Source organism: Cupressus sempervirens, chromosome 4, assembly GCF_028749045.1.
Source record: "Cupressus sempervirens isolate cs-2001-9-10 chromosome 4, ASM2874904v1, whole genome shotgun sequence".
NCBI classification, from domain to species: Eukaryota; Viridiplantae; Streptophyta; class Pinopsida; order Cupressales; family Cupressaceae; genus Cupressus; species Cupressus sempervirens.
This window is the reverse complement of record NC_143121.1, coordinates 558,939,014-559,083,192: the sequence shown is the minus strand read 5'-3', so window position 1 is coordinate 559,083,192 and position 144,179 is coordinate 558,939,014. Positions and strand designations below refer to the sequence as shown.

General features: G+C 35.8%; 1 protein-coding gene across 1 annotated transcript; it reads left to right on the top strand.

Annotated features, from left to right (window-relative positions):
• Positions 1-46,983: 46,983 nt before the first annotated feature.
• Positions 46,984-112,877, top strand: LOC149562421 (alpha/beta hydrolase family protein). The gene is made up of 6 exons (XM_089825929.1): positions 46,984-48,040; positions 111,362-111,446; positions 111,633-111,802; positions 111,913-112,184; positions 112,288-112,458; positions 112,624-112,877. The coding sequence occupies exons 1-5, from the start codon at positions 47,653-47,655 to the stop codon at positions 112,441-112,443; spliced, it is 1,071 nt and encodes a 356-aa protein (XP_089682055.1). The 5' UTR covers positions 46,984-47,652; the 3' UTR covers positions 112,444-112,458; positions 112,624-112,877.
• Positions 112,878-144,179: the final 31,302 nt, after the last annotated feature.

Here is a 144,179-nt window from a genome sequence, read left to right as displayed (position 1 = left end):
TTCCCATAGTGATTCCTCTTGCATGTAGACCCAGTGGTCAAAGTAGTGATCGATGGAATAACTGTGAAGAAGAACACCAAGAGGAAGAACATTAGGCAGGTGAGGGGGAATAGGGTAACAATGATCAAGGTGGCATTCAAGCAATAATTCCCTTGCTGCAAGAGATTATAACTCAGTTGGGACCTCATGTAGATGAAAACTAACATGACCATGGTCAGGAAGAGGGATCTCATCATGGAGATTCTCACATGTCTGAGCATAGAGAAGAGGAACATGAGCATGAATGCTCCCATACACCACCAAGTGGTAGAAGGCACCATCGGGGTGGTAGGGATCATGATGCCAAAGATTCCATCCATTTGGACATTATGAAGTCACTTCAATCATCCAAACCACCATACTACAATGGTAAGGGAGGTGGCCTCGGGGTGGAGACTTGGTTATTGGACATGGAGTGTTGCTTTTCCATGTATACATATGTAACCAATATGAGGGCTCATTGTGCATTTATGTAGCTAAGGGACCACGCATCCATTTTGTAGAATATAGAGGTGCAAAAACTTCAGATCAGCATCATAGATCTCACTTAGGAGATCTTTGAGTAGAGGTTTAGAGAGATATTTTTATCCCCTTAGTTTAGAGAGGCTCATGCTAATGAGTTCCATGAGATTAGACAAGGGAACATGTTAGTGGACCAGTATGAGATCAGATTATTTGAGCTTAGGTAGTACTCATGCTATAATCATGATGGGATACTCCTTACTCAGCATTTTGTCTAAGGTCTGAAGGATAACCTTATTGGAGAGGTTTGGATGCATCAACCTGGGATACTTATCCTTGTTGCAGAGAAGGCACAAATTATGGAGAGTAATTTGGCTAAAGGTTTTAGTGGTAAATCAGGTTCCTAGAACCACAATGTACAAACTTTAGAGTATGATGCATAGTTTACTTAGTCCTCTAGAAAGGTCCAAGCCCAATCAGCACCCTCACAAGGTGGTGATAATCATCGAGGATATCAACAAAAGGGAAATTGGTTTAAAGGTGGATAGAATTTAGGTGCCTTAGGGAAGAAAAGGGATGACTAGATCCATGGATAGAAGTCCTAGAAAGATTTCCCTCCTTAGAGTAGTCAACAAAATTCTAGTAAGGGAAGTGTACCATATTCTAGTGCTACTTAGGGTGGTCGTGGAACTATTTCTAGCTTTGCAGGAAATTGTTATTCGTATGGCTAGCTTGGCCATAAAGAATTGGTATGTCCTATTAAACCATCTTCAGGATCTAGTAGAGGTGCAACCAAATTGAAACCTACTATGGGAGATACAGGTAGAAGCCATCGAGTCTTTGGAATAGTTAATAACTATCAAGTTTAGCATCAAGGTATTGTAGTTAAGGCTACAAGTACGTTGCATGTTATTTCATCTTTAGTATTATTTGAACTAGGTACTTTGGATTCTTTTATTTCACCATATCTTGTTCAATGATGTGGGCTAGTGGCAACATGTCAGGTCAATAGATGGCAAGTTGAGTTAGCCACAAGATCCAAAGTGGTTGTAGACTCCTTAGTCTATGGTTATAGATTGAACTCGGGTACCTTCACCACTATAGTGGATCTTCGTATTCTACCTCTAGGATTGTATGACATTGTGTTGGGCATGGATTGGTTAGCCACCCATCAGACAAATATAGATTATTGTCATAGTTTAGTACAATGTGTTGATGACATAGGTGGGTAGGTGGAGCTTTTAGGGGTCTAGAGACCAGTCTCACTTCAGATGATCGTAGCTAATCAGCTGAAGCAGAGCATGCAGAAGGGATGTCAAATGTTTGTAGTTTTTGTCAGTGATCATGAGGAGGTTGAGAGTCATATGGTGACACTTGATAATCACCCACTCCTTCATGAGTATGTTGATGTGTTTCTCGATGAGATACTAGTTATGTCACCACAGTGTGACATTGATTTTCAGATCGATCTCATACCAAGAGTGGAGCCAATTTCATGAGCTCCTTACCACATGACTACTTAGGAGTTGAGTGAGCTCAAATTGTAGTTGGAGGAATTTTTGTCCAAGGGTCATATTAATCCTAACACATCCCCATGGGGTGAACTAGTCATCTTTGTGAAGAAGAAAGATGGATCATTGTCTTTACGCATTGACTACTGGCAGTCGAATAAGATGGTGATGAAGAACTAGTATCTTTTTCTGAGGATAGATAACTTGTTTGATTAGATGAAGGGAGTGCAAGCATTCTTGAAGATTGATCTTAAGTCAAGTAACCATCAACTTCATATTCAAGAGGCTGACATTCATCAAACATCTCTTCGTACATGATGTGGGCATTATAAATACATAGTTGTACCCTTTGGGTTAACCAATGCACCATCGGTGTTCATGAGTCTGAGGAATTGAGTATTTTGCACACACTTTGATTAGTGTGTCATCATATTCTTAGATAACATATTGATTTATTCTAAGACTATTGAGGAACATGAGGTCAATTTATGCTAGGTGTTGTAGTGCTTGCAAGTTCATCAGCTGTATGGTAACTTGGGTAAATGTGGTTTCTTCCAATCTGAGGTTAAGTATTTGGGAAATATCATCACTGGTGATCGTATTGCAATGGATCTGCAGAAAATTTGAGCTATTATGGATTGGATGATACCCACTAATGTTTCTAAAGTTTGTAGTTTCATGGGATTGGTAGGCTATTATCATTACTTTGTGAAGGATTTTTCACGTGTAGCTCATCCCATCACTTCTCTTCAACAAAAAGGGAAGAATTATGTTTGGTTAGACCAGTGTGAGGCAACATTTAATGCTCTTAACAAGTGTTTGACTAGTGCACCGGTCCTTGCAATGCCTAATCCTATAGGTAATTTCATGGTTTGCATAGATGCTTCGTTGGAAGGTGTGGCTACAGTGTTAATGCAGGATGGTTGTGTAATTACATGAGTCTAGAAAAATGAAGGACCATGAGCTTAACCACCTAACTCATGATTTGTAACTTGTGGCCATAGTGCATGCTCTTGTTTATTAGAGGCATTTCCTTTTGGGACACAGGTTTGAGTTGCATAGTGATCATAGAAGCTTGTACTATATTTTTACTCAACCAAACTTGAACGCATGACAATGTCACTAGATGGAGTTCCTATGTGAATATGATTTTGATGTTCACTACATTAAAGGGAAAGAAAATGTCTTTGTGGATGCCTTGAGTAGGAGGCGACATGAGATATTAGTTTTGTCTTTGGGAGTGGATTTGTGAGGTTGTATCTTGGAGGCCTTACCTAGGGACACATGGTATCAGGAGGTGAGGATAGAGATCAAGTCTAGACGTACCCTTGAAGGGAGGTTTTCAAGTTATTTTCTTGAGTCTGATGGATTACTATGACACTTGGGACATATCTACATACCAATGTTTGGTGATCTTCATACCTTGGTTTTTTTGGAAGCACATTGTGCACCATATTCTACACATCCTAGCATCAAGAAGATGCATGCTGATCTTAAATAGTTGTACTTTTGGGAAGGGATGAGGCATAATATTTCTATTTTTTTTTCTTGATGTCTTAAGTGCTAGAGAGTGAAGGCAGAGCATCAACATATGATGGGTCTTTTGTAGTCACATACCATTCCAGCGTGGTATGTGGGATACGATATCTATTTATTTTAATCATAGAGTTTCCTATGTCATCACGGCAACATGATTTTATCATTCTGATACTAGATAAGTTGTCCAAGGTAGCACATTTTTCACCCGTGAGAACATCCTACACAACTTCTTTTGTAGCACATGTTTTCTTGGAAGATATTGTTTGATTGCATGGGATTCCTTGTCAAATTATTTTGGATAGAGATCTAGTGTTTACTTCAGCACTATGGATGTCTCTCCAACATGCTTTGGGCACATGACTCAATTTTAGTTTGGCTTATCACCTAGAGACTGATGGTCAGACTGAGAGAGTGAACCAGGTTCTAGAAGATATGCTTCATATGTATGTAATGGATAGGCAGGTGAAGTGGGAGGATTATTAATACCTTGTTGAGTTTACTTATAACAATGGGTATCATAGCTCTCTTGGCATGTCACCTTTTCAAGCCTTGTATGGTAGATTGTCATACCCCTTTGAGTTGGGATCATTTAGAGAACTAAGTAATATTAGGTCCAGAGATGCTTTAGGATATGGAGCAGTAGGTTTTTCTTATTAGAGAGCATTTGGTTACTACTTAGGATAGGTAGAAGAAGTATGCAGATGCCCATAGGTTGGATCATCACTTTAGTATATTCTCAATGTGACCTATGTTGTTGATTGGGATGCTTTGTAGGTGAAGGATGGGAAACTTTCTTTGGAACCCATTTGTATCCTTCAAAATTGGAGAATGACTTTGAGAGGTTGGTACATAGAGCAGGTAAGGGTCCAGTGGGACCCGAGCGATGAGACCTCTGCTACTTGGGAGGATGCTACACGGTTGAGAGATTTGTACCCCTATCTTTTTGCAAGCTTCCAAGAGTAAGCTTATGCCTAGTTGGAGAGGATGTAGTGTCTCTCATGGTTGCATTCTATACCTTGTAATATTTTGATCTAAGATATATTGTTACTTATGTTATCTTTACATTTGAGATGCCCTGATGGCCATATGTTATACTTTGATTTCAGTATCATAGATGTTAGATTACTATGTTTCTTAGTTGATCATATTTGCATGATGATGCCATTTTGAGATGACAGTAGGTTTTATGATGATATTTGGTTATCTAGTATTTGGACATATCTATGATTATGTTATGTGTTGGATTTAATGATATGGTAATTTACTTCATTTTTCGCTTTGTTATGTTTTATGTGAATGTGAGTGATGTAAATGGATTATTTAGGTATAATTAAACAAATGATTAAATTAGGTTATCTAATGCATTTATTGCTTCATCTATGTTATTATATGCAATTACACTTGATCATGTGTTTTAGTGTGCAGGATTTATATCCCTAGCAGTGGCACATTAAGTTAATGATTTAGTTGTTCATATTTTACCAATGTCATCCTTGTATGGTCGACTTGTCTTATTTAATTATTTAATTAAACCTTATTGTGATTTAATTAAATCCAAACTCATTTGCATTATGTGATTTGACCTGTAAATGTGTCTGTGCATTTAGAGGTTCCAATTGTCGTGAAAGTTGTTAAGGAAGTTCTATGATTTTGGGTTTTTTGGGCTTTATTTTCATTGATATTAATTTCTAGTAGATCTTCCATGGATGAATTCCAATTACATGGAATAATATGTTTTTTTTTGGGTTAATTTAGGGTTTAACTAGGTTTCTTGGTTATTTACCCTAATCGATTATTTACTCGAAAAGTGAATAAGTATCCAAATAGGAAATCAATTCCTCACTTTTCACTTTTGGAAATTATAAATTTGAGAGCTTTTTCCAAAATCCTCTTCTGGAGGATTTTGTTTTTGTTCATTGTGAGAGCTATGGGCATGGGATCTTTGCAAGATTGGTCTTGTTGGATACAGCTCATGGAGACCTTGTTTTGCTGCGACTTTCAACAGCTTCCGTGAGATATTTATTTTATCTAGTTGATTCCCATTTTATCCCTCTTTGTTTTTAGGTAGGGCTCTCTCATTTTTACATTTTATCTCTATTTTTGCTTTCATTTTTGGTAGTTTTATGTTAGGAGGCTAAGAATGAGTGTTCCCCTCCATTTTTGATTGCTAGTTCTAAGTATGAACGATTTTTTGATTTTTAAGATGAGGGTTTAAGGTTTCATACCGATATGCTACCCATTTTTTCATATGGTGTCTAAACCTAAATTTTATTGGACTTTCAAGGCTTTTGTGCCCTAAGACCAAATGAGTTTTAATTTCAAATTTTTTGAGTTGTGGGGTTTTTACCTCATTTTGCATGCTGCCTAGTTTTCTCGAGTTTTCTTCACAAGATGTTGGTTTTGGACTTGGATTATCCATAGGATGTCGGTCAGACTATTTTTTCACCTTTTTCATGTCACAACCATCCTCCTAAGCTTGTGTTTGATTGAGTGTGATTTTGCTTGTTTTCTCATCCAACCCTTGTTTTATGAATTTTGTGATAGTAGTGTGCCACACACGAGCACATACGCATGCATTTGTCAGGTGACTTTTGAGGCACAATCTCCTATTTTTATTTTAGTTGAGTTTTCTTCTTTGGGGTTGGGTTGGGAATATGCATGCCTACGAGCACTCATTGTTGGATGAGTATGGGTAGGGTAGGATAGCATGAAGGGGGCTTCTATCTCACAACCTTGGTGACTATTTCCTAGAGGGTTGGAGTGAAGAAGTTCTAATTAAGTGATAACTAAATAAATTAACTAGGTAAATAATTTAAGATAATTTAAAGTTGGATTGTGTGCCTTCTATTGGGAAGTTGATGCTGATAGGATTATGTGCCTTCTGTTGGGAGGTTGATGCTGCCAATACTAGCTTAGGCTATGCAATGCCAACCTATTTCCCCTCCAGGTGAGTCCCTACATAGTTACCCATTGAGTGCTTGACCAAGACCTGCAGTACTTGCATTGTCTCATGATCTTTGTTTTAGTCATCAAAACTATCTAGTGTGAGTGTTAGCCATGGATATTTTCTTTACATGTTTTTGTGGTTAGATCATTATCTCCATCAGCACAGCAAGAGTGGACCTATGGGTTCCATGTGGTTGGGAGGTGTAGCTACCTATACCACTACTGGGAATCGGTGTATAGAGACAATCTTTTATTCCAATATGACTGGTGCTTGATGTTTCACTTGGTTTATTCGGGATTCCAGAGTATGCTTCCTTGTGATTTATGCTTTCATTGGAATGCTTGGATATCATGTTTAGATGATGTTAGTTATTTTATGCATTCATATATTATGATGTTTAGCATATGATTAGATGATGTGATTTAGTTAGTTGGAGTATCTATTGCTTATTGGATTAGCATGTTAGATTTCCTTGTCTTATGATCTTATTACATTTTAGTAGTGATGCCCTCATAAGACAGCTCCAACTATCTAGTTTGCAGTTTGGGATGTTACGTGCAGGGGATGGCTAGGACCTTCGAGGTCTCTTGATGCTATTACAGTTGGGAGGAAAAATGCAATACCAGAGTTATTTTTTGTACATTGAGATGTTGATTTCAGTATGTTTCCCTATGCTACTATGTTTTAGATGGTTAGTTTCTTGTTTTGTCTTATTGTTTATTTCATCTTGCTATTATGGTGTTCAAGTGTCCAAGCCTCAATTTGTGGGTACTCCCCTAATGTGGAGGATTTATTTTCCCTATCTTTTCATCCTCTGTTTTCCTTGCTTGCTGATGTGATTTCTTGTGAGAGATTGTACTCTCTCATGAGAGTTTGTTGTCTCACATGGAGGCTTGTACTTCTTTGTGTGGCTCTTTGTAATTCTTTGTGTGAGCCTTGACATCAATGTAGTGTTTTTGGAGGCTAGGCCAAGCATTCCTTTGTGTGAGAAGGTAATTCATCGCATGGTCTGGCGCACTTCCTTGCGCAAGACTATCAATTGTGTTTTCTTGCATAGAAAATAGGGGGCATCTCTATTATTTTTCAAAGAAAGCAATTTGGTGTTTTGAGTACCCTTTGGGATTGCTTAAATTACTAGGCTTTGACTAATCAGAGATTTTACATTATGTTATCGTCCTTGGTTTTCATCCTTCAATTTGAGTGTGTCAATTGGTAGTGGTGTTTGGAGATTCGTTGGTAGTTGGTATTGTTGGTTAAGTCTTATGTTATGATCTTTATGATCCTTATATGTTGATTGTCATGTGCCTCTATACTTAGTTAAAAATAAATATCTTTGCTTTTATTTATCCTTGTTCCAAGGATCTATGGGTAGGGCATTACAAGAATTATGTAACTAATCATGATATATATGTAACTAATTACCTGATACTTGTTCATATTAGAACATAAATTACATGTTATATCTAAATATCCAAAGTTCTTGTCCAAATTCTAGGACATAAATGAAATTATCAAACATGTATTAAACTTAAATTGAATTAAGACATGTTTCACAATAAACACCATCATACACATGTACTTGTAAATTAAAATTTCTAGATCAAATGTTGAATTTAATCATATCTAAATATCTCTTACATAGAACAAAATTAATCACATATGCATGCACATCAATCATCAAATGTACATTTATATACTAGAACATAATCTAACATGTAAAATAAATGTCTAGAACATGTATATATGTATATCAATTATCAAATGTATATGAACCCATGAAAATAAACACATGTGTCGAACATCATTCTCAAGTCTACAATATACACCAATAATGAGAACAAATTAAAAAAAATGTGTATCTATCCATATCTTATAAGATAATATCAAATATAAATAGTGTACATGTATACATTTGTATCCATATCAAATCAAATATAAATATCATGCATATAAAGTGTTTATCTAATCTATGAATGTCTCTCTAGATGAAAGTGCAAGTCAAATAATGTATAAAAAAACTATAGATCGTCAGGTGCAAGAGTCTCATCATGATGTCTTCTCACATCATAGTCTGAAGCCTAACTATCAGGATGCTTTGTAGGATGTATTGACCCCTATATATATTAAAGAGAAAGTGATACCAATGTACACAATCATATTAAACTAAATCTCTTAAATTTACAACTTTTGCAATTTATATCTATGTATGCATGTGTACATGTCTAATGGAACATTTAAAACTCACATGTCTAATGTTGGCATCTGTTACAAGCTAGAGTTTTCATTGCTCCAAAAGATCAACCTATTAATGCTTGATAAAACCACTAGACTTCTAGAACATAGGAGGCAGTTAAGCCATGCCATGAATCTCAAAGGGGAAGGTTGGCGGTAAGTCCAACAATTCCCCCCTTAGCATTACCTGAGGAGATTCAAAACTGTGACCAAGCTCTAATACCACTTGTTACAAGCTAGAGTTGTCATTGCACCAAAAGATCAACCTATTAATGCCTGATACAACCAATAGACTTATAGAACATAAGAGGTAGTTAAGCCATATCATGAATCTTGAAGGGGAAGGTTGGCGGTTGGTCCAACAACATCATCCAATGAGTCTCGACAATGTACATGATCTAGCATCAAAGATGGAGTAACAAAAGGCATGTCCCCCTACAATACATGTATGTACAATAAATTAAATTAAAATATATATAATTACACATGCACGGTATATACATATTCATAATTTATTAGTTTAAAACAATTGAAATTTTAATGAACAAAAAAAAAATTACCTGTATAGATGCTACCATCTAATAATACTCAGACTGCCTAGCATCAATCATGTCCACCAATATATCCATATATTGTTGGGCCTCATCGAACTCCATCTCTACATCTATGGTGGCATGATTGGTGATCAACACATGTCCTAATAATGATGATCCAAGTGGACTAACCAAATAAGATGGCATAGAAGTAGAATCATTACGTGTTAACAAGTCCATCCATTTTGTGGTCGACAAGTTGATGTCAACATCTCCAAGGCCCACATCTGAATGTTGAGCATGCCCTACATTGGTTAAAGGGTTTTTAGTATGTATATGTCCCTCTACAACAAAAGAGTGGTCAGTAGGTGGATCATAATGTGCACTACCACCATGACCACTACTTGAGTGATGAAAGGAATGTGGCTGAGGATGTGACCTAATACTACCATGGACTTGAGCTTGAACATCTAATATGGGTATGCCAAGATTGTCTAATATGAATCTAATAGATCCTTAGCCAGACCAGTCACAGTATGTCATGCCAACACTCCACTAAGACTCTTTAAGCTAGCCAGTGAAGGGCTGCCTATTGCACTGTACAAGTCTCCTAAAGATGAAGCACTAGATGATGATCTAGAACACCAAAAAGACATCAAATATTGGCCAACCTCATCACTTGATATGGATCTGACAGTTGCAATAATCTCTCCAACACCCTAAATCACCCCCTGCCACTGGGTGCTACGCATGGCCTCATCAGCCAAGGAACCTAATATGGTCTATGGTGGATGACCTGACAGCCTATCATCCAATCGACTAAACCCTTGTCCTAAATGCCCTGGTAAATTAATGTTGTTCACCACCCTGCCTAAGTGAACCTTGGCATAAAGTTGTCATACAAAATAAAATGGAATTAGGTCATTATTTAGATTATGGCCATGAGTAGTAAGGAAGCATGGGTATATCAATGTAGCCATCTATGGATCTGTACATTTAAGGGGAGAACACCCCTTCACAAACTTTTGTGAAACATAATGAGAGGAAAATTCCCTCTTCAATACATCTTTGGGCACTAAGCCATGTACCTGTTGTAGTGAAAGACCTGAAGAGACCTCTCATCTCTTACTATCAAGGATAGTTTGTATAGTTTGTGTAGAATATGGAGTAGTACCATGAATCTCATCTGAAATATATGTAAGGCTATGTAAGATGCTTTGGCATGTACTAATATATACACTAGTGCATGTGCCACTAGCCAAGGATTCCTGAAGTCTCTGAATCTCCTAGTTAGTGCAATCATAGAGCTCATGGGGTGGGATAGGTTGTTGATATGGAGGGATAGACTAATGTTGGGGGGGGGGGGGGATAGATTTCTACTCAAGGAGGATAGGAGGTTGTTGATCTTCCATGTGTCACTATATGTAGTATGTGTATATGTGTAAACATGAAATTAAAATTAAAATATGGCATTTAATAAACTTGAAATTTATTGTACAATGACATTTAAGAAACTATAAATTGTAAACATAAAATTATACATGTACCTACATGTGAAATTACTTCACACACACACACACACACACACACACACACAAGTTAGGTAAACATGAAATGAACATATAATACACACATGAGTCAAAACTATTTTTTTAAAACATGAAATGAGCATACACATGTATCAAATTTACTTTTAATATATAAGTCCTAAAACATAAATGAACATAAACATGTATGAAATTTATTTTTGAACGTGAAATTAGCATGAAGGTATGTCCTAGACATGAAACATGAATTTATATATACATGCATTTTACTTCATAAAACTCAAATTTGAACATGTGTGTGCATATATAAGTCATACATATGTACATAGTACTCTTAAGTCCCAAACATGAATTGAACATGTACCGATATCATGTGATGCATAAAGGGGTGCTAATATGATGTCTTAAAGGGATAATCTAAAATGATAACTTACTTGGGGAGAATATAAAATCAAACATATGAAATCTAGGATCTATCTTAAGAGGGTTATCTTTAAGACAATATATATTGAGTGTGTGTGAAACTTCATAATTGTTTATTAAGTCAATATATCATGTGTGTGCAACAACTTCATAATTGTTGATTTTAAGTCTACTCTAGATCACATGGGTGGTCTAGGACACATAACTAGGTTATACAGAACTAGATCTTAATACGATGACTTAAAAAGAGAGAATCTAATAGGATATATTTGAAGGGGTCATAATGGAATATTTGAAGGCATCTTAATTTAGGATGACTTAAAATAAGAAAATCTAAAGTTGAACATGTATTGAGCTAGAGATCATAATAAATTAAGGGGTCCTAATATATAAAATGTCTTAAACTTGGGTCCTAGTTTAGGATATTCATTTAAAGCCTAGAGAGGAGAATCTATAATCTAATGTATTGAAATTTTTATATATGAAAATATAGAAATCAATCTTAAAATGGTGGTGTAAGGGGAGAATATCAAAATCTATATGTATCACATGAATTTCCAAATTACAAATTTTTCATGGCCTCTAGTTTATATATGCATACATTTAAAGGGATCCTAGAAATCTAGGTTCATGTTATTCGTTATGGTTTAATACAATATTTTTAAGGGGTTTTAAGTTATGTGCAAGTTATTTATATTTCTAGGGAACTTTATATAATTTTGTATTCACTTTGTTAATTTAGAGTTATCATTTAAAGTTTTCAGTTTAAGTCAAAAGTGATTTAGGTGAAAAATGCCCTCACCCCCTTTTAAGTCAATAATTGTTTATTACTTTAATAAACAATTGGTAACTTGTATACAACCAACTCACCCACTATCATCCACTCACCATCTCTGGTGATGGGTACCATGTGCAGCCCCTCTTAGCATCTCTGGTGATCGGTACCCAACAATTGGTAACCTGTATACAACCAACTCACCCACTATCATCCACTCACCGTCTCGGGTGATGGGTACCATGTGCAGCCCCTCGTACCATCTCTGGTGATGGGTACCCATCACCAGAGATGGTACGAGGGGCTGCACATGGTACCCATCACCCGAGACGGTGAGTGGATGATAGTGGGTGAGTTGGTTGTATACAGGTTACCAATTGTTTATTAAAGTAATAAACAATTACTGACTTAAAAGGGGGTGAGGGCATTTTTTAAGTATTAAAAAATAAATTGTGTACATTTAATTTCAAATTTTCCAATGTGTAATTTAAGGCTTGAGTATTAAAAAAAAAATTAACATTGCATTAAACATATACAATGTACATGTGTGTGTGTGTGTGTGCAAATTAAAATTTTAGACATGTTAATTTAAACATATATATACGTTTAAAATTAATATATTACAAAAACATGCATACATATAATATGTGTGTACATTAAGAATATTTATATACATGTAACACATGTGCATACATAAAAATAAACACATTTAAACATTAAAAATTACAAAGTACATGTCTATCCACAATATACATGCATATATATATATATATATATATATATATATATATATATATATATATATATATATATATATATATATATATATATATATATATATATATATATACATACATATACATGTATATATGTATATTTGCATATGCATATACACACATGATGTGTATGTATACATATATGTGTGTGTGTGTATATATATACATATGTGTGTGTGTGTGTGTATATACATATATGTATACATACATACATATATACATACATATATCCATGCATACATATATATAATACTACATATCACATGTGTGCATGTACACACACACACACATATATACATATATATGCATATACACACATGATATGTATAGACATACATATATGTATAATACACACATAATATGTGTAACACCTTGCTAGGGAACCCAAAAGAAATTAACCTAAAGTTTCACTAAGCTTGCCAAAAAAAAAATTGAAAGATTAAAACAACAATAGATAATATAGTGGAAGCAATAAATCACATACATACAACCAATCCATAAACAGATTACATCTCGTAAGGGTTCAATTACATTGAATCACATGTATAAGTTTTATTAAGAGTAAATCCAATACATAACAAAATCCACATCATAGAATAACCACAAGTATGAATCCAATTAAATAATATACAATTACATAAGATGCCTCATGACATAACCAGAATGCATAATCATCCACTGTACAAGTCATAGGGTAGGAAAAGCTCAAAGAATATACATCAAGAATAAAATACATCACCTCATACGATCTCTGATAATCAAGTATAGTACAATAGAATATAACCATCCACCAGAAACACAAGATTAGAATGAAAGGAACAACTGCACAAGTACATCCAACAATGACATCCAATTGTCAAATCTCAATGGTATAAGAAACACTACCACCCAATCTCAATGGTACAAGACGTCTTTAATAATATATTTATTAATTTAACTAATAATACTATTTATAGTTTATTATTAAAATGAAACTCCTAAATAAATTATTATTAAATTAAATAGATATAATTACGCAAAAATAAAAACTTGAATTAAATCTTTTAAATTTAATTCTTTTATTTAATTAATTTCTTAATTAATTAAATATAATTAAATATTGATTTTTCTTTATAAAATTTTCATTAAATTAAATAATTTAATATTTTCTTAATTTGATTTAATTATAACTGAAAATCACAACAGACCCACAATCTAAAAGATAAAACCCATCATTAAAGACAAAGTACTAAATCAAACTGAGGGGCCAAAATCATGAATTCACATCACTTGACAAATTCAAAAGAGTAAATAACTTAGATACTTCTCCTACTTTCTAGGAAAATTGACTTAGGGTTAAGATTTGGACTCAAGAACTATCTCCCCTCTTTTACCATTGACATACTATGATAGGGCACACTCATCCTGGAAATTCAGGGAAGTCGATGTCTAGTACCTACAATCTACATAAAAGTCGAGAATGTGCATATACATATAAATATAAACTAAACAATCAATGGTGGGGAGTGGTGCATCGTGTAGATCACAACTAGTAGGTGACTACAAATCCCTCCCTCAACCACATCAAAAATGTCAAACATAAAGTAAAACATACAAGTATACTATACACATGAAAGTATGGGGTAAGTAACCATAGAAAATGCATATAAATCATCCATCTAACTATCATCATGAAACAACTGAAATCACTATATGAACATACCTACATCATCATCAAAATAATCATGAACACAAAAGATAACTGAGTATCAAGCAGCTCATCAAATATATAAACTAAGTATGAAATAACATCCAATCAAATTTGATAATTCAGTATCACTAATCATAAAATTGGCCTAAATGAATCCAACAATCCAACATGAAAAGTAAACTAGGGGTAAGCATTACATCCACCCCCCTAGACATAGGGTTACTCCTAGAAGCCTACAAGAACAATAATACTCAAGCACTTACTGTGTGGATCCCATTGGACCCTTTCCCCCAATAGGAGGATACAACTCCACTGAAAACACCCTCTATGATCTAGCCATATCTCCAACTGTGGGTTTTGAAGCTATAGGTCTCTGATATGAGAACTATGATTTATGTTGAGGATAATAGGACAACTTGTGCCCATTTTTTCTGCATGAGAAACATTCTCCATCAAAACTCCCATGCACTCTAGGTGCGTTGGATTGCTAAAAACTACCCTCATTAGAAAAAGAATGAGTCTATGTGTTGGTTGATCATATTGATTGTGCCAATTGCATTGAGAAAATTGAGAATCCCTAGAGTGTGAACCACCACCACCACTCTATACTAGAGGATAAGATCCTCCCTATTGCTATTACTAATTGCGTCCAGAAGAAGGAGGCTTCCTACTACTACCTGCTCCCTAATTACCTTTGGATGTTGATGCTGCAGGTGATCCCACAAAAACACCATGTCCCAAGGTGACATTTTTCTCTAGAAAGATAGCCTAATACACCCAATCCTTGAGGTTTCTATGTTGGAAAACTTTTACACCTTCAATAAGATGGTTGTTCAAACCCCAAATGTAGTGTTAACCCATCAATGGTGAACTATCGCTAGTTCTTGCATAAGGCATGAGCTCATAGAGCTCTAGCTCATACTTTTCCATAGTCATAGTATACTACCTCAGACTATGGAACTCATCTACCCTCTATCAGTGTCATTCCTCTAGTAGGAAGCATTCATGAAAGTTCTCAAGGAATAACTCCCATGTAACATTGTTCATGTTCACACCTAGTTTCTTTTCTTTAATGTTCCACCATGTAGCACCAAAGATCTCTAGGTGGGTGATGGCATACCTAGCTTTGACATTAGAGTCAGAGTCATGCATAACAAAACATCTATCTAAAGCAATTAACCATTGATCTACCACATATCTTGAGCCAACTCTGTTGAAAAGTTTGATCTTGGACCTCTATAGGTCCTTCATCTGAGCAGCCTTAGCTGACCTATGTATATCACCATGGAGGTCTCCCTAAGGACTCCTAGATTGCTGCCTCTCCTCATTCCCAACATCATGTGATCAACACCCCTTGGAGGAGGTAGACGCTCTAAGATCATCCTCATTATCTATCTCAAATTAGTCTCCTCTGAGTCAACATGATCTTCTCTATGGCTCTCCTCCCTATTCTCCTCTTGAACATGACTCTCTCTATGAGTTGGAAGAAGACTATCATGTCTACCTCTCCCACAACCTCTACCTCTTCCTGCACTATGACCTCTAACAACTGATCTAGTCTCAAACACCATCGTCTTATAACACCCAAGAAAGAACAACAAAATGCTCACAAAGTCAACAAAGACATTTCACCTTAAAGCACAAACATAAGAAATATGTCTAAAATCCAACTCAAGAGTCATTCAAGTTTTTCCTTTTTCTATGTGTCAAGTATTTGAGTTTGAAGTTCAAGTTGTAATAGACAGATGTAGTTATTTAAGTTTCGTTCAAGTTAACTAGTTGTCATCTAGTGGCATTCCAATATACCCAAAGCTCCCAATGTAGAAACTAGGCTCTGATACCAAATGTAATGCCCCGCTAGGGAACCCAAAAGAAATTAACCTAAAGTTTCACCAAGTTTTCCAAACAATTTTTTTTTGAAATATTAAAACAATAAGAGACAATATAGCAGAAGCAATAACTCACATACATACAACCAATCCATAAACAGATTACATCTCTTAAGGGTTCCATGATGTTGAATCACATGTATAAGTTGTATTAAGATTAATTCTAATACATAACAAAATCTACATCATAGAATAACCACAAGCATGAATCCAATTAAATAATATACAATTACATAAAATGCCTCATGGCATAACCAAAATGCATAATCATCCATTATACAAGTCACAAGGTATGAAAAGTTCAAAGAATATACATCAAGAATAAAATACATCATCTCATAAGATCTTTGATAATCAAGTACATTACAACATGATATAACCATCTACTAGAAACACAAGATTAGAATGAAAGGAACAACTACACAAGTACATCCAACAACAACATCCAATTTTTAGATCTCAATGGTATAAGAAACACTATCACCTAACCTCGTGGAACCTAAATTTCCCACTCCCACCATGTTGAGGACATAATCTCAAGTCCCATATAGATATCAATCAACAAGTCATAACCAACATCTAGGTCAAGGAAAAGCCTGATAATAATCTATCTCAGAGGTACCAAGATATAAGTAACATCTAAACCTAGAGGCAACAAAGACACGTAGGAAATCTACTATGCAAGTGGGCAAGTGTCATCGCATGAGCCAACTCTACGGTTACCCTGGTAGCCTCTCTAGACTCTGGCCCCTAGTGTCTTTATGTGGCATCAGTATCCTTTCATATAGATAAGGCATACTAATGAAGAAAGGTCACAACCAAGCACCCTCTCTACTCCAATCTTAGCCTATACTAGCACTCGAGGCATGGGCAAGAAAAAACATTGACTCTTATGAATTCATTTTAAACCCATTTAATGAAATGTTATCACTTATTAAAACAACTTACAATGGATTACCCAGGCAACCTATTTAGAGCTCTAGCCTCCATTCCAAGCCACTTCCCAACATACACATAAGTTACCTACCCTGAGCTCATAAAAAGTACAACTCATAAAATCACAATTTTCACCTCAATCCTATACAAGCAATTGAAAAGCACCTAAAGATAAATCAAAATATTCATCTTAGTTATATGCAAGGAATTAGAAAGCACCAAAATATAACCAATCAAAAACTCAAAGGTTACAATAAGAAAGTCATAATAATCACCTCAGTTCTTTACAAGCAACTAGAAAGCATCAAAACACAATTGATCGAAACTCAAAAGTTACGACAAGAAAGTCACACCATTCACCTAAATCCTATACAAGCAACTAGAAAGCATGAACAAACATCTTATCACAACTCATCATAGAAATACGTGAATACATCACAATGGTCAGGTATAAAAGATCATGGCCAAAATATACATAACATCATCATAGAACAAAACTCCCCAAGCCTCTAGTAAACATCCTAACTAGTTAATGTAATAAGTCAAACCTAAAACCAACACTAGTAATGTTAGAAATAGATAATTCTGAGAGGGGGTGGTGAATCAGTATTCTAAAAACTTTTTCCCACAAGTGAATATTGTTAATTACTTTATAACTTGCATATGAAAGTAAAATAACAATGTTGAACAATAAATATAACCATGCACAAAGAGAACTCATAATACCATTATTTGTTAACTAGGGAAACCATGGGTAAGGGAAATACCCAATAAGGATGATACCCACTAGATGATCCACTAAACAAAAGAATCTTGTTAAGGATATTGACCCTGTTAGGAGTTTATGAAGTAAATACAGTGTCTCAAGTCCTTGTTAGAGGACTAGGCCTTGTTAGAAGCCTCAACCCTGTTAGGAGTTTCTTCAACCCTATTAGGAGTTGGTAGAACAAATACAATGTATGCAAGAAGAGCCCATTGCCCTAACATGCAGTTATACAATTAAGTTCTTCACAAGTATAGGTATATGTACAATACTTTCTTACTATTGCAATTCACACTTTTTTTGATCATACATCAAATCTTGCATCAAATAAGGCTTATCTATCTTTCAAGTTGTTTATATAATAGTTCGCATGTCGTACAACTTCACATCAACTTCATATTCTTTGTGCAAGATAAGATCTCTACTTATATTTTGCACATTAATAATTCTCTACTTAGTCAGCCTTCATGTCTTCACACACTTGACATAATATTAAAAAAATTATGGATCAATACTCACAAAGTCAGCTAATCATGACTTAGTAATTATTTTGTTACCAAAATAATTCCTTAAGTCATACCACTCATATTTCTAATGTACTTTGTTCTATTCTGTCAAATACTTGAATTGGTATTTCATCTATAACTTGTGTTGTATTGTTTGTACACATCTGCACACTTACCTACATCATCGTGACATTGTCATAAAGATATCCTCAACTATGCATGAGATAACTTGAAGTGTTTCATCCATACACATCACATCTGTCTCTTTACTACTACAGACTATCTAACACTTAGACAAGTTTCTATTTGTAAACGCATAAATAAAATGTTGAATACATGTTGCCATAAATGACAACTCACTAGACATCTAACTAACCATATTGCCAACAATCTCCCCTTTGGCATTGATGGCAACATTTGGGAAAATTTGCTAAGTTACAAAATGATGTCATATAAAAAAAAAACAAATAAAAGTAACTACACTAAATTGCCTTCAAAACATAACCATTGTATTCATGTTTTGATGGATCATTACATTCCTTATCACTCCTTACATTGATACATACGTATACTCCCCCTTACATATACATATACAATTTCCTTCACATATAATATTTATCCTCCTTAATACATACAATTTTCGTTACATATATTACTCCCCCTTTGACATCAATGACAAAGGTGTCAAAAAATGTATGCAAAAATTGGGTAGCCTACTATTGATCAACTTGGTATCCTGGAAAAACAACTTGCATATACAAGTTTTAGTCCTTCCAATTCCTTCTTCCAGTTCTCCTTAATTGTATCAGAAATACTAAAAAATGCGCATAGTGCATAAGATGCCCACTTCAACTACGCTCAAATCAATATAGGAAAACTTATCATAGGAAGTCTTTACTGCAAGAAATTCCTCCAGTTGCCTCTGCAAAATTTTGATCTTAGGTGACATGATTTATTTAAGAGTAGAGAACCTCTTTACTACCTTTTTCTTATTAGACTCCAAACCTCTGATTATATTATGGATCTTCTCCACTTCTGTTCCATAGTCTTCAATGCTGGTCTCAGGGAGCTATAACTTTGCAGTGAGTGTATGAAGTTCACTCATTTGATCCTTTATTTGATTCTAAAAATCTATTAGGTACTTGTATGCTAGTGCACACTATCCATACAAATTCTTTCCCTCATCAATATGTTCCTAACTCCTTGACGCATACATCAAGTGCCTTCAAAGCATTTCTTACATTCATGCACACTGTGTCAAAAAGTGTTGCATCATGCTTTGCTTGTGCTTGGGCTAAAACTACTTCAAACAAGGTTGTGAATTCTTCATCAAATAATTTCACCAATTCTTTAGCCTTTGACTTCAAGTCTGGATTAGCTATAGTTGTAGCAACTATCTTTTGCATCTTGTCCAAGACCTCTAATAATGTCTTCTCCAAAGACTTAGATGACTTGTTCTTTTGAAGCAATTCGCTTAACAAACTCATCAATCCCTTTTGATAATGTACTGTTACTATTGTTTCCATTGCTACTATAGTTACTATTGGAATGAGTGTAACTACTTTTACTTCTACAATCTTCTTCACTTCCTTAGCCTTCTTCCTCTCTTTTTCTAGTCTCCCAGCTTCTTTCTTCCTTTCCTCTTCCTCTTGTTTCTTCTTTCTTTCCTCTTCCTCTTGCTTTAACTTTCTTTCTTCTTCTTCTTGTTTCTCTTTCTTTTCCTCTTCTAATCTCTCTATTTATTTCTCATTTTCTTCTTCTTTCCTTTTTACCTCTTCTTTCCTCTTCTCCTTTGCCTAATTCTTCTTTTCCTCTTCCTCATCTTCTTCATTAGAGTTGGTGTAGGTTGTGATATTGCCAACAATAGATGTGTTAAAGCCTACAAATAGATTTTCCTTTGTATCCACTGTTATATGCATACTATCTACTTACATGGATTTAGTACCTATAACTATGTGAGGCGGTGAGGGTGCATGTTATGTCTCCTCAACCTCTTCTTCATCATTAGTGGGAGTATTGGCTTCCACATAAACTGGATTGTCTGGTTGTGGCTGTGCACTCTCATTTGATACTATAGGTACTGAGGTCATACGTTTTACTATGGCCTCCTCTATTTCCTTTCTTACATTATCATAATTGCCTCCCATAAAAAGAATTTTTCTTCTTTTATTCCTTTGCAAGGGCTCAATACCCTTCAAAATTATGCCCATGTCCTCCTTAGAGTTAAGTTCTCACAACTTGTTAATCATTGTTTCTCTCAACTTGGTGTCCTCTTCTATCACTCTTTTCTTCCTGTTCTATACCCTATTATATAGGTCCTCTAGAATCTTATTCAAAATGTTATCAAATCTTTTGTTCCTCAAAATCATATTCCTTCCTCACTATGGCATTCTCTAGTTTCCTTCTATCCATACTATTATACAAGCTATAATACTTATTTAACTGTACAAAATTATAATCATTTATAATTTGCATGTTAAGGTTTTCTACCTTTGGCTTCCATGCTTTCTTTCTTGCTAGTGTTCTTCCTTCTTGCATTGTTTGCTCCATTGGTCTATCCTTAGTTTCATCCTTAGATTCCTCAGAATCACTGACTTATAGAGTTTTTCTTCTTTTTCTAGGTCCACTGGTAGTTTTCTTGACCCTTTTCTTGGTAGGAGGTGTGGGTTTTTGTTCCAATTTTACCAACCTTCCTAACTTCCTCTATGCAACAAGTGTGATAACCTCTTATTGTCTTTTAGATAGATGGATTGTTACTAGTTGCACTTGCATAATTGCTGCATATGGTACCTATGCACTTGGTTAAGCAATAGTTACACCTTCAGAAGGTGTTGCAACAATAGTAGGTGTTGCTGCTATCACCTCAGATTGTCCACTTGCCTTCATTTCTAGTGCAATTCCTATAACCTTATTGAACTCCTCACAAGTCATGTTAGATTCCTTAAGAATATAATTTTATCACTTTCTCAAATTTCTTCTTGCTTTCCTTGTTGTGAATTTCATAACGACCTTCTCTCACTTTCTCTTCATAAGTACCCCATCTAGGACACTCAGTGTCCTTTTTTGACTGGATTACGATCTGTGCATACCCTTCTATGAGTTTTGCACTCATCTCATATCCTATGGGCTCAATGAATTTCACCCTAGGTTCTACTACTTCAATGCATGTTTTATTAGTTTCCACCATGAAACATAAATCATCTTTGTATTTTTCTACCATGGAAGGAGGTATTATGTACCTCTATTCCATCTTAGTTTGAAAAATCTTCATCATTTTGTCTCTGTCACTATCTCTGACATTTTCCAGCTTTTCCCTATAGCAATAAGTCACCAATTTCATTGTGTACTCATTACTTTCCCAATTTTCCATCCCTAGGAACTTATTTGATGCATACAAAAATAAATGTGTTAATAAGGACTCAAATTTGAAAACGTCATTCTTGGTCTTCTTCAGTTTTATAATGTTATCCAATAATTGTACTCTAATTATCTCACATAAGTTCACTTTTCTCCTATCAACTACTATTACATAGGTTGTATGCAAAAATTTGGTTGCTACTGAGTTAACCCTTGAACCATGGTTAAACTTGTACCCTAAAATCTTGCTCAATAGCTTGACTCCATCTTGAATTGTATCCACCTTCATATTTCTTCCATTAGGTCTAGTAAATTTAGGTTTGTCTCAACCAACTTCCTTACATTTATGTTGCATCCCTCATTACTTAGATCTCTGACCCTATGAATCAAGTCATTGCCAATTGTGACATGTGCATCTGAACCCTACTCCAAATGATTTTGGCCCAATCATGATTGTCAAACTCAGTATAGAACATATACTTCAATAGGTTTAACTCATTTATGCACATGTACTCAGATTTCAAAGATGGATCATTATTACACATGACTCCTAAGGCCTGGTGTATATCCTTATCTCCTATACTTTCAATTTTATAGTGGATATAACTCCTTACATCTTCTACATGAAGCACATTCTGTAGGATTTACAAAAATGCACATAACTAGTCATCCACAAGAGAAAAAAATGAATGTTTCTTGAGTTTGTACCTTGGCCTTTCACTAGCATCATATATTTCCTGCCTAGCCACTGAATCTCTAACTATATGCACTGAAAACTTAGCTTGAGCTTCTTAAAATACCTTAAAAATCATGTTTTAGGGCTTTTGTAACTTTATGCTTCAAGAACTTCTTTTCACACTTCAATTTTCTGTCAAATTGCTCTCCAAGTCGCTCTAGACACTTTGCATGATCAAATGGTACATACAGTCTTGCTCATGAGCCTTAAATTACTTCAAATCAGACTCTACATCAAATGCATATCTAAAACAAATTCAAATACTGTCATTTATCACTAGTAAACTTATTTTCCATCTTACAGCTTAATGCAATCATATCTAAGCTTGCGTACTTGACCATAGCCTTCTCTCTATGTCCTTTACCTTCTATTAATTGTGCAACTTCTAACTCTCTTTTTGACATCAGTTCTAATTTAATTGATGATCTGCCTCTTCTAAAATTGCTTAATTCAAATAGGATGAGTCACAAACAACTTCTAACTTCAATCTCTCATCATGTGCATCAAAATATTATTCATCTAAAATTGTATAAGAGCATTTTGGATCCTTATCTTTCACAAATGCTTCTTTGAATTCATCAACACGTTCCTTGATTGCTTCCTTCTAACTATTATCATTGTTGTTATCATTTCTTCTAGTGATTAGGATTCTTGTTTAAGTTTCTTTGTCCATTATGTGATATCTTGTTATGCACCCAAATTTATTGCATAATTGACATATAGGTTCTTTCCTCCTTTGATTGGTTCCATTCTGACTATCAAGAGCTCTGCAATTCCTTGCAATGTGTCTAGGATTGTTACACTTGTAACATACAAACTGTTTCCTTTCTCCATCAGATCTTCCTCCATCATTAGATCTACTTTATGATCTTCCTCTTTCATTACATGTAGGGTTAATGTTCCTAAACATTCTACTGTTTGCATTATTACTATCAAACTTAGGTTTCTTGCAATCTACTATTTTATGTCCATAACCATGACAATTATAACATAGAAATTAGTAATAGGTTAAAAGACGTACCTGTGCAATCTCTTTTCATATGACCAATTTCATTGCATATAAAACATCTAACTTTGAACTCATGTTTGACTTCCTTGGGGGGTTCATCTTGCTTAGGTTTGTCAACTTGCTCTATTTTCTTAGGCTCATCATGTTTCGTAGATAGATCAACTAGTTCAATCTCTTTAGATACTTTAGTAGTAATGCTTGATTCAATCTTACTCAAATTTGACTCTTTAGGGGATTCAACAACTAGATCTAGTTCCTTTCTAATTTCAACTTTCTTGGTAGATTTCTCTCCAATAAGGTAACCAAGGCCTGCCTTATCATAAGAAGGTCTCTAGTGAAATATATGTCCATCAATCTTCTCACTACTGAAATAAATTTTCTCTAACTATTGCTTAGCTTGTGCTAATTCTCCTTTTACAATGGTATTGTACTTTTCTAATTCTACATGCTCAATCCTAATAGAATCTAATTCAGATGTTACTTGACTCAATTGGGATCTAAGCTTTGTATTCTCAGATTTTAGATCAAGTTCACTCTTACTACCGTCTTTCTTAAGACTCAACTTCAGTTCCACAATTTTCAACTCATGTTTCAGGTCTCATTTTCTTTCTTGAGATTTACTATTTCATCATTGTCACTAGTCTGCATATTTGATTCCTTACTAGATTTCAAATCATCAATCTTGTCTTTCAGTTTGTCAATGTAAACTTTTGCATCTTCATACCTATCTTCCAAGTTATCTCTTTCTTTTGTAAGAAGGTCAATTTATTAAAGAGCTTCTTCAAGATTCCTCTTTAACTATTCCATATCCATAGGGATCTTACTCAAGTTATTAAGCCTCTTTAGACTAACTATGCTCTGATACCAATTGTTAGAAATAGATAATATTGAGTGGGTGAATCAATATTGTACAAACTTTTGCCCACAATTGAATATTGTTAATTACTTTATAACTTACATATGAAAGTAAACTAACAATGTTGAACAATAAATATAACCATGCATAAAGAGAACTCATAATACCATTATTTGTTAACTGGGGAAACCTTGGCCAAGGGAAAACCCCAGTGGGGATGATGCCCACTATATGATCCACTAAACAAAAGAATCTTGTTAAGGATATTGACCCTATTAGGAGTCTGTGAAGTACATATAGTGTCTTGAGTCCTTGTTAGAGGACTAGGCCTTGTTAGAAGCCTCAACCCTATTAGGAGTTGCTTCAACCCTGTTAGGAGTTGGTAGAACAAATATAATGTATGCAAGAAGAGCCCACTGCCCTAACATGCTTTTATACAATTAAGTTCTTCACAATTATAGGTATACATACAATACTTTCTCACTGATGTAATTCACACTTCTTCTGATCATACATTAGATCTTGCATCACAAAAGGCTCATATATCTTTCAAGTTGTACGTACAATAGTCCACATGTCATACAACTTCACATCAACTTCACATTCTTTGCACAAGATAAGATCTCTTCTTATATCTCACAAATTAATAATTCTCTTCTTAGTCGGCCTTCATGTCTTCACAAACTTGACATAATATAAAATAACTTATGGATTAATACCCACAAAGTCAACTCGTCATGACTTAGTAATTATTTTGTTACCAAAATAATTCCTTAAGTTGTACCACTCATATTTCTTATATACTCTGTTTTGTTTTGTCAAATACTTGAATTGGTATTTTATTTGTAACTTGCACCATACTATTTGTACACATCTGCACACTTACCTACATCATCATGACATTGTCATAAAGCTATCCTCAACTGCACATGAGCTAACTCGAAGTGTGTCATCCATGCACATCACATCTATCTCTATACTATTGTAGATTGTCTAACACTTAGACAATTTTCTATCTGTAAATTCATAAATGAAATGTTGGATATATGTTGCCATAAATGATAACTCACTAGACATCTAACGGACCATATTGCCAACAAGTAAACCACACATCACGTAAAGTACATAAAAAATGTAGCTTTCATAATTTGTATGGTTTTGAAAACATAAGATTTCAATTTAAAAATAGGGTTCCAATTTCCATTCCCTAAATGCCATAAGTACTAAAGTTTTCGAATAAACAAAATTAATAGAATTTCCCTAGTATTAGGAACCATTTCCTTATAACTCAATCCATTTTTCTTTTTAGAAAATAATACCCTCAATTTAAAAACAAAAATAAAACCTATTTAATAATGGCTCATGACTAAGTATTATTATTAAAAAAAATTAACTATCATTAAATTATTAATAATAATAATTATTAAATTACTAATAAAATAATATATTATTTATTAATAACAATAATCATTAAATTAAAAAATTTAATAATTATTAATATAAATAATAATATTAAAAATAATAATAATAATATCCTTTAATAATAATAATAATGATGATGATATGTTGAGTTCTTAATTAGTGATCGAATTAAAAAAACTAGGCTCTGCTCTGCTTTCTAGTGAAAATGCCAAAAATGCCTAAATGTTAGAAACTGCAAAAAACCCAGGGCTAAATTACATGCTAAGAAAAAAGAAGAGAATCCCCAAAAATTCATGCACCAACAGACATTGATGCCAAAGTATTCCTCTAGCAATAGATTGTAGGTGGTTACATAAGGATTCTCCAAAAATTTGCGATGATAGATTTGCAGTTAAAACGAAAAATCAATTCGCGGTATTAGAACAAGCCACAAGAAAAATCCCCAATCAGCATTGGAACAGAGGGCATCAGAGCCATCACACTAGAAATGACTGCATGGAAGTCAATTCGAAATTCACTCTCGCATTCGCAGGTTTTTGTGAAACCCCTCCTCATCTCTCATTCTTTACAATTGAACAATTAGATAATCAATTTTGAGTTTTTAATCTCACTAAATACGCATGTCTCGAGTCCCATAAGCCATCTACATTCTTATTTAGTCATCCCCCCCACCCCCGGCAACACCCCAACCAGAAAAGTCGTTATCGAATCCATAGCCACTTTCCTCCTATATCCCTCCACACCACTGAAAAGCTTCGAATTCACCTCCATCGAACCCTAAAATAACTATGGGTTTAACTTCAATTAAGATCTTGGATAAGCCTATCTGGATTTTGAACAAAGTGTTTGAAGACACCTAGAGCGAATGTCGAAAGGGAGGAGTTTTCGCAATGTGGAATGGCCCTCTGAGTGACTTCCCTCTTTTATCTGACTGGCTGGGGAAAAATTGTGAGGACCAGGTAAGTATTTTCCATTATTCGAATAGAATTTTGTTTTTAAAATGTGAAAAAGAATCGGTTAAAAAAGAGTTCATGTCTGTCTATGAATGCTTTTTTAAGGGTCATTGTGTCAAATTCATAGAATGGTCGCATGACTTTCATATAGAAAAGGTAGAATGCATGATTCCCTCTTGGTTTATTATGCCTTCTCTCCCTGTAGAGTTGTGTCAAGTAGATATTATTAATGATATAGGTTTTGTTGTTGGTAAAGTCAGAGGCATTGATGCATCTTTTTACTGTTGCAATAGTGTTAAAATGCTTATTAACACCAATTTTAACCATCCATCTGCATTCCAAAAGAAAATTATTACTAAAAAAGCTTCATATGATATAAAATTCCAAATCTATAAAGGGAAAATTGTGGATATCTTAAAATTTGATGAACTCCATAAAATCAGACCCAAGATCCTGCCTTTAACTTCTGATTTTAGAAGTAAATTCCCTTGGATGAGAATAATGAAGAATAAAAGGATTCAGGATCAAAGAGGGTAGAGAACTCCATTAAAGAAGTAGGAAAATCATGGTTCTCAAGAAAAGCTGCCCTATATTGAAGATACAATTAGTAAAAGATCAGAAGAGTGTCTACCAGATAAAGGAAGGCTTAAATCAGTAGCAGCAATTGAATCCAAAGATAAAACAAAGTTGGAGGTGGGTGGGATGTCCCACAAAAACCATAAGGGAAAGAAGGAAAAGGAAGCAATTAAGAATAGCAAGGAAACAAGTAGAAGTGGATTTAGTGGTTCTACAATGCAACAATAGATAGATAGGGACATGTTTATTGAAGGTGCAAAGAAGCCTGATACACCGATCTTAAAGAATTCAAATAAGGAAACAGAGCAGAAGAGTATATTAATCATTGGTCTAGCAAAATCTAATAAGGAGAATAAAGGAAAGGCTAATGAGAAGTTGGAGATCCAATTATTATTGGGTTCAGATATTGACAACACAGAGGGTCTTCTTACACAGGAGAACCAAAATGAGACAGCAAGTCATGCCATGGGATCTTTAATTGTCTCCCCCTCTAGGACAACTCAACAAGGAGATATGGTTCAAAACAAGGTGATATTAAGTAAGAAAAGAGAGGTAGATATGGGGGCAGAGGATTCAGGAAGAGTGCAGGTCAAAGCAGCATAATTATTAGAGAATCTTGAACTAGTTGAAGCTGAAAATGATTTACTTTTTTCTGTAGCAAAGGTTGGGGTGGAGGAAAATTCCTTTAACGAGGAAAAATATGAATCTTAGTAGTAGGATTCAGTTATAGATGTAGAAATGGAGCTATCTACTCCGAGTCCTAAAGGACTCAGAGGTGCTTCTAAATTCTGGTAGACTCGAGATGAACATAATACTTCTCCTTTTACTCCAATATGTATTCATTCAGATTTGTAGGATAAAGTTAAAGACATAGAAGGCTCCATTGTGAATGATGTTCAAATTTTTTTGAATAGGGAAACAGATTCCCCTCTAGAGGAGGAAGTACCTTATGTAGATGATAAAGATTTAGAACAGCTCTCTAAGGAACTCATTCAAGTTTTTTAGCCTTGAAAATATAGATAAAAGCTCTGTCTACCAAAAAGAGAAGTTGATTAAAAGAATTATCAAGCTAGGAGGTAAAGATTATACTACAAAAGATCTCAGAAGGGATCTGTTAAAAATTGAAGCAAAGGATAACTTGTTGAGACAGTCAGAAAGGTAGGGGATAGGATCAAAAGTTGATCAAAAAATGAGCACCCCAAGCTTGGATCAGGTATCAGAACCTAATCTGGAGGAAGTGGACATGGGAGGGATTAAGAAAAAGGTTTTCAAAGAGTTGGAATGGGACAAATTTGACAATGTAGGGGAACTCAAAAGTTCTCCACCTCATAGTCTGGTCAATTATCAGCAGGATCTTAGGATTCAGATGAACCGAGAAAGATTGAGTTCTCCAAGATACGACAAATCTAAAGGAAAAAGAGGAAGGAAAACTTTGAAGGAATTAAGAGAAGTTGATGGTTTGTGCCGAGAACAGATAAAAACTTGATGACCTACTCAACAATGGGAAGGGGAAGTGCCTTTCCAAGGCATCATGAGGATCACTACATGAAATGTTAGGGGCCTAAATGCCCCTAGCAAAAAAAGGTTAATTAAAAAATACTTAAATAAATTTAATTTAGACATAATTTTACTCCAGGAAACTAAACTAAGTTTGTCAGATGGTTCAAAATTTAATAGGTCATTAGGAGTACGGGAGTCGATCTTCCTTGAAGCTGTGGGAACGCCAGGTGGTTTAGGTTTAATATGGAATCCTAAGAAAGTAGATTTACATTATTTAGAACATAGTTGCTACTGGATGTGTGCCAATGTACAAAGTTTAAAATTGGATTTGAAATTTATTTTATTAAATGTTTATGGCCCTAATAGCCTTATAGGAAAGAGGAATGTTTGGGATGAGTTAAGTCTTACTCTTCTGAAGTATAAAGATAGATTGTTATAGGTGGGGATTTTAACACCATTGTAAGTTTGGATGAAAAGGTAGGGGGTATGCAACACCTCTCTCTTGCGTCTCTAGAATTCAAAGCATGGATAGTTAAACATTATTTGATAGATATCCCTTTAATAAATGGATCTTTTACATGGAATAATAAAAGAAAGGAGCAAGATTATATCGCCAAGAAACTTGACAGGTTTTTCATTTTAGAAAACCGAATTATATGCAATAAAAACTTTCATTCATCCATCCTACCCTATGCAGGATCGGATCACTTCCTTGTTTGTTTGGAGTTTTCAAAAGCCTCGAAACCAATAAGAAATCCATTTAAATGTGAAAAGATGTGGTTTCAAGATCCAAAGTTCATTGAGAACATTAGGACTTGGTGGAAGTAAGCAAATTTTGTAGGATCAAAGATGTTTATATTTATTTCTAAATTAAAACTATTAAAAGAAAATATTCTAAGGTGGAACATAGAACACTTGAATAATATCTTTAGAGAAAAGATAGAAATTGAAGAAAAGTTGAAAATTTTGAACTAGGATATCATAAAGAATGGCATGAATTATAAGAGTTACTCTTTATAAAAAGAGCTTCTTGCGAAATAGGAAGATATCCACTCCAAAGAAGAGATATTTTGGAGACATAAATCTTGGGAAAAATGGCTAGATGAGGGTGATCGGAACACAATTTTTTTTCACAATTCAACTATATAAAATAGATCCTAGAATAAAATCACTAGTATCACTAATCAACTAGGTATTCATACAAATAATCCTCAAGAAATAGTTGATATGCTAGTTGTACATTACTAGGAACTATTGAACAATTACGAAGGTTCAAATAAGGAGGCTCAATCCAGGATGCTTAAATATATGCCTAAATTGATTACATCAGAGGACAATAAAAATCTTAATAAACCTATTACTTTGGAAGAATTTTGATCTATTGTCTTTAGTATGTCTCCAAACAAGTCTTCAAGACCCAACGGTTTTCAGGCTTTCTTTTTTTAAAAATGCTAGGATATTTTGGGAGAAGATTTATGGAAAGAAATTGAAGGGTCTAGGAAGGGAGGCTCCCTATTGGCCGAGATTAATTACTCCTTCTTGACTTTGATCCCTAAAAAGAGTGGCCTGGAACATCCTGGAGACTTTTGTCTGATTGCCTTATGTAATACGATATATAAAATTTACTCAAAAATTCTAGTGAATAGACTAAAGGGCCTTTTGCCAAAAGTAATCTCTGAAGAACAGATAGGATTTGTCCTTGGAAGAACTATTCTAGATGGTATTCTCACCATTCAAGAAATGATTCATTCGGCTTCCAAAGACAAATTACCTTGTATGTTCATGAAATTAGATATTCAAAAGGCATATGACATGATTGACTGGCGCTTCCTATGCAAGGTCCTTCAGGCTTTTGGTTTCATGCATCAATGCATCAACCTGATCTTTAAATTTATCTCCATGCCAAAAATCTCTATTTTCGTTAATGGTATGCCAGAGGGTTTCTTCAAAATTTCTAGAGGCATTAGACAAGGAGATCCCTTATCTCCTTTCCTCTTTATTAAAGCCTTTGGTAGAGTGATGTCTAATGCATACCTGAATAAGGAAATCTCGGGTATCACTGTAATCAGAAACCTTCCAAACATCACACACCAACAATATGCAGATGATACAATCCTACCTAGCAAAAGTTCTATCCATGAGGCTTTGGGTTTTAAGAATATCATTCAGTCCTACATGGATGCTTCTGGACAGAAAGTGAATAAAGAAAAATTAGAGATTTTCTTTATGCATACGAATCCGATCTTGGAAGACTGAATATGTAGGATTATGGGCTACAAAAAGGGGCTTTTCCCATGTAAGTATTTAGGTATCTCCCTAGAAAAGGGCTTGAAATTGGATAAGGTATGGTTGGAGTCACTGGAGAAGGTAGATAGGCATATAGGTAGTGGAAAGATAAGTGACTCTCAAAGGCCGGTAAAATCACTAATATTTGTTCAGTTCTTTCAGCCATCCCAATTTTACCTATGGCTTGCCTTCCCCTATCCAATTGGATGTCTACTAAATTTGAATCCAAACTTAGAAACTTTCTTTGGAATGATAAGAACGATAATAAGAAGTTAGCTCTTATTAAATGGGATAATTTATGTAAGCCAAAAGAATTGGGGGCTTAGGGATCAAGAAACCACAATGGAAAAATGAAGCCTTGGGGGCCAAACTTATTTGGCGATTATATACGAAAAACAATCACAAATGGGCCAAGATCTACTATAAAAAATATCTGGACCCATCTGATCCTTTGTCACTCTTTAGGATGAATAGGTTACCTAAAGGGTCGGAATGTTGAAATTTTATGTCTAAATGTCAGAAGTTGATAAGTAAATTTTTGACTTGGGATGTAGGGTTGGGGGATAAAACCTTGTTTTGGGAAGATTCATGGGATGGGCTTCCTTCGATCTCGTCCTCTCCCTGTCATGATAAGCTAAAAGTTGTGTTAACATCTGTATGGAGTGATAAGGTAAATGATTATAAGGTTAAGTATTTTACTGATGGGATTCAGCAGTGGAGATGGCGATAGGTGGATGGATTAGGTTTAGATACTGACTCAGTTAAGGCATATGAGAAGATTGTTTCTAAGAGATGCATCAAACAGTCTGAAAGACTTGATAATCTAATTTGGGCTGGCTCTAAGGATGGTAATTATAGTGTAAAACAAGGTTATAAGGCCTTAATTCAATCATAGAGTTGGAAGATGGTGGAGATGCCACTTAAACTATGTTGGGATGCCGCTTGCCTTCTGAAGGTTGGGTTTTGCTTATGGCTTACCCTTCAAAACAAAGTTCTAACTACTAACCGACTTTCTAGATTTGGTATTATGGGCCCTTTTTGGTGTGTCTTATGTAAACAAAGCTACGAAGATGTGGACCATCTATTTTTTAAATGTCCATTTGCACAGTTTTGTTGGGAATGGCTCAGATCATGACTTATGTGAGCTACACCTTTGTCGAATTCATTCCAAGATTTCATCCTCTCATGGCCCACAAATCTAGATCATGAGATTTATTCTAAGCTTTGGAACATTAGTCCCTCTATCATTGTGTGGGAATTGTGGAAGGAAAGAAACAGACATGTTTTTCAAGACAAAGATATGAACATAGAAAGATTCCTTTTAAAATTAGAAGCGTCCATTGTGGAGGTGTTAAATTCACATCTGAGGAAATCTATTAAGGAAGAAGGGTCCTTTTCCTTTTGGGATGGGCTTATGAAAAAGAATTGGCCTAAACTCATTAATCCACCTCTAGTTTATTTGAAGAAAAATAAAGAGGTGTGTGCTAGTTGCAAATGGGTTCCTCCCCCTCCAGGGTGGTTTAAACTCAATTTCGATGGTGCAGCTAGAGGCAACTTGGGAGTGGCTAGTATATGTTGCATAGTTAATGATGATGTTGGCAAATGGGTAGGAAAGTTAGCATCTCCCCTTCCTCCTACCTCAAACAATTTGGCTGAATTGGAGGCATTAGATAAAGGCCTATTGCTGTGTATTAATCTAGGAGTATCTAAGGTCATCATTAGGGAGATTCTTGGATCATTCTGAATGCATTAAGGAAGCAAGACACTCCTAAGTGGATCCTTAATTCAAAACTTAAAGAAGTTATGATGCACCTTGATAGCTTCAAAGAGTTCCAAATCTGCCATATTTTTTGAGAAGGAAATAAAAAAGCAGATTTTTTAGCAAATAAGGGAGTTGATGGTGATTCACTTTTAGTTTACAATAGACAATAGGACTTCTTGGTCAATCTAGATATAGGCCTAATTCATCATGCAATTAAGTATGCATAGGTAAGCATTTCATAGGCAATATAGGGTAATTTGAGGTAGGTCTAATAGGGGCAGTAGTGATTGGCATATACCCATACTTCTTCCTAGCATTTGTTTGCCCGGGTATACAGATTAATTGTGGTATCTTGGGTTGGACTTATTTGCTAAGTCTGATATTATTAAGATTGGGCAACTTTCTTCAATAAAGGAGCTTGAGATGAGATGGCCATGTTATAATTAGCAACTTTGTGGAATTTCCCTTATCATGATGCTCTCTTCATACTTAATTTTTGGTCAAGCTTGTGCTAATTTAGCAATACTTGTCATGATTAGAAAGAGAGATCTAGAATGATAATGAATATGGTCATTTAATGACAACACATGTTGTAGTTGGAATTTAAGAAGACAACTGGTTTCAACTTCAGATTCATGATAAAGCTATTCAGTTGGTGGGTTGGAGACTATATCCAAATTTTATTTCTTTCCCAAGCAGTTTTGATGGAGACTAATGTCCATGTCTTCCACACAACTGAGAACAGGACCATGGCATTTTTGGGGAATGTAAAACCAGAAAGATGGAGTCGTTTGCTCAAACCTATCGATGACTTGACTCATTTTGTAGTGAGCCGATTCATAGGGTAGGGTGCTTTCGATTATAGTGCTACATGGAGGACAAATAATAGTTTAATAGGTTCATTTATAGGTGTTTCAGTGCGGGCTAAGGTAGGTTTGGGGATATTGTCAAGCTGTGCTTTGACATTTTTAGACCTGTATGGTGGAAAGGGCTGGAGAAGGCAGTTTACAACATTGATGAGAAATTTTGAATTCCCCTACCTGAGAAGTACATGAGTCTTCCCTTGCGTGCAGAGGATTTGGATACAGCTCCTCGGCAGAAATCACTGATTGTAAGGGAGAGTCTAGCCTTTTATAAAAAGTGGCCTCGCATGGAAGCGTGTATCCACTTCCTGCTATGTTAGAGGAAATTTATTGCAGATGAGGGTAAAGAATGGATAATAAGCTATCTCACTATTTTCAATGCCTATGTCAAGCTAGGTGTGGTGTTCGACAACCTTAATGCATTGGAATTTTGCACCCTTAACTCAGAGAAGACTAGCAGGATGAAAGTGAATTTTGAATTACCACCTAATATCAATGAAGACGACTCCAATGAGGTTGCAGAAGTAATTATGGTAACTTGGAAGAAGTAGGTTTGAATTAGGGGTTGAAATTTTTTGAGGACTATAATTAAAATTAGGGTTTATGTATTTGGATACTCCTAGGGTTTCAATAGCTCGGTATCGGTTGGTTTTAATACCAAACTTTCAGGAAGTTTTGATTAGTATTCTATAGCTTCATACATATGAAATAATAGTTATCTCACATAATGTAAATAACATTAAATGATGGGCATGTGATGGTTGGTATATCCAATAGATGCTTTTACAAGCAAGAGTTGCAATGTCTCTTTGTTTGCTATTTAGCTATTGATCTTATTTAGGGTTCAAGTTTAATGAAATGTCTAGGTTCCCTTTTGAGTTCACTATGATTAGATTCCCATAAGTTTGGTTTAGATGGGTAAGATGCATATTTAGGGAATTTGGTCAATTTGATATGTTCTATCAATAATGCCTTTTTTAGCCTTCTATTTTTTTGTATGGTAAGGTTCCAGATGCAATAATATAAGGATTATAGGTTTAATCCCCTGTCTCTCCTTAAAGAAACTTTGGTTACTTAGTTATCGTTTGGCATTTTGCAAAATGATAGCAAGCACATGTGATAATTGATTCAAAAATTAGCCATGGCAATTAGGGCTGGGCTTACTAGTTCTCAAAAGTATATGAGTTTACATGATTTGGGAGAAACTAGTTTGTCATAGTCTAGAAACTAATTTATCTACTGTGTAGCTTTATTAATTATATTTTGAATCATGGTTAGTAATGATCTGATATTTCATTATTAGATTGCTGAAAATCGGTATCTCTTTTTTCCTATTTTGGTTTCCTTATTATGTTTAATCAATTACACACTATAGATCAACTTAGATTGTTTATTCTATTTTTAATAGGTGAGATTCATGTACTGTTATAAGGGATGGTATGTTTATGATCAGGGATACCATAATTGCAGTCAGGAATCTTACTTTTTAGTTAAATAAAGTTTCAAATTATGTTTTCCTATATCAAATAGGTCATATATTGCAATCTTTAAATGCTTCTTGAGCTATGGGTAGAAGCGATCTGACATTCTATTATCCGAACATTGAATGTTGGTATCTCATTATACTTTGTTCCATTTTCTTGGTTATTTTAGATCAATTTAGTTCTATGGCATGACTTAGACTATTTATATCATAGCTCATGGGTTTAGATTTATGTTTTGTAATAAGGATTGGTTTGTGCATGGTCGGGGCTACCTTTTTTGCTATCATGTATCATGCTCTCAATGTGCTCTATCAGATTAGGACTTGGCTTAAGCTATTTTATATGGATTACTTATAGTTTTATAACTTGATTTTGACTATTATTATAAACCAATAAGATATTTGAGTAAGATTTGCAGGTTTATTTCAATCTTGACAATGTTCGGGCACCTTGGTAAGGCATAAGAGAATAGTATTTTGTAGATTTCTTTCTTTGAATCTGCCAATTGTTCTTCAGAGCTTAGGTCAGCAGTATGATTTTTTAGTTTATCTTCTATACTATGTATGATGTTATGATACCTACTTTAACATTCTCAATGGGTTAAAATAAAGTAGTAGAGGTTTTAACTATGTATGATCATTTCATATTATAGTAAGTAATTGACTCTTATTTTTTAGTTTAAACCAATTTAAAGGACCGGGTAATTCTCATTGAATTGTGTTAAGATGGAATTGAGTATTCCAAATTATCAGTGAAGTGTCCATTGCTATATCTATGGTTGCAAACTAATCTTGTTTCATTACTAGCTAGCTGGCTTGTTTTCATGTAAGATAGATTTGTTTCTTTGTGGGTCGTGGTTTTAACTCAGGTTGACTATAATCAGGCAGCAGTTTCTGAAGATGTGAGATAATTGTAATCATCAGGGGTATGCCCCTGTATGTATTGTAATTTAATTAACATTACTAGCTAGTTGGCTTGTTTTCATGTAAGATAGATTTGTTTCTTTGCGGGTTGTGGTTTTAACTTAGGTTGACTATAATCCGGCAGCAGTTTTTGAAGATGTGAGATAATTGTAATCATCAGGGGTATGCTCCTGTATGTATTGTAATTTAATGATAAGACTATCTAAGTTAGCAATTCACTGGGGTATGCCCTTTTAAATTTTTGTAATAATATAGGACTTCTGTCCTAGGCAAGACTGGAGGTTTTCTTCTCCGTTCTTTCCTACCAGTGCCCGTTTGAATGGAGTAATCTTATGTAATCTTTCTTTTTAATTAATAAAATTTATCATGGCCTTGGTCGTTTACCGATTTAAAATAATAATAATAATAATAATATAATGAAAAATAATTAAAAAAGAATTGCAAAAATCATATGCGATTTCCAAATCACATTCCCCAATTTGGGGAGGCTGCTAGTCAGCCGACTACTTGGATAGCCATTACTTGGGCAGCCATTGCTTTGGTAACATTTATTGCCTCAATAGTGTCCACTACTTTGGCAGTGCTCACTGTCATCGCAACCGATATGCCTTTGCAGTTGTTGGGAGGGGGGGGGGGGGGGGGGTCATGGTCCCTCCTCACTTTCTCTTTTAAATTATTATTATTTTATAATAAAAATAAAACAACACCCCCCTTCTCCAATCAAACCTAATTCCCAATTATAGGTATTAAAAAAATCGCAAATCTTAGACATGACATAAAAACTATCATAGTAAATAATTACTATGGTAATATATATATATATATATATAGGAATCTATTAGTATAGATCTAATAGGAAAACAAATACAACTATCAATTTGTAAAATAAAAGTACAAACATTCTTTCTTAGACCCCATCCCGAATCCAAATAATCAAATTACAAATCCTCAAATTTATCAACAAGGGTTTTCAATCTCAAATTCTTTCATAGATATTTTCAAGAACAATAAATTTCAACACAATGGTTTCAACTCGAATTAAGTGTTGAAAACAAATCCATTCAAACATGAAGAAGATAGAGAGATTTCAAAGAGAAAATTACTGTGCAAAACTCACAAGATCCTACCTTGATCTGATGCTAATCGATCAGACACTCAGAGCTCGCAAGAAATTCTCATCCTTTTGAAAACCCTCTTTCTCAAAATTTGGTTCCTCAAACCTGTCTATGGAGAAATAAGGTCTAATTTCTTAATAAAGAGCTTTCTCCCTTTAGGGTTTGGGTTTTACAATTATGTGAACCCTTTTCTTTATTATTTTATTTTATTTTAATTTCATGTGCAAACTTTTTGCATTTTAATTAAATTAAACTTTATTAAATTTATATTTTCTCTCTTTTATTAAATCACAAGACGTCTTTAATAATATATTTATTAATTTAACTAATAATATTATTTAGAGTTTATTATTAAAATGAAACTCCTAAATAAATTATTATTAAATTGAATAAATATAGTTACGCCAAAATTGAAATTTTAATTAAATCTTCTAAAATAATTCTTTTATTTAATTAATTTCTCAATTAATTAAATATTGATTTTTCATTATAAATTTTTCGTTAAATTAAATCATTTAATATATTCTGAATTTGATTTAATTATAACTAAAAATCACAACAAACCCACAATCTAAAAGAGAAAACCCATCATTAAAGACAAATCACTAAATCAAACTTAGGGGCTAAAATCATGAATTTATGTCACTTGATGAATTCGGAAGGGTAAATAACTCATATATTTGTCCTACTTTCTAGGAAGATTGGCTTAGGGTTAGGATTTGGGCTCAAGAACTATCTCCCCTCTTTTACCATTGAGATACTGCGATAGGGCACACTCATCCTAGCAATTTAGGGAAGTTGATGTATGGTACCTGCGATCTTCATAAAAACTAAGCATGTGCATATACAAATAAATCTAAACTAAAAAAGGTAACAACAAGGAGTGGTGCATTGTGTAGATCTCGATTAGTAGTTGACTATGAGTCCCTCCCTCAACCACATCAAAAACATCAAACATAAAGTAAAACATATAAGTACACCATACACATGCAAGTATGGGGTAAGTAAAGATAGAAATTGCATGTAAATCATCCATCTAACTATCATCATGAAATAACTAAAATCACGATATGAACATACCTACATCATCAACAAAATAATCATGAACATAAAAGATAATTGAGTATCAAGTAGCTCATCAAATATATAAAATGGGTATGAAATAACATCCAATCAAATCCAATAACCAAGTACTACTAATCATAAAACTGGCCTAAAAGAATCTGACAATCCAACATGAAAAGTAAACCAGGGGTAGGCATTACAATATGTATGTATACATGCATATATACATGTATATATATGAATATATACCATGATATGTATATATACATACATACATATATATACACATACCATATATGTATATATACATATAGATACATGTATATATACATACATACATATATATACACATACCATATATGTATATATACATATACATACATACATACATACATACATACATACATACATACATACATACATACATACATACATACATACATACATACATACATATATATATATATATATATATATATATATATATATATATATATATATATATATATATATATATATATACATACATACATACATACATACATCCATCCATACATACATACATCATATTTATATACACATATATACAATAAAAAACACAAAAATACATATAAAATTTAACTAAAAACATTAGAGAGGGTCAAAGAAATAAAAATCCATACTTGATTTGAAGTTTGATGAGTCAGATGCCTATCCTCTTCCCACTTTCGATCTAAAATGTAGACTCCACTATCTAAAATGACATGTGGGGTCGAATATCGGGTTTTTAAACTCCACCAGACTTCTTATAGTTTCGATCGAAACTATATAGGAAAGTTTTGATCAAAATTAATAAGTCTGTTGGCGGAGTTAACAACCCCGTCGATGCTTTAAAGTTTTGATCAAAATTTTACAGCAACAATAAGTGTTTATCAAAACTAATGAAGCCAAAAATTGGTCCTTGTGCTCTTCCTCCAAAAAAGTGTAACCCACTATTGTGGGTTCACCCCACGAGAAACCTTGAAGTCTTCAAATTCCTCAATTAGAACTTAGATCCATTTGATATGCTTGTTCAAATACCATGTGTCCATGTGACCTTTCAAAATTCCATTCGCCATGAGTTGAGAATCCCCTTCCAAGTGGAGTTTCTAAATCCCTAGCTTTTTGGCAAGGAGAATTGCTCCTGTTGCAACTAGGCATTCAAATTTGTTGTTTGTTCCTATTGGAAGTCTTTCAACAAACTATCTCCCCTCTTTTACCATTGAGATACTACGATAGGGCACACTCATCCTAGCAATTTAGGGAAGTTGATGTATGGTACCTGCGATCTTCATAAAAGCTGAGCATGTGCATATACAAATAAATCTAAACTAAAAAGGCAACAACGGGGAGTGGTGCATTGTGTAGATCCCGATTAGCATTTGACTATGAGTCCCTCCCTCAACCACATCAAAAACATCAAACATAAAGTAAAACATACAAGTACACCATACACATGCAAGTATGGGGTAAGTAAACATAGAAATTGCATGTAAATAATCCATCTAACTATCATCATGAAATAACTAAAATCATAATATGACCATACCTACATCATCATCAAAATAATCATGAACACAGAAGATAATTGAGTATCAAGTAGCTCATCAAATATATAAAATGGGTATGTCGAAATAACATCCAATCAAATCCAATAACCAAGTATTGCTAATCATAAAACTGGCCTAAAAGAATCCAACAATCCAACATGAAAAGTAAACCAGGGGTAGGCATTACAATATGTATGTATATATATGAATATATACCATGATATGTATATATACATGTATATACATACATACATACATACATACATACATATACACACACACACACACACACACATCATATATATACACACATATATACAATAAAAAATACAAAAATACATATAAAATTTAACTAAATACATTAGAGAGGGTCAAAGAAATAAAAATCCATACTTGTTTTGAAGTTTGATGAGTCAGATGCCTATCCTCTTCCCACTTTTGATCTAAAATGTAGACTCCACTGTCTAAAATGACATGTGGGGTCGAATGTCAGGTTTTTAAACTCCACCAAACTTCTTATAGTTTTGATCAAAACTACATAGGAAAGTTTTGATCGAAATTAATAAGCCTATTGGTGGAGTTAACAACCCCGCCGATGCTTTAAAGTTTGATCAAAATTTTAAAGCAACAATAAGTGTCTATCAAAACTAATGAAGCCAAAAATCGGTCCCTATGCTCTTCCTTCAAAAAAGTGTAACTCACTATTGTGGGTTCACCCCACGAGAAACCTTGAAGTCTTCAAATTTCTCAATTAGTACTCAGATCCATCTAATATGCTTGTTCAAATACCATGTGTCCATGTGATCTTTCAAAATTCCATTCAGTATGAGTTGAGAATCTGCTTCCAAGTGGAGTTTTTAAATCCCTAGCTTCTTAGCAAGGAGAATTGCTCCCGTTGCAACTAGGCATTCAAATTTGTTGTTTGTCCCTATTGGAAGTCTTTCAACGAACTATCTCCCTTTTTTTTACCATTGGGATACTGCAATAGGGCACACTCATCCTGGCAATTTAGGGAAGTTGATGTATGGTACCTGCGATCTTCATAAAAGATGAGCATGTGCATATATAGATAAATCTAAACTAAAAAGGAAACAACGAGGAGTGGTGCATTTTGTAGATCCTGATTAGCAGTTGACTATCAGTCCCTCCCTCAACCACATCAAAAATGTCAAACATAAAGTAAAACATACAAGTACACCATACACATGCAAGTATGGGGTACGTAAACATAGAAATTGCATGTAAATCATCCATCTAACTATCATCATGAAATAACTGAAATCACAATATGAACATACCTACATCATCATCAAAATAATCATGAACATAGAAGATAATTGAGTATCAAGCAGCTCATCAAATATATAAAATGGGTATGAAATAACATCCAATCAAATCCAATAACCAAGTACTGCTAATCATAAAACATAATCATAAAACTGGCCTAAAAGAATTTGACAATCCAACATGAAAAGTAAACCAGAGGTAGGCATTACAATATGTATGTATATATACCATGATATGTATATATACATATGTATACATACATACAAATATATACACATACCATATATGTATATATACATATACATACATACTTACGTACATACACACACACACACATCATATATATATATATATATATATATATATATATATATATATATATATATATATATATATATATAGACACACACACACACACACACACACACACACACACACACACACATATATATAATAAAAAATACAAAAATACATATAAAATTTAACTGAAAACATTAGAGAGGGTCAAAAAAAAAAAAATCCATACTTGATTTGAAGTTTGATGAGTCAGATGCCTATCCTCTTCCCACTTTCGATCTAAAATGTAGACTCCACTATCTAAAATGACATGTGGGGTCGAATATCAGGTTTTAAAACTCCACCAGACTTCTTATAGTTTTGATCGAAACTATATAGGAAAGTTTCAATCGAAATTAATAAGTCTGCTAGTGGAGTTAACACCCCCGCCGATTCTTTAAAGTTTTGATCGAAATTTTACGGCAACAATAAGTGTCTATCAAAACTAATGAAGCCAAAAATCGGTCCCTGTGCTCTTCCTCCAAAAAAGTGTAACCCACTATTGTGGGTTCACCCCACGAGAAACCTTGAAGTCTTCAAATTCCTCAATTAGTACTCAAATCCATCTGATATGCTTGTTCAAATACCATGTGTCCATGTGACCTTTCAAAATTCCATTCACCATGAGTTGAGAATCCCCTTCCAAGTGGAGTTTCTAAATCCCTAGCTTTTTGGCAAGGAGAATTGCTCTCGTTGCAACTAGGCATTCAAATTTGTTGTTTGTCCCTATTGGAAGTCTTTCAACTCCAATTGCCAAAATTGTTTCATCCTCACTACTAGTTGCAAATCCTTTGCCTAATTGCCCCAAGTTGCCCTTAGAGACATCATCAAAATTGACCTTGATCCAACCCTTTTTGTGTGGTTGTCAAGTTACCTTTGCTCTATCACCATGAAGAGGATCAACCCTCTTAGGCTCATTAACATGGCTTTTAAATTAAAATTTTATTTAAATATAATGTTCAATATTTAAAAATTTGATATCTCTAAATAACTTACATAGAGTATAATTTGTGCTTCTGGATTTGATTGTGTCAAATTTTTTTAGCATCAACGTTTCGGATCACACTCTGTGATCCATCATCAGGATGAGAGAATGCCAGAATGAAAAAGTGTGATCACATCTTCACTTTTTCATTCTGGCATTCTCTCATCCTGATGATGGATCACAGAGTGTGATCCGAAACGTTGATGCTAAAAAAATTTGACACAATCAAATCCAGAAGCACAAATTATACTCCAATGGATTGTGGAAATCTAATAAGATTAACTTACATAGAGTTTTTAAAAATATAAATATACAATTTTAAATATATTTAAAAAAGATATTAATTGTAATATAATTTCAAAAAAACATTTCTTTCAAATTTCAAATAAATATTTATAACTTTAAACTTTGAAATGTTTTTTTGTCCATTTTGATCAGTATTTTGAAATGAATTTTCAAATGAAAACATATTGTTTCCTATCAAAATTTGTATTACTTATTTTTGTTCTTAGTATATTGTAATTTTTTAAATATTAAAAATAATCTTTAATATTCTTAAAAGCTATTTAATCTTATATTACAATTGAATTTTTATCAATAAATAAAAATATATTTTTTATCTTATTATTTTATTTTATAATATATTTTTAGTAACAAATCTTAGAAAATATTTTTAAAAATTAAAAAATTATTATATATTTTTTTGATCGATAAGAGGCTGAAGCCAAGATTAATTATTATTAATTATTATTTTATTAAGCACAGGCAGATTCAAACCTAAGACCTCTTCGGTAAGAGGCTCACAATTTACCATTGTAGGCTCTTGCCTATTAAAATTATTAATTATATTTTAAATAAAAAGATATTATTTATTTAATCTAAAATGTTAGTTGTCAAAATTGTAGTTCACATCTAGTTTATATGAAATGAATTTAACTAGAAAAAGTTGGAGCTCACACTTTGTTAAATAATAAGTACTTCAATCAACAAATCTAATAAGAATGGAAAAAAAAACCTATAGATCTTTTGTTTAAATGAATGAAGGAAATAATTTAACATGTCTAGTAAATGACGCCACTTTGTATTTGCAATAAGTTATTATAATTTAATTAGGTAGAATATTAAAAATACAAATTTAATAGTTGTGTGAGAAAATTTGAGTTAGTCGTAATGACAATATTAACATAATTTAAATAATATTTGATTGATATTCTAATATTTGATTAATATTATAATTTTTAAATATAACTTTTACATAAAAATTCTAATATTCAATTTAAAAGATTAAAATATTATTATTTTATTTTTAAAAAGTATACATCTATTTAAATATTTGAAAAATAATAATTCTAATATAAAAATATTTATAACTAAAAATACTATTAATGTTTTATCTAAATTGATTGGTTTTTAAATATAGTTTATCTATTTCATAATTTTATAAATAGTTGCATCCTAAAATATCAACTTACAACCTAGAAATAATTTAAATGATTTTAGAAATAGAATAGGAGAGAAAACATCCTTTATTTATCTTTAAAATTGGTTGTCTAATTGATCTTTTCTTCGTTAACAACTTACCAAGTGACAACAACAAACTTAAGTTAGATGGCTATGAGAGGGGGTGGGTTTTCAAAAATTAAGAGTTCTGAAGAGGAAGATGCTGAGGAGGAGGAGGATCCAAGTGGATTGGGGAAGGATCTTGTGCAGATGGTGATTTGTTCGTCCCCCTATTTGTTGTTTCTAGAGTTTTTAGGAGGGATCCATGTTTTTGAGGATTTTTTGGCCTCAACAACTTCCTTCTGGTGGGTCATTGGTCATTTGACATACTTGGGCCATTATATTTCTCGTCTGAATGCTTGGTTATCTATTTTAGTGGATTTATCTAGTTGTGTGCCTTTTGTTATGGGTTCTCCTTCTCTTTGGTTGCATGCTCATAATGGGAAAGGTTTGGTTGGGATCCATTTGGACACTTCCTCCCAATGTTGCAACTTGTGTTTAGAAGGGTTTGTTCTCTTTGCTATGTTGGCTTTCAATGACGGTGTGGGAGATTCTAAATCTTGGCGACTCCATGGGTCGTTTAGAGGTTGGGAGTCTCATGTTGTGGGCTCTTCTACTTCTCAGGTTTGGTTTCCACAAACCCATTGGGTTTTCTTGTGGCGAATGACCTACATAGGCCTTGATGGGAACTATAGATATGGTCTTCATTCTTTTTTTTGTGTAGCTTCTGCCTATGTTGATAATGTTGAGTTTGGTTACATCCAATCTAGGTGGTTGAGGTGCACTCTCCTCTTTGTATGTAGTGGTAGTGACATGTCATGGTTGGAGGATTTTCTTGGCTGTGGCAGATGTGGAGTGCTCTATGTGGGGTTTACTTCTTGTGGCCCATGTATTTGGCTTCGATCATCATATTTTTTAGTGATTATAGTCTAGCATGGCACTGGGTGGAGGGTGGTGCGCTCAAGGGGTGTGATGGGGCTTTATCCTAGATTTTTGACTAGAGTTTTTTGTTGGACTGGGATATTGTTTCCTTGCTGATGATGGTTGTCATTGGCGGAGAGATGCTCGATTATCCAAGTACTATTCTTGGAGAACGTATCAACCATATGTCTCATGGTTGTTACCTCATTTGAAGAAAGAAAGGAGGGAAGACTATAAAGGATTTTTTCCCTCTTTTGGTGGATGTGAAACATTCTGGTTGGATTTGGATGTAGCCCTCTTGGGCTAATGCTACTAGGATGAGAAGTGTTGTGGGCTTCCCTGCTTTAGGATGGACATTGGTATAGCCTCAGTCCCTTGGAGACTTTGTGGTGTGCATGATTATACCCAAGATGTTCTAATGAGTTATCGGAATGTGGAAGCTCTCAATTTCTAGAGTGTAGGTATTGTTGAAAGGCTCATCTCTGTCTCTCATGTTGGGTGGCCTATCCTTTATGCTTTTTTGGGATAGTAGTTTTGTTTTTGCTAGTGGCAAGACGATAGCTGAAAGTTTTCAAGGGCTCATTTTGGATTGGTGTTTTTGTTATATTTGTGTAGTTGGTTTTAGGGCTTTTCCCAACCTTGTGTTTGAGCCTAGTGCTTGGTGGGAAAGGAAGTGGGTCTAGTGTTTGCTCCTCTTCCTTTTGGTGCACCTCTCAACAACTCCTATTGTGTTGGGCCTCCTTTCTATTAAGGTGGAAAGGGATTGTGCTGCTAGGATGTGGATCCGTTTATAAGTGTTTCTTTCACTAATGGGAGACTCAACTCTCCTCATTATTGTTCAAGGTTTAGCAACGGGAAGGTTTGGATTATTTTCTGGGTCATGTTACTGACTTTAAAGATGACTCTATTGGCATTCTGTTATCTTATATGCCCCTTTTCTTTTGGCTATGGCTAGTTATGGCCTACTATTATTCTATAGACAGTGCAATAGTTCTGGTATTAGATTGATTTCATATTGTTAGAAAGGGCCAACCCTGTGTGTTGGCTGCTTTTATATATCAAAAACAACAAACTTAAGTTGGTAGGACATTTTTTAACTCCCAACATTTTCCATCTACTCAAATTTGCACCCTAAAAAGTAGGAGGTGATATTTTAGAAAAAGAGATTCCAATTAATCCTTTCTACAAATATAAATTCCAATTAAACATTTTTTCACTTCATAAGACCTTCCACTCTATAAATATTTATAACCCGTTAATTAATATGCATATTTTTTTTTCCCAAATTTCCTTTTATAGGTTTACTAACACTTTTCGCAATGAACCAATAATAAATGTAAAAATTAATTGGATTGATAAGTAGGAGATGATTTCCACAGCTAGTCAAATTGTTATGTGAATATCAGGATTTAACTGTGTGATTTTCTGAGTCAAACTCGATGACCCATGTTTCATGAGTAGTGATTCAACATGAATCCATCTCTCATGATAATAAATGGAACACTTAGCACTCATTGGATCTAGGTGATGCTCACAGGGGTGAAGCACCGGTGCTTCACCCCTGTGAGCATCACCTAGATCCAATGAGTGCTAAGTGTTCCATTTATTATCATGAGAGATGGATTCATGTTGAATCACTACTCATGAAACATGGGTCATCGAGTTTGACTCAGAAAATCACACAGTTAAATCCTGATATTCACATCACAATTAATTGGATGTTTCTATTTTATAAACAGCTATGTCACATGCATTAAATGGGCCCCAATTTTACGTATTGGACTCCTCGTTGGAAAAGTAAGGAGATCCCAATGGTGGGTATATTTATAATTTAAAAAAGAATAATTATCGAATAATTTATGATTAAGACATGTTATTATAATGATAAGTAACGCTTATCCATTAATCATCCTCTTGGGACTTGCAATCACCGTGAGTGGCCAGTGAGCTTGTCAAACACCTTCATTAATCCAACAAAGAAAATCAGTTTTCAATTTTTTAAACGAAACCATGGGCAGAGTACCCCATGATGAGCAAATGCAATAAGATGACGTAGTCAGCGGGCTAAATTTCTGTGTCTTTGCGCTTCTCACAAATTTATTGTGACCAGATCTGCGAATTCGGAGTGTTCTACTAATTTGAAGCCAATTTCAATCATATACTAAACGTATATATACATTGTTCACGTGCTTGTTATATATGCTTTAGATCTGTAGAAGTCTGGATTATGAATTTCATAACCAGATAATGCAGGGAAGATTTTCCTGACGTTTTTCGTGCGATTTATGGAGCTGGGTAGCCCTTTATATAAAACTGCTGAATCATATAGCGCTACAGGGGTTCTAATTGCCATAACCTGTTAAATTTGGACAGTCTACATTCTCCTATTTGTGGATCTTAGCATTTCTTCTCATTTTGCATTTCAAAACATCATGTGGGCTTACAAATCATCTCTTTCGGAAAAAAATCGTAGTACTCAGCAATTTTGAAAAAGTTGCAGGAAGATTTCGTGAGTAATATTTTGCATCCATATAACAACAGTCATTCTCAGATTCCCTCTCCTTGTTTGGGGAGGAAACCATGGTAGCTGTAAATTTGGGCGTGTGCCACTATGTATTGGATCACATATATGGGGCATTCATGCACAGATTGAGATTGGCTCCCCCTTTTTTTTCAGCCGGATGGGGTGGGCCCAAGCTGGAGCTTTTGGAGAAGATGACCAAACAGTTGCTTTCTCAGGGCTTGGCAGAAGTTGCTGCTCAGCGCTGGCCTCCAAAAATTATTCAGCCTATGTGGAAAACTGTGTGGGAGTCTCGGACTGCACGTTTACAGGAAGGGATTTTCAAGACACCATGTGACGAGGAATTGCTTAGTGCACTGCCTATTGAGAGTCACACTGCTCGAGTTGTGTTGCTTACCCCCAAAGATGTACCCACGCATAGGATGGCATGCGTTATTCACCTTGCAGGTAATTGATTATACTATTTATTTTCATTTGGATGCCATCTATTTTTTCGGCAATGAAATTATCTGGCCCTATTATTTCTTTTACTGTGTATCCTCGATCGCTGATATTGTCTTTCCACTGTAGCCTCAGCGGCCTGCTAGTTTTAGAGTATTATCTATATGTTCGCTCTTACTTAAATTTTGGGCGAGGTCATAATTCGCATGTAATGCTGTGTGGACATGCTTGGATAATATTCTCAAGTTCTCTCTAGCGCTACGTCGCTACATGTTCTCACGAATTATAGGCTGCATTATCTTCTTGGAGGAGTTTGAATTGAGATCATGCACTTACCAATTCCCCCATTAATATATAGCATCAGCCCCTTGGACCTTTGAGTGCAAATACGTGAATCTGAATTACAATCCAATATTTAGTAATTAAGCTCTTTGCTCAATTAAACTTTGGAATGTTCTAGTGCTTATTATTTGCCTGGAATTTATATTTTTATGTGTAAATAGAATGAAAGCAAGGTAAATAAAAAGCCATTCAGCAAGTTTAGTACCATTTTTCAAAATTGGCTGGTACATGTGGTAGCTCTTCCTAACAATAAAAGCTTAAGGATTTCGATCTCTAAATCAGTAGTCAAGAAGTTTTGTTTGAAGACATAACTTTCCATATACTTAAGGATTGATTTGTTACAACGTAAAATGCAAGTCAATCTGTTGGTTTTAGTTTTATTGTTGGTTGTACAGAATTTAGAAAGTCTTTGACAGGATTCCATATTCTATAGACATGGTTCAAAGTATAGGTTGTTAATAGATGGAGATCTTTCGTGATCAATAGATATCAAGGAATGTAGAATACTACAATAGAATTAGCCACATAAAGAAAGGTTCTAGTCACTTCTTGTAAGAATTTTACCATTCCTATGTTTAGGCTGAAAGAGAAGGGGAGAAGCTGAGTCATTTGTTCAAGCCCCCATTGCTAAATTTAGGGAGCAAGATGATGATATCCAACTTGCCTTATACGTTGAGTTGTACAGAATTTAAGTTTTGAAGTGGATAGAGATTAAGCAAATGGACACCATGTAGCTTTTTGATTATGCCTATTCTTGCCAAGGTTTATGCAATTTAGGCTTTCTGAATATTGATGGAGGTCTAGAGCTTAGTTGGTGGTGTTGTTGGAAATAATCAAGACTAACTAGGTTACTGAGAGGGGAGGGGTGAATCAGTAACCTTGAAAACTTTAAATCAATTCAGCACTTAACAATATAAATCATTTACCATTCATTCATCTAATCTACTGCATGCATGAAAAAATAAACATTCATAACACATGAACACAGTATTTTGGTGACTCATAAACTTTCCAAATAGAAAGTAAAACTGGGGTGGGGATGATACCCACAAAACTTCACTACTGCATTATAAAGTTGGTTTGTTAGGGCTTACATTGACTACTTCTGATGATCTGCCTTGTTAAGAGCAATTTGGACTACTAGATCCACCTCGTTAGAGGTTTTGCAAACATACAATAAAGTATGTACTCTGTTAGGAGATTTATACAAAGACTGTTAAGTCTACCTTGTTAAAGGATTTAGAAAACTGATTCACCTGTCAGGATGAAATAGTAGATCTGACTTACAACTTGATTGCTGAATAGATCTTTGAAGTACAGATCACCTCTTATGATTGATATGTCTTTGCTGCTCCTTAATGACCTTGCTGTATACTCTGCTCTGCTTCTGATTTGCATTCACTCTTCTCAAAACATTACATGCCCATTCCATTGACATACTCATCCATACATTGCAAATGATACAATACATTACATATATACCATTCCAATATTTACAAATACAAGGTCTGCTAAAACGCAAGTAAACAAAACATTACTGAGTCAGCCAAACAGTAGAAAACTTGAGTTCTGCAAGCTGACTTGGTGAACTTCTGATACTCGGCGTCCACTGCATTACTCGGCATCGTCATGCATTCGGTAGAAGTAGAAGCTCAGTCCATACTAATCACACAACGTAGCTTGGAACTCGGTAACCATTGGAGACTCGGTAGATATAGTGTTACTCGATAGATACTGAATCCTTCATTTACCTTGCTGTCACTCGGTAAACACAACACATCCATCACTCGGTAGAAACTGACTCCATATCACACAAACTGATGACTCAGTAGACACTGTAAAGCTTGGTGACCACTATCTGTTCGGTGAACACTGTAAGTTCTGTAAACATTGCTGAACTGCACACTCACTCGGTAGCTTTAGGAATGCTTGGTGTGAATTGCTTAAGTGATGAACTTACTAGGTAACTACTGAATGCTCGGTACAAACTGTAGACTGAGTAATGAGCTCGGTAATCATTCAGAATCGAATAAGTGTTGTCACTAATGACAAATACAACATAATACCAACAATCTCCTTCTTTGACATTAGTGACAAAATCACTTATGAGCCTTATGTACACCGACATATTGATTCTTGATTTTTCAAAATTGATCTTTGTAAAGCTGCTGTATATACATATCTTACATATCTCCCCCATACATATGGCATAATATATACATAGCCTTTCTTTGTACATATATCAATCTATTTTCTCCCTTATTTTCTCCACAAATTTCTTACTCCCATGTCTCTTACTATCTCTCACTCCCCCTTTTTGACAATAATGCCAAAGAGCATATGCAATATATTCAAATAGAGACATCAAAATGTGAGAGAAATTCGAAGTGTACCTTGAGAATAAGAGCCAATGTCTTATCCCAGTTGTCTTGCAAAATTTTGCAGGTGGAGAGTGCCACTTGAACTTCTATAGAAAGTTCAATCATATGATTTGCTATGGAAAAATTGTTATCTTGGACCAATGTTTTTGAATATGCAATGTGTTTTTGCATTGAGTCCATAATTGGAAGGATCATATTTTGTATATCAATCAGTGTAGACTTGATCCTGGCTTCCTCTCTTAGCAATTCTGCCTGCAAATCTGACAAAAATCTCACTTTCATGTGATGTGATGAGCTTGAACTAGGGTCAAGCTGTAGCCTTTGAGCGCTTGCCTTCATATCAACATCAATCTTACTCAATTTCTCCTTTATCTCCTTAGTATACTCGATAACATCACAAAGCTTGCCAAAAAGCAATGTTACATTGGTGAAAGATTGTTCAAGATTGCTCAAAATTGAAGATAGCTCTACCTGGTTTATAGCAATGTACTCAAGCACCTTATTATCAAACTTCTTCTCTGCCTTCTCAATAAGCTTTTCTTGGCCAGAAGTATCTTCATTGAACTTATTTACAACTTCTTCCAGCTGTAACAAAATGTGTTGAGATGAGTCAACATCAACACCTATAGCCTCAGTTATTATATTTTTGGCATTTTCAATTATAGTAAACTCTCTATCTCTTTCAGCTCTTAATTGTTTTTGCCTTGCCTTCTGCTCTAAAAGCTGACTGACCAGTCTCATTTCATCAACTGTGGCAGTGTCCAGATCCAACTTAGGAATGACAATTTCCTTGTCCAAATCAATGTCTTCATCGATTTCTTTACCAGTAAGCAGAAGTTTTAGAGGAGTCCTTGGTTTTACTTCTGAGCTTACTTCCTTGGACTTAGAAATGGAAACAATAGTAGAAATAGCTAGACTTGCAAAAAAAACTTGAATGGGTCTAGTTGAAGGAAAACTGAAAGAAGTACTAATTGTATCTAAAACTGATATGTTATCCAAAAATGAAGTACCTATAGGTGGTGTACAAATTGGAATACTTACAAATGAAGAACTGACTGGAACAAAAGGTGCTATCAAAGCTGTAGTTGACAAAACTGTAGAACATACTGGCAAACTTACTGTACATACTACTGTAGAAGTTGACACAATTGAAGAACTGGCAGCTGTGCATACTGCTGAAGTAGATTGCTCGGGAGCTGATGAAGAGGGCTGCAGCTCGGTAGATGAAGTGGTAGACACTTCCATTGCAGATACGTGGAGCTGTGAGGTAGCAACTAATGATTGTGCAGATGATATATCTGTGGTGGTTGCAATCATACTTGCTGAAACTGACTCCAACCCAGATGATGTAGCAGTTTTAGGTGGAGAATGAGGAAGAGAAGCTATGACTTGTGCTACTATTTTCATTGGATCATCTTCTTCATCTTCTTCCTCTTTCTCTTCATCATCAACCTTCAGTGCCTGATAGTCTTGAACATCAAAAGTAACACATGGAGTGTTATCTTCTTCCTCATCATCACTATCACCATCATCATCCTTAATCTCTACTAGATCTTCACTGGGCTTATGCAGATGATAGATGCTCTTCCACATGTTTGTTGCATCTCTAACCGCATGCTCAATGTCTTTAATCAAAATCAAACATGTATGGAATCTAATCATCATTTTACCTTCATTTTCTTTCATGGCTGCCTTGACTTCTGCATCTGTAAGTTTCTGTAGTAACTTCCTCAAAGATTGTTCATATATATCTTTAGCTGTTTGTACAGCAGATTCCCACCTTGGTTGCAATCTTGCCAATAATTCTTTTGAAATTTGAGGAGCAATCTGATCCGGGGAATACTTCCATTTTCCCATTTTGGTGAGTACCAACTCCTCAATTTGCATCTTCTCAGCATCAGTCCTTGTCTCAAACTTTAGGGCCTTGAAGTTTGTGATGCGTGCAAGGTAAGTGGGGGCTTGCTGAGCACAACTTCACCTTTTCCTTTTCCTTTTGATCTTCTATTGAAAACAGCTGTGGAGGCCTTTGGAGGTTTGGTAATGATTACACTTCCTTTCTTCTTTTCTGGCTCTGCCTCTTTCTCAGATTCCTGTTCTTCTTTTTCTTCATCCTCTCCTTTACCCTCGGTAAGCATTAGAGGGCCAGTGGCAGTTTTCATCTTGGCTATCTTCCTCTTGAAGGTTGATCCTGCCATGGTTTTTGCTATTGAGGTTTGCTGAAGATTGATAAAAGTGTAGAGCTTAGTTGGTAGTGAAGGCTTGAAGATTGATCCTGCAAAGATTTGTGTAATTGAGATTTTCCAAAGATTGATATAAGTGCAGAGGTTCAAGGTAGTTGTAATGTCCACTTACTAGTTTGGCCTAAAAGTTGCCCTAAATCACAATCACAGCCGATTAAGGTCAGGGTTTACCAAATAAAAGGTATCTCTAATTATGGGACCTGCAACTTGAATCCTGCATCTGCCACATGAACACAATGCCAATTTTCGAATGTATATGAAACTGCATATGTATATAATCTTAAGATTAAATCATAATGCAATCATTATTCATAAATAAACCAAAGGTTAGAACAAAGAGAACATATCATCATTATGTAGTACTTAAATTGTATGTGAATTCCAACTATAGAAAATGTGGACTAAGGAGGCATTATAGAGTGCCCTAAGATAGTGATTCTCCCTCCATATGGTCCTTCTTCATTCTTTTATGTTTGGGGTTATCAGGATTCACCAATAGTCCTCCAACATAGGAGTTGGAAAGGTACTTGCAATGGGGTGCCTCTAGCGGGTCTCCCTCTCACAGTGCAGTAGGTTGCCATCATGGCTGTTCTCCCTTAACTGTTACTGCGTCCTTAGCAGTTTTATGTTTTTTGCAGTCTCTTTTTCTACTCCCTTGTGACAGACTATTGCAAGATTAAATTCATGTTTTTATATTTATCATCAGCTGACAGAGATGCATTATAAATCCTATATATAATAAATTAGCTAACCATTGTTTTTGCATTAGTGATGATAAAATAATATAAATATCCTAGACTCAGATGTGATTTCTGTATTTTGTCCCGGGAACTGGAGATTCGGTCTGCTGATATCATAAATAAACACATATGAAGATGATTAATTGACAATAATTTTTAAGTTTCTGCAAAATCTGAACTTGAATCAAACTTAGATTATACCTTCTTTATGCTTGCTGTATTTAATCAGATCAATTTTCAGTCTTGAATGAATTGAGAGATATAATTCTGAAAATGTTTTTCACTTCTGCAAGTTGTCTTAGGGCAGTATTGTAATGTCCCCTTTCTAGCATTCATAGCATGATGTTGTCGTTAGCCTATTTCCCCACAGTCCCGTAGGCTAACTAGGACATTAAAGGGGCTTAGAGGCCATTTGGCCTAGACAGTTTCAGTTGCAGGTCTTTCTGAGGGGTTCTGGGGCAACTTTGGGCATACTTACTATTTATAGTAAGTCATCTTGGACATGGCCGGACATTCAGTCACAGTGGTATGTCGATGGTAATTGTTTAAAATCGATAGGAAAACTTATTTATCATTGATAAGATTTGTTATGCATTGATAAAGCCATTTTATAAAGTTAAATTTAAATATTTAACTTTATTAATGCATAGACTATAGTTTGTGAGAAATATTTAAATTAAAAGAGTTCCCTTTATTTTTATAACACATTGGAGACATAAGGTACATAAAGGGAGTTATGTTTTATCCCACATTGAGAAAACGAAGGATTGAGCTCTTGTGAGAACACTATAAAAGAAATGGAAGAGCTTTTTTTTTTGGATGCTTGGATGAAGATTAATGTTATGTTGCTGGATATCTGATTATCGGGCTTGGAGGACGGAATCCCCCTTTGCTAGCATTCTCTTCGCTGTTGGAAGACACAGTCAGGAGGATCAAGGGTGTTTTCACTTCAGGAAATACACTGGGTTTCATTTGGGGCGTTCGCATAAAGAAATTTACAAGGGTTTGAGGTGCAGATCTGAAGTTAGTTATTGCTATAGTGCTGCATGAACAGTATTTTGCTACAGTCGGCATGAACAGTATTTTGCTACAGTACGGCGTGAACAGTGTTGGTATCAAGTTTACTTGTTTTTCCGGGTGATTAGAAGTTTGGAGGGCTGCCGACTACATCTGCAAAATACTACGGCAACTAATTCCAGGTTTCTTCTATCAAATTTTGATACTTTGCATAATAATTGTTGAATACAAGTCTGAATAGTTGTTGCAGCCTTTAAGGCAGCTGTAAGTGCACATCTACATTTAAAAATCACCCTTTTATCAGCAGATTGAAAGAGTTTCCAGATTTTTCATATACTATTGAATGTGTGCCAAGTGTTTGTGAAAATGTTATGATGTGTATTATGCATTTTCATGTCACTTCATAGTTGTTCGTAAATCTACTCATTGGAAAGCAATTTATTGAGGAAATCAGCTTTATGAGTTTGCATACAAAGTGTTTGACAATATTCCTTAAGTTAAATTTCTACAAGTCAAAGTTCAAATCAGGGGAGGATATTACAAGTATTGATTAAGGAGCAGACTTATTGTTTCTTGTGTGTCCTTAGAATTCAACCACACCCTTATTAAATATAGAGGTCAAGGGGCATGTCCTTTCAAAGGACATGTCCCTTCCAAAGTCTCCTTTGACTCTCCTTCTTAAAGTTGGCAACTTTCCATGCAAATATAAGTTTAGTTTCTAAACTAACCAATGTGATTAGTAAGTCCTTAAACTAGATAATAGGCGCTGATATCCATAAGAGGATAATACAAAGACTTCAGACCAATATAATGCAAGACCAGATCAGTCCGATAGAATTAACAATAATGCGTAGGCCATTATATTGCCATGAGATCTGTTATTCAGATTATTAGATACTGATTATAACAAGTCTGAATCAGATTAGTAAGAGTCTGATCCCAAATATGTTGTCTGCTGTTTATATGCCTTCATAGTTGATTATACCCCCTTGTTCACAGATTGTTGTTTCCCTTATATATGACTAATATGAAAGAGTCATATCTCTTCACCATCAAGAGTCACATCCTTTGATGAACAGGTCCTTTTACTTTGCTCATCATCCGTCCGATTAAATAACTAATTGATTTCTGCTGTTATCATTCCTTAATTGCTCCCACTTTTATAAAATACAAAGTCACTTTTTGGTAGATTGCAGCTTTTCATTTGGTACTCATTTGTCTTGTTGCTAAGTGCCACTATTGCTCTTCTATCAAATACTAACTACTTTACAAAAACATTACTTTATTCTATTGTTTCATCTAAAATAGATCGCCGTCTTATGAGAATCCAATTTTTTACTAAGTATGGTAGATCACTGCATTACTAAGTTCAAACACTCTATATATAATATTCTCTGCTGCTATGTGGTGGATGATACAGGTAGGCGCGTTTGGAAGGCGCTCCATCTCTGCATGCTAGTCTCTTATTACCCTTGCTTAACTTTGAACATCCTTTGTTTGACTATTAGTTAATTAACTTAGTCCTCTTAGGCAACAATAGAGGTAGGATGATCTTCCTTTATCGATCTAATTGTTCTTCCTTACGTGGCACTGGAGAATATGTTTTCTTTTTGTTTATTACATTGATTTTTTGCAAGACCAATTAATTTCTTCTCCCTCAGTGATATAATCAAGATTGCTTCTGCATACTAGAGATGGTGCTATTAACTGGATTTACCTCTTTGTATGATTGATGCGTGAATATCTTCTATTATATGTATGGCATGAATCATTGTTTTGTTCTCAATGTATAGTTGCTGGCACGAGTCACTGTTTTCCTTGGACAAATTGGATTATGTTATAATCATTGTTTGCCTACGTATCTTACTTGTTGGGGGCATGACAACAGTGTAGGATCACCTTGGCAACTCATTTTGAAATCTCCTACCTTCTTTGAGTTTTACAGTTAGCAATTTTTCTGTGACAATAGTTGAATGAGTAATGTTTTGATGATAGTGACTTTGGCTATTTCTATCCAAAAGCACAAGAGGATGGTTCTTCTGCGCCACTCCAAGAGTAGTGTGCTGATTTCATGGTTACATAAGGCCTTTCATTCAAAAGACAAGCCTTCCATATTGGCTAGCAAACTCAGGATGGACGAGGACCATTTGGCTAAGAATGATGACAGCACTTTGACATGGGCAACTGGCAAAGACTTTAAGTTACTTTTGGCAATTTCTTTTTGACGAAATGAAAACATTGATGCACATGACAAATTATGAAGATGACGCTTTTCAATTATGACAGAAGTTGATGACATTGCCCTAAATAATTGACACACACAAGATATTAATTGTAATGCAAGATCTGACTTTGTGGTTATGAAAATTGATGTTATCAAGTGAACATTCGGTTCCCAAGTGTAGAGAAGTGAGGCTCTTCTCCTTATGTGGCAAACAAATTCTAGATTTTCAGGAGTAGCTCAGGGAGTAGTCTTGTCAGTTGCTGAGCAGCAAAGGTTATTGTGGTTGGTAGGCAACATATTGATGAAAGTTGGTTGGAGACATACTGGTTTGAGAAATAATTTAACCAGTACATTTTTTGATAAGGGACGAATAATTGTTAAAAGGGAGCTTTGGTCCACTATGAATTGACACTTTGTCAGATTTAATTTTGAAAGCTGTATAGACTCCAAGTGTAATTTTGCCAAATGTCAGGATGGTTAAGGTTTGGTGAAGGAATAGGTGAACAAATTGTTGAAGTTCATTTGTATTGGGTTTGCTGCTGAATTCTGGCAGTGTCATCATGGTTTTTAGTTATGTTTCTAAAGTGACATCACCAAATTTGTGCTAAAGTTGAGATTGTCACTGTGCTTGCTCCCATAGTAAGTGTTCAGGATTGGTGAAAGTAGAGCCCTGATCCCCCCATTGCTAAATGGTATCTTATGAGGGTTGACGTTTGGTGAACAAATACATGCAAACAGATTGTTGAAGTTCATTTGAGTATTAGGTCGGTTGCCAAATTATGGCAGTGCCAACATGGCTTTCAGTTATGTTACCAAAGTGATATCACCAAATTTGTTCCGAAGTTGAGGTTGTCACTGTTGTGTTTGCTCCCAAAGTTGGGTTCAGGATTGGTGAAAGTAGAGCCGTGATCCTCCCATTGATAAATGATATCTTATGAGGTTTGAGGATACATGTATGGGTCACATTCACATTTGTTGACACAAGTTTTCAAACATATGTCATCGAAAAATTGTTGACAGTTTAAAGACTTGTGTTTCCACGTAAGCTTCTTCAATGCCAGAATAAGAACAGGGGAAGACGGAGTGTCGAACCTAAAAACAACATTACAGAAGGCAGAGTTTTAAGACATCTATTTTAAAATTCTTGGTAATGGTTGGATGAGAGCTTACATGGTTGCAAATTTCAATTCAATGCTGCTTTCTAGAAATCTGTATTTACAATGTAATATGGTTATTAACTTTTGCAGCAGCTTGTTGACTTGAGACGATGGGAGACACCTCTGTTATTTTACTCATGGTTCTAGATATCTTGCCAAGAAGCAACTCTGTATAGCAAATAAAAGTACAGCATCAGAGACTAGACTTGAGTGCAGAAGTGACAGCCATGAAAATGTCGTGGTATATCTTTAAACTCATTTAAATGAAAAAAATCAAGGAGAAACTTGGCTGATTTATTATGTAGTACTACTTAGAATTCTCTTCTGTTCCCATTAACCAGATTTTGTTATCAATAATGTATCTAATAGGACAAATCCATGTCAAGTATCACACACAATGAACTATAGAGTAAAGAATCTTCATGTGCAGGTAAATATAGATTCAGTACTTGGAAATGGATTACAAACATTTTCTATCAGGTCCATTCTTACCGAAATGTTTGAGATTGGCCAGTCTTGTATAAGATTCTACTAATACTGATAACTATGTACAAAGAATGTTTTGTGTCATGTCCCCAATTTCTGCCCTTCCTTAGTGACAACATTTCTAGCAGGGTTGGTCTATTATCTAGTTCCCATAGGCCAGCAGAGCGTAGAGGGAACCAACCCAGGGACTTTGAGAGTCATGCAGGAGCTTCCCAAGTAGTTTGGAGCAGTAGACAACAGTTTCCTACAATTTAGGAGGGATTCCTAATTTGTAGGGATTGACTAGGAGTGGTCTAGGAGGCATTTGGAGACATCGGCGAACGTTTTGGAGACTTAAAGTGCATCTCCTATTTTTTAGGAGGCATTCCTAATTTTTAGGAGGAACTCCTAGTTCAGTGACAGTTCTCTCAGAGGTGCACACAGCAGGGGAGTCATTGGGACTCAATTTTGGTTGATTGGGGCAATCTCCTACTTTTTAGGAGCATCCCTAGATTTTAGGGATGGACTGCCAGTTGGCCCATCTTGTTCGGCATCAGTCACAGACAGGTGACAAGGTCAGATTCATGTTTGATTGGTCATTTTGGGCCTTTTGGGACCATTTGGGAAATATTTTAATATATTTAAATATTTCCTAAGTTGGTGATTAAATAAATTAAATAAGGTTAAGTTTTAGCCATTTTGGAGTAATAAGGGGTTTTTTGGCCTCATCTGGATGCGCATCCTATGGTGTGATAGCTCGTTGGAAAGGTCTCAAAATTCTCTAAATCTTTCTCTTTGATCTCAGGGCATTTCAGTGAATGGAATTCTATCTATGAGGAAAAAGGTCATTTTCTAGTAACATGACCACTTTAAAATAAGAAATTATAACATTTTCACTACACAACGCCACTTGGAGACACTTAGGGTTCAATTTGCAATTGAGAGGGGGTTATAAGGAGATGGAAGCTTCATTATAAGATTATCTTTTGCATATTGAAAAACTTGTTTTTGTGAATTGGCTCTAAGAGAGCAATTCTTCATCTGGGACGCAAACCCCAGGTTCTAGACTGGCTGGGACATAGCCCTCAGCAGTTATTGGCATTGGATTCTTCAGACAGTGTGCATTGCTATCAGGGATAGAGTACACGATTCTTTATTGTGGATTCAGGTTGCAGATTTATGGTTTCAGCGTTACAGATTGATTCTTTCAGCTGGGACGTGATTCCTTGCAGTCTTACGGCTGCCATTTGCAACAGTTTGGCATCATTGTTGGATGTAAGCTCTTTGGAACTACATTGGATTTATTATTTGGCTTTATAAATCAGAAATCTGCCTGGTACGATTTATAGCAATTCTGATTTGGTTCTATGTTCTTATTTATTTTCAGTCTCTTCTCATGTTTATTATTCATTATTCATTACTATTGTGAAAACTATCAAAAAACACAAAACAAGAATAAAACCTTCTGCAACTTCTGTCTATTCTCAAAGACCATCAAAAAAATCACAGGAAAATATAGTTTATTAATTTAAAAACTACAGCAGATCAGCAAGGGCATCTATCAGGGATCTTTCATTTTGTCGCTTAAAAATTTGCAATGAAATGTTTATATGATACCATAGTCATTATTGTATTTGATTAACATATATTTTGGTTTATTTTGTTCTCTTTATTTACATTATTGTTCCAAGTTTCTGAGATTGGGGAAAGGGTTTTGAGAACGATATTTTTTTTTCCTCCAGATTTTGGGGATGGTGTTTAGCAGGCTATTCTCTATCTATCTATCTATCTATATATATATATATGTTAGTGAAATAGGATTGATTAATATTATTTGTAACTTGTAATAGCACGTGTGGATATTTTTATGTGTTTTCCAAGTTACTATACGAATGAATATATATGTGATATAAAGAGGCACGCCTCTTGAAGAGACATGTCTCTTTTAATATATTAACTTATATTAGTTATAACACAATTAATATACCCTCAATATATTATAATGATTATATATATATATATATATATATATATATATATGTCACTCCTAATATAAGTTAATTTTTCCGTATAATATTTGTCATATATTATATATCTCATACATATAATATAATTTATCCGATAGAATTATAACATTAACACTCCCTCTTAATGAAGAAGGATGCAACACATAGATATTACACCATAGGTAATATTTCAAAAATAGTACATATAGGAAATCTTTGATCAGAAGATTTCTAGTATATGATATCATGTAAGTATTTGCCTATCAGAATATCAGCATATGATATTCACCTATTACTATTTGATATCATATTAGGTAACATGAGCATTGGCCTATCAGAATGTCAATCAAATGATATTCACCAAATACTCTGAGTAATGGCCTATCAGAACATCAAATAAATGATATTCACCAAGTACTCGATGTGGTAATGGCCTATCAGAATATCAAGGCAAGATATTCACCAAGTATCTAAAATATATTTATACAAACAACTTGTAGATAGTTAAATTAATAACATCTAACGCTTAGTTCTTGATTTATAAGATAAAGCCTTTCATGATTTATTTCAACATTTACACAAAATGTATATCATGATACAAGTTATTGTAAGGTCGTCACCTTTCAATAACTTCTCCTAATACAAGTATAATCATTTAGAAGTCGTCACTTCTTCATGATGTACATAGGGGACAGGCTCATACATGTATGACATCAAAAGTTCACATGAAGTCTCCACGAATACTGTCATGTGGTGATGTCACAATATTCACCATAAAACATATCAGAGAATAAGGTTTCTCCCTCTTAGTTTGATATCAACTTTTCTGACCTCTTAGTACAAGGTTCTCTCTGATGAAGTGTCGGACTTCCTCTGAATCTGTTATCATCCTTCTAACCTCTTGGTAGCAAGTCATGTCATGCTTCCCTAGTTCAATGGGTATCCTGATATCATAAGGTCTTCTGACCTATCTGCTCCCTCTCTTTGTCCAAGATAGTCTCTGATGAATTGCCAAAACTCCCTCTTGATATAGAAGGTTACTCATAATCTCAATAATCAAATATATTCACTTCAAGAATCCTTACTTTATCTAGCATGATCATCAAGTGACTAATGAATTCTAGATCAAAAACTTCTTTAGAGCTACTGTCATAAGATTGAGTCCTGCACAATATTCGATAGAATACCTAATGTACCAATCTTCTTTTCCTGCAAGAACATCCTCAGAGACAAAAGAAAAGATCAAGGCAAATAGCTCTTTATAGTAATTATAGAAATACAAAATAAAAGAGAGATTACAATGAGTAGATACATGTGATAGCCGAGGATAATAAATACTTATCTGCACATCAACAAGTTGCTCCAATGAAGGTCCATATGCATCAAGTCAGGAAATGCCTCCATGTAAGCATCTGCCAAACAATTTGAGTATGTCTTTTCTGCTCCCATATAAGGACAGTTCAAATGGGAATAGAACGTTGGTTATCATTCCCCCTTACAATGTTAGATTCCCACTCTTATATTATTGAACATAGAGGTATGTCAACAAAGTTGCATATATTTGGACACACAACCTATCTTCTTGTAGCTCAGGCCACATTGGTATGGCTTTCCCAATGTGTCCCATGCCCATGTGCTTGTTTACCATGATTTCTACAAATAGTTACAATACGTCTTTGAGAAATGTATAAGTTAGTAGAGTGTCCAACAAGACCAATATTGCCATGAATTACGACCATGGTTCGAACTGTAATTTGCTAATCATATAGTCCTTACAGATGAATTTTCTCCTCTTGGACGGTACCTTTCTTCATTTCCAAGAAAGAGAGTCATTATCAATATGCACACCATATAGACATCAATGTCATTTCACCAAATACATCCGCTCATGCTTATTTAGATCATTTTACAGTAACACTCAGCAATGGGTAAGTATGAATCACTTTGCATGCATACCATTGTTCCCAACCATAATCTCTACTTCAGATCCATCACATTGATGGTTCCTATGCCCTTCTTAGCAATCCCTCTTTGGCGTGGGCAGAAAGAGTCAAAGGTTGTGGATTTTGAATCAACACCTGCGAATAGCATCTTGCTTTCAGACTTCTATCATGACTATATTTTCCTGCAACCTTGTCTATGGGCTCTGTTTACACCACTTGTTGATCTTGCTAGCATCTCTTGAATGTAAATAAGAGATCTGATTTTGAAGACTCGCATGACATCAAATTATCCACAGATCATTGCCTCTTGATCTATCTTTGAGAATTGTACTATGATATCAACATTCAAATCGCTATTTCCATCTCCACATAGGGGTCCTTAAGTGGAGCTCATGTTGAGAAATAGAGATCCTACTATGACTTGATTTGATTTTGCACACAACACAAGGATTTTGTTAACTCACTTAATCTACATGAATGTTGATAACCCTATCAATATTGATATGCCTGTGAGAATAACTCCTCCAAGATCATAACTCTTCTCTTCTTCCACTATCAACCGTGATCACTTAGTAAGATGAGATTTTGAGCAACTTCTCAATAAGCTTTCGATCTGTGATACTGTCATCCACAAATCTAATCCTGTAGGTTAGAATTCCAAATATCATAATGTTCCTTCCACAAATGACACAAATTTTCTATTGAATAGATTCAACAACCCTTACAATAAGATAATGATTTATCCTCATCAATATAATATTATCTGCCACTCCATGGTAACATCAATATCAACGTCTTGCCAGACTAAAAGTAATTATTTTGATCTTTCAAGCAAGTCGACATTGACTCTCAAAGAAATGACCCTGTAATCTTACGCATAGGGAATTAGAGTATTTGCCAATATGAAGGTGCGAATATCATGAAAGTGCATTATGCTAGTCTGTACTTCGAGTCTCGCAAATATTTAATCGCCAAGCCTGGAGAAAAATATGACCCTTGATAGGATATAACTCAGGAACATTCAAGTCTTTGCAAGGAGGTCTCTTATCACTTTAGACTAAAAACCAAATTTCAGTGCTTCCAATGATTATTGAAGAGATGTGTCCAATCACGACATTATTAGTAAGGCTTCCTGCGAACTTATAATAATGCTTGATAATTGTGAGGTAAAGTGCTCAAAGAATTTTCACTCTGTCAATAATATCTGTCCCTCTTTCCTTACATCGCTAAGTGTTATGAAGCCAAAGATTTATAATTGTCAAACATGCAATTGAGTAATATCCATGAAATCAAGCCACTTACAATAATTGATAGATGAATCAACAAAGTTTTTGACCCTTTCTTGCTGTCAAGTAATGCACAGGCTCAGGAATGTATCTGCTCTGATACCATGTTAGTGAAATAGGATCGATTAATATATTCTATAACTTGTAATAGCACTTGTGGATATTTTTGTGTGGTCCAAGTTACTATACGAATGAATATATATGTGATATAGAGAGGCATGCCTCTTGAAGAGACATGTTTGTTTTAATATGTTAACTTACATTAGTTATAACACAATTAATATACCCTCAATAAACTATAATGATTATATATATATATATATATATGTCACTCTTAATATAAGTTAATTTTTCATATAATATTTATCATAAATTATAAATCTCATATATATAATATAATTTATCCAACAGAATTATAACATTAAATATATATATATATATACGAGCCAAAGAAGTTGAATAGAAAGTAGAAACTTTGAGGATGGAGGTTGGTAAATACTTTGTTTTGATCTTTTTATCAATTTATTAGAAGCTTTACGTTCTTTTACAAATGAAGTTATTTGTGCATTAGACAGCCCCCTTCCACCTGCGCCTTTGCACATTGAAAATCCTTTAACAGTAGAGCCCATAAAATGAAGTTTGGCTTGAGAATAAGAGCTATTGAATGGTTTACCTTTGACACTTAGACAAAAATTACACTTCCAAAGATATGACCCAACTCCGGAAACCTGTGACATTCCTTCGGTATAAAGGAGATCCTACATCAATTTTAAAACTATCGACTCTTTGCCCTCCCACTGAACATTGACTATTGGTGGTGGCCATTCTTCCACAATACAATATAATTTCTTGATATGCCTATAATAAAAAATTAAATAAATTTAAATTAGAAAAAAACTATGAACATCAAGCATACAAACTTGAAAAAATCCATTAAAGAACTCAAGAATGGGATCAAATGCTTACCTTAGATGCTTAAAACTCGTTTGTGGAATATATCTTTTGCCCTATGTACGACCCTCTTCGAAAATAATCACCTTGTCTTCAAAATGCCAAAATGGAGATCAAATGAAAAAAGAGTGTAGCCGCAAACAAAATGTGACAAAGAGTGTTTGAATGGCCTCTTTTATGGCCATTTTAGGATTTAGAAGCAAAATTTAGGTTAAAATTTGCATTTTGCCATGTGCTTAAAGGTGTTTCAAGTGGCGAACAAACAAAAAAAACGCTTTTATAAGTGTCTGGGAGCGCGGAAGTTGGTGGAGGCTTGTGGATGCATTAGTAACTTCCTCGTGCATCCGGCTAGCTGGGGGTGGCTTTCGGCCAACATCCGAACGGAATGGCTTCTGTGCGCATTCGGCTGGTTGGGAGTGGCTTCTGGCTAGCATTCGGATGCATTTATGTTGGAATCAACACCCACCCACCTTCGCCTTTGCCTCCAGGCTTCAGACTTGCGCATCGGTATCCAAGACCAAAACCCCACCTTTAGACATTGTAGAACCATCTTCTGCACAAATGGATGTCCCCGTGTCAACCATGCTGCAAACAATTTGAGCAAATTTTGACACTGTTTCTACTCTTGACATTTTCAAATATGGTAATAGCTGTTGCCATTTTGTTGTTCATGATCCAAAAAATGACTACCATGCATTAGTATTAGTTATCAAACACATAAAGGTAGATGCATAAATGCCAACCAAATTCTGAATGGGACATTTTCTGATATCAATTAGGAGCTTGGACATGTTTGAACTATAAGAGATTCACTAAAAAGTAAAGTAGAACTTGACAAAGAGGTCCAAATCACTGCTTGTAGCTTATACACTGGTTCCTTCTATACTTTCAATTTTGACTGCATCATCCCAACAATATCACCTAGCTATCTCTCTTTCTCATTTGCCACTCGCTCCTTTTCTGCTGCTAACTGTTCCTACTTCGTTGCCACCTTCTGTAGCTGACTTTGTCGGGCTAATAATGCTGCCCTCTCGGATTCCTAGGCTGCCCTCTCCTCGGCTAGCCTGGTAGTTGACTCCTCCTGAGCCCTCTCTGCTGCTACTTGATTTGCTTGGCTCCTCCGAAGGCTGTAATATGCATCCCTGTGTATCTTGACTATCTCCTGAGTCAGAGCCTCTACTTGGCTTTCCATGCCCGAACCTCTCGTAGTGGCCCAATCTTGGCGCATCTTTGTAGTTACCATACTTGGCCATCCCCGTTCCTCAAAACAAACTATAAAGGCTGTGGGGCATCCTAATTTAATGAAAGATACCACTTTCTCTAGCTCCTTTACTATTGAGTCCAAAGCCTGTATCTTTGTAGAGGCCACTAGTTGGCAAGCCTGAGTTGCTAGAGTCGCTATATCAGCGAAGAATGCCTCTCTCATCATTGTTTCTGGTGCTACTAGAGGCTGCTGCTGCACACCCATAACCCTCTCTACTACTTTCGCCATCCGCTCAACAATGCTATGTGGTAGTCCATCATTTTGTGTCGGTTGACGCTCCTCCACTTGTGCCTGTAGAGGTTCTTCCTCAAGAACTACTTCTCGCGTAGGTGTGTGCAGGTATGCCACTCGAGGTGTTGGTGTATGGTGGAACCTCGTACTTAGATACGTGCTCAACTTCTGAGTTCTGCTCTCTGTGTGTGGCTCCTTCGGTGATGCTAACAATGTTGTATCCATTGTAACCACTGCATCTGAACCCACTACGTTTAAATGAATACTTGACGTCCTCAAACCCTCGCTTGTCGGTATCTCCACCACTCCTTCCTGAGTGTCCATCTTTGCATCAGGTACAAGTACTTTAGCCCCAACCTCTGGCAAAACCTCGTTAGAAGGCTCCATTGTTACCTTTGGAATGACTGTCTTGGTTGGTGATGGATGTGCCTCTGCTAATGCCTCTGGAATAGCTAGTGTCTTCGTGGCCAGCTGAATCGCAACTGAAGTTGGAGTCATCACTACTGGCTGCCTAAACTGACCAAACCTTGGAATGCCACGTATGCCTACAGGAACCAAGTCTGCCATTGTTGAGAGTGTAGGTCGTGGGAATCTCAGTGGTGTAGTTGTAATTACTTCTACCTCCTCATCCTCTTCCTCCTCCCCATCGGTCCCACTCTCCTCAGAAGTTGTCTCCTCGTGATGACTGTTAGTATTTCCACCATCCAGTCTTGGTCGTTTCTGTTTGACCGTGGTCTTGGCGCCAATTGTATCGAGATGCCCCCATTGCGTGATCTGGGGTTTGCCTGTTGCGAGAGGTCCCGGTTTGGCCTCTAGTGTATTGTTGGGGATCATCCGTGTTGTTGCCTCCAAGAATAGCTCGATGGCATAATGCGGCATGTAGAACGTCTTGTGCTGTAGTGTCATAAATTCATACGTCCATTCTGCCAACAGTGCAACCCAGTCGTCCATTGTTCCATTCAGAATCCCGTTCATCATCGCCACTCGTGGGAATGAAATGTCTGAAGCGTGGCTAGATCCTGTGAGGCGACTTTTTACTATGTTTATAAGACAACGACAATGGCCTTCCTGCACTTTGGATTTCTTCAATCCTCTACCCCTTGACGCATTCGTGAGAGGTTCTTGCTCCGTCTGTATCAAATCCCCACATACCAGTTGTATCTATTATGTCTTTACCTCCCACCTCATCTTTTTTGGTTTACTATCTATTTTCCTTCCCCCTTGTGCATGACCAGGTATGCTGAATACTTGTGTGAAGTCCACTAATCTGAATGATATTACCAAATTGCAACCAAGGTAGGCAAACGTACTGGTTTGAGAGAACCTATCGTACGTTTCTATCATAAGGCATAAAAACCCTCATAATCTTTGATATAGAACACAGGCATTTGTATTACCCATTCGACCTTTGCCTTACGAATGCTGGCCTTCACTGGATGGTTATCAAGTGTCTCTTGCTACCACTTCTTGCATTCTGCTCCATTCAATCCTTCAAATGCAACATTCTGCGTTGTGGGATTATTCGTCGCAGTTGACTGCGCTGGTTGTCTCCCTTTCTTTTTGCCTGGTCCTGTACTTGTTCCTTTTGTTACATGAACTCCAGATGGCAAAGTCTTTACATTCGTGTTCATGGCTACAGTTGTTGCTGAATCTGCGTCCAATTTCTTATTTTAGGCTCTCTTGCCGGCTGAATGCATAACTATTACCTTTATTGTCGTTTTTCTTGTAGAAGATAAAAGACAGTTAGGTCAGTTGCAATTTTCTCCGAATGGTGGTACGACAATTATTAACTAAAACTGTACGGTTGTACTTCACCAAATGGTTTCATCTTTCCTTGACAATCTTTTAATCTCCTTATTTCTTCTTACTGTATGGCCGTACGGACGCCTCAATTCGTCGGATTGCTTACTTCCTCTCAATTGGCCGTACACAAGTGTCTGCTACTCAACTGTATGGTATGCACTTATTGCTCCTTCTGACCGTACGATGTACTACTCTTCATTACTTCTGATACATATGGTGTGTTGAGCAGATACTTTCAACAAGTACGGTGTCAAATATTTCAAAGTATTTGGTACGACCGTACAAGAGACCCTCCTTTCAATTCGAATGGTATTCTTATCTCTCCCCTGAATCACCGTACATTGTGCTTTTGCGTTTATTTGCTCCTTGGTCCGTACGGTCTTGCTTCAACTCCTTCTTCTGTATTGTAATGGTTGTACGGTGTATTATGTTTTAACCTATATAGTGTTGGCCGTAAGGTGGTGTCTTTGGTTTGTCGCCTATCTTCTTCGTACGGTCTTACTGATGAATGTTCATTAACTTGTGTTGTCCATACGGTGTATAGGCCAACTCTCCTTTTATTTTACTGTATGTTACACCCACTTGTTTGCATTCGCATGATATTCACATTTCTTTGATCTTTGAACTTGTTGTATGGCCCCCAACTCTAGATGTCATAACTGTATGGTGCTCCCTTAATAGCCATACAGTACTCCTTATTTTCTTTCTTTCTATGTGGCCGTATGGTACGATAGTCTTACAATTTCCTGTTTATGATTGTATGGTGATTCAAGTTGCTTCACCTGTGCACTGGCATATTGCCATACGACTCTCTCCCTCTTTTGTAGACCGTACGAGATGAATCTTATGCACTCTCCTCTTTGTTTATTGCTTACTATACGACTGAATTAATATTTCCTCGCTTTTTCTGTCTCTCTAGGCCGTACAGTACAGTAATATAAGGTTCTCAATGACCATATGGTGCCTTTTGTCATATTCTTACTTATGCCTACTATGAGAATTTTTAATCCTTTATAATTATTTACACTTATTTTATTTATATACATCAATATTTATAATTTGTTTCTCAGTTACTCGTCTATGGAGGTGCATTATTTCTTTCATGATAGACTTTCAGCTTCGACCCATTTACTACATCGGCTACTTCCTTCCCATTGAGTGCCCATAATTTGATTGCCCCATTATCCCCAACTTTGTGGATCTTGTATGATCCGACCCATTTAACTTTAAATTTGCCTGGTTTGATCTTGTTATGCCCATTATACTTTAAAACTAACTGGCCTAGTTGAAATTTATTCAATTTTAAATGCTTGTCATGCCATACCTTACGCTTGTTTTGTGTAACTTTTGTGGCCCATTGTGCCTGCAGTCGTCGCTCATCCAGTTTACTTAAATTGTACAATCTTTCTCTCAAACTTTCCATATCTCCCAGTGTTCTCGATTGCTATCCTTAAACTTGGTACCATGAATTCTGTCGGTACCACAACCTCTTGCCCATACATCAACTGAAACAGAGTGTCCCGTAGTTACTTTATATGAAGTGCGGTACGCTCATAATCTTAACAGTAGTTTTTCTTCTTAATCTTCTCCCTCGACTGCGCAAGATTTATAAATCACCCCAACTAGGATCTTGTTCGTAGCTTTTGCTTGTCTGTTGGCTCTCAGGTAGTATGGGTTCAACAGTGAATGATAAATTTTGAACTCCGTAGTGAGTGGTCGGATGACATGATTGACAAAGTGCCCCCCACAATTGCTTGTTAATTGTAGTGGAATCCCATACCTTGTGATTATTTGCTCATAGATAAATTTAATTGTGCTTACCGCAGAGTTGTCCGGTAGTGCTCGTGCCTCCACCCACTTGGTTAAATACTCCGTCACCACCACAATGTACATGCATCTTCTAGGTTTACTTACCTTCTTTCAAAAAGCTCCTGTGCATGCGAAGGATTCAGAGGCATGAAGTCCCTCTTCAGTGGTTTTCTAGCTCTCTAACGTGTCGCATGCAACAACCCACTCCCTGGCATCGTTGTGCATGGTTGGCCACCATAACCCTGCCAAAAGTATCTTCCGCGCAGTTGTGTCTGGCTCCATGGTCCCTCATGCGCTTCCTTCAACACCTTTGGAATTTCCTCCTCCAAAATGCATCGCCTTAGAATTAGATCGGGTCCCATTTTGTACAGTAACCCGTTGATCAACTGAAATGTTTGGCTCCTTAGTACCAATTTCCTTCTTTCATTCGACGACATCTCCCTAGGAAATTGGCCCGTCGAAAGGTATTCCCGGATACGAGTATACCAGGATGGTAGTACAGTAATCTGAAATAGCTGTGCATCAGAAAAATCATTGTTAACCCCTCTCCGGTGGCTCTCCTGATTTTATCCTCGACAAGTGATTTGCACTTACATTACTCTTTCCCAGTCGCACCACAATCTTGAATGTAAACTCCTGCAATAATAATAACCATTGACTTATCCTTCCTTTGATGATTGGCTTATTTATGAGATATAGCAGTGCTTGATGATCTGCATAGAATATGAATGGCGTTGCCAATAAATAATGTCTGAATTTTTGTACTGCGTACAACATCCCCAGTGCCTGTCGCTTTGTCATACTGTGATTTTTCTCTGCTTTAGATAATAGTCTACTTGCAAAATATACTGGATGGTCCAATCCGTGGTCACTTGTTTGTGCCAGTGTTGCTCCAATCATGTAGTTTGATGCATCAACATGAACATGAAACTCCTTATCCTAGTTCGGATAAGCTATAATCGGTGTTGTGGCCAACCTCATTTTCGGTCCATCAAAAGCTTCATTTTGCTCTGCTTCCCATTTATAAGGTTCGCCCTTGCAGGTGAGTTTGTCCAGCAGGTAGGATATTTTTGCATTGTTCTTGATGAACCTCCGGTAGTATCCAATATGTTTGAGGAATGATTTTACTTCTGATACATCTGTCGATGGTGGCATATCCAAAATCACACGGATTTTGTCAGGATCCATCTTCAATCCCGCTTTGTAGATTATGTGTCCTAGTAGCTTCCCTTGTGGCACCATGAAACTGCACTTCTTTGGATTAGTGCTAGTCTCGCTTGTCTGCATCTCTCCATGCATTCTCCGAGTGCTGTTATATGTCTATCCTTTGCGCTAAAAATTGACCAATCATCTAGGAATGCCTTAAAGTTTCCGATAGACATATTATCAAATATGTCTAAGACAATTCTTTGGAACGTTGCCGGAGCATTACATAGTCCAAACGACATCCTGTTATAGGCATATACTCCATCTTCCACTATGAATGTTGTTTTCAGCCTATCTTCTTCCACGATGGATATTTGGTTGTATCTAGAGAACCCATCCATGAATGAATAAATTTCATGCCCCGCAACTTCTTCCAGTATGCTATCAGTAAATGGTATCGGAAATGGATCTTTAATCATTACTACATTTAGGCATTGAAAGTCTACACATATTCTTATTTGCGTGGTGTCCTTTTTCAGAGATATCACAATCGGTGATACTCGTTTGCACTCTAAAAAAATTCCTGCTTCCAACATTTGGTGGATCTCATCAGTGACCCACGTGGCATAATTTTTGTTCATCTGGAATGGCCGCTTCCGTACGGATACTGCACCTTCTATCAACGATATCCGGTGGACACACGACTCTGGTGGTACTCCTTTCAAATCCTTATACGTCCATGCAAAGACATCCTTGTACTCCATAAATATTTTGAATGCTGCTGCCTTCAGGACTGGATTCCAATCATCTCCCACAAAGAATTTTTTCGATTGGCTTCATCTCCTAAGTTCATTGTTTTTATAGTAGGCTCTTCATACTTTATATGTTTGTCATCACTAAACGTATGCGTCGACATTTCATCTACATGTGCTTCTCCCTCCTTCACTTCGCTATACTCCTTTGGAAACTCGTTCCCTTCTTTTCCCTCTTCAACTCCCAACATGTTACAACTTGGAAAAGAGCTTGTAATCCTCCATCTGCTAATGGAGTAAGCCATTCACCAAGTCTAGGTCGTCATCATTCGACCCTCCTTTTAATCTCAATACTTCTTCGTTAGGTTCCATTCTCTTCTTTCCCTCATCGTCACCTTCGCCTTCACCTTTGAAATTTGATGGTGTTGCCTCCTCACCTACCATTTGTGTGTGTAGGTCGATTATAAATCTCCGGTCTCCGCCTTCCATGGATAGGGTATTCTACTTCCACTCATGCTTCACCGTTGCTTGCACCAACCAACCCCGTCCCAAGATGGCGTCATACCCTTTTCTTTTTAACGGAATAACCACGAAATCTAATAAGAATGGTTGCGTTCTGATGGTTATAGTCTGCGCCATTAGGGTCCCTAAAGGCTTAATCCCATGTTGATTTGCAGTGAGTAATTGAAATGTAGGTGGCCACGATGTAGGTTGTCCCAACTTTTTCCATATATCCTTCGGTAGTACGTTTACTCCTTACCGTCCGTCGACGATTGTATCCGTGAGTACTATTCCCAAGATACCCATTTCTAGTATTGCTGGATGTCTTCCCATAGTGAGTGCCAGTAGCATTGGGTCTGTTGCAGTCGCTCCACTACCATCCTTTCCTGTCTCTTCCGTTGCTTTCAGGAGTGGTTTCATGCTTAGTATCACCGTTCGCAATTGAGGCATTGTAAGAAGGTCATTTAATTTTATAGGAACTTCTATTTGCATTACTTGCCTTATCATGTTATGTTCTGCTAGGTTCCTTTTCGAAGTGCCGACGGTGTCTTTTGTTTGTAGCTTTTCCATTTCCATTTGTTTTTCCAACTTCGTTTGTGCTTGCAGCAACCTCTTCTTTTCTTCCTCTGCATCTGGGTATACTGCCTTCTTTGCTTGTTTGTGAGTGATGGCTAGTATCTCCTCACCACATGTTTTGATGCTTAATAGGTTCACCCCTTGCTTCGGGCATTTTGAATCCTCGTGGTCTCCCGGACCACACCATGTGCATAATAGCTGTGGTGTTTCTTTCGTAGTACAATCTCTGGTGAAATGCCCCCAAAGGTTGCACGCATGGCATTGTATCATCAGCCTTCCACTCGAGTTGTACTGTATCCGACTTCGGCCTCCATTGTTATTAATATTATTATTACCACCTCGTCCACGTCAGTTATTGTTTCGAAAATTTGCTGAGGTTGCGTTATTGGTTGTGTTCGTTCTTGCTCCTGCAGTGGACACTTCCTGTGTCAGTGACACTTGCTGGTGTCCTTTCGTCTTCATATTGAATAGGCATTCCTTTGTGGAATGTCTTGCAATCTGGCAGATATCGCAAAATTGTTTTTTTGGGCAGTAGTCCTCCTCCTTACAGTCCGTACACCACAATTCCCCTTTTGTCGAGTCAGGATTCTTTTTGAGATTTTAAAATTCCTTCATCATTTGTAACATATCTTTCTGCAATGCTTGAACTTTCTTACTCGATTCTTTGTCGCTGCTGCTACTTTCGGAAGATGAATCGTCTGAGTCCGACAATTTGTGTTTCTTTTTGCTTGTCTTTTGCTCACACTCTAGATCCATCACCCGATTGTACACATTTATGTACGATGCTGGAGGTACAATCTTCATTTTCTTTTTTAGTGCCGGTTGTAGCCCTTCAACAAACCATCGTTTTTTAAATCCATCAGCTGGTGGGCTCTCCATCTTCCCCACCAACTCTTTCAGCCTTATTGCATATACATGGATCATTTCACTGCTTTGTACTGTATATTTCTACTACAATTTCATTATCGTCCCTTAGCAATCAGAACTTTGCTATGAATTCTTTCTTAACGTTCAGTCATGTAGTTAGCTTAGGAGGATCAACATCCGCAAACCAATCAATCGCTACACCCCGCAGGGTTGCCATAAATTGTCGGACCTAGTCATCCTGGTCCGTTACACCATTCACCGTCCATATTGTTTTGCATGTTTTGCAATGTTTGATCAGATTTGCCGTTCCGTCACCATTGAACTTCGACAATTTTTCCTTTGGTCCTGCCATTACTACTTTCTTCTGAAGTGGTGGTGCTTGCTGAACACTCGCATTGTTCTGAGTACTCCATTGTTTTGAGTACCCGTGTTGTTCTGCACAATTGCGCTACTTCGGACAATCGTTCTACTTCGAACAACCGCTTTACCTAGTGAGAAAAAATCTTCCTCAAGCAAAATTGTTTGATTCTTTGCCTATATCCGTTTGTTGGGTGTATCGGGAACGAAGAGTTCACTCCACGCTTGTGCTCTTTCGGCACTTCGAGTTGTGCAAGTTACTTCCCTTTCGTTCGAATTCTCTACCCTCGGCGTATACAAGTTAAGGAACTCCTTTGTCTCTTCCACCAAATTCAATCATTGTCGAAAATCTCTTCTAGCAATTCCTCGGCACTCTTTGATCTGCTAGGTGAATGCACTCCCTTCGTCTGTGCTCCTTCACCCCCTCGGTGTCCGTCGGTAATCTGTTGAAGTTTTTATTTGTGCTCCACCTGTTGTGCTAAAACTAAAACTTCTTGTGTTGTGTGTATTTCATCCTTATCTTTTATCTTATTCCTATCCTTGTTAAGTAGATTCGACATTAATCTTCATAACACTTCCTTCATTCCAGGTTTGACTAGTAATGACGCCAAATGTTTACCATATAGGGTAAAAGGATACTTATCGCATGTAGTATAGTAAGATATAACACAGAACAAGTACTTTATTCATATACGCAATATGCACTCCAATGCTTACAATATGATTATTATGATGTTCCAAAGTCCCTTCTGGACGGTGTACATATACTTTTCCGAAGGGGTGACTCAACTGTCACATGCCCTTTCGGATACGATTCTACCCATCGGCTACAATATAGAATCTATCGACAACATCAAGTACCTTCTCAAATACCATTAAATCATTTGATTGTAGCCATGGCTCCATTACTTGGAGTCAGGATTGACGTGACATTTGAAAGAATAACCGGAATTCAATTATTTCGATTTATTTAGGAAAAAGCTTGTGAAACTTAGAAATGCTGAAATATTCATAAAACCAGGGGGAAAACACTACTTTCTCAGCTGGTGCAGTCAAAACAGTTTTCAGTTTTTTTTTTCAAATTATTTTGTTCAAATGTTTTTGAAATGGCTTTAATGAGTATTCTTCTGTTCCTACAATGGATTCGTGATGTCTCAATGTCTCTGGACTGTTCTAGGGATGATAGCATGACCTTTGATAGTCCACTAGTGGGGAACATCTCTGGGGATGCCCTTGCCAGTGCAGGGCTGTATTTGGTAGAGCACCTATGGGGGAGGGCGGCGGTTGTGGGGTTGCATATGTCCCTTGTTGGATGTCTGGTTAGAGATTCTCGATGTGTGCTGATATTATTGTTTTGTCTTTGATGACAACATACTACTGCTGTTACAGATAGTGTATTGTGCTTGTTTGTTTGGATGATTTGTGATGCACAAATGATGTATAGAAGATCTATTTCAGCTTTTCTTGTTGGCTTTCTGATATGTCAGTTGATGACCAGAGTCAACTTACAGAGGTTCACTTGATTGTTTGAGAGAGCTATGATTGATTTATTGGTTGCTGGTGTTACAGTGTTCTTGTGTTCAATGGTTGAGTATTTGCTTTGGTATGAATCAGATTTGATATTTCAGAGGTTGCAAATGTGATGTTTGTATTGGGACTCATCACTGTGTCCTCAACTAGAGTTGTTTATGATTCAGAGTATACCAAGCTATCTTTTTTTATGACAGAGTTTGGTATTTCAGTATTCCTATTGATTAGTGATGAATATGGGTTTGGATTTCAGTATTTCAGTATTTTTGTATTGGGACTTATCATTGTGTCCTCATCTAGTGTTGTTTATGATTCAGAGTATAGCAAGCTATCTTTTTTTATGACAAAGTTTGGCATTTCAGTATTCCTGTTGATTAGTGATGAACATGGGTTTTGGATGGTATTTGTGCTTCTTATTGATGATCTTGAATCGTGCGATGATTGTGCTTCTGGTTTACATTGATTGAGGAGATCAGATTTGCTGATTTGATAGTGTTTTGGTGTTTCTTTATTTAGGTCCTAGCTGACTTGATGAAGTAACATGTTGTGATTCTTGGTAACTGCTTTCCCGATGCTGTTGCATGTTCGTGGTTGTTGATTTGGGTCCTATCTAAGTCTTGGACGACTTGATTTGGATTGCATTGGAGATTAAGCATAATGTTTATATCTTTTATTGTTATATTTCTTGGCCTCCGTAGTTGACGTTTAATCTTTGTAATGTGTGCAAATAAGAGATCATTTTGTAATTGTGAGATCTTGTCGATGTGAGATGGTGCAAATGTAAGGAGAAATGCTAACAATTGTATTCTGCATTTAAGGCAGAAATTGTACTTCATTGAATTGTATTGGCATTAGAGATGCTGTTAGTCAGTTTGGTTGTAGTGGATACTATGTCCACCCTGTTGTAATCAAAGATAGATAAGTAGACCCGACTGAGGGCCAGATCTTCTGTGATTGTACTGTGAGCAGTGTGCTTTGGGCAGTGAGCCTGCACATTGGCTTGTAAGCCTATGGATGCAAGAGCATTTTTTTGTTCTCTATTTTGCTTTTAACCAGACAATAGTTTTAGCTGAGTACATTCATCCTTTGGGTTTGATTCCCAACGAAGTTTACTCTAACTGGGTTTCCTCGAAAACAATTTGGTGTTATTGTGTTATGTGTTGTAGATCTTGCATTGTGGTTTATCATTCTGATCTTGCACAAATGGAAAAAATATGAGCCTACCCCCTATTCTATTCTGCTCTCAGCAGCATGCAAGGCAGTGCAAATCAAATTGAAGCTGCGGGTTTTGCTCCTAAGAAATAAAGAGGAAATGAAAGGACAAATATATAATCCATGTAGTGGGATGTTTCAAGAGGAAAACTGTATTAACGTTATTTTATCGAACCTGATAAATGAAAGATAAGCTTTTATAATATTAGAATTGATTTACACATAAGAATACCTACACACTTACAAAGTACTAATCAACAAAGGCATGATAAACATGAGATAAATAATATCAACTTGGTTAGCCAGCATGTTATAATTGTTAGATGGACTGTTATACTTCCCCTTTTTTTTTTGAAAAAAGGGGTTAAAGGTTTATTCAGAACAAATTGGCAAGTACAAAGCAGAATGCCCAAGGCTAGATTGGGAACCCCCAACAATTAGGAGAAGGAAACTTTAGAAGGGTCCCCACCAAAAAACCAACTACCCAATATTATCCACCCTAGTTTTCTTATCCAAAGTCTTTGTATACTTAGGTCCCAATCCTCCACCTCTCACCTATCAAATTTGTCTGAAGCCTATTTTTCTAGGCAATCGGCCACACTATTCCAATCACAAGGAATATGCCAAAAATCAAAATGGACCAAAGAAGAGCACAAATTCAAGATTTGCTTTACCACCAAGGGTAGATGATAGTTAGTTTCATCCTTGCGTGTTGAACATATCAATCACAATTTGACAGTCAGATTCACAAACAATTTTCTTCCAACCAAGAGAACACCCTTTTTCAATTGCACAAAGAACAACTGTAGCCTCCATAGGGTTATAAGAGTGATGCCCCTTATAAGAAGAGAATAAAAACATAATACCGCCATCATTGTTTCTATGAATTCTTTGTTTGGCCTGTCTTAGTCTTCTCTTGATAGAGGGACCTATTCCATTACCAACAGGGTTCAAATTCCATCACACTATCGAATATGTTGAGTCCACATGCCCAAAAACATCACATTTTTCTGAAATACTCTTTGAAGCTTGCAAACAATCTTTCTCCACACTAGAGCACTCATTGATTCTGAATTTTGAAAGATCTTTCTATTCCTTTCTAGCCATAAGTTCCAAATGATGAAAATTGGACCAAGCACCCAAATAACCTGTACAAAAGGTGTCTTAGCTAGAGGGCAACCCATACTTTTCCAAAACTCAACTAAAGAGGTGTCATGATCAGAAGCATGGTTCCATGCTTCCAACTACCATGCCAAGTTTCTTTGGAGTATGGAAACTGAGAGAAAAGATGAGGACCACATTCTTTGCCAATTTCACAAAGGAAACATCTTGAAGGCCCTTGAAAGCCTTTCTTCCATAAATTTACCTCGGTGAGACTTACTTTGGGCAACCAACTAGATAAAAAAGATCCATCTAGGCCGCGAGAAATTGTTCCAAACCTGCTTCCACAATGGTGCACCACACTTGCCATGCAATTTTCTACTAGCTCAAGGTAACCAGTACTAAAAGAGAATTTTCCCTTCTGATATGGAACCCAAGCCAAAACATCCAAATCCTTAAGAGCATAATAAAGTCTACTAGCTTACATCCCAACTAGCTTTTTCTAGTGCTCTTCAATGCCGACCATTGGTTATTCCTAAGGATCTTTCCAACAAGTCACTTCCAAGTGACCCTTGATTACAAAAGTCTTAACAATTTTCTACTAGCTCAAGGTAACCAGTACTAAAAGAGAATTTTCCCTTCTGATATGGAACCCAAGCCAAAACATCCAAATCCTTAAGAGCATAATAAAGTCTACTAGCTTACATCCCAACTAGCTATTTCTAGTGCTCTTCAATGCCGACCATTGGTTATTCCTAAGGATCTTTCCAACAAGTCACTTCCAAGTGACCCTTGATTACCAAAGTCTTAAATTTCACCACTCTACTCTTACCAGCTTGTCAAAGATGTTACAAAAGGGTTGAAGGTGAGGAGATTGAGAAAGAATAGTGTGATGACCATCCCAAGAATCATGCTGTAAAAGAACATTAGACCTCTTATTGCAAATCCAAAGCAAATCCTCCCTGATGAGTTTCGCCCCTCTTTTGAGAGTATCCATAATCATGGAATCCTTTGCTGACATTGTATTGAGGTACATCCACACTGTTGACACCATTGATATATTTATGATTAATTATTTTAGCCCAATCATAATCCTGACAAGTACATCTTCAATATTACTTGGCTGCTAAAACCCGACCACTTAAATTTTCACACCGAAGCCCAAGCTCCCCCTTCTTACTTTGGCCTGCACACTCAATCCTATCTAAGAAGGCTCCATTTTGAAGTAAAAAAATGCAAGCCTAAAGAAATTGTTGAGAGAGAGCATTAAACTTTTTCATAAAGCTAAAAGAAGCCACTTGCACTAAGCACCTATAAATAGGAAGAGTCTGCACCATTAACTTCGACATAGTCAACCTTTCGGCAGACAAAAGACATCTACAAGTCTAGTGGCTAACACTGTCACAAAACTTGTCTATATTCTCTTGCCAAAACTCTCTACAATGAGATTCCACACCAAGGAGAATCCTAAGATAAACGAGAGGGAGAGTTCCAATACGAAATTTGATGGGCCAAGCATCTTATTCTTAATCAGCTAAGGAGTACTAAAGAAATAAATAGAAGACTGATAGAGGTACGCTCTGATACCACTAATGTGGATACGCTCTGATACCACTGACAAAGGGCCACACCACCCTTACCAACTCATGAAAAAGAATGCAACAAGATCTCTCAAGATCCAATCCAAACCCAAGCTAGTCCAGATCCACACTCTGGTAGAAACCTCTGAGATCTCAACTTGTGCTCGCAAGCCACCAAGCAACCTCCTTGTTTCTAAACCGCAGTCACTAGCTTTTCTCCAACCTTATCCAATAACCAAGTGTAAACTGCCTCACATTCGGCGCTTTGTCCACAGACTTAGGAAAACTCACTATTCACTTTCTCCTCTTCTCTCACAACTTCCAAGCTTTCCAAGCTTTCCTTCCAAAGCTTTCACCTTTCCAAGCTTTCCTTTCAAAGCTTCTACTTCCCAAGCTTCCACTTCTCAAGCTTTCACCTTCTCAAGCTTCTACTCCTCGAGCTTCTCCTTGAGCTTGATTAGAAATGCTCATATGCCTTGCTTAAATAGGCACTTACCACCCCATACATGACTTATCCACAACCTTCTAGAATTCCTCCACAACCTTCTAGAATTCCTCCACAACCTTCTACAACTTCCATAACCTTCTACAATATTCATAACTTTCTAGAATTCTTCCCACACACCTCGATAAATGGAATGACAACCATTTATTTTTTATTTTTTCTATTATGCCACCTATGCACTTCGAAAATAGAAATTCTCTTTTTCTTTCTTTTCTCCTGTTTCCCCTTTTTAATTTTTTTATTATTTCTCCTCTAATTTTCGTCACTTTCTCTCTCCTCCAGATTTTTTTTTTTCCAATTTTTTTTTTTTTTCAATTTTTTTTTTGCCAATAATTTTTCCATGCAAGATGCTCCTGCATCAGACTCCCCCAGTAGATAGAAAAGTGTGTCCCACACTTTGACTCCACAAAAGAAAGATCTACCACCATCTTCATCTTCACCAAAGGTTTCCACCTCAACGGGGACAAGAAAACCACCATGCAAATCTTCCACATCTGCATCCATATGTCAAACACCAACATCTCAACCATCCAATCAACATGTTCACTCCCAGGAACAAATTGAACATAATGCTTCATCAACAAAACCTCACTCACATCAGCAACTAGTGAATCCACACCCGTAGCAACAAACCTCACATCAACAGCCACATGTAGATCTCCATCAACACATGCCAAACTCTCAACACCAGCAACCTCATTGCTCACAACAAGATGCTCTACAATACACAACTCACCTCCAACAATCGGATCATCCATGACCAAGTGCTCTGCAACATTCAAGTCACCACCAACATCAACTAGATCATCCATGACCAAATGCTCTATAGTCTCAATGTCAGACTCAACCAACTGATCATGAAAACCAATCTCCATCCCAACATCAACAACATTAGGAATATCTTCAGCAACAACCTCTAGTTTCTCTGCAGGTTCTGCATCAGACTCCACAATCTGATCAACAAAACCATCCTCTTCCACCTTGACCTTCTTAGCTTGATTAGCCAATCTAGCATCCAACCGAGAAATCATCTTAGAAAAATTCCTCTCCACTATATCATGGATTTTGGCAATCATCTTAGGGTCCAATCCTCTTAGAGCCATCTTCCAAGATCTTCGTAAACCCTCTGCAACAAATCCTTCCTACGCTCCTTGTGACAACCTTGAATTGTTTGCAAGTTAGATCGCAACCCGCCACCTCGCACGAACAATCAGGAACCACATCACAAGTCTAGGACCACGGATTTGCAATCCACAAGCTCTCTACGATCATGCCTCAACAAGTTTAGTCTTCCATCTCCGCATCCATCGATCAATCTACATGTCCTCCCTAGGTCCTGGTGCAAACTGCCTCAGCTTCGGCGATCTGTTTACACGCTCAGGAACTCCCACTTTAATAAACTTCACCCAACCAAGATCCTGGTACAAACTGCCTCACACTTCAACGATCTGCTTGTACACTCAGGAACTCTTGCTCTGATAAACTTCACCCAACCAAGGTCCTGGTACAAACTGCCTCATACGTCCTTGTTTCTAAACCGCAGTCACTAGCTTTTCTCCAACCTTATCCAATGTCCAAGTGTAAACTACCTCACATTCGGCGCTCTGTCTACACTCACAAGTCCATCACAATCCTGTTGTAAACTGCCTCACATTTGGCGCTCTGTCCACAGACTCAGGAAAACTCACTATTCACTTTCTCCTCTTCTCTCACAACTTCCAAGCTTTCCAAGCTTTCCTTCCAAAGCTTTCACCTTTCCAAGCTTTCCTTTCAAAGCTTCTACTTCCCAAGCTTCCACTTCTCAAGCTTTCACCTTCTCGAGCTTCTACTCCTCGAGCTTCTCCTTGAGCTTGATTAGAAATGCTCATATGCCTTGCTTAAATAGGCACTTACCACCCCATGCATGACTTCTCCACAACCCTCTAGAATTCCTCCACAACCTTCTACAACTTCCATAACCTTCTACAATATTCATAACTTTCTAGAATTCTTCCCACACACCTTGATAAATGGAATGACAACCATTTATTTTTTATTTTTTCTATTATGCCACCTATGCACCTCGAAAATAGAAATTCTCTTTTTCTTTCTTTTCTCCTTTTTCCCCTTTTTAATTTTTTTATTATTTCTCCTCTAATTTTTGTCACTTTCTCTCTCCTTCAGATTTTTTTTTTTTTTTTCCAATTTTTTTTTTTTTTCAATTTTCTTTTTTTGCCAATAATTTTTCCATGCAAGATGCTCCTGCATCAAAGACAACCTCATTTATTTTCTATCTAGAGGCATTCAAATAAGTATCCCAAGTCTTTGTGAAATTAATGGCTTCAATAATGCTAGTCATACTGATGCAAGAGCATCCCTGGTTGGCTTGCAATCCTACATGTTGGAGGGATTTTGGCTTGAATATGTGGACTCGGTCACCAAAGGAGTGGTGCTCGGTCGTAATTGGGCATAGTTTTGGTTTGGGAGCTCGGTAGACACTGGGAGCTCGACATACTCTTTGGAACTCGACATGCTCTTTGAGCTCAGCATGCTTTGGGACCTTGACATTGCTTATGGTTTGGCTGATGCTTGGCTTGGTTTTCTTTGGCACTCGGCTTGGTCTTTGTTCCTGTTGGTGCCAAGTTGTTTGTGAGCCGACTTTTGGCATTTAGTTTATGTATGGGTATTTAATTTGTGTTCTAGCTGACTTGTGGCTCAACATATATTTAATGTAAGAGATTTAATTTAGTTTGTAATGAATTGGGCTGACTTGTAGCTTAGTTGGGTATAAGTAGGGGGTTTTGTGGAGTCTTTAGGCATTATCATCTAGCTGGGAGTAGAGGATGCAAACTTTAAAGAGCTAGTAGCTATGACTTGAGAACTAGAGGATTGCTTGGTGGACCTGAGGGCACAAGTGAGGATTCTTCTTGGTGTTCTTATTCAGTTGTGGATCTGGACTAGCTAGGAAAGGGATTGTAAGTTGGATCTTATGGGATCTTGCAAAAGTGATATTGTAATTGCTGTTTGTATTTGGCCCTAACCCGGAAGGCCTTATAGCCGGGTATATTGCATGTAATCTGTTATTCTATGGATAAAGAGTTGTGATTTGGTATCAGATCTTGCATTATTATTGCTTGTTGTTGTCTTTTTGCTGTGTGATTATTTGCTGGGGCCCAAGACATCTCCTTTGGGGATTCTCTTGCTTTTCATTGCATCACATACCCATCAAAGCAATATCATCAACAAATTGGAGGTGTGATTAAGGAGGCAAAATATTGCACAAACTCCAACCTTGAATCAAACCTTGTCTACCCTGGATTTAATGAATCGATTAAGCCCCTCAGCCATAATGAGGAACAAATAGGGCGAAAGGGGGTCACCTTGCTTGAGACCTCTGGAAGCACTAAACAAGTTAGAATCTTCGTCATTTACTAGCATTGAGAATGAGGTAGAGGGGACATTACTCATAACCCAATTAACTTAGTCACCACTAATTCCAAAAGTTGAAAGAAGCTTGTATAAAAAAATCCCACTTAACCATGTGATATGTCTTTGTCATGCCAAGTTTGATAAACATTGCATTCTCTTTAGAATTCGCCATAGAATGAATGCTTTGTGCAGCAATTGCAGGTGCATCAAGAATCTGTTTGCCAACTACAAATCCACCTTCCTCATTAGAAATCAGAGCTCGAAGGCGCAACTTGAGCCTTTTTGCAATCAATTTAGTTATAATCTTGTAAAACAAATTGCAAAGAGCAATGAGTCTAAATCGATCTAGTTTGTTCACATTATCTTTCTTAGGAATAAGGGCTAAAAAAGAAGCATTCATGGCATGTAACATCTGTTTATTTCTTTGTGACTCTTGAACCACCTCTAAAAGATCAAATTTGATAACTTTTGAGAAGTGCTGAAAAAATTCAACTGAAAAACCATCATGTCCTTGGGCCATACCTTTCTTCATATGAAAAAAAACACACTCCACTTCTTGCAGTAGGATGGGGCACATGAGAGCCTCATTCATCTCATTAGACACCAAAGGGGGGATGCATTCCAAAATGGCAATTTCATCTTACCTAGCAAGAGGGGAATCTTTTGTGAATAAGGAAGAAAAATATTGATGAGCTTCTGGAGAGGTATTTGCCATGGAAGAAAGCTGAACCTCTTCCAAAGACACAAGAGCACTAATGAGGTTACCCGTTCTTATTGCCGAGAATAAATATTGTAAAAAGGCAATATTCCCATCTCCTTGGAACCAATCAATTCTAGACATTGCATCTAAAATATTTCCTAATGAAGATCCCATTCTTCTAGTTCCTTCACATCCATAGCCTTCTCCTGACATAGATCCATAGTGAGACCTTGATCTCGAATTAAGCAAGTGGTGGAATCAATTTGCTCTTGGGTGTGCGTATTTCCAATATATTGCCTATTCCACCTGTTGAGCTTATATTTAATATATTGCAATCTTTTAGCAAAAGAATACATGACCCTACCATGAGAAGATGTCCCTTTGTACCACCACTCAGAGACTAGATCCTGGAGAGAAGGATCCTACAACCACATAATTTGAAACTTGAAAGAGGTCTTTGAAGTTTAGGGAGAGACCACATATATTTTGATCAGCCAATGATCATAGAGCGACCCCCCCTCCTTCAATCCAAGATCTTAGAGCTAGTGTTCCGTCTATCACTAATCTAGTAACAAGAGACATGGAATCTACCCAGCTTCTCTGAGATTGCATATTCCACTTCTCTTGTTGTTCCAAGTAAATATACTATTATTTGACTTCACATTGTTAGGTTTTCACACCATCAGCCCATTGTAAATGGGGACCCCCTCTTTTTACTACTAGGTGGTGCAGGAGCACCTAGGCTAATTCCTAGTCCTAACTCTACTCTTTGGTTTTGGCTTGTATTGACCTTGGTCAAGTTAGTTGGTTATGTTTGGACCTTAGAAGGTCATGTGTGTTTGCTCCTAGGTGGATTTGACTAGCTCAATCCATTCTAGTCTTTTTTGGTTTGTCTTGTGTTTAGGTTGTTAGGGGTTATGGGTCTTATACCCTAAAAGTTTGAGGAAGGTATGTTTTTGAACTTATCTTGTCCTCTTTGATGTTTTTAGATCCTTTTGCATAGATTGGAGGTCTTACATTGTCGTTTGGGCAAAAAGTTGAGAAAGATGTCAATTGTTGCAAAAGTTGTCTAATAGGTCAAAATGGTCAAAAACATGTATATTGATGCCCTAAAGGCTAAATCATGCCTAGACATCATAAATGGACCATGTTGGACCTACTTGGAAAGTTCCAAGGGATAAATGTCTAGAAATTGCAACAATGCAAAAGTTGTTAGCAACTTTGAAAAGTTGCATGACAACATTTAAACAGGAATTGGACATGTCATGAATCTGAGGTTGATGGTTACTCACTGTCTGAAACTTCTTGGAAAACCTATAAAACCACGATATGAACCCATACCAAGGGTTGGAGTTGGTCAGAAGTGAAGTTTTGATAATAAAGCCACGAAATACAGTTGCAGAGTTACAGTTTTGTGTCTTTTTGATTACACGAATGCATTGATGGATTGAAAGTCTTAGTTTTGCTTTGGATTATTGTAGTCCTTGCTATTATAATACATTTTGATTTAGAGTTCAGCTTGTTTAGAGTTCATTTGTTCATAGTTTTAAAATCTTTTGTTTCTAGTCTGTTCGCTGGTTCAATTTTGACAATTTTTGGAAGAATCGCTCCCCCATAAATCCTCATCGTGGAATCATCATGATTCTTGGGGATATGGAAGAGGAGCCCTTGTACAATGTACATAGCAGCGGAGAGGCCTGGAAAAGCATGGCTGCTATGTTTGATGTGATGCCCTAGGCGAGCCTTTGGTGTATGGCTAGGTGATCACAATGCTAGCATGTTGATTTAGGTGGATTGAATGTGTTGTGTAGTTCAATCTAAGTGTTGGAGAAGGAGGAGGATGTGTAAGGAAGCCACATGTGAGAGAAGACATTCCCATGACAAGATTTGCTAGGGTATTCATGAAACTCTTGTTGATGTGACAAGAATGATTCAAAACCCTTGTTTTTAGGCACCTATGTAGGAAGGAGGTATACGGACAGGTTGAGGACCTGAAACCCACAAAATCTTTTAGGATTTCCAAGAGGGTATCCACAATGCTGGTTAGTTTGACACCTTGTTAAGAGAAATTTGGAATTGTGGCCCAAAAATCAACTTTGGAGGCCTAATTCTACTAGCTCTAAATATAACAGTTTTGTCAAGTTTGAGGGAATCGTTAAGAAGACCTATTGGTTTTGAATCTAGAAGGTTTGGGGAAGACTAAAGACCATAAAGTTGCATTCCTTACACAATGTTGAAGGCTGAAGGTCCATTTTTGGTATAGTTGTGATCTTGAGGGATAGGTGAGAATGTCCTTAGGAAGAGTGCAAGTTGTAAACTCATTGGTGTAGCTGGATGGTGAAGTGTGGAGGGTAGGATAGATTTCCTCTTGAGGTTAGGGTGACAAAGGGGAGCCCTAATAGGCTAGAAGAGAGCCTAGTGAGTCCTTAGAGAAAGAAAGGACTAGCAAGCAATCCAACTTACATCACTAGGCTTGGGGGATAGAATACATTTGGCAGTAATTTCAAGATGCAAGAGGTTGTATTTAGCTTGAAAATTGGGAAAATTGCCTTAAAGTGTTGAAGTGGGAGTGATTTTGCTAAATTTGACCAAGTATGGGAGATCGGAACAAAATGGAATTTAGGTTAGGCAGAGCTTAAATTTGGCTAAGTACAAATCTTGGAGGTGAAACTTGTCTTCATTCCCATCTTGTGTAATCTCAGAGCTACGCCTCACCTTTGTTCCCATTAAATCTTGTCTCATATTTAGTTGAGCCTCTCCTTTGTTCCCATATTTTTTTGTCTCATCTCAAATCAAGTGTAGGAAGCATCATGTCATCTCAAGCCTTGGTATTGCAAACCAATCTTAGAATAATGAACCTTGAGCCTTCAAATGATTCTAGAAGTTTGTTGTGGATATGGAGAATGCATCCCCAATAACGTGTGGGTCTAGCCTTAGTTTGAGCCAAATGAAACCTTTATTAGGCCCTTAGAGCCATCAGCCAATCCATGATAGGGCTCATATTTGAAGGTGTAGCATTAATACATGCAACAGGACCTTGGAACTTGCTAATTTGATCACAAAGTTCAATGTTTGTGAATCGTGAAGGCGTTGGTTAGGCTCAGAAAATAATGGATTAAAGTGGCACCAAAGCTGACATTCTAATTGGCAATCTGCATTGGGATTTGAGGCAAGATCTATATGGGATGTGAGCCTCAAGGTTGTGAACTCGAAACTCGAAGTAGAAGTCTCTAAACTTCCACTGGTGAACTCAGAAAACAAATCGGGCCCTAACTTATTAAAATTCAAGAGAGGAGTATGCCTTAAACTTGAGTTTTTGAGCCCCAAAATCAAGCTTATGGATTTTGAAATTGACAATATGCTTTAAAATTAAATAAGGGAGGTCCTATTTGTGGTGTAACACATGGATCTGGTTCAGATCAGGCCTTAATTTTATTAACTAAGAACCTATACATGAAGCTTGAACCATAGAATAAAAAAATCTAGGGCTCTAAATTTGAATTGCAGGCCCTAAAAAGCAAACGTGTGGCCTTATTAAAGCCACTGGGCCTAAAATTCTAGGCAAAACAGCCTTGGAAAATAGTGTATGAGTTGGGGACTGGGTCAGACCTGATTTGGGCCCCATATAATGAAGCGCGTGCCCTCGTAAGGCCTCTAAATTAAAGCATTCAAGCCCAATTCTGATCCAAGCAATCAAATTTGGGCACTAAACTCAAGGTGAGATCTCTAATTGAAATTTAAATGCTAAATTTTGGGCACTAAACTTGAGGTGAGATCACACATGTAATTTAAATGCTGAAATCAGGGGCAAAACTCAATGCAATTAAGGGGACAAATGGATTAATCAAATACAGTTCTGCATGCACAAAGTTCAAAGCAAGGCATCTTATGATTTAAACTTGCCTTGAATTTACTCATAGAGGCCAAATATTTAATATCAATTTGCAATTTTAAGGAGAAAGGCTACTTCTATCTAATGAGAGGGCCTCAAAATCAATAAGTGCTGAATTGAAGAAGCAAACCTAACACAATTTCGATATAAACAGGCAAGGCTTTCAATTCAAAGGGGTTTCTTTATCAAGTTTATTGGAGGCAGATCTGGAGAAATTTGAGTCAGCAAGGGCAGATTTTCGAGTTTCTTTTACCATTTTCTTGCAGGGCTGCTTATTGGAGATGATAGTACCCAATGTAAAAACATATTATTCAAGTTTGCAGGTTCAAAATCTATTTCTCCAACAATAACCAGATTACTAAAACTTGCAAGGTCTGATTGCAACTAATTGGGTTCTGATTTCCAGCTTCGATCAGTGATTTAAATTCTGACTTCTCAAACTTAGATATTCACTAGCCAATTAAGGACTGATCTCACTCATATCAGAGGTATTTAAGGTTTGAAATCAATTGAGATCAGTCCGCAACTTAGAATTTTGGCCTTAATATTATGTTCTGCTATTGTTGACTGTTATTCGCCATCATTCTCAGAACTTTACAGTTTCATATTTCTTAGATCTCAGTTAAATTCTTTGTTAGCAACGCAGTGACAGTGATTTGAAACAAGTGAGATGAAGTCTAGGATAAAAAATGATTAAAATTCCTAAGTGATCTATGCTATTTAGAACCTAGGGTTGCCAATTTTAAATTCTGATACAGAATCCAAGGCCTGATGTTAGGCACTTCAGCAGCTCTTAACTTTGCCATTTAGTCCAAGTTTGATAAAATGAACTAAAATTAAGAGTTGTTGCTTCAGGTTCTACAATGGAGAAAGGTGGTGAGAGCTCAAGGACCAAAGACAAGAAGATGGGGAACATAAGTCTACCAGCAAAAGTGAGAAGGGAAGAAATCAGAAGTCCAAGGAGACAACTTCGAAAATCAGAGCATTGATGGTACGCAAATCCTCCATCATCACACCAACAGAGATAGACACTGGAAGGAAGGTGAAGTTGAAATTCATTTGTTTGATCAACTTAGAAGACGAAGAAATTTCAAGAAGATGAAGCAATTGAAATGATGAGCCGGTTATGTTGGAGAATTGTTGCTAAAGTACTCCCAAATTGTTCTCTATTCATTGTTGGTCTTCATGGTGGATGTATAGTCATTTTGGAGTATTGCATGTTCTTGGCATCTCTCATTTAGATTAGTATTTCATTCCATGTTAAGTAGAAGTATTTTAGTTGGATGGAAGTAATTGTGAGTGTTTATATGACTCCACAATTCCAAGCCACTAGCCTCTTTTTGATTGTAAGTGTGCCTTATGTGGTAAGCTGATGATTGAAAGCACTTAGATTAGAATTTTATTCCATGTAAAGTAGAAGTAGTTTAGTTAGATGGAAGTAATTGTGGGTGTTTACTTGACTCCACAATTCCAGGCCACTAGCCTCTTGCTGATTGTTAGTGTGCCTTAAATGGTAAGCTGATGATTGAAAGCACATAATTTCAATTGATATTAAATCTTTAGTTTGCATCCATTTGATGGGATTGAAGAGGAGATATTGATATGAAAACCATTTGAGTGTTGCATAGAAACTTGCACTAGGTGGGTGGAGTCATTGACTAAGCTACATTTAGTAGAGTCCAAGTCCATCTATGATTCTTTGCATTCATAGTTAGGAGTAGAAGTAGTTTGAAGTTAGTAAGTTAAAGTTTGAGTTGAAGTGGAGAATTTGAAAATCAAAACCTATATTTTCATTGCACATTTCAAAGCCAAACCTTTAGAAGTGCAAGCAGTTGATATCCATTGAATGAATTATGTAAGTCCTTTTGTGATAAACAACTCATCGCATCATAAAATTGAGTCAATTCCATGATTGAGAAGGAATCTTAAAGTCATTTTATGATCTTACGTTGCAAGCTTAGCATGAGAGATGACCTTATATAAAGAAACAATTGAGTGTTTGAAACCTTGATGTTTGGGTATTTGGCTCTGCATGTTGTAGTGGAACAAATCTCACATCAACACATATCAATAACATTAAGTTGCTCAATATTATCATTAAGGAGGTTTGCATAAGAGTCTAACCTAGCTATACCCCCTCTTTTCTCCTCTAAGTTGCAAATTGCATTGAAATCACTAGCCATAATCAAGGGAGAAAGAAGAGGGAGCTAGAGAGCGAACAAATCTAATCTGATCCTAAAGTTGCAATTTGCCTAGAAGACTTGTAGAAGCATAAACATTGGTAAAGAGACAAGTTTCTCCTAAATCCAAACAAGGGGCTACCATAGAAATGGAAGAACGAATTCAAATCTACCATTGAAGATCAACCATCCTTGGATCCCAAAAGCAAGCAATTTCACCCAAACTACCATGGGCACTGACACATTGATAAGCTCCACAAGACCATATTTTGGAGGCTCTATTTTCCATACCGTTCATTGTGATTTTAGTTTCCTGAGTAAACATAATGTTAGGAAATTGATACCCAATCAAATCCCAAACAATCTTTTGTCTAAGGATGTTGTTCAACCCCCTCACATTCCAAGATAGAACAATAATTAATGAGGATGGGAGAAATGGGAGTCAATAGGTTTAATGGACGTAGATTAACCAAAGCATCCCCAATAATCTTTACCTTCTCTTGGTTTGTCCCCATCCACTCCTCTAAGGCTTCTTGAAGGACCCATTTTTAAGGGGCTTTTATAGAAGGCCTAGGGAAGGAGAGGCCATACTACTTTTTCCAAATTCTAGGTTCTCCTCCAAAGGAAGAGAAATAAAGACTACCAAATTTTCGCACACATTAGTAAGACTAAAACCCACTGGGTTAACCTAAGAAGTAAGTCTATTTCCATTTGTCCATCCCACTAGTCCACTGCAGCAAAGTTCTAAATATCATTCCTTTTGTTTTCTTCCAAAACCACTCCCAAAAGTTTAGCGCCTAGAGGTAATTCAATTCGAATGCCTTCTTCCTAGTCCTAATGATCCAAAACCTCAATCTAGTTAATACTCCCATCATTCTATCTATCCATCAGATTTATCTTCTGACCTATTCTGTTATTGCGAGATTTGACAAGAGGGAATTCATCTTAATCCATAGTTCCTCAAGATACACGAGCCTTTCCTTTGTCCACTTTAGGGGTAGAACTGGAAGGGACATTGGAAATTGTTGGCGATGACTTAAATCTAGTGCTCTTTATTTGCAAATGCCTGTATTCATGATAAATTCTAAATCTAAATGGTAATGTCTCATAATCTTGTTGAATCCAAGGGAAATCTCTATAGAATTTGGTAATGGATTATTTAAATCAATTTCAACATAGATACAAGCATAAGAAATTACCTTCTTGTTTTATGTTTGAGTAGTAAGATCAATTGGTTTGCCCAACTCTAATTGATTGATGGAGTGAAAATGTCCTTGTAGAACTCTAAGGGAAACCTCGAAAGGTTGACCCAAACAAACACTCTCGAGGTAAGCTTCTCTACTAAGTTGAAGCGCACATGCCAAGGTTTGACAAAGAGCCCAACTTGGTTAGAGAAATATGGGCCTCCTTCAAAATCTTTATTTTTGTCTATCATGCTTGAGAAAACATCCAAGAATTAATTATTGGTTAGCAACATTATTAGCATGCCCCCTTCAGGGTTCCAAACTTGTTTCGCCCAAGATTATAAGGCTGGTAAAGAAAGTCAAAGCCCCCAAAATTTGTAGATGAGAGCATTGTTGCACCAGTGAAACATCTTTCGAGATTGTTACCAACTCAATCACTAGGACAAGATGCTCTTGGCATCGCTCGAAACATCCCATTCACTTTATTGATTTTAGAAACCCCTTTTGAAGATGTAACACCTTCACAAAAATTCTTGCTTAGGTTACCTTGAAATGTACATTTAGAGATGAAGAAGAGTTTGAAACAGCCACTGCTTCAAAGAGCATCAAACTCAAGGAAGCTTTGATTTGGGCCATGTGAACCCCACAAAGTCAAGAAACAAGCTTCCACCTCTTCAACACATAAATCCTTGGGAGTGCTCGAAATTACACCAGAAACCAAATACTACAAACTTGCATCAATGCCGAAAATCCTACCCCCAAAGGAATTGATATTGCAGAAGACACAAACCCTACCTCAAAGGAGTCAAAAGCTACTAAAATCATAGAGCCGCTACCCAAAAAACCCCTTGTGTGATATTCTTGTCAATATTAGCACCATATAATATAGATAAATAATAAACCAATAAAGTATTAATAATATAATTATAATTTATTATAATCATACTATAATATTGCATAATATATTACTACTAGATATAACATAATATTTAGATTAATAATATATAAAGTAAATATATTATGCAATAAAATTATCAATATGAAAAATAAATAAATTAATATAATCTAATATTATTAATATAATATATATGTTATTATTAATTATAATTATATAATTAATTATTATAATATAATTGTTGTGAAAAGAAGCAACTCTTACAATGGAAAATATATATATGAAATAAATTTTTTGAGGGAAATGAAATAATTCAGGAAGAAGCAAATTGAGATATAATTAATTTAAAGTTCCAATAGGGAACATTACAAATGATATCGGAGCTTAGAACCTGCCATCTGTCTGTATTGTGAGAGTTTTCATCCGAACTGAGTTACAGAATTATTGCAATTTATTTTGGAGCAAAGATTAATCTGTTGTTATGGGGAACTTAAACACCCATTTATTAAAACTTTATTGTGCTGCATATATCCATTGGCAGACGACATTATGAAGCCTTAAATTAGCTGGCTGTTCATTTATGGCGTGCCTAAAACCTTTATTTGGAAGGCTATAATAAAACTATAGGTGAAAATCACATGCCATTTTATTTCGGAGACTATAGTAACGGAAATGTACGAGCGTTCAAATATTTATAAGAATTGTAGTTTGGGAAAAATAATATTGTTCTTGTAATTTATAATTTATTAATTTTGGCCCATTATGATAAAGTAAGGAATATTGGTGATGGAGTTAATATTGATGGGGCTCTGTTATTCATTTAAAATCAGAGTATCGTGCTTTTGGAGATTTTAATATTGCCATGGAGGGATATGAAATAATTCTGGAAGAAGCAAATTGAGATATAATTAATTTAAAGTTTCAACTACAAATGATATCAAAGGACACTATAGTTTGTAAAATTTGAATTAGTATAGATGACGCCTAGATTTGAATTTTTTTGAATTAAAAAGCAGCCAGAACAAGGGGGCCGACCCTTACAACAGACTAACTGGCCAACAATCAGCAGATTACCACCAAACAAAATTACCTCCTGCTGCCAATCCAAGCAAAAACAACACTTGAAGGATAATTATAAAGTCTTACCAGGCAACATACTACTATTGCCTGAAGCAGTACTACTTAAACTGAAAAAGTTTATAAACAAAGGCAGAACCGCCTTAAAACATATGAAGTTCAAGAATCAACAAACCATAAAACACAGAAAACCAAGGGGAGCAGGCCCTAATTGGGCTTCTTCTCATCCTTCCCTTTAAGGAGGATGTTGGCCCAGTCCTCTGCTAGGAAATCAAACAACATTCTGGAGTCTTCATGAGTCAAGTCCCCCTCCTGATTATCCTTAAGTAGGTGCAGAGAAGTGGCCGCTGCATGTGTCACCTTGATGCTGAACTTTGCCAAAAGTCTTACTCTTTCTTCCAGGGTGTGCACTCTCCCTCAACTCTTTGTCATCCAACTTAAGAGTCTCCCCGGGGACCTCCTACTTTCCACTTGGATTACCATCCACTCCTCCCTGGAAACTCCAAGTTGAGGTCAGAACAAGCTGCAGATCTGGGCAAATCCCTGGGATCTGGCCTCTCCCTGGTGGGCCAACCCCGCCCATCAAAATTCAAACATTGGGAGAGTGGGAAAAAAGGGCGAAAAATTTGAATGTTAATATTGTAAACACATTATCCGACATTTCTTACCGCGAGTTAGGAGATTTAATGTTGCCGCCTTAGACGCTGAGCTACAGAGAAGTATTGTACAAAGTCGTTTAATATTTGAGCATGCATAGGCATGGAAAGAACTCAAACAGCCACCATCATTGATGCGGTATGATTGGTCGTCAAGGGTGATCTTTTAAGGTATGTTGAGGTGGCAGTTTAAGTCAAAAAGAATGATTACATTGACAACTTTCGATAAGAGCCAACGATAGAGTATGCTACACATTCCAGTTGGAAAAGGTAGCAAGTGAACAGGAAAATGTTAAGTCTTCAATGGCAGTGCGTTTAAACATGACTACAGTTGGACAAGATATCAACTAAATATTGGTGAGAACCCAGCAGCCAGATTATCTATTACTGAAAAGGTACCAGAATATTATGCTTTGACTGAAATCAAAAGTCGCATATTAAATGATCAATGGCTGATGGAGGATGTGATATAATGACTTAGAGATATCATCTATTCACCCAGGCATTGATCAAGATTGAATACTCAGTCATGGATTATTGAATGATGAGAGGGCACGGTGATATGGGGGATCTGAAAGAAGAAGAGAAAACTGATCAATAACTGTCAAACATTTCTAATCAATAATTGGAACACTAGAATGATCAACGGTAATTACAATAATAAGAAAGGTCAATTGAGATAAATGTTAGTGGTTTAGATTAATCAAGCTTTGACTAATGTTCAACACCGATAAATAACAACAATTTGTATATTGAATAATGCATCAACATCCCTTAATTATATCAAGCTGGGCAGTGATTATAATTATCAAATGGATTTGTGCTAATTATAATTTAGTGAGTTCTTAAAAGGCACGATGACAGCAATTGAAATGAAGAACACGTATCATTGTAATCTACCCGTTAGATTCGGAAACCTGAGGACATCATATCATGATTTTATCATTAACAGAAGATTTAGTATTGGCATCAATCATTTCTGCATCTGCAAGTGGAACATCAGTTTCAGCCCATTCATCAAAATAGGAATACACTTACAGTAAGAACTGCGAAGGCATACGCAGCCACTAAGAGCAGAAGCAGATTACTGTTTGACATAGCACCAAGGAGGATTGTTGTTAATCTAGGAATGACAATTCTGACTGCAGAACAACATAAATACTTCCCTGGGCAGTAATCCATACACTATAGTTGGGACTTCTATACAATAAAAGAAGCGATGCAAGCTGACCAAGATTTTTCAGGCCATGTGAATATCATGGGCAAAGGTTATTGGGCTAGACAATGATGTCTTTTGAGATGTTAAAAATAAAAGGTAAGATTACCAAAATGTAGGAGGAAGAGAAGAGAATGGCATGTAAAGTTCCATAGCTACTCCTGCGCTAGAATCTATTTTGGAAACTTAATTTGTTAATATCAGTAAAATAGGGCAAAAAAAAAAATCCCTTGTTTTATTTGCTAAATGGATTTTTGGTTAAGTGATGTTTGGAACAACTCTACACTCCGGTGTGCTGAGGAGATTCAATGTCATCAACTGAGGGCCCTAGGGATCCTAGAGTATGTGTAGTCCCTTAATCAGAGGGAAATCCCCGAAACATCTCCTCATTGAGGTAGACATCTCACATTATTTTCCAGAAATGTGGTGGCAGTGGCTGATAGCAGGAAGAATTGTCCTTGGAGTCCCTGTCCTATAATTGTTTATTTATTTTTTTCAAATGGGAAATGTCCCCTTGGAACACAGCTTATTTCTAATTGGGATTTTTCTTACAAGTGTATTTCCTTTAGGCTAATGCGAAATAAACATCTTTTTGTCCAATCTTAAAGAAGAATTACTACCATATTATGTCAGACATGTTTCCTTGATGATCTCACAAAATTATCTTAACAGCATGTATATTGTGTATCAAGTTTATCTGTGTATATAGTACTGTACAAACGAATGCTTACAACTTCTTCTGTATGCAGCAATGTGATTACATTTTAACACCAAAATCAATCAATTCAAAACTTATATTGGTGAACATGTGTAATGTCATGAGGCTAAAACCACTTGTGCATTTTATTTCTGATGATGTATGAGATTGTTAGCATATTATGTTAAAAACATCCGATCATGCTTATTTCTTTCCAGATTTTGATTCTAAGCTTTGTTACCGGTTCGAGTTCGGTTCGAAATACAGGTTCGAAGAACTGGTTTGCTGGTACAGCAAAATTTTGGAAAGGGTTTTGGGTTTGTCTGGGTTCGTTTGTACAAAAACATGTAAAAATTATAAAAAATTATATGTATACATATTTATGAAGCCTAGAAGCATAGAGTGTCATAAAATCATATGATGTAAACTAAGTTAACCATTTAAACAAAAAAAACACCATAGGCATAAACTTTTAACACGTAAGTTGTAATCATAGCATGATGAACTTCTTTGCTCACAAAATCACCTATTTGCACACCACAAATGATGTTAGAAGCCAAAATAATGTACTTACATTCACTTTTTAGGGCAACTGGGACTCAAAAAATATAAAATTTGTTATAAAAAGTGACTTGAAAGTCGTCCGTCTACATAAATTTGCCCAAATTCATCCCAAATTCGATTTGGGCAGCCAAAACTCGCCCAGGTTCGAATTTTGGACTGCAGGTTTGAACCAGCCCAGGGAAAATCAAATCCTATCGAACCTGGGTTGAACCAGACTAGTATTTCAAAATGGTGCGAACCTAGGTAGGGTTCTTGGGCCAAAATAGCGAACCCGGGTAACTAAGATTCTAAGTGACATGCATTACAATATCTTGGTTTTCAAACGTTTAGCAATTTTTAGTTCTGTTTGGATCAGTAAAATGAACCATAATAATTGAAGTAATCATATGTTTTGAATAGTTTTGGTCTCTTAGTGAATAAAAACTCTTAGCCGACCACTTTGGAGGTTCGGAGGAGTTAAGAAAATTCAGTCATAAATTATCTTAACTATCATATTGAGACGAGCAATTTGAAATTTCCTTTATCCTGTGACATTCCTGTTTTCATAAGAAGTATGTGCATACCAGGTATTTGTATTGACCGCATGTTTTAGAGATGAGGTATTCTTCTAGCATGCTACGTGTTTGTAATGTTGGGAGTATTCAGTTTTTGCATGTGCCTTGAAAATTTTCTGAAACTCTTTTCAGTTTTGGCCTTGAAATCCATTTTTTATAGGGGAGAAAAACCCTAATAGTGAGCCCTAAGTAGAAGAGAAAAAACCCTAATCACATTTTACCCAAGGTCTTCTCTTTTTTATCATTACCTTTTACCTAGCCACATGAATCCCTTTTTGTTTTTAAGTTATGCCTGGTGGTTAGGTTTAATCACTTCAAGTCTTGACCCCGTGTTTTCTTTATTCATTTAATCGCTGTTTGTTCCCCATTTCTTCCTAAATTTTAATGTTCCTGCTGGGCCCCCTTTTATATATGATAAAAGTTAAAAGATCCAACAGCCAACGCTATATCTCATTTCTGACAACTCCTCGTAGCGAACATGCGAGATGAAAACATGTGGAGGAAGGCGGGACCAATGCATCAAAGTAATAAAGCAAGATCTATGGTTCTTGTGCGTTCGCTGCTTTGACGCAACCTTATAGCAAAGAAGTCATCAAGGGCCCCTTGTTTTCAAACAAGAATGAAGGAAATCAATGGCACACGTCTAGTTGCAGTTCAGAGTTTTCCAATGGCGATTAGACGTGATGATGATGTGTGGAATCTTATATATTCTAAGAATGAAATGGGACATGGGTGTCGTCAACAGAAACTTGGGATCTCATTGGGCAACGTAGTTGCTAACAATTCATGTTGACGTATCTTTGTTTATAGGGCAAAATGCAAAGGGAGATTGGATGGCTCGTGTGCTCTCGCAAAAGTTTTTTTTTCATAGAAAAGGGAGATCTGATGTGATGTGGAATCTTATATATTCTAAGAATGAAATGGGACTTGGGTGTCGTCAGCAGAAACTTGGGATCTCATTAGGCAACGTAGTTGCTAACAATTCATGGTGACGTATCTTTGTTTATAGGACAAAATGCAAAGGGAGATCGGATGGCTCGTGTGCTCTCGCAAAAGTTTTTTATTTCATAGCGAATAAATGAGATTGCGCCACGTGTTTCATCTTTGACGAAAACCTTTCACTTTGTTTTAAAATAAGGGATTGAGCACGAGTCTTAAATCTACAGACCTTGTTTAATCGCGTGATCTTTTTGAACCGTTGATGATGTTTTCTTTTAATAAGAAGATCTACGACCCGCATTGCTTCACTTAACTGATACAAGAAGATTGAGATAAAGCGAGATGATGACACGTGGCACCCTTTGAGTAGCGACGTTGGCAGTGGGACTTGATGAATCAACGAGACTTGACTGCTGATTGGTCCACGATTGCAAAGTGTCAGAAGGGGTCCATAAATAAAAAGGAAAGAGGGATATGATGTAAAGAAGATCTACGACTCACATTGTCTTGCAAGTCTAAGGACTTTGCTTTGAGATAGAGTGTGATGACACCACGTGTCCCACCCAATGTTGTGGCTTATAAGTCATGTTTTATGCATGGAGAAATTTTCTACAATCATGATTTAATACTGAACAAATCATGGCCGTCCGTCAGCCCAACGAGAGATTAGAAGATCGACGATCCGCGTATCATCTCAAGGAAAGGGTACTGGTCTAGCGATTGAGTGAGATGATGGCACATGTCTGGCTCATCCTTGCTTCAATGACTTTTCAACAGTCATTCGCATCGCTGATTCTCACACTCCTATTGGTTGGAAACTGGGCCTAGGTGATGTGTGGAATTTCAATAAAAGTCAAAAGGAGATCAAGATCGTCTATTATGCTAGTCGGATTGCATCTACGATCAAAATTCAAAATTAGAAGAAATTTAGCGAAGAAGCTTGCAATTTCAAATTTTACATATGTTTCACACAAATTCATGGTGTAAATTTCTTAATAAAGAAGGTTTCCCCTCATAAATGAATAAAGTTTCTGTGTTAAGACATCAAATGCGAAGGTTTCAATTTGCAGAGTGATTGAGTTGTCTGGAGCTATCAATTGCGAAGAGATTGAAGCAGAATATAGGTGAAGAATTTTCAGGTAAAATTTGACTCGGTGCTTTTCTTCCTCTAAAAAGGGCAAATTAGGTAAGTTGTGGACAAACAATTGTAAAAGTCTCGAAGCCCTAGTTTCCAAAATTTTATAAAGACAAGCCCTAGGTTTAGATATCAGAGAAATTGTAGAAAGATGCCTCCCAAAAAATATTCTGGCACATTTGAATATGAGGAGAGGAGAATGCAAGATGATTCCTCGAGCAATTACCATTATCCAAGGAGGGTAAAGAGGTAGCTGAGTTTTGGAAAACCTTAAGAAATGAAACCCGCCCTAGTTTGAAGGATAGATTTAGGAGTATTGCTGACACTTATATGCCAACCAAGGGTTTATAGATTTTTAGATGGTGGTATGGTCAAGCAAATGCGGAAGTCCACTCAATTTTGTATAGCAGCATGATTTAGGGAAACTGGTGGTCCTTATTGTGTTCGTAGACATGGATCTACTTCTTGAGCTGGTAGAAAGAAATGACCCCATAACCCATGAGATCAGGGATTTAGATGGAAATATCCTCCTCAAAATTGATGCATAATCTATTAGGAAGGCTTTCAATCTCCACTCAGCGGGTGAAGTTATTGACAGGGTTGACTTCAAAATGCTTGAGGGAGCTTTTGACCATGTAGGAGCTGATAGGTAGTAGAAATTAGTGGTGTCTTTTGTGAAAGAAGTTGATGGTGTAAGGTTATCACATTTGGTCATTTCACACATCATAGGGAATTGTGAGCATTACATTGATGCTTTCGTAAACACCCATACAACCTTGTATTAGGTCATAGGATTGCCTAATAACAAGAAATTTAGTAAGGCAACATTATGGATGTGTTTTGGACTCCATAAGGATGAAGATGCAGTCATCTTTGATTTCCTAGGCTATGTAAAAAAAACTATCAATGAAGCACTGAGAATTTTGAAAACAGGAAAGTCTTCAACCTTTGGATGGTACTCATTGCTAATGCATTTAATTCTTTTTCACAATAAAAGTTATTTTGCACAATATATGGATTTGGAATTTGAAAGAGATGGAGAATTATTGCTAGTCCAATTATGGACTACTATTTTGTCCTCTGATTGGGAAAGATCAAATATCATCTTATTTGAGAATGAATTTGGGATAGTGTCGAGGAAGAGAATTTTGCAAAATGTGAGCAATTTCCCTCAAGCTTCTAGGACATTTTTGAGGCCAATTGATTGTGGTGCAATAGCAACGATGTGTCACCAATGGGGAGATATATATTTCTACAAACACACAATAGTCATAAGAATATATGGTTTTCGAGTCAAGCCAAATATGTTGCCTAGGTATGTTCCTTTGAGAATGGGATTCTTAGAAGTTATCAGATAGATTGCAATATGGCAAGACACTGACTTCCCACCAAAGAAAGCCAGGAAAGTAACTTTCTTCCTTGACCTTATCTTATTTTATCATTTTGCAAAATGGAAGGAGGGCAGAGATCAATTGGTTCATTTATTAAGACCTTATAATATGAATGTCAGTTCCAAAAGGCTAAATGACATTGAGGGTTTTTAGACAAGGTTAATAAGAAAAATCAACATGAACCTCAGGGATGTGTATGAATTTGATTTTCTTGAAGATATCATTAGAAATGACGAGGATTTAGAATCTCAAAAGAGAAAGAAGATTGGATGGCATATTCTCCAAGATATGTTAAGTGAAATCCATGAGAATGACCCTGGTTATGGCCCTCTCTCAAATTGCAAAAGTCTAGAGCAAAGATTGAGGACAATCTTCAACAATTTCATAGAGATATATGGCACAATGAATGATAAATTGGGGAAGAGAAAGAAGACAGAGCTCACAGTAGTGGATAATGAAGAGTCTCAATGCTTTGTTACAATCCACAGATAGTCCCAAAGGAGAAGAGAGGACAAAAGAGAGCCAGAGAGGAGACATTGACCCCTGCTGCTGAAACAAGCCAAGAACCAAAAGCTCAGACTGGCTTAAGGATATATCAGAGAAGGAGGTTGGGAGAGGAACCCGTGGATCCCAATATAGTTGAAATCCCTCAAATGGAAGCTATCGCAGCAGAAGATCTTGAGAGGAGATCCCCATCTCCTAAGTCTCCTAGTCCACCTATTGCTCCTCATGCCATAGAATCCCGTGTTGAGGATATACCCCAAGGAAAGGAGGTGCAAGCCCAAAGGGAAAAGCCCACCACAGATTAGGAACACATCCAATAGGTAGAGCAATTAGGAGGATTGAATTTACCTTATGATGACGATGAAGAAGAAGAATATCTATACACTCCTAAAGAATTATTGAAAGGAGCGGATCCCCAAATGCCCCACAACCCCTGTTTCTGACATTACTATACAAGAAATAAAAGGTATTGTAGTTGGAGAACTGAAGGAGGCTTGTGATGTTAATGTTAATGACAATGAGTTTGTAAAATCAATATCTTTTAAGCAATTGTTGTGGCAACATTATAGAGAAGAGTCTCTAAAAAGGGTTGAAGAAAAGAGAAAATTGAAACCACATGTTGACCTTGACGACCTAGAGCAAGAAGTAAAAAATGAGATGATGATCATCTTTGATAAAATCACTCTAGAAGAGGGGAGATAGATAGTCAAACAAGTAGGAGTCCAGCTAGCAGCTAACCTCAAAATTGCTGATGCCATTACTTTTGACTCCATCATGAAGAATATGAGATTGAAAAGGCCACACTTGAAAGGGTTAGAAGACATGTCAAGTGGCACATATTACAGTAAAGATTTAGGTGCCTTGGCAACATGGAATCTTACTACATCTGGATCAGGCGGAGGAGATGAAAGAGGCACTGGAGTTACAAGAAATGTAATCATACAGAAGGGTAAAAGATGCAAAGTTGTCTGATTCCACCATCAGCTTGCAGGAACAAGTTGCTTACCTTCATGATGTTACACTAGATGAAGAAAAGATACATGAAGATTGCAAGAACAATATAAACATGTCTTTTCTGCTTATCAGCAAAAGACAAGAAACTATTGACATGCAAAACAAAATGAATTTGTTAGAAAAAAATATCTGAATTATAAGCTGTCAAAGTCCCTACTGTTGTTGAAGCATCTGCAATAAGTCAAGAAGACCCTTCCAAACAGTTGAGTATTGTGCCTTTCACTCAACAAGCTCAGTTGCAATAGAAGAAAACCAAAAAGAGCAAAAAGGATGATGCATTGATAAAATAAGTGGTGAATCTACAAATGCAGTTAGAATGTTGTCAGGACAAACATGATCATGATAGAGAAACTATTGTTAGAACTGCATTGATGACATTGCATGAAAGATAGATGCAAAATTGTTTAATTTCTATGAAGAATGTAAGATTCTATATTTGGCAATCAACAAATTGGAAGATAATAGAACTATGGCTAAACCCACATACAAAAAATGGATCACCAGGGTAGAAAAAATGAAGAAGGTTGAATTATGTGCAAGAATAGACCCTAATGCTTCTTCAAATGCTATGCCAACTGCAAAGATTGTTAAATCTATAAGGAATTTTTCAATGTTGCCAGAAAATATTGAAAATAGATTGATGGAATTAAAAGATGCCATAGAGAGTTACCAAGATACCTTGGTCCCACCATTCCTAGATATGAACAAGAGTGCCAAAGAATTTACTAAATGGAAAGTAGAAGATATTATTGAGGTAAGTAACATGGTGAAAACTATAACAAAGAATATGGATATGACACTTTTTCAGGAATGTATATCTAAATTGGTAAGTCCTAGTGCCTTTTATGAGAATTTTGAGGAGGAGGTTACTCAAGTTACAGTAAAGTATAACTCCTATAGGTAGGTGGCAGATCAAATCCTTGAGTATGTATGGCCAATTGATGGAGAATATCATGAATGCGTAAAGAAACATAATCCTGATGATGACTCAAATCATGAAGACCCATCAGAGTAACATGTTATAAAATCAGTTCTCTTGTTAACAAAAGGATATTCTGTATAAAGGTGATTTGTCTCACATGTCACATCAAGACAGTTTGTAATTTTGGGAACTATTGGTCTATCGATGTAAGTCTCATGTTGTAACAAATAAGTTGTCAAATCACTAGATGACATGTGACCTCCCATTTGAATCTTGTTGCAATCCTTGTTTCTATAAAAGGATTTCCAAGATGTGGAGTGAAGGTCCGAGATTCATTTTGCTGAACAGAGTTTTGTTCATGTTTTGAGTTGGTCCATGATATTGTATAATTTTGATTCAAAAGATTGAATGAAATAGTTAGCAGTTGCTGGTCCAATTTAGTTATCTTCTGATAGGGATTGTCATTGAATTGTATACATTTCAAAGAAGTTAATACAAAATGCTGAAAGTTGACTGTTCATTCTAGATCTTGTCTCTTCTTTTATCTCCATTTTATTCTCTAAGATTTAATAAGAAAAGTGTATTAAATTTCAGCTATAATTTTCTCTAAGTTATATTTCAATTTACTTTTGCTAATAATCTAATGGGTTATGTAAATGCTTAATGTAAATTGGAAGAATTTTATGGTTTTCATTGAAGATTTTGATAAATACGAGATTTGGAAATGAATATTGATATTCTTTTCACAAAGTGTCAAGATAGGTTCAGAAGTAGATGCCAAATTCCTGTGAGGTATTAGCCCAATAGATAAGGCACTAGTCATCCTTGAAATTGATCCAATTTGGAATATCTTATATGGTACAAAAATTCATATAAATCAATCATTTTACTATTATATTGTTGTAGATTTGAAACTTTAGCCTGTACTTGATTAATGGAGTTCTAGGGTTTGATAAAATAGCCATTTATCATCTCTTTTGTAGTCCTAGAACTAGAAGAATTAGGGCTAGATCATTTGTTATATTGGAGTTTATGTTGAGAGTTTGAGTTTTAAAGAAATAAAGATTGAATTCCTAAGTATATCCGCCTGAATTTTGTAGAGTTCAAAGTGGAGAAGACATCAGAGTCTTGTCGGTTGGTCCTTTTATTTTGTTTCTCAGAATGCCCATTATGGTCTCGAGCTAATTCCTAGGTATTATGATCTTGTAAAAGGTTGTTAAAATTTTGTCAAATCAGAAGTCAACATGTAGTTTAGGAGTTTCTAGAATATGTAATTTTATATTGGCATCAAAGTCTATAAATTCAAATCACATTTTGGGATACAACTGTTTCTTGATGGTTTATTTTCACAAAATTTTGAATTCCTATGTTCCACAAAGTTTTGGGTAATATGGTAAAATAATGAATGTGTTAGAGATCATAATTGATCTATATATACAAGTATACACAAGAATGTTTCTATAACGAACAAAGAGAGAGAAATAGAAACATTCCGGGGAGAGAGAGAGAGAGAGAGAGAGAGAGAGAGAGAGAGAGAGAGAGATTCCATATTGAACAGAGAGAATATGGAAACATAGAAGAGGAGTGACTATTAGAAATAGAAGTAAATCTACAGAAGAGAGAGAAAGAAGAATAGAGAGATTTAACTCTAATGCCCTCCCTTAATGATCAAATAGAGAGAGGGGAGTCCGCTTTGTATGTTCTGCAAAATTGGTCTGTGGTAGCATTGATTGTGGTAGGACGAGTGTTAGTACCTAGAACAAGCGTTTCAAGGTGATGGTACTCGAAGATCGTCATCATTCTATGCTTCCAGGTGTTGTAGTTCTTTCCATTGAATCGTGGACTACCTTCCAAGGAAAGATTGGTGAGAGATGCCATGAAACATTTTTGATGCAAAAAAAGGTGAATATCTGAAAAAGCATGAACTTCTAGGCAGATTGATGAAAGACCCATACAAAATGAAAGGACACCCAAAAGAGAGCTCCAAAAACCTTGAAAGAATTTGAAATAGATTTTGAATCCGTTGGCAAAAAAATCAAGGCATGGAAGACGATGCACCAAGAAAATTGGCGACTGCCCCAATTGAGATCTGCAAAAACCTATCTAGGATTTGCAAACAGATTTCCAAAACGATGTAACACCTGAGAGCTTTGAAAGAAACCTCTTTTTTGAGAAACTAAAAAAATTACAGACTTGATTGTAAAAATATTGTGGAAATCAAACACTTTTGGTCGGAAATCACAGAACGAGGGTTTTGATGAACCCTAGATGTCACCATTTGAAGTAAAGAAGCAAAAATACCTCCCAAAAAAAGTGATGCATTGCAGAAACGAGAGGCAGAAAAGAAGCAGGCCATAAATCAATCGCTTTGGAGGGAAATCTGGACTTGTGGGCAAAAGAACAAATCTGCAAGTCCCATGACCAAAACAACAGTAGAAATTGCACGGATTTGTAGAAGAAAAACTTCAGATTGTAGGTAACTAGGCAGAAGAATGACGAGTACAAAACAAAGAACATGGGCTGGAGAGAAGTAGATGTCATTTGCAGAGAAAAACTTTGCCAAAACAAAAAAGACGACGACCCAAAAAAATTGAATTCCTGCAAAAGAATTTTTTTTGAACACACCCAAGCAAAGGATGTTGAAAATCTCAAGTCTAAAATTTCATGAAGAAATTAAAGATTTTCAAAACCTATTTCGAAAAATAACTCGGAAAATTTCAATAAGGAAATTATTATTTTTCGAAAAAAAAGCCCAAGATCATAAATGATCTATATATACAAATATACATAAGAATGTTTCTATAATGAACAAAGAGAGAGAAATAGAATCATTTCAAGAGAGAAAGAGAAAGTTTCCATATTGAACACAGAGAGAATATGGAAACATAGAAGAGGAGTTACCATCAAAATAGAAATAAATCTACGGAAGAGAGAAACAAAAATAGAGAGATTTAACTTTAATATTGGATAGGGGACTAAGGACTTCGTTTTGGGGACTGTGATGATGGTAAGTGGGCTTTGAGATTGGAGACCTTTGATAGTGTTGAGGGGCAGTGCCCCTCACAAGGTTTATGGAAGCACCCCTATTATAGTACATGGCAGGGTTGAGTCTTGTAGCCCTCACCAGCAAGCCTAAGTTGAAGCTTTCAAAACCACACAAAACCTTCATGGAGTATGCCATTTTCTTGATAGTAGATGCTCAAGGATTTACAAAGTCTCCTTGCTGTCTCAAAGGATAGGGATAATTCTGATGGAAACGATGAGATGGTGAAATTAGAAAATGAGGACATGTTCTAGATGTTCTTGTACTTAAAAAGAATGTTATGTCTACGCCTTAGATGACTAGAAGGTATCTAAATTTTGAATTTGATGAAGACAAATGCTTTGTTAGAGAAAAAATGTAAGATTACCAAAATGTAGGAGGAAGATAAGAGAATGGCATGTAAAAATGCATGGCTACTTCTGCTCCACAATCTTTTTTAGTAACTTAATCTGTTGACATCAGTAAAATAGAGCATTTAAAAAAAATTCTCTTGTTTTTGGCCAAGTAATGTGAGGGACACCTATAAACTCTGGTGCGCTGAGGAGATTCAAGGCCATCATCTGAGGGTCCCAGGGATCCTGGAGTATGTGTAGTTCCCTAAACAGAGGGACATCGCAGGAACATCCCCTCACGGGGTTAGACATCTCAGAAATTTTTGCAGAAATATGGTGGCAGTGGCTGAATAGCAGGAAGAATGTTCCTTGGAGTTCCTGTCCCTTAAATATTTATTTTTCCTTCTTTCATAAGGGAAATGCTCCCTTGGAACACAGCTTTTTCTAATAAAGTTTTGACTTACAAGTGTATTGCCTTAAGGCTAATGTGAATTAAAGATTTTGTTGTCCAAAGAATTACTACCATATTATGTTATATATGTGTCCTCGACGATCTTGCAAATTTTTCTTAAGAGCATGTTTCTTGTGTATCAAGTTTATCTGTGTGCATAATACTGTACAAAGGAATGCGTACAACTTCTTCTGTATGCAGCATATGTGATTACATTTTAACACCAAAATCGATCAATTCAGAACATATATTGGTGAACAAGTGTAATGTCCTGAGGCTAAAACCAATCATGCATTTTTACTCCAATCTTCTATAAGATTGTTAGCAAAATGATCAGTCATGCATTTTCTTTCCAGATTGTGATTCTGAGTGGGATGCATTACGATATCTTGGCGGTGCAGATGTTTAGCGATTCTTATTCTATTTGGATAAGTTAAATAAGCCATAATGATTAAATTTATGAAATGTTTCAAATAATTTTGGTCTTTGAGTGAATGAAAACTATTAGCTGACCACTTTGGAGGTTCACATGAGTCAAGGAAATTCAGTCATAAATTATCTAAGACTTCATATTGAAACAACTAACTTTAAAATTCATTTTATCCTGTGACATTCCTGTTTTCATAAGAGCATGTACATATCAGGGATTTGTATTGATTACATGTTTCAGTGATGGGACATTCTTCTTGTATGGTATGTGTTTGCAGTTTAGGAGTTTGTGGAATATGTCATTATATATTGTCATCAAAAATTCAATTCACATTTTGAGATAGAAGTGTTTCTTGATGGTTTATTTTTACGAAACTTTTATTTCCTATGTTCCGAGTTTTGGGATGGGGGACTAAGGGCTTAAATTTGGGGACAATGATGAAGGTGAATGGGTTTTGAGATTGTAATCCTCCGACAGGGTTGAGGTGCAGTGCCTCTCACAAGGTTTAGGGACAGCACCCCTATTGCAGTACATGGTAGGGTCAAGTCTTGGAGCCCTCACCAGCAAGCCTAAATTGAAGCTTTCAATACCACACAAAACCTTCATGGAGTATGCCATTTTCACAATAGTAGATGCTCAAGGATTTACAAAGTCTCCTTGCTGTCTCAAAGGGCTTGGGGTCATTCTGATGGAAATGATGAAATGGTGAAATTATTAAATGAGGACATGTTGTAGATGTTCTTGTACTAAAAAAGAATGTTATGTCTATGTGTTAGATGACTCGAAGGCATCCAAATTTTGAATTTGATGAAGACAAATACATTGTTAGAGAAAAAAGTAGATTACCAAAATGTAGTAGGGAGGAAGAGAAGAGAAAGGCATGTAAAAATGCATGGCTACTCCTGCTCTATAATCATCTTTGGTAACTTAATCTGTTGACATCAGTAAAAGAGGGCATTTCAAAAAAAAATTCCCTTGTCTTTGGCTAAAGTAATGTGAGGGACACCTATACACTCCAGTGCGCTGAGGAGATTCAATGTCATCACCTGTGGGTCCCAGGGATCCTGGAGTATGTGTAGCCCCCTAAACAGAGGGACATCCCAGAAACATCCACTCATTGATGTAGACATCTCGTAATTTTCTCCACAAATGTGGTGTCAGTAGCAGAATGGCAGGAAGAATTCTCCTTGGAGTCCCCGTTCCATAAATGTTCTTTTTTCCATAAGGGAAATGTCCCCTTGGAACACAGCTTATTTCTAACTAGGTTTTGGCTTACAAGTGTATTGTCATGAGGCTGATGCGATTAAACCATTTTTTTGTCCAATTTTGTAGAAGAATTATTACTGTATTATGTTAGATATGTTTCCTTGACAATCTTGGAAAATTATCTTAAGAGCATTTTTCTCGTGTATCAAATTTATCTGTGTGCATAATACTCTTTACAAAGGAATGCTTACAACTTCTTAGGCAGCATATTTGACTACAGTTTAACACCAAAATTGATCAATTCAAAACATATATTGGTGAACGAGTGTAATGTCCCGAGGCTAAAGCAGATCATGGGTTTTTTTCTTCGATCTTGTATATAGGATTGTTAGCATATTGAGTTACAGATGTTTGATCATGCTTATTTCTTTCCAGATTTTGATTCTGAGTGAGATGCATTACAATATCTCGGTGGTGCAGATGTCTGGATCAGTAAAATAAGCCATAATGGTTACAGCAATCATATGTTTCGAATAATTTTGGTTCCTCAACGAAAACTATTGGGTCCATTTGGTGGCCGAAATATGATTGGAATAGGCATGTGTAAATTCTTAAAATTTCAAATTCTCCGTTTGGGTGCACCAAATCGGAATTGTGAATAGGAATACATATTCCAATTTTGGCCCAAAAAATGAGCATTTGCAATTCCACCTAAATAGGTGGAATTAGAATACGTATTCCTATTCCAATTTTATTTATTTTAGAAACCATAAAATTTTGGGTCTGAATTCCCCATCAAATTCCGACTAAACCAAACAAGAATAGGAATACATATTCTTATTTTCTATTCTAGAATAACAATTCCAGATTACATATTCCTATTCCCATATTCTTATTCCTGCAGCCAAACGGACCCTTAGGCGACCACTTTGGGGGTTCACAGGAGTCAAGGAAATGCAGTCATAAGTTATCTAAAACTTCATATCACAGCAACTCATTCAAAATTTCCTTTATCCTGTGACATTTCTGTTTTCATAAGGAGTATGTGCATATCAGGAATTTGTATTGACTACATGTTTCAGAGATGAGGTATTCTTCTAGTATGCTACATGTTTTTAGTTTAGGATTTTGTGGAATATTTCATCATATTGGCCTCAAACTCTATAAATTCAAATCACAGTTTGGGTAAAACTGTTTGTTGATGGTTATTTTTACAAAAATCTTATTTCCTATGTTCCACAGAGTTTTGGGTTGGGGGACTAAAGACTTTGGTCTGGGGACAATGATAATGGTGAATGGGTTTTGAGATTGGACACCTCCGATAGGTTTGAGAGGTAGTGCCCGTTGCAAGGTTTAGGGCCAGCGCCCCTATTGCAGTACATGGTAGGGTTGAGTCTTGGAGCCCTCACCAGCAAGCCTAAATTTGAGTTTTCGAAACCTCACAAAATCTTCATGGATTATGCCATTTTCACAATAGTATATGCTGAAGAGTTTACAAAGCCTCCTTGCTGTCTCAAAGGGCTAGGGATCGTTTTGATGGCAATGATGGAATGGTGAAATTAGAAAACGAGGACATGTTCTAGATGTTCTTGTACTTAAAAAAATAATGTTATGTCTATGTCGCAGGTGACTAGAAGGCATCTAAATATTGAATTTGATGAAGACACGCTTTATTAGGGGAAAAATGTAAGCTTACCAAAATGTAGTTGGAGGAAGAGAAAATGGGATGTAAAAACCCATGGCTACTCCTGCTCTACAAGATTTATTTGGTTAGACAATCTGTTGATATCAATAAAATAGGATATTTAAAAAAAGATTCCCTTGGTTTGTTTGCTAAATGACTTTTGGCTGAAGTGATGTGAGGGACACCTATACACTCTGGTGTGCTGAGGAGATTCAATATCATCACCTGAGGGTCCCAGAGATTCTGGAGTATGTGTAGTCCTCTAAACAGATGGACATCCCAGAAACATCCCTTCATTGAGATAGAAATCACAATTTTTTCCAGAAATGTGGTGGCAGTGGCAGAGTAGCATGAAGAATTTTTCTTGGAGTCCCTGTCCCATAAATGTTTATTTATTTATTTTCAAAAGGGAAATGTCCCCTTGGAACACAAGCTTATTTCTAATTGGGTTTTGGCTTACAAGCGCATTTCTTGAGGCTGATGCGAAATAAGCATTTTTTTGTCCAGTCTTATAGAAGAATTACTACTGTATTATGTTAGATATGTTTCCTTGATGATTTGGCAAAATTATCTTAAGAGCATGTATACTGTGTATCGAGTTTATCTGGGTGCATAATACTGTACAAAGGAATGCTTTCAACTTCTTCTGCATGCATCATATGTTATTACATTTTAATGCCAAAACCGATCAATTCAAATCATATATTGGTGAACAAGTATATTGTCCTGAGGCTAAAATCAATCATGCATTTTTTTCTCTGATCTTGTATAAGATTGTTAGCATAATTTATTAAAAACTTTCAATCATTCTTATTTCTTTCCAGGTTTTGATTCTAAGTGACATGCATTAGTATTACAGTATCTCAGTGGTGCAGATGTTTAGTAATACTTATTTCTGTTTGATTCAGTAAAATAAGCCATAATGATTAAGTATTCATATGGTTTGAATTATTTTGGTCTCTCAGTGAATGAAAACTCTTAGCTGACCACTATGTTGTTCACAGGAGTCAAGGAAATTCAGTCATAAATTATCTAAAACTTCATATTGAAACAAGTAATTTGAAATTTCCTTTATACTGTGACATTCCTGTTTTCTTAACGAATTTGTGCATATCAGGAATTTGTATTGACTACATGTTTCAGAGATAAGGTAGTCTTCAAGTATGCTACGTGTACGTAGTTTAGGCAATTGGTCTTTGGGTTTATTATTATAATATGATGTCAGAAGGTTGCATGATTGAAAGTTTTAAAATAACTATTGTTCCAGGGACCGGAGACCACACATTTGAACGGCGTTTACGCATGGGTGGGCCATTACTAAAAAGTAACACTGCAACTATGGTGCTTGAAAGGTTAAAATCTTGTCTACAATATTTAGAGATGCACTTGGATAATTTGTTCGATAATAAGTCTGTCTGGTTAATAAAAAGAAAATGGGATATTTGGGTATGGATGCGACAAGATTCTTTCTTATTTGTGAAAGTAGGTAAGGGTTTGAAGGATCAACAATCATAGTTTGATATAATAGTTTACTGCAGCCCATTCTATGGAGAGCGTCGTCCTCAACTACAATATGGTTCAAAGCTTTTGTGTGTTAGTGATTTGCTTCTCTTGGGAAGAGCTACTATTGAAGAAGCCTGGACACTTCTATACTGGCTAGAGAATGATGCTGGATTTAGCAAGACAGGTGTCTGTGGTCTGAGCATGGGTAAGACAATTTCATGGTCTTATGTGTTCTAACAGATGCTGCTATAAGTTCTGTAGATTAATCTTTAACCAGAGATATCTAACCATAGGAAGATTTTCTGTTTGTCATAGGTGGAGTGCATGCTGCAATGGTTGGTTCATTGCATCCAACTCCAGTGGCTACTTTGCCCTTTCTAGCTCCACACTCTGCCGCTGTAGCCTTCTGTGAGGGTATTTTGCAGTACGGCACTGCCTGGGATGCACTAAGAAGAGACATGGTACAGAATAATGGAATGACTGTTGAGCAAGTGAGGGAACGCATGCGTTCAGTGCTATCCCTAACTGATGTTACACAGTTTCCCATTCCCAAAAATCCTTCAGCAGTCATTTTTGTTGCTGCCACTGTATGTCAACTGCTCTGTCTTTTCATATGCAAATGAATTAGATGCATTCTAATGCTCACTTATTTTTACATTTTAATGTCTTGATTGTATTTCTGGTATTCAGGATGATGGCTACATTCCCAAGCATTCTGTTTTGGAACTTCAACGAGCTTGGCCTTTCTCAGAGGTGAGGTGGGTTACTGGGGGCCACGTTTCATCATTTTTACTTCACAATGATGAATTTCGAAGGGCAATTCAGGATGCGCTTAATCGCTTGTAACTGTCGGCACACAGGGTATTGCCTCATCTGACTTTAAGATTATTTGTTTCTAACTAAATAAATTTAAGGCAGTTTCAGGAGTACAACTACATTGATTTTTGCACTCTTAAGTAGAAAACATAATATCACAGAAGTCAATAAGAAAATTAATCGTCGTGGATTAATCACTGTGATGTACAGTGTACATAAGTGACAGAAGTGGTGATGAATAACTGGAGGCTTCTTATAATTGTCGATATCAGCCTTTCAGTTGTGGGAGGCATTTATGGGTGCAGTTGTTTGCTTGAAAGATATTGTAATTTTAATTTATTTTTTCATTAATGAATCTTTTGGCTTAGTTTCTGCTAAAGCCAAAATGGAAGTCCACATACAGAAAAATTTGCCTTGTATAAAAATTATGATTCATTTAAATAAAGAATAAAATTTGTTATCCATTCTGAGGTGACATGCAGACGAGGGCAAGTTGTTGAGGGCTTTCGGGGATGATAAATGCCACAAGCAGCTCCTTTGCATGTGAATGTAATTATGACAATTTTTTTGAACTGTTGTTTCTTTGTGGAGGATACTAGATTCAATATGATTGTGTCATGACAACTATATATTGTATTGAAATGCTGCCATACAATTGTATTGAAATCCATTGCATCCTTTGAAGATAAAAACTTAAAAGACAGCATGGTGATTTCCAAATAAAAGAAGACATTACGTATATTTTTAAAAATGTTTTCAGAACCAGCAGTTCATCTTTATGCTTGTTCACACTTAGATTCTTTGCCATAACAGGCCACTTCTCTCTTTTTGTTGGACTTGATTTTCTCATTTAAATATGGTTGGTAGTGGCAATCAACATTTTATGTCCATGTCTCTAGCCAAACATGACTGGAAAGATTGGGCTCTAGATAGAAGAGCATGCTCAAATTGCTTGTGGCAGGGTATTTCCTTCAGGTGACCCTTTTACAGAAAATGTAATGCCCTGTTGCTCACAACGTTGAAAACCTACAAAGCAAGGGAGTCTTGCCATAAACAAAAGTCTTTCCCGGAGCAGCTTATACGTAGTGCCTCAAACCACTATTTGGTGAGATGAACAACAGCAAGAAGCAAAGTTTCATGCAAGAAACCTTTATTGAATCTTTCAATCGTTCCAATGGACGTAAACAGAAGAGTCATACATAGTGTCTTGTAAAAAATTACCCAATTCAAGGAGAAACTAAATATAATTGCTGCAAGCCAACTACCACAGAGATCAATGAGCTATAGACAACGACGCCTTGTCCGAATTGTAGAAACAAGCTCTTATAGCCTGAGTTGTCCTATTGGTGAACCTGTATTCTTGAAAGAGAGGTCACAATTTTTAAATCCTACTGGGATTAGGGTATGTATGCCTCATTTGTAGCACAGTTAGGTGCCTCCTGGAGTAGTACAAGGTAGCCCCTAATTGTTGTCACCATGTGCAGACCAAAAACCACATTGGTATCATGGACTATAAAAGGAACTTTTCTTTTTCAGAGTTATAACCACCAAAAAATGTCACTGCCATGCAGAGAAGCTAGAGCTGAGATTGGCAAGAGTTAGCATAAATCATCATGCACAAGAAAATGATTGTTTTACTACTATACCTCGACACCTTTTGAAATATGGTAATCAGTAGTCATTTATTTATTTATTTCATTAGTAATAATCTTTAATTGAATATCTAAATAGGAATGGTTATGCTGTTTATTTTAATATGTGAACAAATTGATAGGGATGCGGATTGAGTAGATGAGGTGCTGTTGATTTAATGTTAATACTTTTAATGTCGTAGTAATAGTATTTTGGACTTTGAAGTTGGTGATGTTGATTATGGATAAACATAATTAAATGGTGTAGTTTTTAAATAAAAAAATAAAGAATTATGTCATGTCATCAATAACATGATTTAGTGCACAACTAATAGCCTTTCTTTACGATATTTGTACACTTCAACTAAAGCATGCTGATGTGGCTCTGAAACATAGTCATGAGTAGGAGAATCGCTAAGTAAGTTGCTGAAAAGGATGGGAATGATTTGAAATTGCAAAGTAGGATTTCAAGAGGTGAAATTAGGGTGCTCAACTATTGAGTCTTCTTCTCTAGATCACTTTGAACTTAGACAAACGATGAGAAATATTTTCTCTTTGTTAATTGAAAAAATGCAAATGTTACAAATGTAGAATGCAACAACTTCAAAGATGGCCACAGCTAGAAGAAAGTTAACAAAGAATAGAATGCTCCAGCATGGTGCGCAAACTCCATCAATAACAACAATACAAGGCTGAGTATAATATTGAGTAGATGAAGCAATTTTACAACGATAGAAAGTAGGATCTATTGCAAGAATGAACAAAGCACTACTTAATAGATTGCTCCAGCCTTGTGTTGTTGTTACCATGTGCAGACCAAAAACCACTTTGGTGTCATGGACTATAAAAGGACCTTTTCTTTTTCAGAATTATAACCACCAAAAAATGATGCTCAACTATCGAGTCTTCTTCTCTAGATCACGTTGAACTTAGACACATGATGAGAAATATTCTTTTTGTTTATTGAAAAAATGCAAATGTTACAAATGTAGAATGCAACAACTTCAAAGATGGACACAACTAGAAGAAAGTTAACAAAGAATAGAACGCCCCAGCATGGCGAGCAAACTCAATCAATAACAACAATACAAGGCCAAGTATAATATTGAGCAGCTGAAGCAACTTTACAAAGATAGAAAGTAGGAAGAATTGCAAGATTGAACAAAACACTACTTAATAGATTGCTCTAGCAACCAAAAATAACTAGGGACCAGTGTTGCATGGAGAACCTAAATCCTAGAGCTACAAAGATTCTTTTGTTCTTTAGAAGCTTCTGCATGTAGTTTTATTTTGTTGAATTTGAAAGTCCAATTTTGAATTCTTAATAAGGTCTGCCTATAGATAATAAAATAAAGAAAATTAATACTAGAAAACATTAGAGAGAGCTTTAAAAAGAAACCTCCTGGCGATCATTGTAAATGGTAAAGATTGCTTTGCATCTATTTCTACATAGATGCAATAAAATAACATGCCTAACACCATCAACAATAATATTTAGTCTTTTGGGTTTGCATTGCTAGGTAACTAGTTCTTGTTTTCCCTTAGTTTCTAGTGACATTGAGCTATGTCCTTGTGCAAAAAACTTATTGATTGCTGCCTTTTCTTATTCTGAAGATCGTGACAGTCTCTTTTACCCTTTTACTAAACCACTCAATGTGTGCTTAGTGTGGGTTTGTCTTCCTAATCTCCCACTCCATTTTTGGGAGATGTTTTGAGGCCATCAAAAAGTCTTTTGGTTGTTTCATGAAGGTGGATAATGCTACGACCATAGTTTGTTACTCTACTTTTGCCTGCATTTTGGTTGATATGGATATCTCCACATCGCCTTAGAGGGATGTGGTACTCATGGTTGGGGAGAGGCCTAGACTCAAGCACTTGATTATGAGGGCTTGCGTGTAAATTGTTGGTGTCAATTCTCTATTGGGCATATGGCTATTTATTGCACTCTCTAATGCCAAAAGATCGTTGCTACTTGGTGGATGTAATGTCCCCTTTTAGGGACATTAGGAATCCTAAAGTTAAATTCGTAAAATATTAAACTTGACTTATGCGAGCTTAAAGCAATTTATAAAACAAGTCAATTTAATATTATAAAAGTGGTAAAAAGTGACAAAGAAGGAGAAGACGAAAGGAGAGGGAGGAAACTTAAGAATCACATGTTGGGCTCCTAAAAGGAGGAGGAATTCATTTCAGTTATGTTTGGTTTATGATTCATATTTCGATTTCTCCTTTGGAGAGTTATTTGGAAAGCTTCAGCTTTCATCCAGCTTGAGGACAAAAACCCTCATCCGCACTGGATGGAACTCCATTGTTTGTGGGGACATCACAACATGTATCTCACGTGTGCTTACATGTTCTTTCCTATATTTCCAATTTGACTGTATTTTAGTGTTTGAGACTAGACTTGACATTTGGTTATTGTATTGCTGATGTATAATGCAATAACATATTTTGAGGCATTTTATGAGAATCTACTAGTTTACGTTGTTGGGTTTCATTGAATGTTTTATTTGTTATATTCTGAAAATAGTTTGAAGAAAAATTTGAAATAGCATCCTATTGGGATATTATATGGAAGGATGCAAGCAAAGATCATTTCATAATATATCTTCTAATTCTCTCTCTCAAATTCTTCTTTAGAGGATTTGGTTGTTGATGAAGATGAAACTCTTGCTGAAAATCTAAATGTTGTCCCTACTGCTTATTGAATTACTAAAATGGGTTTGGCCTTTGCTGCAAGTGCTAGTGCAATACCCTTTGGACCGATAGACCATTCCCCTTCTACTGCTTCAACTCCTCCTCTACATTAGGTTTTGCTAACATTACTCAACTTCTTCATCACTTCGACCACTATGTTGTTGGCTGCCCTAATGAAGTTCTATGTTAGGGAGCCTAAGGATAACATCACCTAGATTGTTGCTTGATGAGGTAGGGACAACTATTGATCACTCTCATCCATTATCTCTTGCGGGGTGAGCTTGACCTTTCCTCTAAATGACTCCTAGCTTCTATGTTATGCATTCTATCTTTTTAGTGGCGTCCCAAAAAACATATGTATAATATTTTCATTTATGTGGCAAAATGGAAAAAAATGGATAGTTAATAGGTTGTATCATAATACAATTTAGCATGTTTGCAATGGGCACTTTGGCAGTGAAATGTCTTCTAGGCCAATATTTGAGCATCCTACTTAAATTTGTATTCCCCATTTTTGAATAGATACTTTATACCAAAAAAATTGATTGAACCTACACTTCCAATTGGTGTTGAGAATTTAAAGGAAAACTAGGAAGCATTGTAGGACAATCATAGGCAATCTTTGCAAAATTACAATCAATAGGAGTACACAAATTGATAGGCAATTCCAATAGGAAAAAGGATTGAACAAAAATCCAGAATGACTTGTGCTTGTTCTAATTATAGATCTTCCATGACAAGCAACTCAAAGTAGAGAAATACCATAGATCTCTAGCATTGCAAATACATTTTTAAAATAGAAAATATAAGACTTGTGAAAACATTAGAACAAGGGGCTTCTCTTGATACAAGATATGTTTATTCAACATAATAGATGAAGTGGAATTGGTTGACGAGGAAAGAGGCTTTTAGTGAGAAAAATGAAGCATGAATAATTTTTTCTAACCATACCAAAACTTGTAATGTACCTATGATTGAGACAAGTTATTCCATCTTGTAGGATTATCTTCCATGGTTCTGTACCTTAATCCATTTAGCAACTAAACAAATACCTTGTGTGTTTGGGTTAATTTACCACAAGCCACCATTAAGTTTAAGTTGAATTCATTGATTCAATGATGTGGAAATGAATATCATATTACCATTTCATTTGGCCTAAAGAAATCATCAAGTAATTTTATTTAAGTCATCATAGCCTTTCTTAAGAAGAAAACCAATAAAATAAATAAATGCGTGGCAAGGAAGATTTTGTGCGTAATTTGAAGTTTACTAGCCAAGGAAAGAAAATTGTTTCCCTAACTAAAGTTTACATCAATTTTATTTCCAAGTCTATTAGGATACTAGTTCCACATATTAGAGAGAGAAACTCCAATACCAAATAGAATCCAAAGATATCTAATAATATACCCATGTTTGATTTGTTTTCATTCATTGGAATCCAAGGAGGAATAGGGTTTGTTGAATCATTAAAAAATCAATAATTTCATGGACAAATTTTGATCCCAGAACAACACAATATACTTCTAATATGTCCATTGTCTTGGAGATTTCTTTTTCATGATTTTCTTAAAATGACAAGCTATCATCAACATAGAGAGAGTAAATTACAACTTTATGCAAGATATAGATTTTAGAAACAATCTTCAAACTATTGAAAATTTGAAGAAGATATCGTAGACCATCATCTGTAAGAGAATATAGATATGTGACTAAAGGACAACCTTGTTGAATGGATATATGTAGAGAGATTGAGTTTTTCGTTATACTATTGATAATAATCCTAGAAATATCATCTTGAAATAACATTTGAATATGAGCTCATTTTGGGACCAAAACCCAATCACTAAAGCATTTTTGGGATGAATCTCCAACAAAATCTATAATATGCATTATCAAAATCCAATTTGATTAGAATGAAATATTTCCCTATTTGTTGATCCCATTCACAAGTTTCCCATCATAGTGTAATATTTTTTAGAATAAACATTCTATTGATGAATCCTATCTACTTAGATCTAACAATTCCTTGCGCGATAGATTCAATTCTTACAACCAAGATTTGCAAGGATTATAAAAGAAGTGCTAAGAAGTGTGATGGAGTGCCAACTATTAATAATTTTTAGAAATATATAATACTGAGAGATGGGGGTGGGGAGTGAATCGGTATTCTATAAACTTTTGCCCAGAACTGAATATTGTTAATTACTTTATAACTTGCATATAAAAGTAAATCAACAATGTTGAACAATAAACATAACCATGGACATAGAGAACTTATAACACCATTATTTGTTAACTAGGGAAACCCTAACCAAGGGAAAACCCCGGTGGGGATGATACCCACTAGATGATTCACTAAAAAATAGGATCCTGTTAGGAGTCTATGAAGTACATATAGTGTCTTGAGTCCTTGTTAGAAGCCTCAACTCTGTTAAGAGTTGGTAGAACAATTACAATGTATGCAAGAAGAGCCCACTGCCCTAACATGCAATTATACAATTCAATTCCTTCGCAAGATAGGTATACATACAATACTTGCTTTGCTGTTGTAACTTGCACTTGCTCTGATCTTACATCAGATTTCACATCATAGAAGGCTCACAAATAGTTCTTACAATAATTTTCATGTCACATCTAATCAAACAACTTCCCCATTATCTACACAATATAAGATCTTTACTTATACCTTGTATAATTACAAAACTTTGCACTGTCGGCCTTCATGTCTTCACACGCTTGATATAATATAAAATAACTTATGGAATAATATCCACATAGTCAGCTCAACATAACTTAGTAATTATTTTATAACCAAAATAATTTTGAAAGCCATTCAACTCTGTTTACTGCTATGCTCTGATCTGCACTGTTAGATACCTGCATTGTTAATCTTACTATAACTTGCACCGTACTATCCGTACACATCTGTGCACTGGAGCACATCATCATGACAGTGTCATGAAGCTTCCCTCAACTGCACATAAGCTAACTCTTAGCATATCGTCCACACTCTTAAGATCTGTTCTCTAAACTGTTGCACGAACTGTCTACTACTTAGACAATTTTTTGTCTCTAAATGCATACATGAAATGCTGAATATATGTTGCATAAATGACAACCATCAAGACATCTAACTAACCATATTGCCAACAATCTCCCCCTTTTTGCATTGATGGCAACATTTGAAAAAATTGGCTAAGTCCCAAAATGATGTCATACATAACAAAAACAAATAAAAGTAACTACACAAAAATTGCCTTCAAAACATAACAATTTTATTCATGTCTGATGGATCATTACATTCCTTATCACTCCTTTACATTGATACATAAGTAAGCTCCCCCTTACATATACAAAATTTTCTATACATAATACTCCCCCTTTGACATCAACGGCAAAGGTTCCAAAACTTGTAACTTAAAAAACTTGTTGCTTGTTGTTGATCAACTCGTCATTCTGCATATGCAATCTGCAAAATCAATCTTTAGTTTGTCAAAGTCCTTCTTCCAATTTCCTTTGACTATATCTGATATGCTGATGAGTGCACAAAGTTCATAAGATGCCGCTTCAACTGCGCTTAGGTCAGTATAAACAAATTTGTCATAGGAATTCTTTACTAAAAGACATTCCTCCAATTACCTCTACAAAATTACAACTTTGGGTGCCAGATATTATCTGAGAATAGAGAATCTTCCAATTACCTTCTCTTTGTCGAATTCAATGCCTCTGACAACATTGTCGATCTTCTTAATCTCATTCTCAGAATCTTCAATTTTGATCTCTAGTTGCTACAATCTTGTAGTGAGTGCTTGAAGCTCAATCATGTGGCCTTTGATCTTTGCATCAAAATCTAATAAGTAAGTGTAAGACATTACACACTATCCATACAACTTCTTACCTTCAATAATACACTTCCTCAGTTCCTTGATGTTTCCATCAAGTGCCTTCAAATCATTGCGCACATTGGTGCACACTAAGTTGAATAGGGCCACATCATGATTTGTCTGTGCTTGTGCTGCTGCTACTTCAATAAAGGTTATGAACTCCCCATCAAAGGTCTTCACCAACTCTTTTTTCTTCGCTTGCAAGTATGGATTTGCTACAGTTGTGGAAATTGTCTTCTGCATGCGCTCCAAGACTTCAGCAAGAGTCTTCTCGAAAGACTTAACAATTTTATTCTTCTCAAATAACTTGTTCAGGGTGCCCATTAGTTCTTTCTAATTTTCATCATCAGAAGGGATAGATACTGTTGTTGCTAATACTACTAAAGGTATAATAGCCTTTATCTTCTATTCCTTTGCTTTCCTCTTTGCCTTAGCCTTAGCCTCTTTCTTCTTTCTTCTTCTTTCTTATTCTTTTCTTCTATTTTTCTCTTCTTTTCCTCTTCCTTTCCTCTACTTCTTTTCTTTCTTCTCTTCTACTTCTTGTTCCCTCTTTTCTTGTTCTTCCTTCTTCCTTTTCTCTTCTTCCTCATCATCAGAGCTGGTATAAGTAGTGATACTGCTGATATTGCCAACAATATTTGCTCCATACCCTATAAATGGGTTCTCCTTTGCATCAATAGTTATGTGCATACTATCCACTTGCATGGATTTAGTACCCATAACAATGTAAGGTGGCGATAGTGCTTGTTGTTTCCCGTGTGCCTCTTCCTCTTCACTAGAAGGTTTTTTTCCTGTACATATACTGGACTGTCAGCCTTTTCTTGTGCACTCTCCTTAGGCACTAATGATATATACTTTACTATAGCCTCCTTTGTTTCCTTCCTAACTTCTTCATAATTACCTCCCATCAAAGGAATTGCTCTTCTTTTGTTCCTCAGCAAGGGCTCAATACTGTTCAATTTTTTTTTCAAATTCTTCTTTTGATCCAACATCACATTACTTATTTATTGATATGATTCTCATATTCAGATCTTCTTCTACTACCGTCCTCTTTCTATTAATTAACCTATTATATAGGTCTTTAGGAATTTTATTCTGAATACTCTCAAATCTCTTATTTCTCAAAAGCGTGTTTCTAATGGTGGCATTCTCTAATTGCTTCCTATCCATATTACTATACATGCCATTAAATTTATTTAAATGAACAAATTGTCAGCATTTGTAATTTGCATGTTCAGATTCTCTACCTTTGGTTTCCATGCCTTTTTGCCTATAGCTATCTTAGCTTCCTAGGCATCTTGTTCAACAAGTTTATCTTCAGCATCATCTTCAGAGCTTTCAGAACTGCTCACTTGCATGGTTTTTCTTCTCTTACCAAGCTCGTTGGTGGTCTTCTTTACTCTTTTCTAGGCTTGAGGGGCAGGTTCTTGTTTAACCTTCACCAATCTTCCTGACTTCCTCTACGCAGTAAGTTCTTCCACCTTTGGTTGCCTCCTTGATTGTTCATAGTTGGCTCTTATTGGTTGCATTTATGCAACTGCTGCATATAGTGCAATAGGATCTTGTGCACATGGCTGTGCAACTGTTACTCCCTCTGAAGGTCTTGCCATTGATATAGTTGTTGCTACTAACAATTCAAACTACCCACTGGCCTTCATTTCCAACATAATTCCCTTTAGCTCATTGAATTCTTGTCTTGAAATACCAGATTCCTTGAGGATGGAATCTATCTCTTTTTCTACTTTCTTCTTTCTCTCTTTGCTATGGAGCTCATATTCTACTATCCTTAGTCTTTCATCATATGTTCCCCATCTAGGACATTCTGTGTCCTGCTTAGATTCGAGTATGATCTGTGCATACCCTTCTATCAATTCTACGCTCATCTCATAGCCCATAGGCTCAATGAACTTTACTCTAGGTATCACTGCTTCTATGCAGGTGTTGTTAGTCTGCACCATGAAGCATAAATTATCCTTATATTTTTCCACCATAGAGGAAGGTATCCTATACCTCAGTTTCATCTCAGACTAAAAGTTCATCATTTTGTCTATATCAATGTCTCTGACATTCTTAGGCTTGGATCTGTAGCATTGAGTCACTATCTTGATTGCACACTCGCTACTATCCCAATTGATTATTCTAGGAAATTTCTTTGTAATATAGAAGAACAAATGAGTCCATAAGGACTCAAATCTAAACACTGTGCTCTTTGTTTTCTTTATCTTTGCAATATTTTCCAATAGTTGCAATTTGATAATATCGCATAAGTTTACTTTCCTTCTTTCAACAACCATAACATATGGTGCATGAAGAGATCCAACTGGTATAAAGTTAACCCTTGATCCATGGTTCAACTTGTACCCTAAAATCTTGGTTAACAACTTAACTCCTTTATCCTGATTGGGATCAATTGTCATATTTCTTCTGTCAAACTTGGTTTTCAGGTTTGTCTCAACCATTTTCCTAACATTTCTCTCATTGACATGATTACAATCTTCATTGCTTGATCCTGTGACCTTGTGAGTTAGGTCATTGTCAATGAAAACTTGTGCATCACCTATCTAGAACACATCATCATGTATTTTTCTCAAAATGATATGGATCCATTCATGATTATCAAATTTTGTGTAGAACATATACTTCACTAAATTCAAATCTTAAAGGTGCACATATTCAGACTTCAAGGATAAGTCATTATTGCACATGACTCCTAAGTCCTTGTGAATTTCATCATCTTCTATGCTCTTAATCTTACAATGTATATAATTCCTTATATCTTCTACGTGTAACACATTTTCCAGAACTTGCAAACATGTGCCTACTAGATCATCTAATGAAGAAACAAATGGATGTTCCTTGAACTCATACCTTGGTCTATCACTAACATCATACACTCTCTGACTGGCCATTGCTCTATAATTGTAAATACTGCAATAAACTAGATTCAATACTCTATAAAATACCTCAAATCGTGATTTAGGGCTTTTGTAACTTTTGGTTTCACAAACTTTACTTTGCACTTCAATTTCTGTCAAACCGATCTTCAATTTGCTCAAGACACTTTGCATGAACAAATGGTACACTGAGTCTTTCTCGTGATCCTTAAATCATTTCAAATTGTATTGCGCATTAAATGTGTATCTACCAAAAACTCAGAATACTGTCTTTGTTCGCTAGTGACCTTGTTCTTACAATTCGCACTTACTGAAATCATATCAAGACTTGTGCACTAAACCATAACTTCCTCTCTATGCCTTCTACCTTCTGTTAATTGCACAATCTCTAACTCACTCTCTAACATCAGTCCTCACCAACTAATGCTCTATTGCTTCTGTAATAGCTTAATTCAGATAGGTTAAGCCACAAACAATTATTCGAAGCATGAATGCTGATGATACTTTTGTTAGAAACAATAATCCACCAAGATAACTGAGAGGGGGGGGGGGGGGGGGGTGGGGGTGGGGGTGTTGAATCATTTATCCAATAATTAAAAAATTTATCCACCTTAAATAATCTTAACCATTCAATCAAAGTAAAAAACAACTATACAAAGATGCACATACACAATTACACCAGATATGTTAACTAGGGAAACCCTTGATTAGAGGGAAAACCCTGGTGGGAATGATACCCACAAGATGATGTACTAATATAAATATTTCTTGTTAGAAGATGGACCCTGTTAGGAGTCTATTACAATATTTAGTACACGAGTACCTATTAGGAGACTTTGAATCCTTTTCAAAATATTCCAACCCTCTTAGGAGTTGTGCCAACTTGGTTAGGAGTTGTAGAAGATAGAAGGACCTACTGTCCAAACAACTTCTTGGGCAAGATCACTGAACTCATTGTCCAACTGATCTCTCAACTATTCCTTGCAAAATATTTGTATCTACTGTACTTTAATTTCTTTCCTTTGTCTTGTCAACCGGACCAATCACTGTCAGACCTTGTAGACTAGGTCACAAACCTCAGATCCAAGTATCAAACTTCAGATCACACAATAAAACCTTAGCAATGAAGTTTCTTTCACTTTTACTCTGCTTTGCTTATCTTCACATTCCGCTCTTTCTGCTACTTACAATAATTCTCTTTTATCCATACATGATAAAGGAAAATGTCCTTCTTTTATATCAAATCCATACAACAATTCCTTGAGTTGGCTATTACACCTTCCCAATTAATTATTATAGGACCACATTAAGAACATGTTACACTTAGTGATAACATTAATCTTCTGTCTTATAGCTTGAATAACTTTCCGTACATGTAACATTATGAAGAGCGAGCTTAGCTACGTCATCTCTAGAATGTCTTCTTCACATCTTTAACTTCGACTTCTTAGAATAACAAGTTCACCAAAATATGCCTTTGTAAACTCTATCTCAGAATAGTCTTCATTGAAACTTGCATAACTTCTTCAAGACTTAATATCTTTTGCTTCTAAGGTTAGTTACGTATACTAGACACTTAGTAGTATCTCCCTTTAACCTCACTTAGTGTAAATTCTCAACTGTCTATTCGTACCAACTTGATCTTGCCACCGTTCTTTAGTTAGATACCACTGAAAATTGCTATGTTGACATCAATGACAATCATAGTCATGAATGTAACATATCATTATGATAATGATCTAATCATGTTACTACAATACCCCCCCATAGGAATATCATCAGCATTCATGCTTCCAAAATCTCCCCCTTTGGCATTAATGGCAACATAGATGAAAGACATCTAGTTCCAAAAATACCAACTGCAAAATACTACTAATCTTTCTTTTCAAATCCCCTTCATCAATCATTCTTCTATGCTGTACTTCTTCCAAACTATTACTTTTGCCAAACTGTTATTTGTACTTCTCCTATATTTCTCCTCAATTGTTTTTCTTCCAAACTATTTTTCATGCTATACTTCTCCCCAATTGACATTAATGTCAAAGGTTTCAACAACAATCATTCTCTATAACTACTATCTCTGACTTGCTCAAGTGTCCAAAGACACTATTAAAAACAACATCTAACAAGAGTCCTAAATGACTCTATCCATCACAGATACTCCCCCATATAAGAAGCATCAACATTCAATCCAGACAAGCAATAGTGCTCTATTACACTGGACTGATGCACTCTTGCATCATTTACTCTGATGTAGGAAGGGGCATAACCCCTAAAATACCTTGTAAATACTCAAAAGTATCTTTGGGAAGAGGTTTAGTGAAAATATCTGCAGTCTTCTCTTTAGTGCTTACATAATCCAATCTAATTGCTTTTTTTGCAACTTTTTCTCTCAACATGTGATACTTGATAGAAATGTGCTTAGTCTTAGATTACAACACTAGATTCTTAGACATATTTACTATGCTTGTGTTGTCACAATGTATGACAATAGGTTCATTGAATTCTATCTTTATATCCTTCAACATCTACTTCATCAAAACAACCTGATTACAATTGTTTGCTGCTGCAACATATTCTAATTCTTCTATACTTTGTGAGGTACAATCTTGCTTTTTGCTTAGCCAAGAAATCAATCTTTTTGTCATCCATACTACCTAACTAATCAACATCAGTATAAGCATATAGAGTGAAATCATCAGATCTATCATAACATAATGCAAACTCTAGTGTTCCTTTTAGGTATCTAAATATCCTTTTGACTGCTACATAATGTGCTTCTCTAGAATTAGGTTGGAATATTGCAACAATTCCAACTTCATTTGCTATATCTGGCCTTGTGTGAGTCAGATATTGCAATCCTCTGATCATAGATCTATACTTCTACTCGGTAGTAGGTGTCTCATCCTTTGTAGATAACTTGTGTCTAGTTACCATAGGTGTTCCAATAAGTTTACATGTTTCCAAACCAAACCTTTTTAGTAGATCTTTCAAATACTTAGTCTGAGAAATAAAGATTCCTTCTTTGTCTCGGACAATCTATAATCCTAGAAAATATTTCATTTTGCCTATCATGATCATTTCAAATTCCTTCTTCATTTCTTCTACAAACTTGTCACTTTCATCATCATTTCCTTCGAATGTGATATCATCAAAAAATATTACCAAAATCATCAATCCATCATCAATTTCTTTCTAGTATAGATTATTATTTGCCATACCTTTGCTATATCCAAGCTTTGTCAAATGCTTGTCCAATCTTGCATACTAGGTTCTAGATGCTTTCTTTAAGCCATACATATTGGTATGTTTTCCATTGTACCAAAAGCTCAAGCTATCAATAAATGTCACAAACATTAGACTTACCTAGATCCAGGAGAGGCAGTTAAGCCATGTCACGAACCCTAAAGGAGGTGCTGACGACCAAGTCAACAACTCCCCCTTAGCACCTACTAAGGGTTCTACATTGATAGAATGAAGGAGACCTCTCAAGATTTGAACCCATGACCCAAGGCTTTGATACCAATTGTTGGTATGTTTTCCATTATGCCAAAAGCTTGAGTTATCAACGAATGCCACAAACACCAGACTTACCTAGATCCACAAGAGGCGATTAAGCCATGTCATGAACCCTGAAGGAGGTGCTTACCACCAAGTCAACAATACAATGCTTTCTTCAATCTGTATACTATGCCATTGTCATCTATTAAAGGAAAACCTTTAGGCTATTCTATGTATACCTCTTCTTCAAGTTCTCCATTCATAAATGCTGACTTGACATCCATCTAATATAGTTTGAATTTCTTATATGTTGCATATGCCAGGAATAACCTTATTGCTTCTATTATTGCCATAGGAGCATAGTTTCATCATAGTCTATTCATTCTTGATGTGAGTAATCTTTACATACCAATGTTGCCTTGTTCCTTACAACTTCACCTTGTTCATTCATTTTGTTCCTAAATACCCATTTAGTTCCTATCACATTCTTGTCTTTTGGTCTGTGGACCAATTCCCATGTCTCATTCTTTACTATCTAATCCAATTCTTATTTCATTGCTTGCTGCCAATAGTCATCTTAACATGTTTCATCTGCATTCTTTGGTTCAACTTGAGATATCAAAAATAGTTCTTCATTGATTCTACTTCTTGTCATCACACCTTTATCTCTTCTTTCGATGATCTACTCGGGTGGATGATTCTTTGTCATATTCTTACCCAAAGTAGGATTTGTTGTCTCAACTATTAGCTTTGTTGAAGGTTTCGAGCTTTGTTCTTGCCTCAGTTCTCCTTCATTATGCAAATATTGTTAGTCTCAAAGAATACTTCATCATTCCTTGGTTTAGTAACAACATTCTCATCATTTGAATCATATTCAATTATTCTTTCTTGTATCCTAAATTTCTCGTCAACTCTTACATTTGTACTTTCCATAATAGTCTTAGTTCTTAGATTATAACATCTATAAGCCTCTCTTTTCAAAGAATAACCAAGAAACATACCTTCATCACTTCTACCATCAAACTTACCAATATCATCATCCCTTTTGATATAACACTTGCTACCAAAAATTCTAAAATACTTAACTGTAGGTGAGTGACCAAACCATAGTTCATAAGGGGTCTTGTTTGTGTCTTTCCTGACTTGCACTCTATTCATAGTGTAAACTACTGTATTCACAACTTCTCTCCAAAACATCTTGGATACATCATTTTTGGCTAACATAGCTCTTGCTACTTCTATTACTGACCTGTTTCTTCTTTCTAGAATGCCATTTTGTTTAGGGGTTCTCAGAGCTGACAACTGTCTTTTGATTCCATTAGTTTCATAAAATATGTTAAAATCATTTGAAGTAAATTCTCCTCCTCTATCTAATCTTAAACATTTAATCTTCATACTTGATTCATCCTCAAATTTATTCTTGAATATCTTAAACTTATCAAATGTCTTAGATTTTTCTTTAAGAAATGCAACCCACATCATTCTAGAAAAGTCATTAGCTAAAATCATAAAATACCTTTCACCATAGAATTCTTTAGTCTTCATAGGACCACTAAGATCTATATGTATAATCTCCAATTTTTCTATAGTAGTAAACTTTTTGTTGGGAAAAGAAGTTCTATTATGCTTTCCCAATATACACTCCTTGCAAATTGTGTTAGTAGGCTTTACAATCTTAGGCAGATCTCTAATTGCAAACATACTACTAGTCTTCATAATGTTGTCAAAGTTTATATGACACAATCTCTTATGCCATAACCAACTATCATCTACCTTTGCAACCAAACATATAATTTTAGTAAGATTTAGTTCAAATACATTACCTCTAGATCCGATTCCTGTTCCAATTATCTTTCCATCTTTGTCTCTGATCATGCATGTCTTCTCTATGAATTGTAACTGATAACCTTTATCCACTAGTTATCCAACACTCAAAAGATTGTGCTTCAAACCATCAACAAAATATACATCCTTAGTGTTAGTCTTACCATCAAGAGTTATAGATCCAATACCTTTAACTTGACATGCTGAATTATTTCCAACTCTGACAATACCTTCATCACGACTTTTGAAGTCAACAAATTTTTTCATATCACCAGTCATATGATGTGAACAACCAATATTGATTAGCCAATCAGATTTCTTTTCAACCTATGATACAAAAGCCATTTTCTTTGGACTTTCTTCTTTAATAGCTACAAATCTAATTTCATCATCACTAGCACTTACTACTTGTTCATCATAATCATCTTCTTCATTTGCATACAAACATTCTTTACCTCTTCTAGGTTTGAAATTTCCTCTATAATTTGTCTCTCTTTTAGGACACTTAGATGCATAATGACCAAATTCATTACAAGTCCAACATTTAACGATTTTCTTACCATCCTTTTGTCTTCTTACCAGAAGGGCTACTCCTTCTATCTTTCTATCCTCATTAGATCTGCTACTGCTAGCAAAGTCTCCTCTAGCACTTGTGCTCCTTGATAAACTAGGTCGAATATTTAGGGCACTGAAAGCTATTTCTATTTTGGTTAATTCTCTAGACCATCTAAGCTCATTTTCAACTGCTTCAAGTCTCCCAAGAAATGTCTCTTTTGTGAAATTTTTGGTACAAGACATTAACAATTGTATCATTTGAACTACTTCCTTAAATGGTGGTGTTAAGCTCTTCAATATCTTCCTTTTCACCTCATCATTTTCTTTGGCTCCTCCTTGAGATCTAATACCTACATTTTTTTTTGACATCCTGCCTACATATGTTCTTATAGATTCATCTTCCATAACTTTAGCATCTTGAAATGCACAAATCCAACTTTGTAACCTCAATTTCTTAGAATGTTCATCACCTTCAAAACTAATTTTCAAAGCTTTTCAAATCAAATGAGAAGTATCAAGTGATTTTACCTAGTTGTACTCAATTTTAGGAAGTGTAAACAATAGTGCTTCTCTAGCTCCCGTGTCACACATGAAAAGTTCCCTTTCTTCCTTGGTACAAAATTCCAAATCTTTTTTTAGCAATGATTATCTTTTCTAATTTTGTCAAGATCCAATATCTTGGACCCATACATGATAGATGTGTCTTCATCTTTTCCTTCCACCTATCATAATTTATTCCATCAAATTTCAAACTATCCTTTCTGTATATGTTTTCCATGGATCTCCCAAAGTTGTAAAAATTTATCTTACAGACTTGATGCTCTTATACCAATTGTTAGAAACAATATTCTGCCAAGCTAATTGAGAAGGGGGGGGGGAATCAGTTATCCAATAATTAAAACATTTATCCACCTTAAATAATCTTAACCATTCAACCAAAGTAAACATCAACCATACAAAGATGCACATACACAATTACACTAGATATGTTAACTAGGGAAACCCTTGATCAAAGGGAAAACCACGATGGGAATAATGCCCACAAGATAATGTACTAATATAAATATTCCTTGTTAGAGGATGGATCATGTTAGGAGTCTATTACAACATTTAGTACATGAGTCCCTGTGACGAGAATTTGAATCTTTGTTAGAAGATTCCAATCTTGTTAGGAGTTGTGTCAACTTTTCTAGGAGTCGTAGAAGACAGAAGGACCCACTATCCAAAAAAATTCTAGGGCAAGATCACCAAACTCACTATCCAACTAATCTCTCAACTATTCCTTATTGAATAATTGTATGTGCTAGACTTTAACTTCTTTCCTCTATCCTATCAATTAGACCAATCATTGTCAAACCTTGTAGACTAGCTCACGAACCTCAGATCCAAGTATCAAACTTTAGATCACACAATAAAACCTTGACAAAAAAGTTTCCTTCACCTTTTCTCTGCTCTTCTTATCCTCGCATTCCACTCTTTGTGCTACTTACAATAATTCTATTTTATCCATACATGATAAAGGAAAATTTCCTTCCTTTATACCGAATCCGTGCAACAATTCATTGAGTCAACTATTACACCTTCTTAATTAATTATTATAGAACCACATTAAGAACACATTACACTTAGCAATAACATTAATCTTTCGCCTTGTAACTTGAAAAACTTTTTGTACACATAACATTATGATGAGAAAGATTAGTTATGTCATCTTTGGAATGTCTTCTTCACATTTTTAACTTTGGCTTCTTAGAATAACAACTCTTCTAAGAGCTATAAAAAGTTCACTATAATATGCCTTTGTAAACTCTATCTCATAACGATCTTCATTGAAACTTGCATAAATTCTTCCAGACTTAATATCTTTTGCTTCTGAGGTTAGCTGTATATACTAGACAATTAGTAGTATCTCCCTTTAACCTTGCTTAGTGTAAATGCTCAATTGTCTATTCATACCAACTTGATGTTTCCACTGTTCTTCTGTCAGATACCACATAAAACTGCTTTGTTGACATCAATGACAAAGACAATCATAAATGTAACATATCATTATGATAATGATCTAATCACATTACTACAATGCTCCCCCATAGGAATATCATCAACATTCATGCTTCCAAAAATTTCTATGAGTGAGTATTGTAGAAACATGATTAGATCATTATCATGATGATATGTTACATTCATGACTGTGATTGTCATTGATGTCAACATAGCAATTTTTTGTGGTATTTGACAGAAAAACAACAGAAAGATCAAGTTGGTATGGACAAATCATTGATTACTTTCACTAGCAAGGTTAAAGGGAGATAATACTAAATGTCTAATATATGCATCTAACCTCAGAAGCATAAGATATTAAGTCTGGAAGAAGTTATGCAAGTTTCAATGAAGACTATTTTGAGAAAGAGTTTATAGAAGCATGTTCTGGTAAACTTGTTATATATCTTAGCAAATTTGTTATTCTGAGAAGCTGAAGATAAAGATCTATAGAAGACATGTTGGAGATGACATGGCTAAACTCACTCGTCATAATGTTACACCTACAGAAAGTTATTCAAGTTACAAGGAAAAAGATTAATGTTACCACTAAGTGTAACATGTTCTTAATTAGGTCCTATAATAATTAAGTGAGAAGGTGTAACATTTGACTCAGGGAATTTTTTTATGGATTTGGTATAAAGGAAGGACATTTTCCTTTATCATGTATGGGAGAAGGTTAATGATTGTAAGCATCACAGAGAGCGAAATGTGAAGATAAGATGAGTAGAGAAAAGTTGGAGAAAACTTCATTGCTGAGGTTTTATTGTGAGATCTGAGGTTTGATATTTGTATTCGAGGTTCATGACTTGGTCTAAAAGGTCTAATAGTGATTGGTCCAGTTGAAAGGATAGAGGAAAGAAGTTCAAGTACAATATAGACAATTATTCTACAAGGAATAGTTGAGAGATCAGTTGGATAGTGAGTTACAGTGGTCTTGCCCCAGAAGCTATTTGGACAGTGGGCCCTTCTATCTTCCACAACTCTTAATAGGGTTGCCACAACTGCTAACAGGGTTAGAATCTCCTAATAGGGATTGAAAGTATCTTAATAGGGACTTGTATGTACTAAATGTTGTAATAGATTCCTAACAGGGTCCATCCTCTAACAAGGAATATTTATATTAGTACATCATCTTGTGTGCATCATTCCCACTGGGGTTTTCCCTTTGATCAAGGGTTTCCCTAGTTAACATATTTGGTATAATTCTGTATGTGCATCTTAGTATGGTTGCTATTTACTTTAGTTGAATGGTTAAGATTATTTAAGGTTGATAAATGTTCTAATTATTGGATAACTGATTCATCCCCCCTCTTGGTTATCTTGGTGGACTATTGTTTATAACAACAATTTGTGACTTCAACTTTCGATCAGGTGCATCAAAGAATTTCTTTTCCAATACTATACGCGAATTCTCTAGATTACAAGCCTTCACAAATAATTCTTTGAATTCATCAACATGTTCCTTGACTTCTTCTTTCAGACTGTTGTTGCTTCCATTTTCATTCCTTCTATCATTCTTGTTTTTGTTCCTTCTATGATTAAGGTTAAACTTCCTTCTGTCCATTCTACAGAATCTTGCTATGTGTCCAAAGTTATTGCATAACTGACATACAAGTGCATTTCTCCTTTGATTATTTCCATTATGACTTTCAGGTGCTCTGCAATTTCTTGCAATGCATCCATGATTGTTACATTTGTAACAAATAAACTGTTTTATCTCACCATTTGGTTTCTCTCCATCATTAGATCTACTCTAAGTTCTACCTCTTCTATTACCTACAGGGTTAGTATTGCTAAACATTCCACTATTCTCATTATTATCAATAAATTTAGTTTTCTTAATTCTACTACCTTATGTCCATAAACATGATAATTATAAAAATATAAATTAGTAATAGGTTTAAAAGACTTACCTATGTAATCTCTCTTCATATGTCCAACTTCATTACATATGTAGCATCTACCTTTGAATTCATGTCTTACTTCTTTGGATGAATCATCTTGCTTAGGTTCTTCAACTTGCTCTTTTGTTCTAGGTTCATCAAATTTCTTTGTCAATTTAATTTTCTACTTCATTAGACCACTTGAACTTTTCTTTAGGGATTTTTTCTATAGAATCTAGCTCTATCCTAATCTCATCTTTCTTTGACAACTTCTCTCCAAGAAGATATCCAAAGCATGTCTTGTCATAAGAAGGTCTTTGATGAAATATATGTTCATCAATTTTCTTAGAACTTGTATAAAGTTTCTCTAACTGCTATTTGGCTTGTGTCAGCTCTCCTTTTACAATGATGTTGTATTTTTCAAACTTTGCATGCTCTATCTTAATAGAATATAATTTAGATGTCACTTGACTCAACTATGATCTAAGGTCTGCATTCTTAAATTTTAGATCAAGTTCACTCTTATTGCCACTAGTCTTAAGACTCAACTTTAGTTCAATAATTTTTAACTCATGTTGCAAGATCTCATTCTCTTTCTTGATATTTTCTATATCATCATTATCACTAGTCTAGACAAAAGGTTCTTTTCCAAATTTAAGATGAACAATTTTATCTTTTAGTTTGCCAATGTAAACTTTTGCATCTTTATATCTATCTTTCAAGTTATCTCTCTCTTTAGTAAGAAGATCAATCTGTTCAAGGGATTCTTCAAGATTATTCTTCAATTGCTCCATATTTAGTAGGATCTTAAATTGTTAAGCCTCTTCAAAGTAACTGGGATCTGATACCAATTGTTAGAAATAGACAATACTAAGAGGTGGGGGGTGAATCACTATCTACAAACTTTTGCCCACAACTGAATATTGTTAATTACTTTATAACTTGCATATGAAAGTAAACCAACAATGTTGAATAAAAAATATAACCATGCACATAGAACTCATAACACCGTTATTAGTTAACTAGGGAAACCCTAGCCAAGGGAAAACCCTGGTGGGGATGATACCCACTATATGATTCACTAAACAATAGGATCCTGTTAATGATATTGACTTTGTTAGGAGTCTATGAAGTACTTATAGTATCTCAAGTCCTTGTTAGAATCCTCAACCTTGTTAGGAGTTGCTAAAACCTTGTTAGGAGTTGGTAGAACAATTACAATGTATTTAAGAAGAGCCCACTGCACTAACATGCAATTATACAATTTAATTTCTTTACAAATAGGTATACATACAATACTTGCTTTGCTGCTATAACCTGCACTTGATCTGACCTTACATCAAATTTCACATCACCTAAGGTTCATAGATAGTTCTCACAATAGTTTGCATGTCACATCTAATCATGCAACTTCCCCATTATCTGCACAAGATAAGATCTTTACTTATACCTTGCATAACCACAAAACTCTACACTACTAACCTTCATGTCTTCACATGCTTGACATAATATAAAATAACTTATGGAATAATATCCACATAGTTAGGTCAACATAAAAGAGTAATTTTTCATAACCAAAATAATTCCTAAAGCTGTATAACTCTATTTACTACTATGCTATGATCTACACTGTTAAATACCCACACTGTTAATCTTACTATAACTTGCACCGTACTGTTCATACACATATGTGCACTGAAAATCATCATCATGACAATGTCATGAAGCTTCCCTCAATTGCACATAAGCTAACTCTTAGTCCATCATCTCTACTCTTAAGATCTGTTCTCTGAACTTTTGCAAATTGTCTAATACTCAGATAATTTTTTGTCTCTAAATGCATACATGAAATGCTTAATATATGTTGCCATAAATGAAAACCATCAAGACATCTAACTAACCATATTGCTAATAGTAATATCTTTCAATTTTCTTTTATGAAGTAAAATGATTATGACTCTATTTATTTTAGAGCTCAATGATGCTCTCTTGAAGACCGACACGTATAAGTATTAAAAATATTCCTTGATGTGTTGCCACATATTGCTAGAATTTGATAGGAATCCCATCACTAAATAAAAATTTCCTAGGTCCATAGAGAAAAGAACATTTTAAAACTCCTTCAAGGAAAGGATTTTGTCTAAGTATTAATTACATTCAAAGTCTATATTGTTAGGGATTTAATCTTTGACTGTATCCTCAAGCTTTTGTTGAATGTTTGGCCATTGTCATCTTTGAATAAAATTCCATATTTTTTTTTGAAGTGATGTCATATATCTAAAGGGAGTATAAATGATATTATCAAATCCATTTCTTATAGCACCTATATTTTCCTTTTTATGCTTGTAATTTAGACACTTCAACAAAAATTAATCCCCCTATTTCCCTCTTTTATCCAATTCAAGTTACACCCACCTTTGGCTTGTTGTTCTTTTTGTTTTGTCTTAAAATGGATGCATTTTCATTTTAAATTTTTTTATCACCCCTTTTTATAATGCCTTTCTTGGACCATGGGTGTACCTGTGCTTGATGTCCTTTTCTCCTATCTTCTTCCATTCTTTTCCCTATTTCTTCTAGTGACTAGATCTTCTTTCTATGACACCGTAGACCCGATCTCTGGGATCAAGTTGACTTAGGTTGACCTATTCTAGACTAAGTAAAACTATTCTAGACTAGGTTGACTAGGTAAGCCTAGTCCCCAGTGATTTTAGGGCTCTGGGCCTGAAAGGCCTTGGGGGTTTAGTTTGTTTTATTGCACTCTCTAGTCGGCTTGTATTGTTTTCTCACCTAAAAACTCATATATAAGGAGACTTGTAGGATTCATTTTCATAATCAATTGATTAAATCTCAAGCTCATTCTCTCAAGTCAAGATTTCTGCCTTTTGCATTCAAGGAGTCCATGCTTTTTCAAGTAATCAAGGAGATCTCTATCTAGCATTGAAGGATCCTTTGTAGGCATTTCCTTTTCAAGATCTAGCTTATTGTTGGCCATCAAGGGAGGATATCTACATTGAAGAATTCACTATCTTCTTCATTGATGCACACTTACATCCATGGCACCATGATGAGATTATGGTAGACACAAACTATGGAGATACCCTATATTCCTAATTCAAGATCTACAACACATTAAAAACAAATTATTTATTGAGAAGGGTTTTGAGCAAGGTGAATCCTAAAATTTATCTTATTTTTCAGTCATTTACATTTCTATTTCTCATTTACAATGAATTTCTTAACCTAGGGCTTGACAAAGGCAAGCCATCATCCAAACCAACAACAAAAACCCTTCATTTTATGTGTGTAGAAGTAGGACAATAGGATGCAAATTTGGAAATAACTTTGTGGGAGATTTTTGGAGAAGTTCGTTATAATATCGTGAAACTATAACCCCTTTGGAAGACATCCTTCCTCTAGGTTGACCTAGTCCTTTTTTCCTTCTTGTCGAATAATTTATGGGTTTTGTTCATTTCATTGTTTCATCTAGGAATATGCTTTTTGATATATAGAAACAAGATTGGATCTATGACTTTTGGAGCTAAAATACATCTTCCTCTACATATTTCAAGCTAAGTCTTTTATATTTCATTACCTTTCATATCTTTACTCTAGATCTATATCTTAATTAGGCTAATTGTATACATGCCATCTAGATTTACATTATTTAAGCAATTAGTTCAATTTCATAGACACATTATCCTATAAGGGCCAAAGAGAGTATCTCCTTGTATTAAATTCCTCTTAATAATTTGAATTTGGTATTAGTACCCTACTTCCTTTGGGTTCTAGCTAATATTATTTGGATTATAAGTGGAATCATATTTGGAAATTTCCTTCTTTCCCTCATTTACAAATTTGAATGGCTTAGTGGCTCGGATAACTAGAGACCTACAACCCTATTAAAGCACCTTCCTTTCCCCCTAAACATTTTGGTGAAACTAACTTGTCCCCCTTTCTTTTTGGAGTTATATTGTTTGTTTTAGGCATTTTCCTTTCTTTTGGGTGAACTCAACCTTCTTACCCTCTTGCTTGGAGTTATATCTTTCTTTCTTGATCTCTCTTATTTGGCATTGACATCACCTAAACATTTTGGTGAACCAAACAAATCCCCCCTTCTTTTGGTGTTAGATTATTTTAGGTTCTTACCTTCCTTTTGGTGAACCTCTTTCTCTTTTTTGATCATAGAGATTGATTGGGTTATCTTGTGTGTGGTTAGATATCTCTTTTATGCTCTTTATTGCATTTACGTGGTTAGATCTCATTAGATTTTCCTTTTGTGATCTCCTCTATTATGAGCTTAATTACACGAAGTCCAACCTATATTATTCCCATTAGGCGAAGCCCTAGACTCATGGGCTCCTTTGATCATGATTCCTCTTTTTTCCCTAGGACTCATGATGATACTCACATCTTTTCTCATGACCTTAATCCTATAATGAAGCAAAAATCTTCTCACTCATCTCATGATGAAGATGAATATTTAAGATTTCCTCCTTCATAAGTTGATAAAATTTCTCATGAATTTGATAAATTGGAAACTTGACTTGCGCAAGAAAATCAAAATATTGATAGTATTTCTTCTATTGAAGCTCTTAAGAAGCTTTCTTTCAATGATGACAATAACATTTCTATCTTACATGGTATATCTCACCTTATTAATGCTCTTTCTAAGTCTTTGACAAAATGTGCTCAAGAGTTAGGATATCCTCCTCCTTAAACAACCATTAAACCTTCTATTTTAATTTTCACCACTCTTTCTAGAATACCTACATATGCTCCACATCTTAAAATTACTTCTAACCAAGTATTTACTCCTTCAAGTGTTGGTGTTCCTAGACTTTCACTTTGCGTGAGTGTTCCTTCCACTTCCATTCCTTCTTCAGCACTTTCATATAATGCAGTACCTTTTACTTATTCAAACCCTTTACCCATTCCTTATAATATCCCACCAACATCCTTTCACATTTCTTCTACTTATTGTAATTTTCCTAATCCATCTAGAATTTTCCTAATCCATCTAGCATACATATGCCTACTAATGCATCATCCGATCCTACCTTTAGTACCTTGGTTCAAACCGTCATTGCATTGCAATAACAACTAGCTCATTTAACTCAATCTAAGTACAACATTCCTACATGTGATATTTCTTATCCCTTTTCCTTAGATACAATTCATACTTTTATACCAAAAATATTGAGGTACCTCATCTTGAGACTTATAATTGTAAGGATCATGCCATTATTCATGTTAAAACTTTCCAGACTATATGTACTAATTTTTTTCACTAGTATAGGCTTATGGCTAAGTTATTTTTGTGTACTTTTAGGGATAGAGCCTTGCAATGGTATTTCTCTCTCCCTCCTTTTTCTATTGATTCCTTTCAAAATCTTGCTAATGCTTTCATTCAACAATTTTAGAATAATTTTAGTCCAATTTTTAAAAATTGATTTAATGCATTATAAGAAAAATCTTAAAGAGAAAGTTATTGATTTTATTGGTAGATTTAAATATTTGTATGCTCATATTTCTTATCCTGTACCTGATCATGATATTGAATGCATCTTTATTTCTAATTTATAGAAAGATTTTTGAGATAAGACTCTCCTTACTAAGTATACCCCCTTTTCACATTTATGTGAAGTGCTTCACCATTACCAGTTACAAGTGAGTCATCTCAAGAGCTCTACTCCAATGACTCCTGTTTCTAGTTGTAAGAGTGATGCCACCAAAAAATTGAACAAGTTCTCTAAACCTAACAATTTCATCAAAATCAAGTCAACAAATATAGTTTTTGATCAAGCAGCAACTACAATTAAAGGTACAACTATTTTTTCCTTCATATATCATCCTAATAATAAGTACACTATAGTGCCTCTCGTGTTTGCAATCTGTACCTTGTCTATTTTTGATTCGAGAGATACTTGTTACTCTTTTTGATATTTGTACTTTGAGACGACCCGAGGGTCGAATGTTATATTTTGATTTCCATACCATAGATGCTTTGTTGCTATGCTGTTCAATTTATCATATTTGCATGTTGATGCTATTTTGAGATGACAGTAGATCTATGATAACTGATTATCTGGTTATATGATGTATTGGACCCATTTGTTGACTATGTTATGAGATGGATTCTATGCTATGGTTATTTACTTCATTCTTGTATCTTTACGCTTTCTGTGAATGTGAGTGATGTAAATGAATTAAATAGGTATTTTAATACATGTTTCTTTGGCTATGATATTATTTTCCATTGCACTTGATCGTGTGTTTTAGTGTGCAAGAATTATATCCCTGGCAGTGGCACATGGAGTTAGTGATTCAACTATTCATATTTATCCATGTCGTTCCTATATGGTCAACGTACCCTTATTGTTATTGTTTAAATCAAAACCTTTCGGTGATTAGCAAATCCGAACTAAGTTGCATTATGTGATTAGACCAGTGAACATGTCTGTGTATTTAGAAGTTCACATTTTTTGTGAAAGTGTTAAGTGATTTTCTGTAATTTTTGGGTTTTCGGGTTTTAATCTTTTGGATTTAATTTTTGCTAGCTTTGCCTTAGGTCAATTTCTATTACGGATAATAACTTGTTTTCGTTTGGGTTTTTTCGAAGTTTAACTACTCTAGCTAGCTATTTTCCATTATCAGCTATTCACTCAAAATGAATAAATATTGGAAAAGTGAATTCATTATTCACTTCTCACATTTTGGAAAATTGAGTTTGGAGAGCAAATTTGGAAATCCTCTTCTGAAGGATTATTGTTTTGCTCGTTGTGAGAGCTGTGAGCGTGGGATCTCTGTGAGGGTTGTCTCATTGGATTCAGCTTGAGGAGTTCTCACTTTGCCGACAGTTTTAGCAGTTTCGGCATAGTATTTATTTTATTCTACGGGTTTCAGTTTCGACCGCTTTTGCTGTCAGTTAGGGCCTTCCCGTTTTAAGGTTTTTGCTCTGTTTTTGCTTCTGTTTCTTATAGAAATATGTTAGGAGGCTGTGAACTAGTGTTCCCCTCCATTTCTGGATGCTAGTTCTACCCGGTTGGTCGGGTATGAACGTTTTACCTATTTTTGAAATAGGGGTTTGGGTTTTTGGACCATTATGCTGGCTATTTTTGCATACGGTGTCTGTTTTTAATTATTTTTGGATTTTTGGGGTTTTTGAACCCAAAGGCCAAATGGGTTTTAATTTTGGAATTTTCTCAAAATTTGGGGTTTTTACCTCGTTTTGCGTGTCACCTTGTTTTCTCGAGTTTCTTAGCACATTGTGGTTCATGGACCTGGATGATTCGTTTGGATACCAGTCGAAACACTTTTGCATCTTCCATTGCTTTGGGGTGCGTGTAGCATCCGTCATCCCAATTTTGGTTCGGTTGATTGACTTCTGTTTGCATTCTCATCCTGTCCTTGTGTATGATCTCTGTGATGGTGGTGCGCCACACACATGTACATTGTCAGGTGACCTGCGGGGCCCGATCTTCCATGTTACTTTTAAAAGTTGTGATCATTGGGGTTGGGTTGGGAGTTTGCATGCCTTTGGGCGCTCATCATTGGATGAGCATGGGTAGGGTAGGGTAGCATATGGAGGGGGCTTCTATCCTGTAACCTAGTGACTACTTTTCGGTCGGCAGAGGAAGTTTTATATAAGTGATAATTAAATTAAAACTTGGGGTGGTAATAACATTAAAGATAATAAATGGTACTTTTGTGTATTGGCCTTCCGTTGAGGGAGTTGAGCTACACAGATCCGAGCTTGGGCTTTTGATGCCAAGCGACTCTCCATGATGTCAGTCCCTACATAGTAGCCCATTGAGGTGTCTGACTAGGACCTGTAGTTTATACATCATCTTTGTCTTGGATTTAGTCGTCATATTGCTTGGCGTGTGTGTTAGCCATGGTTGTTATTTTTTGTGTGTGTGGTTGGATCATTATCTCCATCAGAATAGCGGGTGTGGACCTATGAGTGCCACGTTGTTGGGAGGCATAGCTACCTTCACCACTGCTAGGGACCGGTGTACAGAGACGGTCTATTGTTCTAGCATGATCGTTGCTGGATGTGTCACTTGGTACTTCGATTTGCAGAGTATGCTTTCTAGTGATTTATGCTTTCATTGGGATGTTGTGTTCCATGTTTACATGATGTTGGTTTTACGCATTCTTTATTATGATGTTTAGCATATAGTAAATGATGTTATCTGATTACAGGGTTATCTTATGTTACTACTAGCATGTTAGATTTCATTTACTTATATTGTAGCATGTTTAGTAGTGATGTCCCCATCACGGCAGCACCGATGATCTGATCGGTGACTTGGGATGTTACGCACGGGGGATGGCTAGGGCCCAAGATGGTCTTATGACGCCATTGATGGTTGGGAGGAACCGCATACTTACTTGGTTATTCTGTTCATTGCGATGTTATTTCAGTTGTTGTGATGTTTCCTTTCTGTACTTTCCCTTCTTTGTTTGATAGATGGTTAGATTTTGTTTTCGATATTTTAGTTACTCAAATTTGGTTCGAGTATTCTGGCCTCGAAATGTGAATCCGGTACTCCCCGGTGTGGAGGTTCTTTTGTCAGTTTTTCCCCAATTTTGAGTTCTGGAAGTGTTTTTGTTTTCTATGGGTGACATTTGTTCAGCATTGTGTGACACTGTTAAAGTATCGCACGCTCATAGAAAGAATGTTGTACGATACTATAAAGTATCACACTCATTACTGGAGAAGTATCGTACGACACTGGAAGAGTGTCAGACGACTTCATGAGAAGTGTTGCGCTATAATTTTCCAGTATCGCACGCCTTCTTGTGAAGTATCACATGCACTAAGGGAGAAGTGTCGCCCTCCCTTTGTAAAAAGTGTCGCACGACCTTTGGTTAAAACCTACGCATGCCAACAACATGAACTTTTTGTAGTGTTCTGATCATTTTGAGAGTTGATCTAGATACCCTTTTGGGCGTTCTTCAAGCCTATGTTGTTGCATTTTGAATTCAGGAGGTTTCTTTTGAAATTCAATTTTTGGGTTTCTGTTGTTGTCCTTTGGGGTTTAAAATATATCGTTTAAGTATACTTATACTTAAGATATATTTTAATAAATGCGACGATTCATTTGAGATGGGTTTCAGACCTCTGCGAGCTAAGGTGTAGATTCTAGGAAAAATCAGGGCTTCAAAAATTCAGACTTAGCCAAATTTTAGGGCTTTAGGATTTCAGACTTAGCCAGTTTCCAAGAGTCAGTTTATGTCTTTTGGCTTGGTAGGTCTTTGTGGTTTTCGTGGTTGTGTTCCGGTTGGTAGTGGCATTTGGAGATCCGTTGGTGCTTGGTTGTCTTTTAGTCTTCCGTTGCGATCTTTTGGTTTGTGTAGGTTGTATCATGTGTACTTACACTTGTTTTAAAAAAAAATTGTTCTGGCTAATTTTTCATCCTTGTTTCCCAGGATCTCCAGGCGGGGCATTACATACACTCAATTAGCTAAAATTTTGTCTAAGGTGATGACTGAATTAATTCATCCTATTGGTACTAGTAAACTACTACATAAGTCTTTTTGACAAGGAAGAAAATGAAAATAATGATGAAGAAGATATAGAAATAGATGATGAGGAGCAAGAATAGGAAGCTACTAAGGAAGAGCTCCTTGAGATTCACAATATAAAGGAAACCAACCTAGAGAAGATTGCAATAGCAATTATGGCTTCATTCCTTACCCTCCAAGAAAAAATTTAATTCCATCAAGCTCAAAGAAATCTTTTTCCAAGTTGGTTATGGAAACCACTGCAACACCATGTACTCAACCAATCTCTACATCTATTCAACTAAGTACCATATTGACTGAAGTGATCAACACTTTATCTGCCAAGCATTTAGTGCTTCCTTCACCATAGGATTTGGTTGCATAGTAACAATTTATTTCTACTGTCAGTGCAATATCTAATTTTTTCATTAGCCCTTCTATTTCTACTATTGTTACTATTCCAAGTATGCAAATAGTAAGTACAAAGACAATTGAGAGCAAGCCTTAGCTGAGTACTAAAGATTCAAGTAAAGAAAAAGGTAAAGAAGAAGACATTGATCTTGATGAGGATATAGTTATCCTAAATTGAGATATCTCTACTCTAAATCCTGATCAAATGAACATTGTAGGTGAACTACTGTGAAAGAAAGCCAAGCAGTAGAAGCTTAGAGAAGAGAAAAGCAGAGAAAATCAAGTTCTTGAAGATGTGAAGAACATATTTATAGATGCACTAAGCAATGATGTTGATAGTACACAACCTATTTTGGTTTAGTTAGTAAAAATTATCCAAAAATTAAATGAAGATCTAAATGGACAAGAAAAGTTGTTAAAAAGAGTAGAGAAGAAATCTGAGAACAAAGTATTGGAGCAAGTTGCACAGAAAATTGTAATAAATCAAGTAGAATTGACTATTATTCTTAGCTCATTAGAAACCTCTGAAAATAATGTTACTTCATTATTAAAAAATTTATGTGATACATCTATCTTTACTCAAGAAATCAAAGATAAACTATCTAAGATAGATGAAGACTTGTAGGCAAGTGCACACTAGTTGTCACTTGACCTGAGCTATAGTTCTGCTCATTACTCAAAAATCAGATTTCTAACTAATATGCAAGCATAATTATTAAGGGAAGAAGCCAGGATTAGGGCCACACTTGTAGACATCCAAGGCATGATTCTCCTAAACATGGATGCATTGCAGAAACACATTGCACTTGCCAAAACTCTCATCCATGATAATAAATTCTTCATAGTTGATGACATGATGGAGTTAACAACAGAAGTACAAATTGGATTTCATGTAAGAAAGGTATCACAAGAAAATTGGGACAAGACTATGGA

Bases quoted from the DNA above. Each gene is read 5' to 3' on its own strand.
- LOC149562421 (XM_089825929.1), top strand. From the start codon at position 47,653: ATGGTAGCTGTAAATTTGGGCGTGTGCCACTATGTATTGGATCACATA. The intron at 111,447-111,632 runs GTTAAAATCTTG...AGTTTACTGCAG, and splicing joins GCAACTATGGTGCTTGAAAG to CCCATTCTATGGAGAGCGTC. The intron at 111,803-111,912 runs GTAAGACAATTT...TGTTTGTCATAG, and splicing joins TGTCTGTGGTCTGAGCATGG to GTGGAGTGCATGCTGCAATG.